The 144,179-nt window shown below is 37.0% G+C and overlaps 1 pseudogene; it reads left to right on the forward strand.

The window, feature by feature from the left end:
• The first annotated feature begins 98,926 nt into the window (after positions 1-98,926).
• On the forward strand, positions 98,927-99,039 carry LOC127215858 (uncharacterized; annotated as a pseudogene).
• Positions 99,040-144,179: the final 45,140 nt, after the last annotated feature.

Here is a 144,179-nt window from a genome sequence, read left to right on the forward strand (position 1 = left end):
GAGTATGGAGTGTTCTAGAAAGACAAATAGTCTTTCATGTGTAAACTGTGATTAGAAGGAATGTGGACACCATTGAAAGTACCAAGTCAGTGTCTGTCTAGTACATAAAGTAGGAGGAAAGTTAGCCCAGATGAATCACAGTTCAAGTTAATGGAAAGAGATGTCCACCACTGGCTTCAATTTAATGTGTTTTATGGACATGATTTTGCTGGACAGTGACTCAGAAATGCATATTTTAAAAGTGAATCTGATAGATGATTAATCGATGAGACAAGTATGGGATCTGAGAAATGAAAGGTAATCACTGAAGGGATTCAGGTAAGAGCCTGCACGAAGAGTGGATTCATTGGTTGGAGAAAAGCACACAGGAGCCACTTATTGCTAATGGCTTAAATCTAGCCCATTATTTTGTCTAGGATATGAATTTGGATTGAAAAATATTTTCAAATTTAAATTTGATATAACTAAGCATTTCAATACAAAGAAGTACGTTATGGCAAATAAGACAAACTTCACATGTCCATAATAATTTAAAAAAAATGATAGAAATGTTAGAACTATTTTTTACAAAGATAAAAAAAAATGTTTCTTGAGATTATGCTAGACTTATTTCTTAAAATTATGCACACTTTGAATAACCATAACAACCTAAATTCCTAAAGTTTTTCATTGTCTGGTTCATATTTGAAGATTTCACACAGTGTGAGAGTATATAAAAGTCATGTGAACAGTTTCAAGTAGGTACCCCTAACCCTCCCAAGGGGCAGTTCTCAAAGCTAGAGAGCTTAAAAACATGCCTTTTCTCAAGTCCAAGTCCCACAGATTTTGATAGATAGAAATATGAATGCTTGGAAAGTAAAGAATGACTAGCCCGTCAGAGTTTCTAAGGAGATGGAGAGGGCCAAGGGCTTTGATTTCTGAGGTATATACAGGCCAGGCTACTTTCTTCTCAATTGTAATTTCAATCAGCATCCCTGTAGTTATTCTCAGCAGTATACCCGAGCTCTAAGCATCCAGTTGATATGACAGCAGGAGTTACATGATTCTCAAACATCTCCCCTACTATGTAATCAACTGTTTCCTACCATTGTCCCACATCTTTGCAGTCAGCCCCAAGACTCCACTGAAATTCTCATGCCCAAATCCAAAAGCTCTCCTAATACTTTTCTTTCTTCTTCTCACACTTCATACCTTAAGTTCAAAGTCATTTGTGTTCTATTTCCTCAATATTTCTTGACTGTAGTTATGTAGCATTTCAGTTATTTATATTATTCCTATAAAACAAATCACTCCAACTTCCAGTGACAGACACTGATTTGTGTTCCCCTCTGCCACCTAGAGTAGGCACCTCAGAGTACACTTGCTTGTTCTTCATGAAGTATCAGCTACGTTTCAAATGTGAGCATAGTTCAGGTCAGTTGTGCACAATGACTTTGCTTGGGGCTTGAGTATCTCCATTATGATGACTACAAGAACTGGAAGACGACTGGATGCTGCTTTTCCTTTCTGTGTGGTTTCTACGGTAAATGGACTATTTTGTATGCAGCTTAGTGCATCAGATGGATTTCTATCACTGAGATAAAATACCTGAAAATTCAACTTATAGGAAGAAGGGCTTATTTGCTTATGTTTTGAATTCATAGTTCCTTGATCCTGTTATGTTTGCCTAGGTATTAAAATCATTTTAGTAAATGATAAGATAGATTATTGGAATCATTGTATGGCACATACTTCAGGGTAAAATAAACTTTGTCTAATAAATAACATGTAATGATTACAAAAAATATGAGGATGTGAAAATTTATAAAATAAGACTAAACTCTTTCTTGTTCTAAGAGACTGGTCAGCTACTGAAGAAGGGTATCTCTGTTTGTGAGACCAGAAGGAGTTCAAACCAGTAGTACTATAGTTTCTCTCAGTAGATTGGCAAATACCCAAAAGATAGTCACCATGTTACAATGTGACATTGAACTTTGCAACAACAGACCAGATTACAGAACTTGAAACAATGTTCTGTAGTTGCACAACCTGTAATTAACTATCAGACTTAGTTTATACAGCATGTCAAATTCACTTTGTTTTGAAAACAAAGGGACCAGACATTCTTTACATCTCTGTCTCCTCCTCACAGAATTCCTTTAGAAACATTGTCAATAGCATAGGTCAAACCGATCAATCATAATTTCCCAGCTAGAAAAATTGGAGTTGTTTTTAGTAAGAGTTCATATCAGTAAAATACATTCCTTGATTTTTTTCCACTTGTAAGTATATCCTGAATTATTGTTAGTTGGTTGGCTAGTTTTCTTTAATTAGAAAATAATAGAAATAAATCTTTGCTTTAATATTGATAAAATTCCTTATAAAATACATTAATGTGAGATAATCCTCTGTTAACCTTAATTTAAAATTTTATTAATAATGTAAGAGAATGCACAAGGATTATAAAGCCTAGGTATGTGGATCTTTTATAAAACTTAATTGAAAATAAAAGCAATGAAAAACTAGGCTCTTACAATGATACTATACAGCAAAATCCTCAGCTTCCAAAAAAGACATGAGGGAAGGTGTGTCTTCGAATGTTTTCTTTTTATACAAGTTAGCAAAGTAGACATTTAGATAATGATCATTAGAATACTATGGCATAAGTGTTGTATTTAACTTAGAAAATAATTCTAGAAGTTATAAAACATTCATTTCTTACTGAAAAAGAGATAATTATGGATGAACAAACTAGTGTTCTAAGAAGTGGTTGGTTAGGTAATTTATCATTTGGATGAATGAAATTATTATTTATTTCATTTATAGTAAAAACTGTTTGATACAAATGTTCTGATTGATGTAGAAGTCTGAAACTTTCCTTCCCTAACAAACTACAGAAGAACATCAAATCTGATGATGATAGCTCCAAATCCTGGACTTTTTATCTGCAAAAGAAGCTACAGTGTTGTGCCCTCATGAAACCTCAAGAAGAAAAGATTGGCATTTGATTACTGAGATGGCTTCAGTAACTAGTAATGGATGCTGGAAAGTATGAACTGTACTCTCATTTTGAATTCAGCTCTTCAGTTGTTGGCATTGCTTGGTGAATTTTATCAAAAACATAATTAAAATGCTCTCTTAGGAAAAAAAGTCCACTTACTGATAACTTGTGAAAATGTTGAAAATATCTATTGGCTGAGAAAGTTTGGTGGGATACATAGTATTAAAACGGTAGTAACGAGAGATATGGAGGCAATATCTACTTAAATCTCATGAATAATCATCTATGTACTAGCATATCATGGGATTAGTTACAATAGCTCAAGAGATATTTGTGTAACTTATCTATTGACAACTGAATGTGCCTTTGCGGCACTTAAATAGTGAATGAGTTGGAGCAAAGTTAAATGGACAGAGTGCTAAGTCAACTGTCAATACTGTAGCGTTTATCGCCTTGTGTGTGGCCTACCTGCTCCTCATACCAGGAGAAATATATTAAAGTAGAAAGTTAACATGAAATTTAGTCAGAGTTTCAAGGACATTTAGATCACTTGAAAGGCAAAACAAGAAATCACCATGTTTTCCTTTGATTACAGCAGGAAAGTGCATGATCAGTCATAACTAAATTGAGAAGTTTGCTTCCATTCCTGTCTCCACATGGATTTCTTTTTCTATCTGCAAGGAGTTTGATTATATAATTGCCATGAAGTCTCACAGTTAAATGTGGCAGGTTGAAATTAACATCTCTTTTCTAAAATAAGTTGTCTGAAACCGGAACCATGAAGGGGCCTCAGGGGTCCTGCTGTCCAGCGCCTCTCAAAACTCCCTCGGAAATACTCCGTCATGAGGCCTTGTCAGCCATCCACACTGGGTTCCAATGCGACATATGTCAGAATGACAGAAAAAGTAACTTTGATCATAGAATTTCATGAGAAGCCACATTTAGTAAACAGGTTTGGTCTAGGGAAATAGGGGATAATTTAAAAAGACCATGCATGTTATGAGATAGTGTTCTACAAGTAATCCAGTATGTGTTTCTTACATTAAATCTCCACCCTGTACCTTTGAGTTCATTAGCAAAAATGTATTTTGTGAACCTTTACTCCTTGCTTTTAAAAGAGTACTACCAAAGTTCTTTAAAAATAGTTACTTGCATTAGTAGATGCAGATAAGTGATTCTCTGTATGTGATGGGATCACAAAAGTAGGAATTACACATCGATCTCTCCAAATGTATTGCAAATATTGGTTTTCTTTTATTCTGTTGTTATTCTTTTTGAGGCTGAGTCTCACCTAGCTCAGGCTGGCTGAAATTTACTATATAGCTAAGGACGGACGATGTTCCACTCCGGATTTCCCTCACCCCCACCTCCCAATGAGTGAGTCTATATGCATGCTAACATGCCTGGTCTCACAACATGAACATGATTATGAAGTACTTTAAATTAAGAAACTTATAACCATGATGAACAAAATGAAATTAACACAAAAGAAAAAAAAGGGAGTAGGGAGAGAGATACCAACTCAATATTATTTTGGACTGTTCTATTAATGGGAATAAGTTTCTCATAATTTTGTGTCTGTCTCCCTGTTTCTACCTCTGTCTTGGTTTCTCTTTGGAAATTTTTTGGAGGGGGTTTTGAATAGTGGCATTCAAACAAGAAATTATCATTTTACTAGGTCAAGTGACATACTAAACAGATACACTCTAAAATACAAAGACTCATAGAAACCTCCAAATAAAATATAAATAACAGAGATGACACATTGCCTACAATCTCATACACCTTTCACAGAAGTGGTTATTCTAGTCTATAGCAAATTGCAATAAGTTTGCTTTTTTAAAAAAAAAGTCGCATAAAAGTCAATTGTCCTTAATCTAACTCAATTAAGTTCAAGCCCAATTACATTCAAGTTTTATTACTATTAAGCACAGCAATAAAGTCTGGGGAAATGCATAGAACAGCCACATGTAAATAAATACTAACCAGAAGATGTGAGGAGAAGGAAACTAGAATTCAGGTTGCCACTGAACGGTTGATGAATTTTGTTTCTTTGATTATTGGTGAATTTTGTCTCTGATAGTTTATATTGCCCACCTGTGGATACTGATATAGATGCAGGTAATGCACATAAAAATAAAGGAAACTACAGCTAGGAAGATGTCCTCCATGCTTTCCATAAGGATCTGAGTCAAAATCCTCAGCACCAATGTAAAAGCCAGCACTGAACCAGACCCTTGTATTCCCAGTGCTGGAGGAGAATGAAGGAGGCTGGTGGATTGCGAGGCTCATTGGACAGCAAGTCCAGCAAATCAATGAGCTAGCTCCCGGTTCAGTGAAAGACCTTGCCTTAAAATTAATAAGTAAGTAAGTAAATAAATAAATAAATAAATAAATAAATAAATAAAGGCAGAAAGCTGTTCTAGGTCACTTTCTGTTGCTGCGGCAAACACCGCAACCGAGATCAACTTGGTAAAGAAAAGGGTTATTTCAATTTAGAGTTTACCTTCCGTCATTGAAAGAAACCAAGGCAAGAGCTCAAGGCAGGAACCAGGAGACAAGAAGGGAAGCAAAGACCACAGAGGTGCTTGCTGCTGTGCTCAGCCTGCTTTCTTATACAAATCAGGACCACCTATCCAGGAGTGACACCCCTACAGTAGGCTGGGTCCTCCCAGTGCAACCATCAGTCGGTTCTCCCAGGAAAATCTAATGGCGGTAAATACTCAGGTGAGGCCACTTCTTCCCAGATGTGTTAACATGTGATCAAACATCGCAGTTACCCATTTCCATTTTGGCCTCCTCACATTCATGTGCACATGAAACCACACATGTTTATTCACACAACCCACTATAACAATGGGTTATAATATGTATAATTTATAATATATAAATATATTATATATAAGTATATATAAAGTGCAATCCCCCCAACACACACACACACAATCACATCATGTACTGTACACATATGAAAAGAAAGAAGAAAGGATAAAAAAGAAAGGACAGAAGGGAGGGAGGTTGAAAAAGAGAGAAAGGATGAAGAAAGGAAGGAAGGAAGGAAGGAAGGAAAGAAGGGAGGAAGGAAGGAAGGAAGCAAAGAAGAAAACCAACTCCTTTCCACTAACACTAGCTAAACAAGTAGGAAAGAAAAAAGGAGTTAGAAAATACTGGTCATGTAAGAAACATTTGAGAATCTGAGCATAAGAAGTTGATGGGAGATGTCATTCTGTATATGTTTCTCATACTGGTTAATAATAAAGCACTGTTGGCCAATAGGAAAGGAAGATAGGAGGGACTAGGAGACAAGGAGGAAATAGGAAGTAGTAAGGAGGAGTCAAGATGGAGAGTCTGGAGAAAGCAGTATGCTGCCGGCTCCCCGGTAAGAGAAGTACATAGATCAGTAGAAATGGGTTAATACTTAAGGCAGAGCTAGCCGATAAGAAACAAGTAACCGGGCCAATAGCATTGTATCAAATACAGAGTTTCTGTGTGTTATTTGGGGCTGGTGTGGCAGCATGACAAGACCAGAGGCGGCAGGTGGAAAAACCGTACTCGTTACAAGAAGTGTCACAGACATAACAGGAAACAGTGAACTTGAAGATAAATATACGGATGTTATTCAAAACAAACAGCAAAGAGAAATCAATAAGGAAAGAAACAGAAACTCAAGATCTCAGAAAACAGTAAAAGGTCCGGGAATTGCACACTATGTCTCCAGAGGGCAGAGGTATCAATAAAGCACATTTGAAAAATAAATAAATAGAAATTACTCTAATCTTCTAAAACTTTCAAAATGCCAAATCAACAGGGTTGATGAAACTCAAAAGATGTAAAAATGGAAAAAAAAAAAAAAAAGATGTTGAATTTAAATTGAAGTCTGCAGAAGCGTTCTTAGTTTTCAGTTTTCAAAGAAGAAAATCCTTGAAAGCAGGGAGGTATTTAGCGTAGGTGGCATGTGCTCCTGCAGGATTGTGGAAAGTGCTTTGTGTTCAATTTCATTTAAGCTCAATTTTTTTCCTCAATAAAAAGCTTGTACAATGTTTAGATAAACACTTCATGAAATATCTAATATATACTCTATGGAAAATTGCTTTTAAAAAATGACAAAATTCTCTGTAGTCTTAATGACTTGATAAAGAACATAAGCATCCATTCTAGCAGCACGTATTGTTTGATTAAATTCTAGCCAAACTTTTGAATCACCTCCTAAGCATGTCTGTCGATTTTCTGATAAGTTGCACCTTTACCCTAAATTCTGCTGAATCACCTCCATGGAGCCATTTGCCTCTATCTCCTCCTCTTTGATACCGGATCTGTTTCCTCATCAGTCATCACTCAAGAGTGATGCCTGTCCATCATCTCCCATCTCCCAGAATGCTGTTGACTCAGTGTAGCCACAATCTCCCCATTGTCCTTGGCAATCCGCTCTGGGCTCCCAACTTTCTTTTTGCTTATCCATGCTCGAACTGGAGTGGAGCCCACTCTAGACATGCTGTTAATCCCCATGCAGTGACTCCTATCTCCTGCGATGGTTCTTACTAAATGCCTGCTATGCTAGATTTCCATGATGCTTTCCAAGCAATGCTGTAAATTTATCATTATCAAGAGGCATTCCATTATGTGAGCAGTTAGGGATTATTTATCCACTATGAGAAAATAACTCAAGAGAATTATCAATAATCTGAGACCCTTTAAAGAAGAATATTTGTAAAATCAACTTTAACACATGTTCAAAAAGCAAGTTTAGCCATGTTTGCATGAAGGACAGAAGGACACTGTTGGATTATACCATCCCAGCTGGCACATGCCAGTAATAACACAAAATGAACAGCATTTAGTTTATGTAGAAGGCAATATGGCAATTGTCTGTAAGTTACATGGTCTGTCCTTTCTCTTTTTTTTTTTTTTTTTTTTTTCTTTTTGAGACAAGTTTCTCTGTGTAAAAAAAATCTTGATCTCCTGGCACTACTTCTATATACCAGACTGGCCTTGAACTCACAGAGATCTCTGTACCTCTGCCTCCCAAGTGGTGGGATTAAAGATATGTGTCACCACCACCGGGGCCTCTTTTTCTCTGTTTAACACATCTCCGTTGAAGTCCTGAGCCATTATTTCCACCATTTTCCTTGCCCATCCATTAGATTTCCTTAGATTTCTGGCCTCAAACTTTTCATCTGTCCTAAAAGTCAGTATAGCAATGTGCACAGAAAACATGTGGAGACCCAACATAAAATTGTCCAAACCTACAACACAGAAAATGCTCAGGTAATAAACAGCTTCCCTGAACTTGGAAGGCTTTTTTCTTCAGGGGGAAAAAAAACCACATTTACATATTCAAAGATAATATTGGTGGACAATAGGCTTGTTATAGGGTGAATTCCATGTAAGGCAAATTTGTGGTGCTGATGGCTGCAGATAAAGAGGAAGGACATTTCTCAGTGGTTGCCACTGAGTCTGCCATTAAAGGGTGAGAATAAAATTAAAATTGGTAAAGCAGAAGCTGGTACCACTTGTGACATTTTCTTCTAATGAAGATGGAAAAAGCACCTTTACTGTATTATCCATTATATTTAAGTTTCCTATCAGAGAAGATAGGATGAAGAACATAGGATGAAGAAGATAGGATGAAGGCATTTCACTGCCTTAGTTTCCACATTAATGTTATTGTTTGTTATGTAAGTTGTCAACTCTAATGCTCCTTTAGATGACTGAGATATTGAAGTTGTATAAATTATCATGTAACACTAAGAATAGTTACTGATAAAATCATTTAATCAAAACCACATTTAAATCTAAATTACCTAAATTATAAGAATAATTAAGCACACTTGAGAATGTAATCTACATTAAGCTGAAATGAAAACCCACTTCTGTGCCTATTTATGTATTTTGGGTTTCCGTTTGGAAAAAAAAATAAATTCAAACTAGTGATTTTTAATCAAGGCATAAGAGCAACTCAGTGTGTGACTATTTTTTTTGCATTGACATATTATTTAAGCCAGGAATAAAAACCAGAAAATGAAATTATTAAGTATAATAAAGTAACATGATAGAATTTAGAACCCTAGCTAGTGGGAAATGTATGAAGTCACATAATAGATGTTAGAGAAAGAAATTTGTAACCTAGATGTGCAACTGGGCAAACTCCCTGGAGGAAAGGAATGGGAAAACACATGAACCATGATTCAAAACAACACTTCTTTTATGGTTCCCAATTATTATACATACAACTTCTAAAAACCAGCTCCATGTGAGACATATGAATGGACATATTAATGTTTCATGCTCTCCAGTAGATAAAGCATCGGATAAAAAAATGAAACAACACTGGAATAACTTTACAGTTATTGGCAAGAAAAAAAAAAAAAAGAAAATACAGCCAATTGTACTTCATCTTTACAGAAGACAAATTGGAGGGGCATGAAAATCCATATCTGAACCCACTCACATCCTACGTAGAAGATGGCTCTGTCTATGCCTCATGGCAGTAAGAACCCTGAACTGGGTAGGAGATACCCAAGAGAAGTATAAAGAGATTCAGAAAGCCATCGAGCTAAGGTACATCATACATACATGTGAAAATGTTATGATGAAACCTATTAGTTTTCACAATTTCCAGGTGTTAATCAAGAAGGAAGAGACTAGCATCAAGCTACAAAACAAATGTTTCAAGTGAGAGTAAAATGTGGACACAAAATATTCAGAAAGGAATAAATGACAGGGGAGGAGATGTAGATATTCAACACAAATAGAAATGGAAGAAGTGGGATAGAAACTTCAGACCAAAGTAGACATTAAATTTTAAAACCGCATGAAATTACATCACAAATGGAAAACAAAAATCTTTCAATTTAAGGGAATAGAAAAATTACAAGCTACGTCTTGTTGAAAGAAATAAATATATAATATGAATAATAAGTCAAATTTCTGAAATAGTCATTTGAAAAACAAAAAAGAAATCAATAAAATAACAGCTTTTTGTGAGAGGATAAAATGGCCAATTCATTCATTCTAACAGCCAATTAAAATCCAACCTCATAGTTGATACAACTTAGTCTAGGTAGCTACTAAGTCAAGAAGTTGGTTCGAATCAGTTCTGGTGGCTGAAAGCTCCAAAGAAAATGGCTCTGTCAACTTGCTGGTGGCCATGTCAGCACATCGGCAAAGGAACAGAAAGGAATCAACTGAGTGCAAAATGGGAAGGACTTAGGGAAGCAGGATGGAATAGCCAAGCCTGCTGACATGACAGCCACACATTCTTAGAAACAATGGAATCCCAAGAGACCAGAGTCACCCCCTTAGAACCAGCTTCTTTTATTTATGACATTGCAGTCCCATGACCTAATTACTTCTACTCAGCCCTATCACTTCAAGTTCCAAGCATCTCCACTGTCACCATACGTGAGATATTCCATAACCATAGTGTGGCGTCTCCTGGTTAACAGTACTGATATAAGAACATATTGTAAGTGCTGGCAATAGTACCTATAGAACTTGCTTTATAGACAAGTTTTATTATTAGGTGAAGGCTGGTATGGTACTCTCTGTGGGTTCAGTCTGGCTTTGAACTCATTCTCTGTCTCTCAAGTGCTGGGATTACAGATGTGTGCTAGCATGTTCAGTCCTTGGTGACTTCTTCTTACTAAAAATTACTACATCTTCCTTATTAAAAATAAGGAGGAGAGTAGTGAGTCTAGGAAATATGAATGAAATGTTATCAGTCTGAAAAATATTATAATAACATAAAACTATGAACAACTTATGAAACAGTGAAGAATGGACACAGCAGTGATTGTCTTCCATTTGGAATAAACAACAGAAAGCCACAGAAAACCATGCTACAGAAATGAGCAGAAATTTCAAAACAGTTTCAGGGCTGGAGAAACGACTCAGCATTTGCTAATCTCACAGAGGACATAAATTATGTTTCCAGCACCCACATAAAGCAGCTCTTAACAGCCTGCAATGCCAGCCACAGGGGAGCTTATGTCTTTTTCTGGATATCTATGAACGTGTGCACACAAAGAAATATGTCACTTATTCAAAGAAACATATACACATACATATAAATAGAAATAAAAAGCTAAAATTCATGCAAACCCCAAGAAGAACCCCTCACCAAAAGAAAGAAAGAAAGGAAGGAAGGAAGGAAGAAAGAAAGAAAGAAAGAAAGAAAGAAAGAAAGAAAGAAAGAAAGAAAGAAGGAAGGAAGGAAATCCCAGTGTGGAAAAGGGAAAACAGGCACAAAGCACAAAGTCTCACCCCAAACCAAGAAACTGTTTGCATTTGATACATGCTGGAACAAGGAAAATAATTTTTCTTTAATTAAGTGACACAGGTATATCAACCATACTTCATGATGGGTCCATGCCCAGGAGTAGTTGACCAACATAAATTGGACTTTAAGTTTTTATTGTGCATTTTGGAGCATTTTGTTTTGTTTTTTAATTGAGAGAAAGAACATGAAGCTTGATGGATGGTAGAGCTCTACAGCTGCGAAGAGAAGGGAAGGGGAAAGTGATCAAAACTAAATAAAGTGTTAATAAAAACTCAATAAAATACTTATAACCCCCAAATGAGAAAACAGTTAAAAGATGAAATCAACTATTGTGATTGGCAATTAGGATTTTATCTAGCTACTGACCTATTGGAAATTATTATTTTATTACTTATTTATGACAACAAAACTTTTATTAAATTCTGAGCATTATATTTTAATTAAGAAAATAAAACTCAAGTGCAGTTGGACAAGTGTCAAAACCCTGATTAATCTGAGAACACATAAGTTAAAAATGGTTAAAATATTATTTAGGATTTTCTTCAAAAAGAAGGTTGTCATGAGATTATGGCCAAAAATTTTTTTCTGTGTACCCTAAAAGAGAAAATTGAATAAAGTTACTAAGAAACAGTATTCAAAAACAGAAAATCCTATATAAAAGTAATTGAACTGATTTGGGATAACTTTATAGATAAATGCAATCCACTTCCTGGCAACAGAAGTCTCAGGGCAAGATATCAATGAGCTATCATGAGACAAAATGAAGAAATAGGTGGCCTCATTTATTCATAAAAAATAGTTCTGGTTTACAATTATATAGCCATGTCACCACTTTCAATTATTTTTAGAATATACATGTGCACACGCATATGTGTGCTTAATAAAATTTGACCTATCAAGAAAATACAAGAAAGTATTGCAGGGAGATATCAATAAAAAGTGAGACTATTATTTATCATTAAATCCCTCCTGCCCTTGTAATTGTAAGTATACATCATGGAATTTATAAACAGATAAGATTAAAATGTTTTTGTTGTTGTTGTGGTGGTGGTATGAACACAGTAATCCAAACATTTTGATTTCAATCATTTCATGGAACACCTCATTATTTGTTTATATTTTCTATAACCTGACCCTTGAATGCAGACATGGAAAAATCTCATCCCTAAGATAACAGCGATGTGAGCACACAAGGGTTTTTAATATTTCCCAGTTTAACTCCATAAAGAGTAGATCACTTGTAGGGCAGGAGTTCATTTTCTAGGTGGTTGGGTAAGAGCCAAAAACCTTCTACCATGCAGCTAACTATGGTTTGGTATAATAACAGACATAAGAACTCTTCAGTGTGTCATAAAAAAGTGGTTGACTACAGGGTCTGCTTGATCATTCGTTTTTAAGTATCTTGAATAAAAATAATGCAAAGAAACATTTCTTGAAGGAGAAAGAAAAATCTTCAAACCTGATTTTCCTTCTGAGCCTCAACATACTAAAGATCTCCAGACTCAGGAGGAAACAGGGATGCAGCCAAGAAGGAAATGGAATTGAACACGAACTAATAATCTAAAACTTATTATTAGATTGGCTGGAATAACTCAAGTACATTGCCTTGAAAATAGTTTCAAGGCTTGACCTGGAAAGGGAAACCAACTGTTTATATGTTAGACCCTCAATCAGTCATCATTATTGTATATAACATAAACATCTTTCATGTTAAAGAATACTAGAATATAAGAAAAATATCTATATTGATTAATAATAGATATTTATATTAGAAGATCTTAGAAGACTAAAGTCCTAACTTAAGTATTGCCCCAACCAAGGTGTGTTTTAGGAGACCATTTTGTCCTACTCAGTTACAAAGGAAAGAGATTTGAAGGTGTTCTTGTCGCTGTTGAAAGGAAGGGCAAGCTACAACAACAGAGGAAAAGGTCACAAAGCACCTATAATTGGAAAGTAAAGAGCAAATTAACTAAAAGCTCCTTTAATTGATTTCTATTTAAAAACTCACTGCAGTACCCAATAATTCTCAGTCTATTTTACAAGACCTAGATGGACTCTCACAGCGATTGCAACACTGGTGTTTCAGTGCCCAGCCTGCCGTGTACTATACATTATGCTGATAAGAAATCCACTGTATGCTTCCAGAAGCCTCCATGCTTCTCCGCCTGAATGCCAGTTTTATTTCATTATTAATTACTTCTGTAATACAGCTGTGTAAATTGACAAAGTGAAGTAACCATTAGTGAAACCAGCCTTATTTATTTATCTATCTATTTATTTATTTGCAATTATGATTTTGATAGTTCAGAGATTCTTGGCAAACACTCACTGAAATACTGAACCTGAACTAAATATGAGGGTGAGAGTTACAAAGAACTGAAGAAACATGCTTTTTTTCTGAATGAGGGAATACCAGTGTGTGGTTGCTGCTTCCAAGTAGAGGGCTTCTCTAGGAAGTATGAGGCTCACGGTTCAAGTCCCCATACTGGAAAGTAAGAAGTAAACCCATGCTTTACAAAGTTTGCTTTCTTGAGTAGTTAAGTCATTCTTCTATTGAAATTTAATATTATAAGTTTTAAAGAATAAAATATAAACTCTGTGAAAGAAATGTGGCAATAAATTGTAATTGGCAGTGGTACAATTACATAGAAGTTTTTGGCATTTAGAAAGATATAGGGAATAAATACACTATTGTATAACAGAAAATTAGACACTTCCAAGTAAACATGAACTCCTACTTTATACAGCAATCATACTCTCTGTAATTTAGAGTGAAACCAGTTGTTTTTTCCTTTTTTTCTTTTATTAAATTTAAGAATTTTCAATAAAACTCATAATTTCATTTTAACACTTATTAATTAAATTTCATTAACTAAAATGAAACTTAAGCTGAGGGTCAGTTCAGTAGTAGAAATCTTACTTAGGATGCATAATGTATTGTGTTCCATGCCCAGAAGTACAAAACAATAAATAAACAAAAAAGACAAATAAAATTGTACTCCATTTGAGGTATTTTTGAGTTATGCATATGTTATAGAATGGCTAAATTGAACCAATTAGCATTATATTACCTCACATAATACTCTTTGTGATGAGACTGCTTAAAACCATGGGAGGTGGGGAAGGAGCTCTAGAGAGGAAACAAGCAGGCTACAAAGAGGAAAGTGATTAAAATATCAGTGGGGTGTGAGAGGGGGTTCTTACCTAAAGAGTGAGAAAGGAAAACAACATAGGAGTTTGGAGAAGGGGGATAAATAATACCAAATACAGTTGGAAAGGCCACAGGAAATAGTATTATTTTATGCTTCCTTAAAATTACATATATGAAGACATACCCTATACCTATATCATCTATACCTGTCTATCTATTTATCTACCTATCATCTATCTATCTATCTATCTATCTATCTACTATCTATCTAAGCCACTTGGGGGAGACAATGCTTATACTTACTATAAAACCTATAGAATATCTAAGGAAAACCCCATTTAAGGTGTGGGAGCCCTCTGTAAAAGTTGTTGTTCAGAAGAGTCCAAGAGACTCTCAAATCAACATAAGATGATTCTATTGTCCTTGATGATAAGACATTATTGCTGTAAACAACAAACACTTCAGATACAGGCCTCAGAAAAATCAAGCTAGAACAGATCTGGAAGCATCTACTTTGAGGATGAGTTCTTATAGTACCAGAAGCTGCTATGCATACTCTAATCTAGGGATGAAAATCAATCAATAGTCTTACCTACTTATAATGTCTATAAACCACAATAATGATAAGCATGGCAAGACACCCTGTGGTGGTTTCAATAAGAATGCCCCATAGGCTCAAACATTTGATTGTTCAGTCACCAGGCAGTGAAGCTATTTTTGAGAAAGATGATATGGCAACTTAGATGGGAGAAATCTCACCAGGTTCCATCCCTAGATAGAGAGGTACAGATAACCACTATGGAGGATGGGACAATTATTCTGTCATGCATGAGCCCCATGATGAGCTATCCAATCCAAGTTATCAGCTATGAACACATAGGCATATGGGTAACATGAAATGTATTCAACAATAATTTTATAGCAATAATAATTTTAAAAAATTAAGAGGCTATGGATTTGAGAAGGAGGAAGGAACTATAGGGAGAGGAGGAAGAGGGAGGTGAAACTGAGGTCTAGACACAGTACACACATATGAAATTCTGAAGATGGTAAAATCCCTGCTTACAATTTTCCAGAATATCACAGATCTTCCAAATGACTTCTCATCAAATCTGCATCAGATTATGAAGCATCTGCTTGGCGTTTTAATTTTTTGCCCAGAAACTAGTTCTAGTTTCTCTTAAAGACCCTAGCAAACAGCAATCGGTCTTCTGGTGCCAGTAATTCAACTGCTATATATCAATGTATGTAGGATCACACCAAACAGTATTTGCCTTCCTGTTCTATTTCACTTAAGAGGGTGTCCTTTAGCTTTACCCCTGTTTTCCCAAACAACCAGAGAAACTTATCTTAGGCCTTCAGTCTGAAACTGTCTGTTTGTGTTCTTAACACATGGACTTTCCAAGTAATTCCAGGGTGGTAGATTGTTTTTCTCTCTCTAGAACATTCCATTGAGTGAATAAGTGCACCCATTACTTGGTCATGTCTGTTGAAGATTTACAGACTTTTACTTTCACCGTTGATATTGCATGTGACCCCAAATGCCAAGCGAGGTAACAGAGGGACAATCTTCCTAGCTATTAATCATGTTTAAGTCCTCAGGCCCTAATATTTCTTGACTTACAACAGAAACAGGGAACTTTCACTGTCAGGACTCTCCATATATTGCTGCATGTGACTAACACAATAATGCATGTTTTAGACATAAAATTTGAGCCTGTATTATGGGTGAGGTAACCTAATGGGTGCTACTTGCTAATTTTCCTGATTTCACACAATGTGGTTTGATTTTATTGTTAAATATTGGCTATTTTGATTATATATATATATATATATATATATATATATATATATATACATACATATATATATATTCCCCTTGGCTGGTGACTATGTTTTTCTGATTCATGAGTAGGAAGTCACACTTCATTCTAGATGTAAATGTAGCTATAGAGATAGGATTCTGCTGTGAAAATTCTTTTCATAAATCTAAGGACTTTGCTTCCCAGAATAATGAAAACAGAATCAAATAACCAAAATAAACATCCTTCAGACTAGCCATAAAATGTGACTTATTTTGTCTCATTTCAAAATAAACAGAACACCAACTTACATATATCAGGAGAAAAACAGCGGCAACCACCCAAGTGTGTTTAAACTCTCGCTGCAATTAAAAGGCATGAGGGAGCCCCCTCCACCTGAGCATCTCTAAATTAGATCTGGGGCTGCAGTGAGTGTCTCCTCTGCTTAAAACACCAGCTCAGTATTTATGCATGCTCACAGCAAAGTCGGCAGGAGAATTTTAAAAACTTTAAAGTCTTAAAGTGAAAACTTCTCATTTTGTCAGACCACCACAGTAAAATGACCTGCTATCACACCAGCAGTATAAATGTTTCAGAGAAGCGCAACAAGCTACCTGACTCATAATATTCTTGACGGGTCGATTTTTTGATAAGACTACATCTGGAACAAGAGCCGTCTTTAAGCAGAGATTCCAGGTACCCTATTTGTGACTAAGAGCAAAGGCAAATGAGAAGAGGCAGAAAGGCATTATGCTGAAGCTACTGAGAAGGACAAAGTCTGGGCCTTCAAGATAAGCTTTGTTCCCTCACAGGTTTTTTTCTGTTCCCGCCATGCTGTCTGCTCCAGAACACTGGCACATAAGCTCGTGACCAGTGAACAGTTATTCGCACCATTTACCCTTCACAGCAGAGAGGAAAGGGCTGTGACCTGGAATGAGGTGAGCCAACAGACTGCCAAGACTATCAAGGACACAGCCTAAATATTCCCCATTCTTTCCTTCCTTTGCTGTTCCAAACAATTTTTGATGGAGTCACCTCTTTGCCTTTGTATATTTTTTCATAGCTTCTGTGACCTTAGAAGGATGTTTGCTTAGTCATTTGCTTACTACGAAGTATCTCACTATTAGAAATAGTATATCACAAAAGCGTTTTTAGCAAAAGTAACCTGTGAAAATCAGGTGTTTATCTTTGTCATGAAGGGAGCAGTAACTGATACATTCCCGTATCTAAATTCTATCTATAAATAAAACTTCTCAATATATACACAAAAAGAAATCGCAGAACAAACTGGAGTTCTTGCTTATCCATGTTTGATCTACCAGTATGGCAAATAACTTTAAACATTTTAGGTGTTTAGTGTCTCTAGCTGAGTATTTCCTAAATCTCAGTTTACATACTAATGTTAATGTTAAGGAGAGTCCAGAAAGTATCCTAAATTATATTCCCTCTATGGTTGGAAAATGCAACCAAATATTATGATCCGCAAATTGTCTTCTCTCTCTCTCTCTCTCTCTCTCTCTCTATATATATATATATATATATATATATATATATATATATATATCTGTCATCTCTCTCTCCCTCCCCTCTCTCTCTGTCTTTTAAAGACAAAGTCTTTTGATGTAACTCTGGATGAGCTGGAATTCATTGAATAGATAAGGCTAGCCATTAACTGACAGAGTTTCTCCTATCTCTGCCTCTCAAGGCACTTGTCACCATGCCTGGGGTTTTGATATTTAAAAAAAAATGTAAAGACATTCACACGTTCCTGGAGAATTTCTATCAGTCATTACTCATTTATCTCTTCATTATTATTAGATGTCAGTTGGTTCAGATACTGAAAATTATATTTTTCTATTTTTAATAAAAAATCAACAGCTGTGTGTTAACTAAACATTACCCAATGTTCAGCTGTTATGAGCAGTTTCCCTCTAGCCTGGTCCCAGAGCCTCATCAGTCCCAAAATAACACACAGAGACTCTATTAGTTATGAAACTGTTGGCCTTTTACTACCATTTCTTATTGGCTAGCTGTCTTAAATATTAACTCATTCCCATCCATCTAAGTGTTTCTACATGGTCTTATGTTACCAGAGAGAGAGCCCAGACCTCTTACTCCTCTTGAGTCTTACATTTCGACTCCTCTATGCTATGTCTCCCAGAATCCTCCTTGTCTCCTAGTCCCTCCCATCTTGCTTATCTATTGGCCAACATAGAACCAATTGGCTTTCCTTTTGGCCAACATGAACCAATAAGAGAAACATATATACAGAACGACATCTCCCATCACTCAGCATTCTTGTTAATTATTATGGAAAACACTAGTCTCTTACTCCAGGAGTTAAAACACTAAGAATCTGTAATTAATTAAAAATAATGTAACAGGAGTGTGGTAGTTTACCACGGAGCAAGTGCCAGGACAGGCTCCAAAGCTAAACAGAGAAACCCTGTCTGAAAAAAACAAACAATGAGAGAGAGAGAGAGAGAGAGAGAGACCCTTATAGGCTCATAATTTCTTAAAACTCCGTCCACAGTTGGTGGAACTATTTGGGAAGGGTTAGGAGGTATGACTTTATTGGAACAGATGTGTCAGTGTAGGTGGGTAGGGAGATTCAAAACCACAACACCATTTTCAGTTAGCTTTCTCTGCCTTGTTCTCATGAGATAAACTCTCACAGTTACTGCTCCAGCATCATGCCTGCCTGCCTGCCTGAGACTAAGCTCCACATGTGATGGTCATGGACTCTAACCCTCTCGAATGAGAACCACAAAATAAACTCTTTCATCTATAAGTTGCCTTGGTCATTATAATTAGCAAAGAAATTGAAAGGTAAATGAGACAGTAAGTAGAGAGAGAAAAAAAATACAAGACCTCTATAATTTGAATTTTTTTTTACCTTATTCTTAAACCAGTACTTCCAAAATGTGATGAAAGAAACAAAGCTGTGATTATATCACATCCAAAACAAAATCCATAGAAACAGCTTCATTTTCATTTTCAGGCTATTGGCAAGATGCAGCCCCAAACCACACTTGGATAAGATGCATCACAATGCCTCAGGTCCTTGTCTGATTTCATGTATCACAAAATAATTGACTTTGCAAAGCCTATGGGTATGAATTTTCATCACTGGGAAGTTATATAGAGTTTGAGGAAAGCTTCCTCTTGATAAACAGTTGTGAATTTCATCATACGTTTTAACTTAATATTACAACCATGAAAAATATAACAGTGTAAATCTAGCCTCCAAGTTCCCCTTGACCTCCAGAACCACAAACACATAACCACATGGTGAACACCTCCCACCGCTATTCCCCAGGACTCTCAGAGCCACAATGTCTAAAGTAGATCATATTATGTTTTCCTAAGATATAGTTTCCTTATTTATGCCATATTCTAGTTAGCATATGATGTTCCATGAATCAAATGGCTTACATCATAAACTTTGAAGGCACTTTGGACTTCTACTTAGTCTCATCTGATGAGACATTCTGGTCTATTATCCAGTCTCAAACAACCCTCCCTCTTTGTTTTCTGCATTCAGTGCTTCTAATCCAGGCTGCTTGATCAACAGAAACCCCTTCCGCTCTCGTTCCTTCATTTTTCCCAGTTAGTCTCCACCCAGTACTCAAACGTTTCTCCTTGTCTCCCAGAATGGACAATCTACAACGCTCTGTTTAAAACTTAGTTGTGTTTCCTTGTTTCTAGTTAAAAATGCCAAACTACACAACCGATTTTCAGATCCTGTGAATTAGAGGTTTTTGGGGTACTGTCCTTTACTGCCATTCAGAAACCACACTCCCTGTTCTAGGGACAGAACTACTTTCATTGTTTTTCTGAGCACAGTGGTTCACACAGTGTGAATGGTGACTATTTAATGACTCACGTGAGAGGATCGTTCTCAGCAATTTTAAAGTAATATAGGTAAATATCTAACTATGCAATGATATTGTGTGATGTTGTGTAGGTATACCTTGCACTGTATGTGTTTGTGCACCAACTTTTGTGTATAGAAGTTTCTTAAAAATGTTGGCTTTTTTATCGCTAGCCTATTTGGCTTCACATAAATTGGAAAAGTTGCACCACAGGAAAAGGTTTCTGAATGTTCAATGAACAAAAATAATTACTAATCAAATTCATAATGAAACTCAAATGTATCATGTGACTTCATGGTGTCCTTGGTAAAGAAGGTTATTGTCTACTTTGCCCTGAGCGTGTTGTCTTGCCATACAAAACCAGTCGACATTGTGTGAAACATCTTAGCTCAGATAATTTACTAATGTAGATTATAAATTGCGTTTGCTTTTCATTGAACATAAAAGTCCATTCCTTAATAGAAACCTAATAATGTTCTTACAGAAAGCCAATTCTTCTGATGATTTCACACTGTCATTCCTTATCATATATAAAATGCATGCTTGTTTGGGTCTTATCATACTAAAATGTTTGATTTTGAAAATTACCCTTTTGAGTTGCTGACTTGACTTTCATAAAGAATTATTAAGTGAAATTTGGTTTGGGAGTAGGGCAGAATTTTCAATATTTCTGATATTGCCTTACACATACTTCTACTATTTGTGCTATTTATACAAAACAGTGTTCCAAGGTATAAATAATTGTAAATAAAAATATCAGTTAACTCTAAAAAACTCTAAATTATGAAGCACCAATCAGCCAAGGTCTAATGTTTTATATATAAAAATAAACACACCCATCTAATTAGTGTGTAAATTTTATGTAATATTAAATAAATGGTAGAATTTTATGTATAACAAAGAATTGTTTCAAAATTATTTTAAGATTTATTAGAAGTAAATGCATGACTTGCATACCAACATTGTATATCAGGATATCCACATGGAAACTTACTACAAAAAATGGGTTATGTCTGAAAAAAGATTAATACACCATAAAGCATAATTTGCTATGTAAAAATGTGAAGCCATCTAATAAGTAACCTGTATACTTAACCATTTTGAGCCATTCATATGTATAGTATTCAGTAGGAACCTCTAACTATCAGCACTACCAAATACCTTCTTGCCACATAATACTTCTCCATAGACCTTCTATTACTAGCAAATTGGAGTTTTTTACTTGACCCCTTAAGGGTTTGAGTGTTTCTGAATTTTGTTGATGCCCCTGTAGTACAATGTGTAACTTAAGTGTTGTTTCAGACTATATTTTAATTCCTTGTTTATATTAGAAAAAGATTATACCCCTTTCATTATCTATATCATAATTATATTTTCCTTTCTTATGATACACAATTTCTAAAGACAGATTTAAATTATTTCATATTTTTCAATAAACATGAAAAAACAAAACATTTAAATTGTACTTCTCAAATTTTGAGCCTTTCTGGCGTTTATATTCTTCTTCAGAGTCACAATCTAAGAATTTAGAGGTATGTGCCCACATATGTGTTATAGTAAAAGAAAGGAGAAATATTATTAAAATGATAATGTAGTATCAAGTTATCCTTTAAGCAACAAAGACAGAAAAATTTCAATAAAAACAATGATGTTTTGATGTAATTTACTTCAAGGTGACCCTGATATTTCAGGTTACAGATTTATGGAGTTGGTATTTCTATCTTGTTCACTATACACATTTTTTTCCAGTTCTTGATTGCAAAAGCAGATGGATAATGCTGACTTTATTTTAGGTGAAATAAGACATTATGAACATAGCTCCAAAATATATTTTACTTGTTTAGAAATGTACTCTCTTGAAATGTTGCCAGAAGGCAAAATTCTTTTGCTGATCTTTCAAGCTACTTATTCTTCTAAGCATATGCAGTGATGTAAGTGTCCCTGCCAGATGTGACTAATTATCACAACAGCACTTCCTTAATCTAGAATCCGAAAATGCCTACAGCTAAACAATTCTTATGTTTGATATCCCAACCCTGATTAGCATAGGAAGTTGTTCACACAGAAAATAACAACTCTGAAAAAAAAAATGGCCTTCAAAAGCTAAGGTAGAATGTTACTAGTTACGGAAATACAACATCACAAGTTCTATGTATCTATAATTTACCACTGGTTGAAATTCAAATTGTGGCTGAGATCCAGTGATTTGAATAGCCCCGCGTTAGTCAGCGTTCTGTTACTATAACAAACATCTGAGAAAAATCAACCCTTAAAGAGGAAACGGCTTGTTATGGATCACTGTTTTGTAGGCTCCAGCCCATGGTCCTCTATAATGAGACTTCAAATCATGAATAGAATATGAGGCAGAACAAGGCAACAATATAGAAGAAAACAAGAATCCTGCTTGAAGACATGTCTCTAATGACAATGACCCAAAGACCACCACCACCACACTTTACCACCTAAAGCTTCTGCCACCTCCCAGTAACTAACCCTATGCCACTGGAGTTTGTGAGAGACATTTAAGATAAAAGCTATGGCAAGCACAAACTATGTGAGGGTGGACGTGTAATATAGGGCAATCATTTTAGAAACATTCTGGTGGTTTCTTGAATAGGTAAGTGTAAATCTGTCATATAATCCAGTGATTTCCCATACTGCTATCTACCCAAGAAAAATAAAAATGGTATTTTCAAACATAGGCTTATAGAAGATGACTTACAGCAGATAAGTTGACACACAAAATATTATGAACAATTCAAATGTTCATTAACTTATGAATACCCAAAATAATGTGGGTTATCTAATTATTAGGTATTCAATCTATTAAAGGAATAGAAAGATTAGACTATAAGAAATACCACAAAATAGACCTCAAGCTTTTGACAAAAGTACAGTACTGTATTATATACATCATTAGAATGAAATATCCAGATTACATAAAGCCACAGACACATAAAGCAGAGGGCTATTTATTTGGGCCCACCAGCAATAGATAGAAATGGCCAACAGTGGTGACAATGTCCTTTGTAAGTCATGAAAATGTTAGAAACTTGGTTTGTGGAAATGAATGTATGACTCTTTAACTCTACCATATTCTCTGAACCTACACTTCAGGTGAAGGATAATTTTAGCATATAAATTAAACTAAGGGTATGAAGATATTATTTGAAGATATTTTTGTTAGAAACATTTATTCAAATTGATTCATATTTAGTTACAACATAAACTAACTTTTTTCTGTAAAAATGAAGTAACTAATACTAACCCTAAAGGAAGAAGAAGCCAGAAGTACTAATCAACAATACTATATTGTCAGGTTAAAAAAAATACAATAAATATTTTATTTAAATATACTCTATGTCTCTTAGATTTTTGTCATCAAGGTGGTACATTCTTAGTGGGATCTGTAAGTATAGTAAGACAGGAGGAAGCCTGAGCTGGTGCATGTCAGTTCACATACTCATTGTAAGAATAAATAGCTTCAGAGCATCATCAGAACATTTAAAAATAGCAGCTGTAGAAAAATGAAACTGGTTTTCTCTCTCCAGGCTAACAAAGTTATGCATTCCTAGTATTTGATTCTTAACTATTAGAATCTATTGTAACAAATATAATGGATAAATCTACAAGAAACTACACAAGGTCTTCTAGTGCTCAGATACTACTTGCTGAAAGCCTGGGATGGTTATAAAAAGGCATGTCTCTAGTTAAGATGCATTTTCATAGAGTTTTGTTTCTGTTGAGGCAGGGTCTCTTTATGTATCCCTGGTTGCTCTTAAAGTCACAGTGACCCATGACATCTGCCTCTTGAGTGTTGAAACTTAAATGCATGCAACACCATGACTTTTACCAGAATTTTCATATCGATAAACAAATTTTATTAGTGAACTGGCTTTTGTTTGTTTGGCTTTTTTTTTATCTTATTAGCCATATCTTCACACATCCATCTACATATATACTGAAAACTGACTCTCTGGGGGCTGGAGAGATGGCTGAACAGTTAACAGTCTTTTTACTCCTACAGCGGATCTGAGTTCGGTTCCCAGCATCCACATGGTGACTGCCAACTGGCTGTAGCTCCAGTTCAGTAGGATCTAATGTCCCTGTTGCCATTCTCAGGCAACACAGAGCAGAGACAAACATGCAGAAAAACAATCCATATATACAATAATAATAATAATAAATTAATAATAATGAAATCAAAAAGTAAATCATTACGCTAGTTTTAGCGACCCCAAAAAGTATCTTCAAAGCTCGATTTCCTCCACTATGTGCTGAAAATGTGTTGGAGCAAAAATAATATGAGTGCTTCACTGGGGAGGGTCTCCTAAACGCTTCCCCCCATGCTCCCAGGCACCATCAGAAGTTACTGTTGTTGCCCATCGCAAATGGAACTCTGGGACACCATCCCCTGACTGGGCACCTTGTCTCTCCAGGAACCTGCAGGTGGCGCCAGTTGTGATTCCTTAATAACACTATGCTAGGACTCACAGTTACTTTATCTATTTGTCTCTTAATTTTTTTTAACCCCTCCTAGATCCAGCACCTCTTCCTTGCCCAACCAATTTTGTGTCATCCTTTAAAAACAATTTTTTTTTATTGGTTTTACATCCATTAAGACGAATGTGTGCTGCCCATATATTCTTGAATAGGTGGCCTTCAGCTGGAATTGTAATCAGCTTACTCTGCATTATAGCATTAAAGAAGACTAATTCTGTCTCTCCCAGAAGCTATCAGTTCACCCCTAACTTAGGGGTGAAACTTGGCACTTCTGCTTTCCACTTTGGGATTTGGTCTAAACTGACCTTGCATGGATCTTGTACACTCAGTGCAGAGACACAATAACTGTGAGTCTATAAGGGCAGCTTCTCTGCTGTGTCTAGCAGACACTATTTCCCTGAAGTCTTTCACTGCCTCTTGTTCCAACTCTTACCTTCCCATTTTCCTCAAGGAGCCTGAACCTTGGCCACAGGGCGTATAATATATATGTTCCTTTTGTAGCAGAGTATTTGATAATCTCTTATTCTTTGTGACTTGTCCAGTTGTGGGTCTGCATGTTCAACACCATTTGTTGCCAAGAAATGCTTCTTTTATGCTCGTTGAGAGATGAATTAATCTATGTGTATGTAAGGAGTAAGGTTTTTCCTGTCAGCCTGATCCCAGCGCCACGCCAGCCCCAGTTAACAGACACAGACTCTGTATTTGATATTATGCTGTTAGCCAGATACTAGTTTCTTGTTGGCTAGCTCTGTCTTAAGTATTAACCCATTTCTATTAATCTAAGTATTTCCATGTGGTCTTACCAGAGAGAGGGGCCAGCGTTCTGCTCTCTCCAGTCTCTACATGCTGACTCTCTCCTCCTTGTCTCCTAGTCCCGCCTATCTTGCTTTCCTATTGGCCAACAGTGCTTTATTCATTAACCAGTAAGAGAAACATATTTACAGAATGACATCTCCCATCACCCAGGCACCAGACCCATATCTTTCCTTGGGGATTTTTTTTCCCCTCTCCATATGTTCTGTTTCCCTCCAGAAAGTTTCCTGCTGACTTTTGCCTTTTTACTTGGTCTGGAATCAGATGAATGCTCCATAGTTGCAGCTGGATACCAGGCCATGAAAAACAAAACCATTCTAAATAGAAGTGACAGGGAAGTTTTGTTAGTAAATGGCCATTTACATTTCATTATTCCTTTAATTGTGTCAAAGAAAACACAATTTTTATACTATAAGGTTGATTGTTTTAACTGATTTTTGTGTGGAATTTATGTCCACTATGAGTTTATTTTTGTAGCTTGGTGTGATGGTTTACATGCATCTTCCCATGGGTTCCTTCATTTGAATACTTAGTCTCAGTTAGTGGTACTATCTGGGAACATTAGGAGGTAGAGCCTTGCTGGAGAAAAAGCATATCACTACAGTTGGGTTTTGAGCATCTAAAGCCTCACACCAATTTCAGATTGTTCTCTCTTTTTCTTGCTTGAGGTTGAAGATATGAGCACTTTCTTAGCTTGCTGCTCTGGCTGCCATGCCTAACACATGATGACATGATTTCTTGTCATGATGTTCGCTAATCTCTATGTAACGTAAGTCAAAATCAGCTATTTATTCCATAAATCACTTTGGTCATGAGGTTTTTATCGCAGCAATGGAAAAGTGACTGAAGACAGCTGGCAAAATAATTTCACAATATCGACAGTTCACAAGCTAGATCTGAGTATTGACATATTCTGCTTTCTATCTTAAAGATGGAAGCCTTTCGCTTTCAGGATGTAAAGATTGCACCAGCATGATGTTGCAAGTGTTTCTTTAAGGAAAGAATCTTTAAAAGGAAAACAGTTGCCATGCAAACCACAAGAATACCCCTCAGTGAAAAATCAAGTAAAAAGGAAAATTAGCATACACACAATGTTCAGTTTCATTTAAGAGCTTTTTCTGATGGAAATAAAAAGAAAAGATAGACAAACAGAAAGATGTAGCATGGTTGCCTTAGTTACGACCATTATCTCACTTGGTTACCTGTCCTGCCTGTCAGCTGCCTCTTTTAGTAATTTGAGAGCAGTGATGAGGATACAATGAAAACCAGGAGTTCATAGTATTGTGTCCTATGGGAAGTGACTTACTTTGTTTTTCTATGTCTAAGAGATCAATTCCATTAAAGACCCAGGAAACAATTGTATACTATTTTCTAACAAATTTTTAATTCAAAATCAAGTTTTCAATTTTAATTAATCACTAAAGAGCATCACTAAAGCACCTGTGTTCACAATGAACAATGCTTGTTTCTATTCTGTCATGCATTTACATAGGTTCTAAGCATAATACACACACACACACACACACACACACACACACACACACACAATGTGACATTGGTTACCATTAAAGAAACTGGTTTTGGAAACTGTATGTATTATATTTACAAACATGGGTGTCTGCACTAACTAAGGAAGTCAGTCGCCTATAATTTGAAGAAGATACTCATATAATTGGAAATGTAATATCAGAGACACTGGAGAAATATTCATATTTTCCTACATGCTTGAAATGAGAAGCGTGTCCGGATAAAAAGGAGGGGATGGTGAGAGAGTACCCAGGGACATCTTAGTTATGTTGTTTCACTGTTATGGTACCTTGTTCAACAGCTTCTACAATTGCATTAGCAGGCATCCATGTCATCCTTTAAACTGTAATCTCTTGTCCATGCTTTTTTCACAATGATGATATAAACTTTCCCTAACAAATATATATTTATATTTACTTAAAATATAACACATATTATAATGAAACTTATGCTTTATTATATACACAAGCAATTGCTATATAGTCTTTATTATTGAATGCACTATTTCATTAAAAAAAAAACTAAATAGCAGAGCTAGGTGCTACTATTAATACTCATAACATTTTAGAGTCAGAAATGCTTAGATTAAAACTTTTGAGATTTTATTTTATATACAAAGCATGCTACTTTATTAATTTAACTTTTTGTTAAAGATTATAGTTAAGGTCATTACACTTATCAATTAATCCTCTTAGCTTATCAGTTTAGCTAACTAAACTAGCTAGCAGCCACTGTCACTGACAGTTACTGGAGACTAAAAATTAAAATTTAAAGAAACTATTTGAAGTTTGTTGAAAAGGCAATATGTTCATGGTTTCTCTTTTAACTGTTTTGGTTGTTGTTGTTGTTTTCAAGACAGGCTTTCTCGGTGTAACTTTGGAACCTGTCCTGGAACTCATTCTGTAGACCAGACTGGATTTGAACTCACAGAGATCCACCTGCCTCTGCCTCCTGAGTGTTGGGATTAAAGGGTTGTACCACCACTGTCTGATTGGTTTTTCTTTTAAAAAGTAGGTATTTTCTATCTTGATTTACTTCTTGTATGGATGATGAATGGTTGTGTTGATAAATAAGCAATTCTGCTCTTTTTTAATTGTAAATGATATGATCACTTCTAATTCTGAAAGTGTTTTTTCACAACAGTGTTTATCTGACTGCCTTAATGTGATTTTAAACTTAAATCAGAAGAAATAAGTAAGGCTGTAAACTAAATACTGTTCCTCAGATCAAATTTGTGTTTGATTTACATTGTCAATTTTCCTTTAAATATTTGGTAACTATCTAGGGCTCATGAGTAATTGCCAATTTTCTTTCTTTTTTCTTTGTTTTTATTTTATATTAAATAATTATATCACATTCACTCCCCAGTCTTCCCAGATCCAACTCCTACCCTATGTCTAACCCCTAAGGGGAAAACACACACACACACACACACACACAAGTCCAATTCTAGCTTGGTGAGTGTGTACAACAGCAGAGGGAGCTCATGGTATGTTCTTTTGATTTGGGCTAGGTTCCATATTATTAATGTGACTGCCCAATGGCAGGGCCATAAAGCTAAAGGGTGTACTTTATCAAGGACATTTTCACAAGTGCATACAGGCAGGTAAGATGCATGGGCTGTGCTTTAAAGCCTTATGGCAAATGACATTTTTGAAACCTTCACAGCACATGCATTCATTGTGTGGTTTTGAATACTAAATGTGAACCTCTTTTAAGTGGTAATTCCACAGCCATGGATTTCTGTATATTCCTCAAGTCTATTTTCTGGAGTTCTGATTAGTATCCGCCTAGTATTTTCCCACAGGCACCTGAAAGACACCTGTCACCGTGTCAAAACAACCTTCCTGCTGTGTAAGCCCTCCGACCCCCAAACCATTTCTCATCTCAGTCGAGGAGATTAGCCTTGCGTTTGATTAGGGAAGACATCCTGGGGTCATCATGACTTCTCACTGTACCCTAAGTCTTAGATGTAATTGTTCAGGTCAATTTATAATTATTCCAAAACACTTCAGGATGCATTTCTCAATACCCCTGCTACAATAGCTTCAATATGCTCTATAACAATTTACTTGCTTTTAAAACATGAGTGTCAAAGGGAAAAGGTCCTCTTTAAATACCCAATGTAGCTCAAGCTCATAAGAAAAATTCTCCCATAGTGTAGACCCTAATGAACTTTGGACAGACAGACAGAAACACACACACACACACACACACACACACTCACTCACACACACACACACACACACACACACTTAGGAGACATTAGCCATGGTTATTTTATATACTGCCACACATTTTCAGTACTTTATTAGTCATTTTAATCTAGTACCCTGAGGTTTTAGCTTCAAAGCTCATCTTGATGGGAATCTCAGTTGCAAGTGTATGTGTATATGTGTCTAATATAGCATGAATTACTTTGGGCAGAGGGATGCCAAAGCTTTGTAACAACTGTCTATGGGGAAGTGCAGTCTTATTTTCTCACTTGAAAAATTTTTATTATAAAACTAATTGCTTCGCATAACCTTTCCCCCAATTTTCTTAAATAACAAAGTGAAGGTATTATGTAAAATCAGATGGATCTGAGGGTACACAGCAGTGAAACCATTGTTTCTGACTCACAGATGTCTGTTTGCTGGTGGGATGGAAAAGTCATAACTCTTAACAGTCTGAATGAATTAATGAATTATGTTGCACAAGATCAAGGAAATCTATTATCATTTTATAGACCACAATAAATGTGACCACATCTGATCAGTGCTCAAAATAACTCTTAGATCAGAGACTTTTTTACTTCTCAGCTCCCTCTCTCTGGCCATACCCTCCTCTAGCTCTCTTTCCTACATGGTTGATAAGAAAGTATTTGCTGCTGTGCCCTCCCACCCCCCTCAATGCTCAAGGTAAGCTTGAGGCCCCAACCAGTGTCAGACTCTGTGACCTCCAGCAGGTAGGCTTAGGCCAGGAGGGATGACAAAATGTGAGTATTTCTAACCCCTCTGAAATCCCGTAAGTGTAAGAAAATTTCCCTGCTGCATCAAAGCTGGGTAAGGCAATCTAGCACAGGTTAAAATAGGAATAGGGAGCCCATTCCCTGTGGTGGGATGCTTTGGTGCAGGAGAAGGGAGCTTGGTCCTGCCTCAACTTAATGTGCTAGGCTTTGTTGACTTCCCATTGGAGGCCTTACCCTTTGGGAGGAGTGGATGGAGGAGGGTGAGCTGGAGGGAGGAAGAAGGGGTAAGGTGGAGGTGGGAGGGGGAACTATGGTTGTAATGTAAAATGAATAAAAATAAATAAGTAAATAGGAAGAAGGAAGGAAGAAGGAAGCCACTTGAGCATGAAGCAGAAGGCAAGCCTTTAAGAAGTGTCCATCCATTTCTTCTATTCCCAGTCCCTGCTCTGAGTTCCTGTCTTGACTTGGAGTGATATCTTGCTCTGTCAGTGAACTTGGAGTGGTGGCCACACCCTTTGGGCATGGTTTCATCGAATGGCTGAGATTGCATCTTCTGGAGCAGGAAGATCGTGGTGGTTATTTACTCCTATCTGTGTAAGTGCTCCCCCAATAAATACCTATTTATTATTTATCTTGAGTCTGGTATAACCCTTGTCTTCACTAACTTCCCTATGTGAGGACATGGACATGTAAGACAAATAAACCCTTTACCCTCCAGCCTGCTTTCAGTCAGTGTTCATCAAAGCAAAAGAAAGGCTAGCTAGAACAGGCTGCCTCTCCTAATGAAGGTCACCTGCTGGTAATGCTGAGTCAGTGTGTGTTTACAAAGCTTCCTTTCCTTTTATTCTAACAATAACTGTCTAAAAATTAAACGAGTGAAGTCTTTTGACTGTCTTCTAATCTGAGAATGCCCTGAATAACCCAAGAAGGACATGTAAAAACAAACAAACAAACAAACAACAACAACAACAACAAAAAACCACAAAAAGAAAACCCACAGATCCTCAGACCCTTGGCAGAAAGGCAAAGAGAATATCCACTCTAGCTCTCTGGCCTTGGGCATTTATAGCCTGAAAATTGCTCGGCTATGGATAGTGATCTTACTGAGATGCGATAAACCTGCCTCTTTGGTCCAGTAAATCCTCCTTCTTTGTTTATCTGTCTACAATAAACCCACCTCCTTGTTCAGCTGTATATAATAAACAGGATAATTCTCCAGGCTGCTGGGTTTTCTCCAGTCCAGAGACCATGTTTCTGTGCCTGTGTCTGCTTTTTCTTCATCTTTTCTCTGACCACTTGGGTCTACCCCTGGAGCTGTGCTGGATCTGACATTAACCACAGTTTACAACATGCATCTTCTAGAACATACCAATCATTTTTAAACTCAAGAATCTTTAATAATCTGTTGGTTGTTTTTGGTTGTTTTGTTTTGTTTTAAGACTGGGTTTCTCTGTGCAGCCCCAAGGACTACTCACTCTGTAGACCTTGATAGCTTTGAACTCACAAAGATCCACATGCCTCTACCTCCCAGGTGCTGGGAATAAAAGCCTGTATCACCACTGCGAGGCTCCTTTGGTCTTTATTTAAAACATTTCCTGAGGTAGATGTTCATCAGCCCCTCCATGGATATATACTTGTGATGGTCTCCAGCTCTGTAGCCTCTGTGGCTGAAGCTTATGGTCCTGTTTGAAGCCTTCTTCACTAGTCTTTGTACCACCCCAGAGCAGATACCACAGAACCTTCCATCATACCTTCAAAGCCACAAATTATACAATTCCAAGGGAGTACCACACAGGAGAATGGTGATGTGGTGGATACTGCCTGCTGTGTGCAAGCCTGCATGGGAAGCCTACATCCCAAAGAAAGGTTTCTTGCTCTACTGTCATTAAAATTGTAGACAGTATACTGGTGATCTGAAACAAAGCAAATGAACCCAAATATGTACACTTTCTCCACTCCCAGGTAGAATCATAGCTTTCTTTTCCCTCTTCTCAGTTACAGAGCATCCACAACTCTGCTGGATATTCTGTAGGTTTATTGCTTTATGAAATAATTAGTGACCTAGAAGGAAAGCATATGTCAGTCGCCTCCACATTACTCCTATTGTTAACAGTGCTGGATTGTGTTTTTAAACTTGGAAAAATACTTCTCTGGTTCTCCTGCATTTCGCAGTAGCTTCCATCCTCCTTAATCTGCTCTTGATACATCTCCCACTGCCACCACTGATGATACAGACATCCTAGTCTGGCTAAGAATTTGGAGTAGAAGAATAATGTCTTTTTAGAAACTAGATGTTCATATTGTGCTTGACAGGGACATTCAGAAGTTTACTTTGTCAAAAGCAAGGTACCTTTTCAGAAAACCCATACATAACATTAAATTTAAAACAACGTAGTACAGAACTAATAAATCTTTGACAGTCTTTTTAGATATACATGAGGGATGCTTTAAATTCATTTCTGGAAGCAGAGGACAGTTAGTATGCTCAGGACACAGCTTTCAAAGGGCCAGTTGTCATTAGACCCAAGGGAACCATATAAACTGAGTCGCTCGTTCACTGATAGGGGTTAATTAGTAAAATCTGCAATGCTACTTAGTAATTTTCACATGCGTCATACAGTGCAAGTGCACACGATCCAAAGCAATTACACAGCAGTGGAAAACTGGCAAAGAAGGAAAGCACAAATTCGGTAATGCCTACCTCCTTCACCTAAAAATAACATCGTTTCGCCTCAAAACCCAGTCTCCTGGCTATTAAATTACTCTCTACCTGGAAACAAAGGATTAGGAGAGCAAAAGAACAAACAGGGCTAGGACGGTGGCTCAGTGGGTTAAGTGCTGTCTGCACAAGTCGTGTGTTGATCTCCTCATCTCTCTCACAGCAAGATGGAGAGTGCCTGGAAGCTCACAGGGCAGCTGGTCTGGTTGTGAAGCAGCAAACCATGAAAAGAACCAGTCTCAAAGTGGAACACCCTGCATAAACACACACACACACACACACACACACACACACACACACACACTGCTACATACATACACCATACAGCCTTACAGAAGAGAAAGAAAACCCCAAAGTACAATAAGAACCAGGGACTTAGGAGATGGCTTGGTAGGTACAAGTACTTGCCACCATGTCCCCTGAGCTATGTTTGACTCTTGAAACTTAGATGTTAGAATGAGAGACCCTGCACCCTCATGTTGTACTCTGACCCATTTGTATACCATTGTGTGTGAGTACCTACACCACACACACACACACACACACACACACACACACACACACACACACACTAAACAGTACTAGTGATGAAATATTATCTGCAACTACTTTTGAACTAGATGCTTCCAGGATATTTTAAATCTAGATATTGCACTATAAGAAAAAATAGAAAATGTAGACAAAGGAGATGCTAGAATTTGCTTCTGAATTGTCCTCCAAAGGCTTGAATGTGAAAGGCATGGCCGGGTCATGCAGACATGGAGAGTGGCAAGACCTTTAGAAGGTGACAAGTAGTTGAGTAAGTTAGAACATGGGAGTCTATTCTTGAAGTGACAGTGACACCAAGACCACAGTCCCTGTTACTCTCTCTTCCTCACCCCTCCTTATTTGCAAGCACCACAAGGAGTATAGGGATATCTTCACTACATGCTTCCCACGTGATTGCACTGCCACACATAGAAAGCAATAAGGCCAAGTGACCATGGAATGGTATCTGTAAACCCTGAGTCAAGATAAAGTGCCCTCACTAGAACTTGATCATCTCAGTTTGTCACAGTGACAGGATGATGGTTACCGTGGGAGGAAAGTGAAGGAGATGTCCCATCTTTTTTTCTTTTTAATCAATCAATACTCTTCAATAATTTTTACAAATTACTGTAAACGTTTTTAAAAACTTGTTTTTACAAGTCATCTCTGATTATTAGATTTCTGAACCATTATTTCTGAACCATTATTAGATGTCTGAACCATGATAAACCAAAAGGAAATGTAGCTTAGTAATTGTTCATGTTTTTATTGCATTTTTCCCTCCTTTTCCAAACACCTATTCCTGGTGAAAATATTCCCTGAGGGCGCATCATTTCAACCACAGAATCTGCATTATACTTTATGGAAAGAGATTACTTAAGGGTGTACCTTTCTAAGATGACATGTTTTCTATGAAATATGCATAAGTTTGCATACCAATTGTGTAGTCATAAATTTCAACTTGCATGGAGGCAATAAATTTAAACTAGAAGAGAATTCCATACTTTGCATGAAATTTGTAAGTTTGTAATACCTTAGATCAAGATTACAGTGTGGGTAACTCAAATTCATTTCTATTTCTATGGGAAAAGTTTGTCTTTTAATTCCACAACAGTTAGAATTTCTATTATTTGTCCTGAGTACACTTCAGTATGATTTCTTACCATTGTCATGTTAAATGCTTCATGTTTCCACTGTTTATTTACTTTCATCATTGAATCACCAGTACTCACAATTGTTTTCTTCCCCTCACTTACAATTTTTGCCTTAACTTTTTGCTTGAAACAAGCATTAGTTCTATCCAATAATGAAAATTTTAAGGAATTCCTAAAATTTCTAGCCATGATCTCAAAAGCTCTCATCTCTGAGGTGACTCACAGAGGAGATTCTTTTATTAAAAGTTCTTTTGCATTTCAATCCTGTAGGAGTGAATAATTTTTTATAAGTTCTTAGGAAGAAATAAATTTAAAATAATAAAATTAGCGTGTCTATATTATGAGTTCACTGTATGGTTTTGTGATCTCCCTTAAACTTATCTTTAATTCCAATTTATAATTGCATTAGTTAGTGTCATTTCTAGTATTAATTGTCAGATTGACACAACCTTGAGTCACCTGGGAAGAGGGTCTCAGTGAAGGACTGTCTGCATTGTGTTGACCTATGGACACGAGTGTGGTGGATTGTCTTAATTAAGTTAATTGCAGACTGGGGTTCATATAAGCCACAAAACAAATGATTTCATTTGAGGGCAAAAAATACTGAAGCAAAGATTAAATGAATATAGAATGTGAGTTGTGATGAAAGTTTGCTGGTTGGACAGGAGAGAAGAGATGATTCTCTCTCTTGGAGCAGGATCTTGTGATTTCAAAGTTATCTGAAAGTGAAGGGAAGGAATAAGTGATAGAACCACTTTTGTTCAGACTTCTGATATCACGTCTTTCTTACAGTTACAGAAAATGGGTGTCGAATTAGGATATTACAATGGGCATGACTCTATTCACCCCTATTCTCAGCCTCATTAAGCAGCAAGGAAATGCAAATCAAAACACTGCAACACAGTAACCGACATTTATTGCGATGACTGTTACTGCATAGTCCAAGTAACAAATATCTGTGAAGATGTAGTGTAAATAGTATCTCTGTACCCTATTAGTGTGAATGTAACGTTGTGAGGCTTAATTGTAATAGAGTTACATGTTCCTCAAAATACTTAAAAAATAGAGATAAAGAAAGAATCCAACACCCCTACTCTGGCTGTATATCCAAAGGAAATGAAACCACTATCCCAAAGATTTTGTTACATTCCTATCACTGTAGCATTATAAAAAAATAGTCACAATAGGGAAACAACACACATGTATTGTTAGGTATTGATAAATGAATACATAATAGGAAGAATATATATATGTGAATATTTTTCCTCTATATAAAACAAAGAAACAATGCTTATTGACACAACGTAGAAGAACATGGAAGATGCTATGTTAAGTGAAATAATCTAGACCAAAGAAACAAATGATATATCCTAGTGGGATCCAAATAATATGTGACATTTAAAAATACCAATCTAATAAAAAACAGATTAGAATGGTGGGAATTAAGGGTTAAGAGAGTTTCTGGTCAAATGATACATATATTTAACTACAAAACTAATCAATCCTAGAAAACAAATCATCAGTATTACAGTGACTATTGTTATCAACAAGACAACAGTTGTTACATTTTTTACTCAACATATATACAAAGCTATCATTGAAAGAGGTTATTTGTCTATAGTATCCACAGTGATCATCTGTTCACAGTATACATGTGTGTTAAATGGTCACTAAGTATATATAATTTTATGTAATTTTTTAGAAACATATAAATGAAATGTGAAAATATAAAAACATTCTGTCATAAGTGCACATATAATACACACACCTGGGTATGTACACACACACACACACACACACACACACACACACATACCTTTCTCAAGTCTATCTTAACAAACTTTTATCCACTCCACGTCAATTTATGAAGTATCAGGTTAAAGTATCTGCTCGTAAATACAGAATATTAGTAGGATGATGTTTAAGTAAATACCACAAACTGGGCAATCATACATTTTAGGGAAACCCTGAATATAAGAACTATAAGTTTGAAAAAAAATACAATACCTTTATCTGTGTTATTTTGCCTGTAAGTGTACATGGAGTTTGTACATTCCAGTTTGTAGGAATCAGTCTTTTTTTTTTTTTTTCTACCATGTAAGTCTAGGAACTGAACACAGGTTGTTAGCCATGTCAGTGAGCCTTCTTACCCATCTCACCAGTACTTTTTCATACTTTTTAACAAGTACATTGTCTTCTATTAGCCTAAATTTTGAAGTGGATAAACTCAGGGAGCCAGAGGCTATATATTTGGGTCACACTGACTGGGACTGGGATATTATAGAATGAATTTAATGCGCTTGTACTTTGATGTTGAGATATTCATCTAAGAGACAGTATGAAAATGTTATGAACTGTTTACTACCGTATTTGCGTAGGGGAACAGTATAAAGCTAGTTGTTTGTTAGTTACGTGGACCATTCCTGTGAAAACCAACTACTTATAAAAAGGAACCAATTCTGTTTTCAGAAGAGCTTGGCAAAGGCTCTTCTCCCGTCAGTGTGCTTCCCATTGTTTTGATCTTTATTTTTGTGTTGACCATGACCATGACAATGCTTATGACCATGTCTCATTACATACCTATGGTCAAATACATTGTTTAAGATAATTAAGTTTAAATTGATGTCCATGACCAAAGCATTGCCTCTTTAGGGTCCAGTGGCCTTACACAGACACAGAAGAGGACAGAAGGGACCACCTTTAACCATCCCTAGACCAGCCAAATATAATGCTTATCTCTTTTGGCTTTAAGAAATCAGTTTCACCATATACCACAGAGATCCATGATGATCTGGCCCTTATATCTATGTACAACAACACAGCCTTTTACTAAAGCTGATAGCAGATTTTCTAAATGAAATCCCGCACTAATGTCCTGGATGCCCATGGATGCCGGTTAGTAGAAAGAATCTGTTTAAAACAACAGGTATAGCTGTGTTAGCTGCGGTCTATCCAAGATGGCGGCGGGTACTTTTACCGCCAGAACTGAGAGCTGTGCTCACCACCTTGGTCTATGCTGCATCCAGCAGCAGCATGTTGCCGGCTTGGAGATGTGGTCACTGCCATTGCCAGCTCTCCTACACACCATTCAGTTATTAGCAGAGCTCTTTAAAAGCCTTGCAGTTTTTTGCCACTTATGCTGAATCAGGAAACCTCCCTTAAAGTAGCCACACAAATCTCTTCTTGAATCTAGCAAAACAGAGTCCAACCCAGAAAAATGCTGCTACCAAGAAGCCATGCTTTTGTCTTTTTTTTTTTTTTTTTTTTTTTTTTTTGGTTTCTAAAATCTTTTTTTAAGCTTCTGTTAAGTTTCAAATGGAAGTTCTTAATAGCCATGTTGTGGCACCATATGTTATGAGTGAGGTCCCCCCCCCACACCGCTGGTCTGGACCCACCATGGCGCCAGCACCCAATAACACACTGAGACATTGTATTTGATATAATTCTGTTGGCCAGGTACTAATTTCTTATTGGCTAGCTCTGTCTTAATTATTAACCCATTTCTATTAATCTAAGTATTTACACGTGGTCTCATCTTACCGGAGACTGGGCCCGGACCTCTGTTCTCTCCAGTCTCTACATGCTGACTCCTCCCTACTACTTCCTCTTTCCTCCTTGTCTCCTAGTCCCACCTATCTTCCTTTCCTCTTGGCCAACAAGAATCCAAGCAAAGAAATTAGAGAATGTTCTGATTTTGATCTTTTTGATGGTTTGTTTTAACTTACGCAGCCTGGGTGCCTTTAAAAATGCCTTGTGAGCCCCTTTCCATACTTCTCAAGCACAAATACTGTGAAACAAGTCGCCAAACCATGGAGCTCAGAACGGCCTAGAGAGACACTACACCTCTCAGTGGGACTTCATACATATCTATAAAGAAATAAAACTGCCATAATACTAAAAAGTGGACCAAGTCCTCATGAATGACAAATATGAAGTGATCAGAGTAATTATATGGATAATCACTAGATAATAACCAGATCAGATATGTGCAACTAGATTTCCAGACTCAGATTGCTTCACTATAGAATATTATCAGTGACTGACATATTTATCATCTTCAATAAAGTTTCATGACATAAATAATAATAATAATAATAATAATAATGGCTTGTTCTAAATGAAAATAAACTGTGACCTTAGTTTTTTATATTCCTAGGAAATCTTTGTATCATTTGTTCACTATACTCAGACTTCTCTGTAAATTACACTTTGTATTCAAAATTGATTTCAGAGGAAAATTCATATTGTAAAAATGCTTTATGTAGCTCAGTTTTGGGTGCACAATAAGGCTTTTACCATTAATTTGCTTCTGTAGTAAACCAGATATGATATGTAATAAGACATATAATATCTGACAAAATTCTTTCTACTGAGTTAAACAAAAACTTAGCTGGCAAAACAATTGAATGTCAAACTTTCTCCTTACACTCCCAATGCACTGAAGATCATGGATGCCTAGACGTTAGGTAAACTCATGAAAGTTGTTTAAGGCCATTGTATTTTTGTCATGAGAAAAATGAATATTTATATTTTCCAAAAAGTATTCTACATAGATATTTTCTCTTCCATTTGTTTTTTCACTAATTTTTCCTTTGATAGAGTAATATATACACAGAAATATTTAGTTTAAGTACACATAAGCTAAACAAAATAAGTTTTATAAATTTAGGCCTATTGTTTCTTTCATAAGAAAGAATATATAATTTTTTAAAAGACATAAATGTTGAATGGGGACACTTTTCAGAGAAGAGAACAGTGAGAAGAAAAGGGTATGGGAGAATATTTTATGGGACAGGAATATGGTCAAGCAAATTATAAACATGTATGAAATATTATAATGGGACCCATTGTTCTGCATAGCTAATAGATACTATGAATAATTAAATCTCAGAAATAGAAACACTGCACACCATTGAGGAAGAATGCTGGGGAGAAAGGTACTGGAGAGATATTGAAATGTAATGCAGGCCAACTCAGCTCTAACAGATAAGGCTGGCTTCCTAGAGAATTCATGAAATAAAAGTTTACGATGTAACGCATATTGTGGAGTCTGATTCTCAGCAGTCCTATGTCCTAGATTGTCTAAGAGAGGCCGGTCCATGTGCTTTGGGGTTCCATACGAGAAGGCAATCCTACTCTTCCTTTTAAGTCATTGATAATGACTACTATTTACCTGATTTATGAAGCTTTATGTAGATGTTCTCAGTGCTTGGGTGCTGAGGTTTGAATCTATTTGTTCCTTTCCCATAAGACAACATGAGCCTTTTTATTTGCAAATTTGCCTACAAGTCTACTCAGCTAGAACATTTTGCTAGAATTTTGCTAGCTAAATCTAAATTGATGGCAATGAACGCTCACACACAAGAAAGACTGTATGCACACTGTCACCTTTAGTAACATTTGCTTTTAAATTTTTAACAAATACCATAGCCAACTTTATGTACTCTTAGGTTGTTTGGTTTTACAAAACAGAGATATTTTAATGTCATTTCTTCTGTAACCACTATTTCTTTAGAAGCATGTCATCTTAGTTTTAGGTTGCACTGTATTTGTTATATTTGTTTAGTAACGTGTTGATTTTACTACAAAGGAAGTTGTAGATTGGGTATTCACGTGAGTTTTTTTGTTTCTTATCTGCTTTCTTTTTTTTTTTTTAACTTATCACTATATCCCCTAAAGAGTTACAGTAGACAAAACTTAACTATACACAACTGCTTTAGCCTTAGAGACGCCATTGCCTACTCCCTGATGTCCACTCTAGTCTAGAAACGCAACTCCTCCTCCTGACTCCCAGATAATCTGATGCACTGTATTGAAAATGCAAATGAAAACTATATCGGGATTTTTATCATGTTCATTATTTAATATGTTTTGAGTATGAAATTTATTTCAGGGATGTTTAAATTCATCAGTTATGTGTGATAGATGATTCAGGAATGAAACATATTTGTTATGCTAGAGCCAAACATACCATAGATATGAATGTATGTGGATTTTAATGAGGACCTAGACTTTGTACAAACCAATTAATGTGAATAACTGCAATAAAAGTCAATATATGAATATTAAACCTGAAGAATAGAAAGATGATGTAAAAGTTAATTTAAATAAATACATTCCCATGCAGAAATTATATACTTTGTCAGAATTATAGAAATGAGATTAATCTTTGCCTCAGCTATGAGCAGTTAGTTCCTAAACCTGGTAACCTTTGCTCTTCCTAGGACAATTCTAGAAAGAACTAACACATGTGAAACAGATTTGAAGTTGTTGCTTTATGTTGTTTTTATTTTTAATCACTGGAACATAATATCTATCCCACATATTTATGGCCATTGTTATGTTACTTTTGCTGAGCTAGAAAATTTTGCAAAATCTCAATGATTATAGTTGAACAAAATATAATACTAGATACTTCAATAGTTCAAAATCTGTAATTTTTCCATAAAGTCAATCCAGAATACAAATACTATTTCCTTTCAAGCAATACAGAAATTCCATAAAAATCAGAGATGAATTATACCAGTAAAAATCACCTAAAATATTTTCATATTTCTTCCATGAAAATTTCCTACAGGAAATTGTCATAGCTTGCTAGTGTCTGCCATTTTGTCCCAATGAAGTAATCTATAAAAGTTTATTTAAATTTGTGTTATTGTGATGTTATTAAAATATTCTGCACCACAATTTAAGTAGATTAAATGCTAGATGTAACTAACACATAGTAATCACTGAGTTACAAATATTCAGATAACAAAACTATATCCAAACATTCTAAACAGTAAGTACTCCATGAATGGTTCTCCACTGTTAAATTGTTTACATTAGCAAAAAAAATTTATTATATGTATATATACTACATGAAAATGTTTTATATAATTAAATGTTTGCAATAAAGTGTGAACTCTATTTGTTTCTCTCATGACTTCAAACAAATGTCAAGGTCTAAGAATATTTTCCTATCTATAAATTTAGTTTAGATTAAGTCATTTAGACACCTAACAGTTGAAAAGGAGAAGTCAGTAAAGAAGCAAAAATAAAAGGTAAACACTGAAAAGTGGGCATCTGGAAGAAGAAAAAATATTATGTTTTTATTATTAGATTCCTTTAAAAAAAATTCCAGGTTTGTGTGTTGTCTTCCCAAAGCCCACACACTCTGAGTGTTAAGAGGAGGCGCTGTTACTGCTGACTTAATAATAACAAGGGTGTAAATTTCTGTAGGTGGGAGACAACTTATTCTAAGGAGGTATTTATTTTAGTCGTAAATAATATTTATTGAATTTAGAAATTTAGGCAAAAATAAAGTTATTCACACAACAGGAAGCAGAATATGTGCATTACACAATGGCAGGTTATTCTTTTTTTTTTTTTTTTTTTTTTTTTTTCCTCATTACAAATGACTGAGATTCAAGGGCTAACCTAATTTTGCAGACTGTGAACTAATCAGCCTGTTTGCCTCTGCAGAGGACTGAACTTCAATATATCATGTGGTTATTTGCTTACCTAGTATGATTAGTTATTTCTAATACATATTTAATTTGTATACATCTTAGTAGCAATGCTCAGGAGTATTTCATTGAAAGTTTTAAGTCATCTATAATTTTATAGAGAATAATATAATTATTTGACAGAAGGCTTAGAATTACTTCTCAATACCTTTGTTTCTCTCATTTTAATTCTGTACCATTTAAGCTTCTGTGGGCTCCCATTAGCTTCTTTCTCTTAAGAAATAATCTTGTGCTCTGAAGAGAATTCTCATTGATTTCATAGCAATTGAAGAGATTTATACCAGTAGCCAGTGGCCCATTTCTGTCTGAGGGAATCTTTCAGAAGTAAAATGTTGTGTTCATGACCCCACCTGCAAGTGTATCTTTGAAATAATGATTGCCAGTGAAGAAGGAGAGGGAATACAGATCAACACTGGGGGTTGATTAGTAGGTGACTTCAAATGGAAAGGAAATTGGTTCTATAACCTGATAAATACATGGATCTTTTCTTGCTCATTCAAATCTGAACAGGAGCACATGCTACAAGGTCTATAATAAAAGTACAACATACATTAATGCAATTAATGAGGAAAATGTATTCTACAAGTAGGATTTGTTTTTCATAGTATCTCTGAGTGTTAATGGGCTTTTCTTGAAATGTGAAGGCTCGAGAGTCCTCATTTTCTTTCATTCATTCATAGCTATCTTCCTAATGTGCTATCATAATAATGTTGAATGGAGTGTACTATACATAAAGAGTATAGCTCTTTTAATTCTTACAGGTTTGGTGATTTGCATTGCTTTAGACCAAAGAGCTAAAGCACAGAGAATATGACTGACCTACTTGAGTCTCCTGGCTGGCCAGCAATGAGTCACTATCAGAAGGCAGAAAGTGGCAGCTTCATGGCTGTGTGACTAATGCTGTCACATGAGGCCCTAAACTTAAACACCTCACCCTACTCTTAGGCATGCTTCATAATGATACACACCAACTTTATTTTTATACAAAGAATTAAAAAAAAATCCGTAGATGTCATTTTGGCTCTGTCTCCACTCTGCCCATTGGCTCAAATCATAGCCTTTGGAAAGCAAACCTCAAACTTTTCAGAGTGAATATGGATAACAGACAAAGTTAAGACAATGAGAGAATAATCTTCTTTTTCCAGTACTGGAAGTTGAACCTAGGATATCATGCACGTGACGAAAATAGTCCATGAGTGAGTTATAACCACAGCCCTACCTTTAATTTTCCTTACCTTTTGTAGTATTATAAAATGAGCATTTTTTGACTCTTCAATTTGAAGTTCAAAATCATTTTTTTTACAAATAGGTTTAAAAAATAGTCAGAAATTAAGTTAGGCTATGATCCCACAAAGTGATATTTTTCATTCATCTGAAGACAACAACAAAATATTGACAGCAAAAGGTGGGCAGTAGTTTAAAGTACTTAGGCTAAGGAGTGTAAGTCAATGTGTATTTCTAGAAAGACAAAGTACATGATTGATGCAATCAGGCAGGATTATACATCCCAGGGGGTTAATAGGAAAGATATTCAACATAAGGAAGGAACGTGTGTAGGAACGACTCAGATCAGATTTGACATTGTGATTACTTTGTGTGATGGGTAAACTTGTCAGCTTGATGGGACTTAGGGCCACCAAGAAAGTGTGTATGTTGTTACTGTAAGGGACTGTTAATTATGATGGGAAAATTTCACCCTAAATGTGGATGGTACAGGGTTCTGGACGGCACGAAAGGAAAAGACCAGATGAGCACTGGCTTCCATCTCCCATTTTTTTTTTTCTTGATTATAAAGTGGAACTTGAGCAGCTGACTCATACTAGTGTTGCCCAGCATTTCTCCACCATGATAGATGGTGGCCTGGAGCTGTGAGCCCAAACGAGCTACATTACATCGCCAGGCATCTTGTCACAACAAAAAGATAAATAACAAATGCTCATCATCTTATCCTACGTAATGCAAATAAATAAAGTGGGAAAGATCATACATTTAAAGCTCTCATTAGCTAAAGAGTGTGAGTGAAGGAAACACAGGCTCACCTAGAAAATTTAACTCTCTTGGCTGTCAATCAGATGCCAAAGTGTTGAGCAGATGCAGGCACATCAATGACCTTGAATAGGATTTTGCTTCTAAGTCCGTCTGACACTGAACATGGCAAAGCAAGATTTCTTAAAATTAAACAAATGCAAGTTTTATAGCCTGTACCCAGTGACAGAAAAATAAAAACATCACAGATAGCCTGATAATTTTGGAGAAGAGGGAGCAAAGTCAGTCAAAAGCTTAACTTCTTACTTTGTAGGTTACTTTCTGCTGTGTAAGAGGCTGTAATTTATATTCTTCGCTGTAGCCTGTGCGATGGATTTTGTGTGAATTTTCATTGTATTGCTGTGACAGTTTTACTTGATGCAAGTGATTGTTAGAGTCAAAAGGACAGTTTGGGGACATGTGACAGCTACCACCTTCCAGTACCCAAAGAAACAATCTGTTTCTCTTCACCTCTCCCAGGAATATATAGAAGACCTTGACCACTCATGCTTAGAGTATCTGGCAACTACAGAGTAAGAAGGGATTAGAACTAAAATTGACAGGAGGTGATTATACCTCTTACCTTGCTTTAGGTCATTTAAATTTGTCCTATCACAGGACAATTCACCATGCTTTTGATTTCTGTTTGTAGCCAGACGCCATTGGGTTGCAAAGAAATCTTTGGATTAGGGTCTTAAAATTCAGGAAACAGTTATTAGGTACTTGTTATTAATACTTGCAATAAATCACTTATCATGTAGGTTTGCAAGAGAAAAGAAATTTAGCTTTGTGTTTTAGAATGGGGACTTGTAGTCTGGGTGGGGTATTTGCAGAATGATGGAAAGGTTATTGTCTAAGATTAGCATCTCAAGATCTTGAGAAATAGAAAACAGAATGAATCTTCTCCAAACTCAGATTCTTGTAGGATTCTTTAAGGAGCATATGTACTTCTAAGGGAGACAGCTGCTGTGTTTATTGGAAGGCCTCAATACCTTTGAAGTCCTCTGTACATTTCTGAGAAAGGAGCTTTGTGTCATACTAAGTAATTCCAATGCTAATGAAAACAATACAATTCAGTGGAATTAAACACTGAGTACAAACATGTTGGTTCTAATGGGCCTGGGATGAACACGACAGACAGACAGTGGGGTTTCAATGTCTTTCATGTGGAACGGGAAACAAGGAATATTTAACTTCTTTTTGGTCTCCTTTGGACCCATCAGGTTTGGCCATGTTTCACCTGGACGATGGTTGCTCCAGATGGATCATGAATTTCTGACTGCCCACATTTTCCTAAGATCTGTTTCTATTTTTTGACCTGGAAATCACAAACGACTCTCCACACTCTTTCTTGTCATCAAGAATTTTCTGCCACATCCCAGTATAGACAAATGTCCCTGAATAAATTATTTTAGGGCCTTGAAGTAATTTTGCTTAAGATATACATAAATTTTGGATGGAATTTTACATTGGTACATTTGGATAGTTATTTGTTAACCAGGAAGTTAAAAAAAAAAAGCATTATATAGGTTTTAAAAGTGCAATAGCATATGTAAATAAAGATCTATCTGTCTTTTACATATATCACACAGTGACACTTTTATAATAAAAATGTTTTAATTAGTTGAATATATGTTAATATACATATAATATAGAAGCATGTATGATAAATTGAGTGCTACAGATTTTAAATATGATATATAATTTTCATTATACATGACAGGTTATAATAGGCTAAGCATCAAATTATATGGCATTATTCTATTTCCAGAAACTTATGTGTGTGTACATGTGAGAGAGAAAATAGGAGAGGGTCTTAGGGTCTTTATAATTTAAGGGAATAAATATGTCACCAAATATGGAAGAATGGGTGCCATTAAAAGTAAATTTGCTCAAAGATCATTTAAATTTTGTTTAAGTAAAGTATCTATTAGAATTGTGGGTGACTTTATTGCCATTTGAAGAAAAATAAATGTAGCAAAGCTCAGGTCTTAATCATTATTACTCAGAGATGCCCTTACCTAGGAATGGTGATGTCAACAACATACTATATCTTCTGGATGACTTATCCTTTATAGAAAGGACAGACATGACCAACTCCCCACCCCGTGTGTGTGTGTGTGTGCGTGCGTCTGTGTTATAGGAAAACATATGAAAAATACTTAAATACTTACCTTTTGCTCGTAGTAGTTCTGTAGCTACAATTGTTTCTTTCCCTATGACATCATGTCTAGTTTGGGATGATTTCTCCAAATCCCAAAGTTGGGTCTACGTGAAAATGGTTCCTGCTGCTTTTCACTGGGGGATGTGAGGTTTGCTTCCTAATCTGTCAATGTTGTCATCGTCTGTCCCTGAAAATGTCACTGCCACTGCCCTGACCCAGGTACCCTTCCCATAAGTAATCACAGAGGTGATGCTTTGCTTCCTGTGTTTTCATTGCTCTGGGCTTCACATGAGGGAAGAGCACTGTTTTCTCTTTATGGTGCATTCTTGTATTATAGATACTAAAATTTAACATTTCTTCTTTCTCCTTGCTTCAAACATGAGCTCATATGAATTCATAACTGGGAAAAGCCTTTTAGCAAACAAGATAAACCCAGACAAGCCATTCCTCCCTACAGGGAAAACATGTCTGCCCAAAGTCATGACTCACGTAAATGAGATTAAAAATAAGGAAAAGAGTCAACCAATATTTATGGAAAGGGTTAGTGTCTGCCATTGCCACAAATTAACACACATTTACTGCCTTTGTCCCTTAGGGCACATTGAGATTGTTTTAAGTTATTGAAGTTTTTAAGTTATTTAAGTTATTCTCTTTATGATGAAAAGTGTGAGATGCCTATCCCTTCTATGTAACTAATTTTGGAAAAAAAACCTTAACATTTTCATGTTTCATTCTCAAAACCCTGACCCCTCCTGGAAGGTGTCACCCTCCCTGTGGAGGGGGGGGATGGGATGGGCGGGTGGTCAGGAGGCATGGGAGGGAGAAAGAGAGGGAGGGAGGGCGGGAGAGGGAACTGGGATTGATATCTAAAATAAGAAAAATAAATAAATAAAAACATAAAGAATAAATAAATAAAACTATATAGCAAGCTAAGTAAAGTGGCGTTACATTACCCACAGAGATTTACAGTAAAAGCTTCACTAGTTTCAATTCCAAACATTATTTTGATTTATAGTGTATACAATAGAATGCTAAATTCACAATGCAATAAATGAATGCAGAAGACCAAACATACAACAATATACAGGTTGAAATGAGAGCTGCTTATAAAGAGGCAAAGGATTATCTCCCATGGGCTATGAAGTTGACCTCACAATTTTATTTCTAGTAGTTACTCATACCTATTACTTCTTTTCCTACTTCTACTAATTCATTCCACACATCCTTTTCTTTCTTCATTAGGACTGTTCATAGTCTAAGTATACAAGGACACTTATGCTTGTCTTGTTCCAAAAGTACCTTTCTAGTTTCCTTCAATAGGAATATTATCTATAGAAGAAAAAAGAAATATATTCTGTAATATATACAATATATTCAAATTTACTTCAGTTTACTTTTGGCTAGTAATATCCAATAACTCAAAGTTGCATAAAACTTTGAGACTTTCCTGTCCCAGCATCTCATCTGTGAGGAGAGGCTCCCATTGCCTCCTTCTTCCTCCATTCTCGCTGGTCATTACCTTGTCTTCCTAACATATGTTTACATCCTTAGCAGACTTTACTAAACCTCTTATCCTGCTCAACTTCAACTCCCAAGTGAAGCTCATAACTATAATAGATTTCTGGTAACGACATTGATATGCCTCTTAGTCTTCGTGTTTTAATTTGTTTAACCAAGTAATTTACATATGACAATTGTGTTCTAAATTTAATTTTTCAAGTATTTGTTCAGATTTTGGGATTAATATAGAGATCATGTCCTTGGGAAAGTAAAAGAATTGATTAATATGCAGGCTTGTTAAAATTATTACTGTAGAGCACACTGTTTCTTGATACCTGTATGTGCTAAACGTTTTTGAGTCATACAAAATAGAAAATTCTACTTTCAAGGGCAGGTTCAGAGAAGAGAGACTATCTGGACATAACTTTCAAGAATGAGGGAAAATTCCTGAAACAAAGGAAAAGAAAACAAAGGCTAAACTGTGGCTAATAAAACTTACATTCTAAAAAACAGCACAGAGAAAACCACAGACCTTTGAGAGCTGTATATAGAGATAAAAATCCATCGTCACTGTGTTGATGGACAGTTTTCTCTCCAGTATGATTGACTGTCCACAGAGGGCAGGGAAGCAGGATCCTGTGTCCTTAAAAGTTCTGAAGACCTCAGTCACTACTAAAGTTTAATATAGCTCATTAACATGGAAACCCACCTGAGTCTTTTTGACACACAGCAGATGGTGATCGTGTCTCCTCCACCTCTGACCAGGTTTTGTGTTTTAGGGGTTCTTAGATATAATCTGCCAGAGTTTGACAACTGAATCTCCTCCATGCATCATTTCATTGTATTTTGGGTACCAAAACCTGTCACACTGTCAGCACTGGTGACTGAATGAGGAATTAAGATATTCCACTTCTGAATTCATGGCTGTAGGCTTGACTGTCCACCTGAGCTGTCAGCAAAATCCCAGAGATGATATGGACGTTACGACTCTGCTTCTCAAATACTACAATGCCTTTGCAAAGTTACAATAACTGCAATTAAAATATACCCATATATTAATATATGTCTTGACTAAGCTTATGCACGAATATGACTTTTACTGTCATTATTGTCATATAAATGTGATACAGTCATACACATTTTTGTTTTGGCTTATGCATTTTATTCCAAATTTCAGAAATCTATACACTAACAGCCAGAAGATCTAACTAGGTTTAAAAATAGGGTCTTTATGTAACTGAGGGAATGCCACAGCCCTAAACTCTGATATGCTTTGTCAGAGAGACTTGACTTCATGAGTCCAAAGAAGCAAGAATCCAATAACCCTGTCTCCATAGTCCCATTTTCAACATGCCAATGACTACTATTTTGTAGTATAGTTGTCAGATTAGCTGATTTTAAAACTTTAAAATATTATATAACATTTATAATATATCATAAAATTTCTTATCATTTAAAACTATCAAATATGCACTTTGAGTAGGGATAATTGGAGAGTCACAAGGGATCATTGTCCAAAAATATGAAGAGGATCTTTGACCTAACTAAGCTGAACCATTGCTTGTAGTTCACCTACCCTCCAGGCAGGTGTATTATTCAATCATATTTTAAAGAAAACTAATGCAAATCCATTCTTTTCAATACCCAGTTATTGAGTGGACTAGACAAACCAAATGCTTATCCATTCCTGTCTTTTCCTTCTGGTCTCTGGCAGCTATTTTCCCCTCCATATTCTTTAGACCCTTTTGTACTTTCCTTATTTCCTCTTCCTTTGTTTTATTATTCATTCATTTTCTCTCTTCTTTTTTCATTTTAAAATATGTGTTGCTTAACCTGAGTTATGGACGTAATTGTTACACTTTGTCCTGTTTTTGGTTTGGTTTTGTTTTTGTCAAATATTTCGTGTCGTAATGATCAAATCAGAAGGTATCATATAGCATGAATGTTAAAAAAAATTAGTTAATACTTTGCATAATGAGTAGTTGCTTTGCCTATTGGAATGTAAGTTGAATGAGAATAGAAATGTTATTTTTCTTAATGATATATTCCTTGTGATTCAAAAGTTTTTGGTAGATGGTAGAAGAATTGAGAAGACAACTTGAGCTAATGAAATGTAAATGTCCTTTTTTCATAAATAATTTTTTTCAAATTGGTTAAAGTGGTCTAAGTTTATGAATTTTATTAATCAAAATATGAATAATTTATAAACTCTTGTTCCTGGTGTGGTAGGATTATTGGTAGGGAATGAAGGAACAACAAACATCAGAGATGATAAGCCTGTATAGGATAACAAGGAAATATTTCACAGGGGAAATACATGAGTTAAATCTCGAAAGATTAGTAGAAGAGCATTGCTGGTGTGTGCTGGTTAGTTTATAACTGCTTATCACCAGCTAAAGCCACCTGAGAAGAGAGAAGTACAATTGACAAACCGCCTCCATTATGTTGGCTTTTGGGCCTGTGTGAGGCATTTTCTTGATTAGTGACTAATGTGGGAAGTCCAGCACATCAAGATCAGGTGGCTTGAGTTTTCAGAGAGTAAGGTAATCATGGCCCGAGGAGGAAGCCAGTGAACACTTCATGGTCTCTGCTTTAGTTCCTAATTCTAGGTTCCCACTTTGAATTCTTTTCCTACTTTCCTTACTGGTGTATTGCAACCTGCAAGCTACAATAACTCCTTTCAGCCCAAGTTAGTTTGGGTCTATGTTTTATAACAGCAAGAAAACAAAACTAGAACAGAGGGGTACAGAAAGAAATTCTGACAAGTAATGACAGGCTGTAGGATAAGAATTTGCTAGTATTCCAGAATTAATGAATGAGGTCTATCTGCTCCTTTCCCAGTGCATAAGAGACCTGTAGAATGTCACTCCTGTTTTATGCAGGGTGGGTGGAGTCTGGGTTGGGATCAGAGCAGTAGCATAAGTCACTGTTTATCAAGGTAGATAGAATATAACCTTGTTCTTCATGGCCAAAGAGCCAGGAGATTCTCAGGAAGAAAAGAGGCATTGAGAAGGGAACTGTTCTGCTCCAGATAGACAAAGTTTGAATTTCAACTCAATTAGAGAAAATCAGAGGTTGAGATCTCCATCCATCATTCTCTTTTCCTCTCCTCAAATAAGCAGGATCTAGAATCTAATACACAAAAGGGAAGATGGTGACAGAGAATTCCATATTACCCTAAGCGCAAGGCTTAATTTATCTTGGTTTGTGGCCAGTTTAAATATGACATGAGATTTGATGTAAGCTGGAAAAGATCAGCTTTAAAGACCATTATGTATTATGTCCACCCGAAAAAAAAGATAATTCAACCTCATTTAGATTAGGTGTATAGTTAGAATAAATTAGTGTTATAGTCAGATTTAATGCATACTTCCAACTATCTGAAATGTCTCACAACAAAACAATAACAAGCTCTAGTGGCAGGAAGGGGAATTGCAGTTGGGATTTATGTATGAGACAGGAATACATAAAGAAAATGAAAAGCAAAGCAAAGAAGAACATGACTTACTCTGAGGACAATAAATAGAGTGATTAAATGGTATTCTGGGCAGTGCTGAGAGGTATAGCAAAAGAGTGGAGTGGAGTTAGGTTTTGCACTTTATACTCAAAATGTATATTACATTTGTAGCAAAGGATCTGAAAGGTACTAAGCATGTGAGTAAAATGCTCATAGTTTAACTTTAATGTGCTGAGTGTCTGATACATTTATTATATCTTTCAACAACTGGAACCTGAAGTAAACCTTACAAAATGTATTGTGAGAGGCATATTAATGAGAAAGATTTATCACTTGTCATTCACAAGAGGGAGCATAAAGAATTAAAAACCATGTAAGACTTACCACAGCATCAAATCGACAACTGGTAAGGAGAGCAAGCAATGGGGTCAAGTTTGGTAGAAGTAGTGACTAAACTTAGGAGCAAGTAGAAGGGTATAGGCACAATGAGTGTGTGAATGTGAGTATATTGGAGCAAGGTAAGATGTTAAAGCAAGATTACTGGCTACAAATACATATTTAACCAACAGTAAGACACTCAAGCCTATTATATCAAAGCAAAACTGTAGGGCTATGCCATCCAGGTAGGTTCATGTAAATCTGTCAAGTCATTTGAAGTAGGGACTAGGACTTCTCTCCTGTCTCTAGGTTAAGGCAGTATCCCTCCATGGGGAATGTGTCCACAAAGTCATTTTGTGTACCAGGGATACATCCTGATTCCACTGTCTGAGGTCCCTTAGACTGCCCAGGCCTTCTAGCTGAGACCCATATTCAGGGGGTCTGAGTCAGTCCCATGCTGGAATCCCAGCTATCAGTCTGGGGGCCCATTAGCTCTTCCTTGTTCAGGTCTGGCTGTGTTTTCCTACAACCTGGTCTTATCCTCTCTCTTTGCATCTGGATTCTAGTTCAACTCAGTGTTTAGTTGTGGGTGTTTTCTTCTATTTCCAACAGGTACTATATGAGAGCTCCATGATGGTGGATAAGTTAGTTGTTGATCTCACTATCGAGGAAGGGCATTTATGGTAGCCTTTCCACGGTTGCTCAAATTGTTAGTTGGTGACAGTCTTGTAGGTCTCTAGACTTTCTTTAGGTTCAGTTTTCTCTTCAAACCAATAATGGCTCCTGCTTTTATGTTCTCTCTCTCTCTCTCTCTCTCTCTCTCTCTCTCTCTCTCTCTCTCTCTCTCTCTCTCTTGTCTTCTATTCCTACCCTGACTCAATCTTCCCAGTCACATGTGCTTTCCTCTCTTCCCCTTCTCTTTCTCTTATAAAAAAGCCAGAGAGCTAACCAGAGGTCCACTATTCATTTTTCTTGTGGGTTTAGATAAAATTGAGATATTTTATTCAGTTCATTTTACATTTCATCTTAACCTAATCTTTAGCTTGAGATGTGCTTTGAGTTTTTAATTGCATGTCTTGATAATAAGTAAAGTGTGTTTAGCTGAGGGAAGGCTGTTCGGTATTTCATTATAAACTTGTACTTTATTATTAAATGATAAAGGTGTTGAGTTTCTTTAAATCATTAAGCCTTCACTCATTAGCAGAATATTTAATGTTCTTAAAAGATTGTGAAGGCATTTGAACCAACCTGGTTCCCTGAGTTCAATTCTAGGCACCCACATGGTATAATGGGAGAACTGTTCCCACCAAGTTGTCTCCTGACGTCCACTCAAGCATTGTGGCATACATGCATGCAAGCACATATACATACACATACACTAAATAAAAATAGAATACTTTAAAAATTCTCTACGTTATCTGTCATACTAGTTCATATATCAAATACTACAATATCTTTGAAATTATATGAAGTATGCTTTATAGAGTACATAAATTTTTAACACAGAATTTAATTGCATAAAGTATGCAATTAAAAGTAACTATATTAGCAAGTGCTTTGTGAGAGAGTTTAATAATTCTTAACCTTTTTGAAGATAAAATGGATGTAACATTCACTATAAAGTATTATACTACTTTATTATTGTAAAGTCCATACCTACAGATATACAAATGTAGGAGAAATATTTAAGTGCAATGTGTTCCTGTTGGAAATACAGCACTAATTGGAAAGAAGCTGCTAAACTACAAGTAGAGATACAAAGAGCAGAAGAAAGTGGATGCCAGGCAATGGCAAGAAAAGATTCTTGGTTATATAGTTAATCTCTCCACAGAGAACAACTGAAGAGGAAATTTGCCTCTACTTGTGTTTTACTTAAGTGCAGAGTCACTGATTAAAGTCTGACTGTTGAATTGAAATGTAAAATAAGATCCCATGGCTCTCCTATTCCTTTCATCCTGTGCTTAACAGGCAAATAAAATTACAGAAATTTAATACTGAAAACAAGCAAACAAAAGATCACAACAGCAAACAACTAAAGGCATTTTCCTCTCACCTATAAACCTTGGTGGCACTGGGATGTAGGTATGGATGTTCACACGCAGTGCACTGGGATGGAGATACCAAGGGCAAGAGTTCAGTATTGTAGATTGTGCATCAATGCCTGCCATAGAGAAGGTGGTACCCAAAGTATTTCTCTGTGCTTTCTTTTCTTTGCATATTTATAACTTGCAAGGGGTCCTTCTGGAGTAGCAGGAAAGTCTATAGAAATTCTGCAGCCACAAGATGGGATTAACAAGTTGTCTAGAGATAGCAAATGGATAGTGAGAGGTTCTGAAATCCAGGGAGGTGACTTTTGTGAAAGAAAGAAGAAAACTGGAAACCATTTATCTTGTTACTGATTGAAAGAGTAGCCTAAAAGTGGCATAAAATGCATTTGCTATGATTTTGTTATATTGACTCTGGTTTTCCTAGAAGCCCTTCAGATAAAGAAAAAAAATTGGTTTCCTACAGTGATTTGCCTCAAATTCTGCTGTGATACAGAATTGAGTAAGATTATTGATATATAGAGATTTTCCCTGTGTTATACAATAGTTTATTATTCCAAATGAAATTGGAAATTACTTATTTTTCCAAAGTTTTCATCTCCTTGTGTCTTTCTGGTTTCTTATATATCAATATAGAATGAAATGTTCATTTTGTCTAATTCTTCAGGCTTTATTTTGATCATATTTATCACTGTCAAGCAACTTATCTGAAAACCAAGTATTAATCCATAGTGAGAACGCTAGTCTACAACACTTTTACAAATGGATAGTACATTTTTCTATATTAGCTCCATCATTTAAATGTTATGCTTTTAAAAATAACAAATTTCCTGCCTGTGGAGTTTGGGAGGATGGGATGGGAGGGTGGTCTGGGGCATGGAAGGGAGAGAGGAAGGGAGGAAGGGAGAGGGAACTGGGATCAATATGTAAAATAAGAAAAATAAATAAATAAAATAAAAAAGTAAAAATAGAAAATATCCAGTTGGTTTTATAAGATATTGTTTAGGAAACAAAATGATATTCAAAATTATAGTTGTTGATGTCACAGGTTTAGGTAATCCTGGGGTACATGCCAGATAGCTATGAATGTGAAATGACATGAGCTATGTTGCTACAGAAAACAGGACACTTCCCTGTGATTGATGAATCTGATCTAACATAATTTAAACAACAAATTAAAAGTAAGAAATGTTTTCCTATTGATGGGTTTAAAATACTAATATATTTTCTTCTTAAAATTCAAGTGACCATTTCAATAATTGATCACAGTATTGATCCATGTTTCCTAAGGTTCTCGGTTATGAAACTGATAATAGATTTTGAAAGTTCTTATAGTTCTAAACATCACAAGTACATTGTATAGAATCTAAGACCCTCAGAGTGATGATAGAGACTAGCTTTGATATGAGGCCACATTAATGTATATGTATATAATGAGGCCACATTAATGTATATAATAAAGCAAAAGGGGCCATTGATATTGTAGAAAATCACTGACATGTTCATGCTTATTTTCTTCTTTAAAACCACATTCATTTTGTTTGTAATGACAGCTTTGACTTGGAACCATCTATAAGTGTACTGTGCTTCTGGTCTGTAGTTCATTAGAGACGTTTAACACATCCTATAAGGCACCTAGCCTGAAATCTCCATTTGTTCTACTAACAAAATGACTCATTTGTTGTTTGGCTCTGAATTAGTTTATTTTGCCCTTTTGAATTATTTCTTTTATTCATATGGTAAATCACGTTGGTAAATAATGAAAAATCACTAACTCTCAGCACAGGATCATATAAATCTACATCATTAATAATAGAAAAGCCTTAATGAATTCATAAAACACTACTCCCTTGACAGGTTCTGTAACTTCCTTTATAGCACACTGAAAAATGCCCAGGCAGTATTTTTAGAAGTTTTATGGGAACATGAAAGCAGATTATAACTTCTTTTCTGAAGTTTAGGAATAACAGTTCTTAGCTTCTAAAGATGATTATGTAATATATTAGGGTAAAGAAATTAGAATAGTAGTTAGACTAATACCCTCCACACTGATCTCTAGCTACTACTTAGTTACATAAATATGTTTCCTTTCTCACTTCCCCAATTCCTCCAGCATTAATTATAAGAGATTAAGCTTAAAAAAGTTCCAGACATTGCCCTGAATTTCATCTCTGAGAACCTCTTTTTATGTTTCCCCACTGAAAGTTGAACCATTGAGTCTACGATTTTCAGAATACTAGCAAAGAGCTATAGGGACCATTTATCTGATATACAAGCCCCCCCAGAGTTATCTAAAAACATATAAATAAAAATATAAGTGCTGGAGAGGGTAGGGGTGATAGAACTTGAATGAGCAACCATGAAGACTGGGTTGTGGCTCCCAAGCACCAGTGATAAATGTTGGATGTGGTGGTTTATGTATGTGATGGAAAACTGGGAGGATCCTTGTTGGTCACCTGTCCTTGCCTGTTGATGAGCTGCAGGTTCAATAGACAGTGGTCCCATCTCAAAATATAAATAAGTAAATAAAATAAAGGAGAAAGTGATAGGAAGACACCTGATGTCAACCTCTGGCTCCCACACACACGTGCACAAACACACACACACACACACACACACACACACACACACACACCATAACATATACAAACACTTGAAAATATATACATAAGCAATTATAATTTTTGCCATATCTATATCCAGGTACCAAATCATCTATTTCTTAAAGTTGTCAAATACTCAATAATTTCTCACAAACTTCATACTATTTAAATGCTACCTTTATTGTGAATTTCACGTGTACACATAATGTATTTTGATCACATCCAAACCCATTCCCTCATCTCCAGTTCCTCCATTATCCACTCTCTCCCGTCAACTTCATATGCTCTTTTTAAAAATCCACAGAGTCCGCTTAGTGGTACCTGCATGTGCTTTCAGTATAAAATGACCTATTTGGGTTTGGGGTCCTTCTTGGGGGCCATAAGCATGAGGAAAATTGACTCTTCCTTTCCCAGTAGTCATCAATTACAAATAGTTATTCAGTTAAAGGTGGGACTTCATGAGTCCTACCCAATTCATGCTGGGACTTTTGCTGACTTGGACTTACCTGTGTACTTCTCTATTACTGTGATAAGATACCACGACCAAGGCAAGAAAGAGAGCAAAGATCTCATTTAGGGCTTACAGTTTCAAAGGGTCAGAATCAATGATCAGCATGGCTGGAGCATAGTAATAAGCAGACAGGCATGGTACTGGAGCAGTATCTGAGAACTGAGCAGCAGACCAGCAGTAGCTGAGTTCACATTTTGATCTATAATTAGGTAGCAAAATGAGAGATGCTGGAACTTGCATGAATCTTTTGTAACCTCAAAGCCTCTCCCCACTGTCACCCTTCAGTAATCCAACTCCTCCAACAAGACCACAGCTCCTAATATTTCAAAAACAGTCTCACCAATTGGGGGCAAAGTACTCAAACAAGAACCTATGGGATCTATTTTCATTCAAACTACCACATTCTGTTCCCTGGCCAGCCTAGGCTTGTAGACAAATAATAATGTAAAACTCATTGAGTCCAACTTCAAAAGTACGCATAATAGTCTTTCACAGTCTCAGTACAGTCTAGAAATTCCAAGCTCAAAATCTCTTCTGAGATTCAAGGCAATCTCTTAATTTTTACCCCTGTAAAATCAAAACTAAATTATTACTTCAGACATTCAATGGCACAAAATATACATTGCCATTATCAAAGGAAAGGGAGGAAGCTTAGTGAGGAAATACTGAACCAAAGCAAGAACAAAGCTTAAAAGTCAAACTCCATATCCATATCCAAACACCATACCTGATGTAAATTTGCTTAGATGATTCCTTCTGGCCCTGCCAACTGCCACACACTTGTGTCTTTGGGGATGATTCCATCACTGACCTGCAACTCTCCTTGGAAGATGTTTCATAACTCTGGCATCTTCAAAATCTTGGGTAATAACGTGTAAGTAATTCTTAATTTTCTTTACAATGCAAATTTTAGTGTTAGGGGTACTTGCTTAGCTTCAGTTTAATCTCAAATAATAATTATGGTGCAAAACAATTTATTACTTGGAGTTGAATAGATAATGAATACTTAGGCATAAAATTGAAAAGCTCAAACTGCCACAATGAAAATTCAATAATAAAATAATTACAATAAAGGTGAGTGTAAAAACATGAAAGGTTAGAAGATACTTTGATAAATCTTTAGAAAATACGTTTAAAACAAAACATAGACCTGCATAATGATACCAACCACCAGTTTACATGCCAATATGTTCTGGGGAAAGAACACAAAGCTCCACCTATACATAAAGAACTACAATTAATTATTGCTGATAGGAGGAAAATTAACCTTCAGGGATAAACCCCCTGATATGTTATATTGCAGTTTAATAAGGATCAGGATAAACAAATAGCCTGAACAGATGTTTATCCAGGGAGAAATAACTTACAAGAAGTAACTTACAACCTAGGCAGATTAACACCAACAGGTTCCACCAGATGCTCTCCTCTTCATGTCCTGCCAGCAAGAGGGTGTTCTGGGCTCCTCCTCAGACCTAGTTTCACAGGTCACTTCCGCTCCTGGCTCCACCCACCAATGGGCGTGATCAGTGCCACAGAAGCAAAGTGAATATCTCACTACAGTGTTATCTAATCCCACATGGTCAGCCTTAAAAACACACGCATACACATACATACACTATACATATAAGAAAACACCAAAAATATCAAACAAATAGAAGATACAGATTTTTAATCCAATGACTAAAACTCATATAATAAGAACCAGTAAGAATATTACACCTATCACATACAAAATGATAACAATTGTTTTAAATGAGAAACACAGTATTTTATAATCCATTCTAAATGGGAAATTAGAATGTATACTAGAGGGAAGATAAACAACAGGTGGGAATAGAAGGTGCATATGAATTCTTTGCAGAAAATAAACTTTAATGGAATTAGAATGTATATAATTGATTTATTGCTGTGATAAACACTTGTGAAGGTAGTGGTGGATCCATTTACTACCAATAAATGTACAAACATGTAGAGGGAATTAATTAAATAACAAATGAATAGTAGGTTTTACCGACTTGAAATATGAAATGAATGATTATGAGTAGAATGACTGTCAACATTAAGGTCACATGTTGAAAACATAAAAAAAAAAGTGACCAGATGTTTATGGTCAGTTCAAAAGGGAAGTAAAATTAATTATTCCTTTGAGGATGACAAAAATACAAATTATAGTCAGAATTTTCTTTGGGCTACCAGCACACAGATAATGATACTGAGACTTAATATTAATTATGAAAGCTCTACCTTATCTTAGGCTTGTCTCACTAGTTCTTACAACTGTCTTCTAACACATGTCTTTTACCTCTCCCCCATGCTGTGTGTCTGACATGCTCTGGGTTCCCTGGGGTTTGTAGGAAGTGAAAGAAAGTAGGAGAGGATAATTCTCCCTCCTTCCTCTGAGTTCGCCTCCCTTTGTCCTCTCTCAAGTCAAAGCCCCCATCCTGCTTGTCACTCTTCTCCTTCATAACACCTGTATCCTATGAACCATCCCTCTGGAGCACATTCCCCTTTCTTCTGTGGTCCCTTTCTACTTACCTGACTCCTGTGGTGGCTTCATGCTATATATACACAATTATTAACAGTTGTTAAATAGTGCTATAACATTTAAAGTATTTCTTTATCCATGAACTAAGGAATGGATATTTTGTTAGAATATTAAAATAATACTAAACTTCAGTGCACATATAAGTCTATATTAGATCTATGGGTGGCGGGTGTAAGAGCAATGATAATTTGAATGTAATTTGCTTCTCTGGTCTATTCTTGTTTTTCTCCTATGTGGTGAATTTCAAAAGAGGGCTTAAAATATTCAGTGAATCATGTTGAAAAATAAATGTGATGTCATCTAGGATCTGTTTTTCTACTTACAGAGCACTGGAAGATTAGACTTGGTACAATTATTAAGTCAATCATCTCCAGCATTTGAGGAATGGTAAATAAGCATGAGCTTCAATTTTTAAAGATACTTATTTCACTGTGTGTTAGTGTGGCAGGGGGAGAAAGAAGGGGGATAGAGAGAGAGAGAGAACATGTCTGAGTATGTGAGTGTATATGTGTGTGAATGTGAGTGTATGTATGAGTATGTGTGAAATGTGTGTTGTGGGATATTAGCTTAGGATATATTTCACTCATTCATGTTGTGGATACTTGTTTAATGATGCAAGGAAGTGTTCTTATATGCTGCATTTTTTTTTAGCTCTTTGAAGCTGTGTTACTTTGACAGAATAGAACACCTGATAGGTCTAATAAAGAGTTGATTGGCCAATAGCTATCTAGGCAGGAGAGAGGAGAACAAGAAAAGGAGGAGAGGAAGGCGTCAGGGCCAGCCACCCAGCCACACAATCAGCCACAGAGTAAGAATGAAAAGGGGTATATAGAATAGATAAAGGTAAAAGCCCATAGGCAAAAGATAGATGAATGATTTAAGTTAAGAAAAGCTGGCTAAGTTTTCCTGAACCAGGCAGGCAACTGTTTCAGGGTTTTTTCTCACCCAAACCCCACTTAAAATTCTTGAGAGAAAAAAAGAAAAGAAAAGGAAAGCTGGCTAGAAACAATCCAAGCTAAGGTCTGGCATTTATAAGTAAGAATAAGTCTCTGTGTATTTATTTGGTAGCTGGGAGGTGGGTGGTGAGCCACCAACGAGACAAGAAGAAGAAGAAGAAGAAGAAGAAGAAGAAGAAGAAGAAGAAGAAGAAGAAGAAGAAGAAGAAGAAGAAGAAGGTGTGTGTGTGAGAGAGAGTGTGTGAGTGTGAGTTTGTGAGTGTGTGTGTGTTTGTGTGTGCGTGAAGGTTCACTGAGGAGGTCACTGTCAAATACCTTGGAACTAGGGTTGCAGGTAGTTGTGAGCTGCCCAAATAGCCCAAATAAAACTGGGAAGGCAACTTGCCCTCTCCTAAAGAGCAGTTCATGTGTGCCCTTAACCTCTGAATTGTCTATTCAGTTCCCATATTTGGTTTAAATTCACCACCTACCCTAGGCTCTGGCTGTCATTCAGAGCTTTGAAGTAGCACATTGATATTCCTCCAGAAGCCGCAGATGATATATTCATCCAACACAAGATGCTCTGTGTACACTGAAAATCTATCGTTTGATGTAACCCATTCTGGTCAATTATGATAGCTAGATCTGAGCAACTTCTCCATCAACGCTCCAACAACTCCATCTTTTAAAGTAAAGTCAGCTCTTTACCTTAAACCTCATAAAACAGTAACTTCACACTTCTCTTCCATGGGGTCATTATTTCTCTCGCCCTTCACAGCACTGAAGAAAAGCCATGTACGCATTGGATTAAGCCTTGGCTTAAGTGAATGTGGTTTCGACTTCTATATTGAACACGACGGCTCTCCCTTATTAGCAATGAGACTTTTTGCATTTTGATCATGCATTGGTTCACTAGAACGGCCCTTCTGATTTCCTCCAAATACATTTTCTTCACATTTGCAATATGGCTGACTATTGCAGGAATCCTACCTAGCTTTGGGTTTATATCAGAGTTAGACATGCATTCTTCTTAAGCTTACTCACTCTAAAACAAAAGATGGGTAAGCCTTGTTTCTGTTTGTTTGTTTGCTTTGTTTTGTTTGGGCTAAAGTAATAATCCAAGTATTATTTTAGTATTTTTAGATATCAGTATTCCTTAGTGAGTAGAGAGACCTAAAAGGACATATGTAGAACAGTTGGTCAGAAGTAGACAACATTTAAAACAATCAACACATGTTGTTGGATGTCATATATAAATATTTTGTAGCATAGAAGCCATTGGTCATCATAAATATAATAATAGTGAAAAAATAAATAGCGAGAGAGTTTCCAAAATGTGACACAGGGACATTAAATGAGAACATTCTAGAAAAATAATATTCATGAACTGGCAAGGTTGCCATAAACCTTCAATTTGTAAAATGTATAAAATCTGAAAATTCTAATGAAGAAAATCACAGTAAAAAAAAAAGAACTGTTCCTGTACTAGACAAAGACATAATCAACACTGTAATAAATGGGCTATGTGTGTCTCTTTATTGGCACACATGGGAGGCATATTTCTGAGGGACAGACTTTTATTTAATTTGAGTATATGCAACCATACTGTACTCCAGAATGGCTTCATAATCCCATTGGGGCTCTTTCATAGATGGATCCACACATGTATTTAGCATTTTTAGGCTTTAGCTTTTCTTTTAGAGACAGGTTTGGAGCCTGTCCTGAAACTAGCACTGTAGACCAAGCTGGTCTTGAACTCACAAAGATCCACCTGGCTCTGCCTCCCAAGTATTGGGATTAAAGGTAGGAGTTGCCACTGGCCTGGCTATGTTCGAGTTTCTAGTCTGGTATGGAGAGACTCCTTCGTTCACATGCTGCCAAGAGAGCACTGGCACATTTCCCACAGTTCTAAGCACTTCATTTTATTCTTTTGTGAATATATGTTCGTATTGTTCTCCCTTTGTTCCTATTCATGAGAGCTATAAAATGTTAACAGTCTAGTTGATAGTGGTGGTGCCATCTTTAATCTCAGCTCTTTAAAGGCCGAGGCAGAAGGATCTCTATGAATTTCAGGCTGTCAGCCCGGTTTACCAACTGGTTTCAGGACAGCCAGAGCTACACAGTGAGACCCTGTCTTAAAAAAGTAAGTATGACTGACTGGAATTAATTTCCTAATGGTTGCATAGTGATGTATCAAAACTGAATAGTTTTAAACAATTAAACCTGGATCTTTCAAAGTTCTTCAATTCTTGATGCCAGAACTCTGAAGTCAAACTCTATAAAGCTACACTTCTTCTAGTGACTCTGGGGAAAATCCTTCTTTATTTTAATGGATTCTGAATTTTCTTCAGGTTTTTACTGTTCATTGGGATGAAACTGAGCCACTTTATATTCTGCCTCTATCATAATGATGTCTTTCTCCTTTTTTGTATGTGTCTTTCCTCTACTCATAGTGACGTTAGTTATTCACAAACAGAGTAGAGTATGAATTAATTTTAAATACTTCGACACATGCAGTTTCCAAATAAGATCAAATTCTGTGGGGGAGATGTGAACATGAGGAAAATAGTATTCAAACCACTATGCAAATTAAATGTCATCAAGTGATGGCTAGACCGACTGAACTTGTCATCTCTACATCTTAGACTATCCTTTACCAAGAGTAAGGAATGAACCAATGAGTTACACACATCCTGCTGTAGATAAATATAGAAACATGCTCCTTGAGATAATCAGGTCACAAAATACCACATATTACGTAGTTATTATTTGTAATACGTCTACAATCAATAAACCTCTAATAACATGACATAGACTTATGGCTGACAAGCCTCTGAGAATTGGTCCATGTCACCCATTTTTAACATTGAGGTCACAACTCTTAGAGGTCACAAACTGATGTCACCCTCTGGGGAACAAGAGTTCATTATTTTTACAGTCAAACTGTGAAAATATTGTCTTATAATTGCTGTCACTATGATAATTTTAAGTAGCTACATTTCTATAACCTAGTAATGTTTGCTATTTTTTTCTTCATAGATCAAGAAGTCACTAAATGGCTTTTTAAGATAGCTTGGAATTCCTGAAGCTGTTATTAGGCCTCACCTCTTTATGGATCAATGCTCCTATGAACCATGAACATTTGTTCTTATATCCAAAGTTGTTTTCCTTGCAGCACTATTTGTATAAACAGTTTCCCCATCTGTAGACATATGCTTACATCTTTTTAAACATAATTTGTTTTTAATTTCAATTTATGTGTATGCACATATGTGTTTGTGTAAAGATATATTGCTCATTTACAGGTTCCTGCAGAGGTCAGAAAATGGTGCGGATCTCTTGGAGCTAGTGTTACAGATATTTGTGAGCAGGCTAATGTGGGTGCTGGGAAACCCACTCGCATTCTGTGGAAGACCACATGTAAGGTTTCTATGATTTGGGTTTGGGTTTGAGTTTGGTTTTTATTATTTGCTTGTTTTTGTTTTACATTTGTTTATATATCATGTCTCTGTGGACTGTGAGTATACACTCCAGTGCCCAAGTGGAGGCTGGGGGACAACTGATAGAGACCAGTTGTCATTGAACTCATACTGAACTCATGTCAAGAGGCCTAGCAGAAAGTAACTACCTGCTGAGCTTTATCACTGCACCCATATGCCTGCAAGTTAAGTTCACAGCTGAAACCATGTCTATAATTTCCTGTATTAACTGACAGATTAGCTTAGAAGGCAAAAGATTGGGGGGTGATTAATCACCTTCATCCCCCTGTGTCAGCATTTTCATAGGAAGAGAGCAATTTTAGACATGATTTCTAAGTTAATCATATTGGGGGCGGGCAGTGCAATCAGAGACCCAATTGCAGGATCTTTCAACATCAGAAGCAAACTGTGGTATGTTTTCAACAATCTTTTTTAATTTCCCTTAGCTTTTGAAGTGGAATTTAATATTGTAGTTTATTAAAAATGCAACTAATCATAAGAGCAATCAGCCAGCTGCAAAGTGTACATGTTATTATTAGATTACAGATTTTGACTTTTTTCTTCTTTCCATGAAGTAACTCATTTTAAATATGTGACAATAAGTTTGACATCTAACAATCAAATAAAGTTGGGTCTTCATTAGAAGGGACTTGTGTGCTTTTAAAGAAAACATGATTTATTTATTTAAGTCTAAATACATTTGTAATTTCTTTATATGTGATACTATTCCATTACTTTCCACTTCTATTTTACTAAAGCTATCATTAGAACAATTAACCTTAGCCCAAATACACCATCTCCATTTACTAACTGCTTTCACTAAACAATCTAAACAATATTAATATAAATAATATAGATTCAATAATGTAATTCACTTTGTTGGTTGTTCCTATATGCTAATTAATGTGGAAAAAACATTACATACACTTTCCTTTAATTGGAACAATAATCCATTTTACAAGGTAAATATATATGGCATTAAACTGAGGATTAAAGTAGTGTAACTTTGATAGTAATTAATTAAAAGTAGACTTCTTATACAAGAATCCATAGGGTAGTTAATAATTCTGTTAGAGATCTACTAGCATGGATGTCCTAATTTCCCTGTATCAGATGAATAGGTTTGAATCTTTCCACAAAGTAAAAATTTGTTGAATAACAATAAGTATAGACATTCATATGTAAATGTACACATCTGTGTCCCAGCATGCAGATGTCAGAGGTTACTATCAGTTGTCTTCCTCAGCTGATCACAATTGTGTTCATTTTCTCAAACAAGGAGATTGAGCATGGAACCTTTGGTCTCTGCCATACTGTCAGGCCAACCATGGGATCTTGCTGTCACCAGCCTGGAATTACTTGGCAATGTTGCCATACCAACTTTTACAGACATTCTAGGATCCAAACTGAGGTCCTCATAGTTGCATAACAAGCACTTTATCCTTACTCCCACTCCCCTCCCTTCTCCCTTTGACTCTTTCAAATGTAATTCCTTCCACTAAAAAAGTAGCAATAATGCATTTTTTTTTAACATAGTTGAACAGATTCCCAGTTTCCTGAGGAAGCACCATACTGATTTCCAAAGTGGCTGTACAAGTTTGCACTCCCACCAGCAGTGGAGGAGTGTTCCCCTGTAGTGAGATGCTCACTTTGTCCACATTTGTGGCACTGACCATACCCATTGGGGATGGAGACAGGGGAGGAAGTGACCTAGGGAATTAGGTCTCAGGAGGAGCCTGGGAGCCCTCTCTTGCTGGCTGGACACGGATAGGAGAGCATCTGGTGGAACCTGCTGGTGTTCATCTGTCTATGTTGTTAGTTATTTCTCCCTGAATAAATATCTATTCGGCCTATTTGTTTATCCTGATTCACATTCTCTCCAGCATAAATTGGCATTGGTGTTTTTTATTTTAGCCATTCTGAAGGAGTAAGATGGTATCTCAGAGTTGTTTTGATTTGCATTTCCCTGGTGGCTAAGGATGTTGAACACATTCTTAAGTGTCTTTCATCCATTTTAGATTCCTCTATTGAGAATTCTCTAATTAGTTCTGTACCCCACTTTTTAAGTGGATTGTTTGGTGTTTTGGTGACTAGCTTCTTGAGTTCTTTATATATTTTAGAAATCAGCCCTCTGTCAGACATGGGTTTGGTGAGGATTTTTTTCCCATTCTGTGGGCTGCCATTTTGTCTTGGGCAATCTATGGGACCCCTGGTCAGGTAATAGCATTTATACCTCATATATGAATGGACATTGGTAGTTCCCTCCCCGTAGAGGGATAATCTCTCAGCCTAGTCACATGGGGGAAGGCCTAGACCCTATCCCAAATGAGGTGACAGATTTTGATGATCCCCCATAGAAGGCCTCACCCTTTCTATGGAGCAGAAGAGGGATGGAATGAGGGTCAGTGGGTGGGGGGCGTGGGAGGGTGAGAGGGAGAGGGAACTGGAATCGATATATAAAATGAGATTGTTTCTAATTTCAATTAAAAACATGAAATAAATAAATAATGCAATTTTTGTCCATTTTCTGTCGCGGAGTTCTCATAGGATTGTATACATGGGAACATTGAGATTCCTTAGAAGAACTAAGTATCTGGAAGTGTTATGCATTTTACCTCACTTTCCTTTGCCTATTTTGTACATTACTTCTGAAATTCTCACAGGAAAGAGTAGAGATTAGCTGCTACGCTTGCCTGGTTTTTTGTTTTTTACATTTTAAAAGAGTTTAACAAATGTTAGTCATGCTATTCAAATGGGACTAAGAAAATGATCAGAATTTGTTGAAATAATGGTAAAATAAGAACTTTTCAACAAGTTGTGCTGCTTCCAGTGACAACTTACAGGCCCTTTCTCTGTCTTACATGAGAAAAGATAAAATTCTTTGACAGGAGGGTGAGGACTGACTCGACCAAGGTCTCATTTTTCGTATAGGGAAAGGTAGTAAATGTTAATGATGCTATCGTAACAAGAAGAAAGAAGTTTCTAACTAAGTGACAATAGATCCTGAGCAGCTGAAATTAACACAGCAATATCTATAGCGTAAGTAGTTCAAAGTCTATCCACACTAAGTCTGAACAAATTAGGTTCTATGGCATAATTTCAAAACGTGGGGGTACATTTTCAGTTGACTTTAAATGAGGGATTTATTAACTTGAGCAATCATAATGAACTTTAATATTTATGAACATCTCTAAACTAAATATAAACATATGAGACAGAAAGTGAACAATTATTAGCACATTGCTTCTTCCAGTCTGTTACGTTTCCTGCACAGAACGGCAAAGAAGCTTGACACTTTTCTCAAATCAATGGGACTACCATTTCTCTCCTTGTCCATGAAAGGAAGTGTTTGCATCCCAAGTGGCTAATAACTCTGCGTGTTTGACTTTACTCTCAGAATAATTAAGAAATAGTCATCTTAATTAACTTAAACATATTTCTGAGTCCAATTAGTGTCTACCAACATTTCTAACACACTTTTTTTCATAAATGTTATCTATTTTAAGGTTTGTTAAGAAATTTCTGTGTACTGAAGAGTTCCAACCCAGCTGTAAATCTTAAGGGCCATGCTCTTTACCGGTTTAGAAAATATTTACCATGAAACCAAGGTGGTTAGAAACATTTATCAGCAACCCAAGACTTTCAAGTACTTAAGAAGCTTGAAGTCTAGAATAGGGGAGAGTAGGGGCATAGTGATGCTCTGAGAATTCCATAGAAGAAATGTGTATGTTTGCTGAAGAGGCTCTAGTAACAGTGGTCCAATAGGGCAGAACATAGAGCTATAGTACCGCGTAACTTCACGTAGATATGTTATGGGGATATATGGGATATAGTAAGTGGTCTAAAAATATTCTTCCAGATAACATGAAGTCCTTTGGATGATTTTTCACCCAGAAAAATCCAAAGTGATACTAGCTATTTTAACAAACCAACCCTACACCTACAACTAGAGTTTGTCACTAAATTTCAGTTGAATGTAAATAGTTCAAATTTATGTGAAAAGTAACTTAGCAACCAAAATTCCTCCAACCACACTGGGCCTTCCTGAAATGTCTGTGTCTACCTAAATCACAGGGATCAGAAACATTAAAACAACCAGCACACTTTCTACTAAATTATTTTGTCTAGAAATGAAATACTACTTTCAATTACATTCCAATGGTCATATGACCCTGCAGTGTTTCCAATAAAAGCTGTCTTCTATGTGAAAGTTGCTCCCTTCATAGGCAAAGTTATAAAGGGTAGGTGGGAATGGTGGAAGAATATGAACAGGGAAAAATGATTATAATCACTTATAATTATCATAATATGTAAAGGTGCCTAAAACAACATTAGCAAAAGTGATGATGAACAACAGAGACTTTTGTAAAGTGAAAATAAGAAGCAGAATTATCTGAAAGTTCTGATAAATGTAATACCAATTGTAGAAAGTAAAGCAAAAATGTACTGCACTGGACCATGATTTTGGATAGATACATACTTCAAAAATATTAAAATATGCACTATAAGTACACACAGTATGTTTCTGCAATGATTTTCTCTGAGGTAAAAGCAAAGAGGAAGAACTGTGGAAATACATAAAATAAAATGCAGCTCTACCAATAACATATTATTTCTTTTATTATAAAATACGAAGAGCCTGGAGAGATAGCTCAGAACCTGAGAGCCTGCACTGTTCTTGGAGCGGTCTGGAATTTGGTTCCTAGCACCAAAACCAGAAGGCTTACAAGAGCCAGTTCAAGGAGATTCAACAAACTGGCTTTATTGGACACCTGCACTGATGTGCAAAAATCTCCACACAAACAAACATGTATACATATTTTTTAAAATAAAACAAATCGTTAAAGAGATTAGGATAAAAATAGAACAAAAAGGCACTATTTTTTTTTTCATTTGGAATAGAGTACAAAGTTGTTTGTTGGTTGAAGTTATGGTTTCCTAAATGACAGATGGCAGAACACATGTACAATGAGCTTAGTTGTTTTATTAGAAAGGAGGGACTCAAGGCTTACATTTTAGGCAATTTTACACTAAGACTGTTGTTTTGTGAACAGTTTTTACACTATGACCTGATAGTTTATCGTACAATCTTTTGTGAACTGAAAATCTCCATGAGTTGTTGAGTGTGATTTGCAATGGAAAACAAGGGGAACAGAGTTACCAAGTTGGAATGGATAGGCTGTTGGCTTTAAAGCATTCAGAATCTCTTCCAGTCTATCCCTAGCAAATTCAGAGAGCAGAAACAACCTACATGGCTCCCAGGAAGAAACATAAGAAAACAATACAATGTTGAAGGCAACCCACAAAGTTACCAGAATCCTGCAACCTTTCTATTCTTTTTTTTAAATTTTTACATGTATTTATTTTCTTATTTACTTATGTGTGCATGCATGCCCACACATTGGAAGTGGAAGACAAATTATGAGGGCCCAAAGATGAAATTCAGGTCATCAGGCTTGGCATCAAGTGCTTTTATTGGCTGAGCCATCTTGCCATCCCTATTATCTTTCTTGATAGAGTAAATGCCAACTAATTATCCCTTCCTTCTGTTCATATTACCCAAACATGGTCCATAAAACAAGAAATTTGACTTGAGAGACTACTGATGGTTTAGAAGGTTTTTTGTTTTCTTTCTTTCTTTCTTTTCCTTAATTTTTTCCTTACCTGCTAGCCTTTACTTGCTTTTCCCTTTGTAGCTGGGGAGATCTAGTTCAGTGATGAGATGGCACATCAGTTCTGCCTCTTAAGATTAATGAAAAGAATGATGACAGAAACACGCTCATGCCATGCTCTGCTAGAAGCAGAACACATGAAGAAGATATAATACAAGCAAACATGACAAACAGGCAGAGGCCTGCTGGGCTTAAGCCTGCTTTAGCCACATCTAACACGGTCCCTCTATGGATAACTGTCTCCCACAACATGTGTAATAGGCTTGCCTCTGGATGGTCATATTCTCATCCAAGGATGAATCATTTTTATCCTTCTAATTTATATACTCAAAGTGTCCTTAAGGGAAACATAGAAAACCTAACACACACCAGGCCCAAAGTATCAGTACATTTTTAAACAAATGATGCTGCTGAAAAGATAATGAATATTGCTTCCTATGGGTTATACTGGGAATTGAGATTTGGTCAAGGGTTAGCATATAGTCAGATACTTTTCGTGATGAGCATAAGGTTGTAAGTGTCTTAGTTTGGGTTTTCATTGCTATGAAGAGACACCATGACACAGAAACTCTTACAAAGAAAAAAAAATCCATTGGGGAGGCTCGCTTACTGTTTTGGAGGTTCAGTCCACTGTCGTCATGACAGGGAGCATGGCAGCTTGCAGGCAGATGGAGCTGAGAGAGCTACATCCTGCAGGCAACAGGAAATCAACTGACTGTCTCACCGAGGGAAGCTTGAGAAAAAGACCTGAAGGCCCACAGGCACAGTGACAGACTTCCTCTAACAAAGTCACGCCTATGATACTAGTGGCCGTTTTCTTTCAAACTACCACGGTAAGTGACCATCAGAAATTAGCCGCGTTTTAATTTTCTTTCCAGTTTCTGTAATAAAATATCCTGACACAATAAACTTAAGGAAGAATCATCCCAGAGAAGTCGAGGAGCAGACAGCTGTGAATTAACTACTGCACAACTCGCTTCCTTCACTCTTACATGGTCCAGGTTCCGCTCTCTAAGGAACAGTACTACCCACAGTAAACTGATCTTCCCACATCATTAAAGTAATCAAGTTCATTCCCACAGGCCAGCCTGATCTGGACAATGGCCCCTATTGCGACTCCCTTTCCAAGTGATCTAGATGGTATGAAGAGGAAAAAAAATCATAGCTACATTCTTATGTTTATTCCCTATGAACCAGTAAGTAAGTAGTTTTGTTCGAAACTTCTTCCAAAACCTTTTCTGAATTTCCCTGCCACTGTGTCAAGGTTTTGTAGGTGTTATCTATGAGAGCTGAATGGACCAACATCAACGTTAAAGTCTAGATTAGTGATAGTGACTGAAAGAATGAATTTGGCCTGATTTCTTTTCTGTTTGCCCTGTGCCATATTATGATGCCACCAGAAGACCTTTGCTGGATTCCAGCATCATGGTTTTGGACACGCCAGCCTTTATAATCTTAAGCCAAGTTTCACATAAACTACATACTTTGTGATACTCTTTTTAGCAATGATAAGCAAACAACAAACAGATAATAAGAGCTGGACTACGACATAAATTTTCTTCTAATGTGCCTCGTGGTGCTATATGGCAAACTCAAGAGAGAAAGACCTTCCTGTCCATTCGTTTCTCCTTTATCCAAGACAGCAAGACCATTTAAAACAAAAGAATAATCAATTCGAACATTTCAGAAAGCACCCTAGAATCACCTCAATATCTTGTTATATCAGCAAAACCAGAAATGATTAATCACCATCCTTTTGGTTTTAATGTAACAGATTTCTCTACTCGGACAATACTTTTATCTTTTATTGTTATGATTATTTGTCTTACATACACAAGGATAAAATAATTAAATTAATTCTGAACTATTCAAATCTGGCATTTGAAAAATGGCTGTACTTGTGTTTCCTGCTGGTCTTAATTTACAACTAGTAACTACTGGACATGTGTATATTTTGGAGGGAATTGTTTCATATTTGTTAAGCACTTCTCTATTGGGATTTTTTCCTCATATTCATAGATAAGAACATATTGTATTTGGATTCCATTTTGCAAATATTCTCCAGCTCCTGGTTGTATTTTTCATAGTGTAATTGGTTTTTGATGAATAGAAGTTCCTACTTTTAATATTGTTAAGTTGAAAGCCTTTGTTGTTGTTGTTTTTACAGTTTTACTTAACTGGTTTAAAAAATAATCCCATGGTATGGTCTAATTATAAGATAATTCTGAACTTGCATTTTTCTTTTATATTTACACTGATTTATGCACACCTATACAACACATATTGCCATACTCAGCACGATGTGTGTGTCCACATACCAGAGTGCCAGCTTTGTTTTATATTTATAATGCCACTTCTGGAATCACTACTGGATGCTTTCCCTTTTTTTTTTTTTTTTTTTTATTCCTCTAAATGTCCGTTTTTTTAAAAATAATAAGCTCTGTCATATAATAGAATAATAAATCTTCCCACTTTGTTTTGTCTCAAAAATATCATACATATTCCTAGACTGGTATACTGCCATATGAATTTTACATTAGGATTTCAGGTTTTTGAAAATTAGCTTGTCAGGATTTTAATAAGATTATCTTACACTCGTGGGAAGGGACACAAAAATTGTATTTATAGCAGTGAGCTTTCTAGTCCACAAATGTGTCTTACCTCTTTATTCACATAATTATTTTCATCTTGATTAATTTTTCTCAGCATACATAGTAACAAGTTCCATCATGACATCATCAGGTGCCAGTGTGTGTTATAGTATGTCCCTGTCCTCCACTAATTTCCCTAACACCAGATAGTGCCTACTTCTGTCGTATATTTGAATATTATTTATTTATTTTTAAAATATTGACACCATAATATGTTTTCCAACATTTAACCATTTGTAACTCTGCTCAAGAATGTGATCAAATGAAAGTTTCTTTGCCTTGTTCTATTGTTTGAAATAAATATATAGTAGAGAATTCCTTCCTTGGTAAAACTGTGGTCACATTATCATGAGAAGACTTCTGGGATTGAAAGTTCTTTGTCAGTACTTAGAATGCTTTTGTAGATACTCCTCAATGTTCAAAGAGTGATTATCTTGGATTCATGCCTTTTTAGGAGGATGGAAAAGTAAGGAAGAAATGTTATAAATTATAATCTCCAAAGGCAAAAAAATAAAATGAAATGTATATAAGGTTTTAGGGAAATTTTTGGGATTTTAATATAATTTTAATATAATCTCTTCCTTCTACCCTCCCTCAAACTCTGCCATATGCCCCTCTTTGCTTTTTTTCAAATTCATAACACACATATATACATACATACATACATACATATATATGTCTGTGTGTGCACATATATATTCATGAAATCTTAATTATAACCTATTCATTCTGTGTAATGTTACCCGTGTATGTTTCCAGGGCATTATTCCTCCTTGTTTAAGCTCTTAAATGATAAGTGAATGTTCAATTGACAATTTATTTAGTGTTAATGGTGTGTGTTTGTGTGTGTGTGTATGTGTGTGTGTGTGTGTGTGTGTGTGTGTGTGTGTTGGAATGCAATCAACCAAAGGTGATATAGCTATTAACATCTTACAATCTCAGCTGGTTGTTATCTACAAAAGACACGGGCGAAATTGGACCTATTAATGTTCTATTTTCCATTTTCTATTAGTTTCTGGTTCATACACACACACACACACACACACACACACACACACACACACCAGGGTCGTTACCAGGAGGCATAGGCTCACAGCAAGCTCCCTGATCCTCTGGGTTTTACAATCTTTCTGCCTCCCCCCCCCTTTTCATTGTTCCTTGAGCCTTAGGTGTGGGAATTGTTTTATATATATATATCTGTAGGAACTTCTGCTGGTTTCCTAGAATGGGATCCATCTGTTGAAAAAGACGTTTTCTCCATGAGGGGTGAGAACTAGGCTTATCTGTAGCATGTAGACAGATACTCGGAAAGTACTTAGGGATTATGCTGGTTTAATAAAGTTGTGGTTGTAGGATCTCCTCCAAGATCCATGACTTCACTAGTCCTAGATAGTTTACTAGTCTTTTAGAATCAGCAATGATTTCCCTCAGGTCTAAAGACCAATTAGAAAGTTTTGGTTGTCTCCAAGCTATGCATGCGTTTCGGATCATTGTGTTGTGGTTCACAGGCATCACAGCTGGACCAGCCTGTTGGTTGCTTCCCTCCTTTGGAAACTTGCACAGTGTGGCCTGGTACCATAACAATACCAGTAACTTCCATTTCTTGTGGGAAAATGTACATTTAATTCTCAGATGTCATCTTGCTGTTCTGCCATTATACTAATGTCTTATCTATCATTTATTTAACCTATAGCTTTTAATCTATAATCCACCTGGCATCTTTTTTTCTGTAGACAGTAAGCTTTAAACATCAATATGATTTTATATATATATATATATATATATATATATATATATATATATATATATTGTTTACAAAACAACTAAACCAAAAGCATCTAGTGGAAGATTAAATCTACAGGAAAACAACTCAAATCTTCACAGTCACTAAAAAAAAAGAAATTTCTATGTTCAGTTCCACTGCAAAAGGATAAATTTTAAAAACTGTAATTCATCCAAAAAAAATCATAAAAAAACTAAAAGAACCAACATGAAATTTGGAGGGAGAATTTTTACATGAATGACTCAATCTGTTTTAAATGCAATAGAAGCTATGACTCCATAAGAGAAACATGAACTGCTCAATATAGTTAACTTATATCAACATGCAGACTTTTTAAGGGCACATATCCATGAAAATTGTAATGAAGCCCATTAGTTTGTGTGCTGCTATAATTAAAAGGATGAAAATAAAGATGCAGATGAGACTCTGTTATAAATGCCAAACTAGCAATAGCTTAGGTAATTTTCAAAACTAGGAATTTATTTTTTAATTTTCATGTTGCATAGTGTCTACAGAGGTCACATGTCACAAATTTCCCTGAATTCCTTAAACAAATTAATTCAAATTCCTAAAATGTCATCTTTCATCACTGAAATTTCAGTTATTTGTAAACAGAATTCACACACACACACACACACATACACATATCAGTTACATATAGATGTATAGATGAATAGATATTATGTTCATATTTATTCAGTAATTATATTACCATCTGTTCATAGAAAACATAAAAAAATGTTTCCCCAATAATTAGCAAAGGATATATTAATGTCATTACACTTTCATCCTCTAGGACAAAGGATAAACTATATTTGATTGTGAATAGCCTTTAATAGCTGAGCCATCTCTCCAGCACAAAGAAACTATTTATAGAAATTAGATGTAGGTGCTGTAGGGATAGTTCAGTAGTTAAGAGCACTGGCTACTGTTCCAGAGGACCTGGGTTCAATTCCCAGCTCCCACATGGCAGCTCACAACTGTCTGTAACTCCAATTCCAAGGGATCTGACACCCTCATTCAGAGATGCATGCAGGTAAAGCACCATATAAAATAAAATAAATAATAAATATTTAAAAAGAAATTAGATGCAGAACACAGTAAGATCTCTAAGTTAATGGAAGAGAATTACAAATTTCAGCATATACCATTTTAGCTTGAAATACAAAAGAAGAACTTACTGTCTGTGCCTATACATTATAGGCAAGAAGAAGAAAAGGAGGAAACTCCCTGTATGCCTGCATGCACTTGGAGGAAATACAAACTGAAAGACAGTCTACTGCAACTTCACAATATTTATAACAACTTAAAATTCATGTAACCTTTTACCCAGAACCTCCACTCTCCTTGTAACTAAGTAAAGTAACAAAATACCAAAAAAAAAAAAAAGACTTCAAGGCTGCACTGGAAATTATATATACATATATATATATATATGTATATATATATATATATATATATGAGCCACATAATCATGTTCATAAATCAGTGGAATAATATACACTGTTAAAAAACACATGGAAGGTCTGTTTAAACAGATCCTGAAAATAATGCCATCTATTTAGGGAGTAATGCTCGAAGTAGGGTGTTTTCCTTTGTAAAAACAGTATGTGTGTATGCTTGTCATGTTACTGTATCAGAGAAGAAACACATAAGAAATTTTCAACAGAAGAAGCTCTTGGGAAAGAAAACTAGGTTCAATGGGAGTTACAAAAGTTTTACTTTTGCTTCATCCTTTTTCCCATGTCTTTTGAATTTTTTATTGTATAAATAGATTGCCTTTAGGGGAAAAAAATCAAGTATACTTAAAAGCGATCAAATATGGAAAGAGCTTTCAGTGACGGGTAGGCAGCCCCAGCTGCTCAACCACGTCTGTATTTAAATGTTATCTGAAATGGGCCTCAGACGCTGAATGTCAACTGGAAATAATGTCATCTCAAGTTAATGTGTCTGACTGCCTGATAAATACCAAGACGGAGCCCCTGGAAGCATTTGTTAAAAGGAAATCATGACCAGTATGCTTAAGCAGTTTCCTGTCTCTTCAGGGAAGAAAAAAAAAAAACAGCATCCCTTCTCCCTTGCTTTAAATCAAAGCTTTTAAACCTGTAAGTGCATAAGCAAAGCAGGAAAAGGTAATTTGACAGATGTGTATTCTACATTCTGCTCCTTCCCTGCATAGCTACTGATTTACTCTCTGGCTTTAAGTTTAACTTAGTATTTGTCTCCACACATACATTTGGATATACACTCGCTATACTTGAACTACAGTGGGTGAGCAAGTGACTTTGAGATTAGCTAAAGGAAACTGTAATGACCTTGTTTCCTTGGGGACTTAAGGCTCACTGCCACTCATGTTACGGACGTTTTCACAATGACAAGTCCCTGAGTCTACCTGAACGTTTTTATTATTACTGTTAACCAGAATGCTGATGTATGATTTTTGTACTGAGCAATATAAATGATGTTCTTCCTCCTAGGGAGACAAAGGAACTTGCTGAGCGACCTCCCTCAACCCCATCCCCCACCCCCGAAAAAAGAAAGGAAGAAAACCAGTTTAAGTACTTCAATTATTCCCATCTATCCCTGTAACAGAGATAGTACTTCTACATAGAAAAATCAAGACATCTCTGATAAGGGCCCAGAATTATGACTAGCAATACCCCGTGAGAACCACCATATTTTCCGATTGTGTTGCTGATACAAAATTTTTAATGTAAATTCTCTCACCCAAAATCTCTGAAAGAATAGCATCTGCTGAATGCCTTTGTTGGCTTGGCACCCACCTACCCTCACTCAGTGAGGTTTACACCCTCTTGGCCTTGTAACTTCTCATTTCCATTCTCTTCAGCATGTCCCTCAATGGGATCTATAGGCATCAAGACTTCAAATTGACAATGGAGCTCTTACTTGCATCCTTTCAATATCTTATTTCCACCTGCTTCCAAACCCTACTGCTACGCGAGTATCCAAATGCCGTCCAGTTGCTTTCAGCCCCGGCCTGCACTTAATCTTCTCACTTAATGAAACAGATCATCAGAACACTTGCTATCCACACACTAAAAAAAGTCATTTAACAAGTGAATTAACTCTTGAAGGAAGAATAGAGTACAGCCACAGGAAGCCCACGGTGACCACTCTCTGTTATTAAAATGTTATAGGATGACAGAGGAGACTGAAAAGCAAGTTTTCTTTAGCTACATGGTGACAGCATACTTTAAAAGGATGGGCAATCCAACTGGGATGTGCGGTTACATGTTCACCTTTCAGAAGAAAACTTCAAAGGCTAGAAATTCCTTTTTTTTAACTTCTACCCACAACAAATTAACATGTCATAACTGCAATCTAATGGCAAGTTGTACCTATGTGGCATTGCATGGAAATTAGAACAAGCTCAAGATTAGACCATATAGTAGCTTCCCTAAGTTTGGTTTTCTAATATTAAAACTGAAGTGATACAGTGATATATAACCCACTGTAAGCACAGCAGATGGGTCTGTGAGCACTTGGCTGATCCAGACAACAAGCTCCTGGACTCTATATGATACAGTCGCCTGGCTAGGTAGCATTGCCAGCAGAAGGTAAGCCATCAACCAGATGGCTCCTTGACAATTCGGACCAACAAAATGAAATGGCGAGATGTAGGCTGAATTTCACCCCCCCAACCCCCAGCCATGTTTCTCAGTCATTCCGTCTCAAATAAACACACAGAAGCTTATATTAATTATAAACTGTTTGGCTGATGGCTCGGAAATTCTTATTAGCTAGTGTAGAGAGCCACGGGTGCCATTCCCAAGGATGGTGCTGGTTTCCTGTCCATAAGCCAGCAAGGCTCAGATAAGTGATCCACGTCATGGGGTGACCGTTTGACTGTTGTGGGCTGCACCTGTCAGTAACGGATACGACTCCTCTGAGCATATATAAGCAGAGCCCTTTTTCTTCCTCGGGGTCTTCCCTCAACTTGCTGTAATGAGCTGCGCAATAAACATGGCTGCAGAAGAATCCTGTTGTTGAGCGTCGTTCTTGCAGGCAAGGCAATAGCGCTCGACAAGCTAGCTCTCTCTTAATTATTAACCCATTTTTATTAATCTGTGTATCTCCAAATGGTCTTGGCTTACCAATAATGCCCAGATCTCTTGCTCCCTCAGAAGCTACATGGTGTCTCCAAGGACTCATTCTTTTGAGTTCCTCATGCCAGAACTCTCCTAGTCTGGTAGCCCTGCCTATCTTCCTGCCTGGTTACATCCTGCCTGTCCATTGGCTGAGACAGCTTTATTCATCAACCAATAAGAGAAACATATATTCATAGCGTACAGAAAGACAACCCCCATCAGCAAGGACCTCTGTGAGAAGAACCTCCACATCCTTTAGACACTGGAGGGTTGTACTGAGGAGAACCTTGTGATGATATATCAGGATAACATTTCTTCTGCCTTGTTTATCATTAGTAAATTCAGTCTTGTATTTTCTCATGGACTAAGAATGTTTTGTCTGCAACCACCGGGAAGATTTGGGTGTGGAGCATCAGGCTTTGAAAAGTGTGACGTTTCACTTGAGAATGATCTTCCTGGCAAAAGCTTAGGTAAGACACTGTGAAGCATAAATTTTCCAGGCATGCAGTTTCTGGGGCTGGTTTCCATTTATTCCCACCACATCAGTCACTAGAAAGATTCAAACCCAAGCCTAGACTAGGAATGAATGGGGAGAAAAGGATAGATACAGTCTGACAAAATAAGTTGTGTTAATGTGGTTGGATTTTACACTTTTCCTGAAACTTTTTGATATTCATTTTACCATGTTTTCAATCCTTCCTCTTAAATATTATTCCATTCCTGTAATCATAAACCTCTTCTGAGTTTGGTAGATTTTTAAGTTGACCTGAGCAGATAATATAAGAATTCAAACTTTCCACACACAAAAATTTTAAATTATTATAAAATTAAAATATAAGAGTATCTTTACCACTATGAAAAGCATGTACTTCACAGGGGGTATTTTAATTTCACGTCATTCATTTTAGTAAAGCAATGCTATCCCTGTAAGTTTCAAATGCTTACCACATTTCATCAGACTGGCCTCAAACCTACTCCAGAGCTGAGAATGTTTTAAACTCTGGACCGTCCTGACTCTACCCTAGTATTAAAGACATGGGTCATTATGCTAGTCTTAACAGAAAAATTAGATAAGAATACCTTTCAAAGAGTGTCTAGAGCTAGAGTGAACCTAAGGCTACACAGAAAACACCTACTGAGCACTGGAATGGCAAAGGTATCAAGAGGATTATGAGCAGTGAGGAAGGAGAAGGGAGTCAGAAAAGGGTGGGAAAGAGTGACAGAGATGTTGCCTGTGATCCATGTACATTACATTCATATATGGAAATGTAAGAATACCTTCCCTCTCTTCTAAATTTACAAGCTCATCTTAGCCTCAAGAAGCCTGTACCCTCCTGATCATGTCCACAGTATTGGCCTTTAAATGGAAAGAAATGAGATGATTTAAAAATTAGCTTGTGGATCACCTAAAACAACATCACTAATCTCATTTAGAGTTTCTTTTCGGAGTGTGGAGAATTGAAATGGTTAAATACCAAGTGATTACAGCAGCTGAAACTGAGTGTAGAAATGTTATAGCTAACCCTAATCCCACAGATAATCAGGACACACATTTCTGAGATGGAAGTTAGACTGTGCTTCTTTGAGAGCACAGGGATATTATGTCTTAAGCTACCAACAACACAGTAATTGAAAAGAGAGGTGCATATGCTTGTCTTGCCTACACTTGTCATTTACTGTTTAAGTCGAGAGCCCCTCAGCATCAAAGAAAGAACTCAGCTAATTTAGGAAACAAACAGCAGAGTGGTGGAGAAGTTCCTGTGTGTGTGTGTGTGTGTGTGTGTGTGTGTGTGTGTGTGTGTGTAAAAATAGCTCCTTTTGCATCAGAGTCATGAGATGCCTTAGATTTTGACAATGACATCATCCAAACCCTTAAAACAAGAACCAAAACACTCAAAGCATATATGGCAATCCCAAATACCACATCTGGTATCTTTTTTTTTTTTTTACAGGACCCAGTAATAGTATGTTTCATGAAATGTTTTTTTAAAGGTTGTATTGTCACCCTAAGCCTCTGGAAAAGAAACATATTTTGTACACATAATAAACAAATTAGGATGTATTTTTCTAACTCAAATTGTCTGTTGAATCAGACATCATGAATAATATAACTCAAAGAACTAGCCCAATCAGCATGTATTATTCAATACCTTGATTTGGAACTCTAAATAAAAAACAAGAAGTTAAAAATAAAAGTTAGTGTCTTCTTAAAACGATACAGAGCTACAATGTGCAACACGCATGTTGGAGCCCAAAGGCAGATGGGCAATCAAATCTGTTGCAAGTACTTAATCCAGTTGTATGGATGTCACTGTCATCTGCATATGTCTGACTGTGCCTTTGTCTCTATGTAGTACCCTGTACTTTTGGAATAAATTGCTCTATTTCCTGAAGCAACCATTACATAGCAAGTGATCACTCAATATATCACTGAGGCCTCAAGAAGGAATATGCATACAACTCAAAGCCATCTGCTCTCCCAAATGCTGTTTACTGAGCAAACATGGATTCATTTCATCTGTGGATGTGTATTAACTGGCCAGGTGGAGAAGGAATGTGGAACATAAAGGGTGAATCTTGTCACATACCCTTGGGTTATTCACAATGGGGTCATTGAACATAAGGCTCTTGAAGCTCCTGTATTTACTGTTTTCTCATACCAAGGTTAATAACACTGAATGCAGGTTGTGTATATGAGTGATCCCACATCTTTGTGGTACTCCAGTTAGGAAAACAATTAGTAGCCTTAGCCACAGCACTGAAGACTCTGTCCCTGTGTGAAGTAATGCAGTCTTCCTTCTTTTTCATATGTAATCTTCAAGGTGAGGAAGAGGATATTATCATGTTCATTTTTAGAGACAAGAATAAGAGAGATTAATGAGTTTGGAGATGACACAGTAAACAGCCGTGACTACAGAAAAGAGTACATTCTGAACTAAGAATCACTACACATAAAAAGTGAGCTGCAAATAGACCCAAGGCCACATGCATGTTTCCCAGTGTCTGTCACTGCATGCCTTCTGTCTCCTTATCTGAATGAGGAGAATGTAGTATGGGAAAGAAGAAGCTCTCTTCCGTATTTAAAGCTGAGAAGTTATTTGATTTTTAGTAATTATAGCTGAATACTCTGGGATTTTCTTTTCTTTTTTTATGTTGTGTGTCATAACTTGACTACAAACTTGTTTAAATGTGAAGGGCAGCTCCCAAAGACAACAGATTGGAGAGTAATAACCTAGTTCTCGATGTGTGGAATGTACTTAAAGCAAGCAAACAAGAGCCAGTGACTCAATCTAGTCAAGGAAACCCTGCCTCAGGACAGAGGTGTTCCACAGTCTGCTTGGCAGGAGTTTGACCTTCTATAGAGCTCTTTCAAACTGAGGATGTCATAATTGCACAGTCACTGTTTTCAGCTCTCCTAACTGAGTGGTAGAGAGAAAGGCTGTCCACACAGATACTTTCCTGAAAGTAGACCTCTGGAACAAAAGTCACATCTGATTCCATGTGAACTGAAACTCTCCCAAAGATCTAGGTGTTGAACTGAATTTCATGACTGATTGAAGTCAGCAACCTAAAACTTGGAAAAGGTTCAAAGTGTTCTATGTAAGGTAAAATATAAAGTAGGAAATGAGAGCCGGTGAAGGCATTAAGTAGCCAATCTGTCAATCAATGGTCTTACTATTGTTCATATAGAACAGATTAATGCACTCCAGCTCTCTTTGAAGCGAAGTCATAACCTCATGCATAGTTTTGGCCAATAAAATGTATTTTGACTTTGAAAGATAACCCTTAAAATCCACAAGTTTCATCTTCGCTTTCTCTCCCCTCCTCGATATCCCTAAGTATATAGTCAAAAGGAAACTTCAAAATAGTAGCATTCTGATCTTTGAATCTTCCCTTTCAAACAATACAGACAGAGCCTCAGGGCCTGTGACGTGAGGTGCAAACTGCTTCAGCACACCTGAGTGCCTTGATCCGAAGGTTTGTTACAGGAGCGAAAAACATCACCCTGCCTAGCATACACTTCATATACAAACATGCTTGCTTGTTCATAATTTTTAACAACGTCAAATCTTGAATGTATACAGAATAAAAATGGCATAAGTGCCAGATCCATGGGAAGCACATTCAGGACAGATGAGATCACCTGCCTTTAGAAACTGCATTAAGGGGAGTTTCCTTTAATCCAGTGAAAAATTGATCAGTTCCAGAAATCTAATTATTCCCCCTCTTATCCTCCCAGCTCCCAGCACACACACACACACACACACACACACACACACACACACACACACACAGGCACACATACACACACACACACACACACAGAGAGAAGAGAGAGAGAGAGAGAGAGAGAGAGAGAGAGAGAGAGAGAGAGAATCAGGCATTTTTTGAGGTTTGTTTGCCATTTATACACAGCAAGAGAGTATCTCAAAACATTCACCCTCCCAGAAGTAACAAAATGAGCACACCTCCACTCAGTCATCAAAAACAGTGGATAAAAATAAGACTGTGAAATATGAACTTTGTCCACCCCATTTGAATACAAAAATATGATCCATAAAGCAAGAAGAGCTCTGATTAAATGAGAGGAACTCAGGCAATCTCTGATAAGAGTCTGATGATGACTCAATAGCTAAGCTGTTTGGAACAGAGCTGGTCCCAGCAGGAGATAAGAGTGCTAGCAAAGCTTCATTAACCCAGTATTTCTGCTATTAGAATGGGTCTAAAGAAACAGCTATGATGTCATTGGGGCAGCAGCTCTGTGTAATAAAGTGAGCAGAGTCCCCATGTTCTTTCAGCAATCACCTATGGAAAGGAGAATAGTAATGTAATTACATAAACTAGCCTCTAATTTTGGAAGCTTCCTAAAACAGAGTCATCAGAGCTACCGTCTCTTCAGTGCTAATTCTTTAATAAAGACAAGAAGAGTTAAATGCATATACGATTATATAATTTCAAAATTGTTCAAATCTGAAAGATAACCTCATGGGGATAGTATGCAAGTATAACAACCAGGCTTTTGTTTTCAACAAGAATGTAATGGCCATCTTTGTTAGCTTATCCTAAACACTTACGAAGAGCAGCCACATCAGTAGTTCAGGTTCTTTCCTTTCCAGTAGTTCTCAAGCCCCAAGTGATATGGCTTGAAGCATCATTGTCTCCTCAGAGTTGCTAGAGTCTCCAATTTTAATGATGCAGCTCTTCAGCTATTGGTCTACTAGAATAAATACCCCTTACTTTAGGGTGACTGAAGAAGCACTATTAAAACCCATTGTCGGGTTTCACCATTATTTCTCCTTTGGCAGATTTAGAACAGAAATAGAAATTCTGTATTTCTAACAAGTGTTCAAATGCTGCCAACACTGACCCGGTGATCAGTCTGGGAATTGTCATACTAGAGTTTGGGATTAGAAGTTAAAAGATGTGGATATTACTTCATTTGGTCATAATAAAAGCATATGTGCTAGGACTTTGTTTTGTTTTGAGACAGAAGGACAGATTGACCTAACTCACTATGCATTTCTAATGATCTTGCCTCTACCTCCCTAAAGATGGGACTACAGGTGTCCACATCAAGCCTGGTGAATGATTTTTTTTTCTAATTCTCCAGTTATCTTCCCTAAAGCAAGGAGAATGTGATCACCATTGAAACTATATTTTTAAAAACCCTGCTACATTTCAGCTTTGAGGTAAAAATACATAGACACCTCGGATAATGTCTAACAGTGTCTAAATGAAAAGCAGGTGATGTGCTTGCCCTAACACACAGCTGGCATGTGTTAAACTGAAAAGATTTAAGGACACGAATGAAGTCTTGTTCACTGGATCACATCAGACAGCCTCTTACATGGTTGTTCTACAGAGCATCACAGAAGGATCTAGAGTAAATGCCAAGAGAGAGAATGACTCCCCAAGGCACAGTTCTTTAAGTTGGAATGTTTTAACCATTCTGGGAATGGGCTTTATAGGTCAGGACTTAATATTCCTATATTTCTTCATCTTGCTAAAATGTGAAAAAAAAAAAGGTTATAGATTCATTTTCAAATGTTCAATGTTTCCAAAGCTGGTGTTTCTAGTTTGGAAAAAAAGAAAAACATTTATTAGTGTTAGGGCAGGTCTCTACTGCCTCTTGCTTCCTAGTCATTGCAGAGACAGATGTTAAATGGGCAGCCACTATAGGCAATCCCCCCTCCTACTCTAAAAGAACAATTTGAATTTTTAAAATGACAAAAAATGGAAAAAGGCATTTTCAAAGGGGTTGATTACCTGGTAATGATTCATTTCAATGGCTGATTTTTAAAACCTGCCCATCTTATGAAGGAGTGAAAAATTAAAAAATGACATTGACAAACATAGGAGATTAAGTGAGTTACACTTTGTCTGCAGACAGTTTTAGTATACCCCACCTTTAAGGCTTCTATGCTACAAGTTTGGGATGTTGATGTCAAGGTTTGATGCTTAGTAAAGAGTGATTAGGTCATGACATCACTGACCTTGGATGGGATTAGAGTACTGCTCATGGACTTCTGTACAATTTCCTGTGAAAGTAGAGTGGTCCAGCTGCCCAAATCTCTGGCTTCCTAGACAGCTTTCCCTTGCACACATAGTCCCACTGTTATGCGTTTATCATGCTATGATATTCACACATGGACCTAACAAGGGGCAATCATACATGGACATCATGCTCTTTAATTTTCAGAAATGTATGCAAAAAGAACCCTTTTTTTCCACAAGGCATGTAGTTTGAGGAAGTGTATTCCACTAACAAAAAAACAGATGACTAAGATCACTTCCTTTGGGGGTTTGGAGTGGAACTGAAGACTAGATCTCAGGTCTCAGTGTTTTATGTAACTCAGGCTGACTTTGAACTTGTTACTTGTTATATAGCTAATGATAAGGACTTGACTCCTGATCCTCCTGCCTCTGCTTCCTATGTGCTGCGATTACAGGCACGTTCAGACTAGGACCACTTCACAATCAAGAACGAATTAAGCAGAAACAAAGAAGTATATGGGCTCCCCAGCCTTTCTGGTTGTGCATTTCAAATTCACAGAAGCCATGGAACCTGAATAAAATATATGACCTCTCTGTGAGTTTGCAAAGCAAGATCATGGCTGCTGAAGGCATTTTGACATAATGAAAGCATTTGGAGAGAGCATTCTTGTCACTATTGAAAACTAAAATTATGCACCTGGATTCCGAGCTGCAGAACTGTATTTTTTTTTTATCATTATGAAAAGCTTTTTAAGATTAAAGGAAATCATCTCCAATTTCATCTGTAAGAAGGTAGGGGGAGAAGTAGGACACAAGAAAGTGCAGCAAGTGAATAAAAATAGCAACAGTGAATAAAACCAGCAGCCAGGAGCGCGGACATATTACTTATTCATTTGACAGTCTCTGGAATCAAACAGGAATTACATGTTCTGAATACATCAAATATTAGAATTTCCCAGGGATCACAGAATCGAGAGGGAAGGCAAAAGCAATGATCATATTCCATCCAAAGATGAACTTGGGGGATTATTCTTGCTCCAATGGACATGAGTGAATTCTATTACTAACAGTCTGACCAAATTCTACTCCCTGTCAACAAGTTCTTTAATGTAAGAAACCTCATGTAATGCAGTTATCTATTCTGGTTTTAGAAATTCCATGGCACAGGCGGTGTTATCAAGGTGAGCCATGAATTTTATTGTACTTCATTTTTTTTTTGTGGGTGTGGCCCTGAGGATCAAAAGCAGGACCACGTCCACCAACCAAGCCACCTTTCACTGTTTCTGGTATGGTTTCATAGCTATCATCATTTCCTAAATATGAAAGTGGAAGTGATTAGACTAGGTGTCACAATAGATGCCACAACAAAAACCGTTAACACCTGAACCCGGAGTTCCTGCCGTAGGTGGTGAGCTGCACTGACTCCTTAAGGACACACTGCCAGGATTCTGATCATTTTTTCCCCCTCCAAGACTCCGATCATTTCTTCCCCCCGCCCCCAGGGTTTTGCCAAACTTTTATTGTAATCCCACACAAACGGACATGTGGCTGTGTACAGGTGGAGGTGATGGAACAAGCAACCTGGGGCCATGACAGCAGAGTCTAAGCAATTGATTGTAAGCACCAATTTATTAAAATGGAGGACTAACTCCATCTACCCCAGGAGGCACACACACCACTCACTGTGCCTTCTCATGAGCTTTCTTGTCATCACACAGGTACCAATCACCAGGGAGAGGGTGAGGGTATTGGTGGACCTGGATGGGTCTTACCCAACAAACCTAAGTACCGTGTAACCCATCGGTGTTTTGTTCCACCCAATGATACTCTATTAAACAAACGAAACACAGGTTGCCAATACTTAAGTGAATGATTTCAGATTTAATCCAGCCCACCCTTCCCAGAGCTCACCACATGACTATAGATCCCCTTGCTAGCCCTTCACTCATTCATTACAACTTCCAGACCTTGGGTTTGGGGGTCCACACCTGATGTGAGGAGTACCCGCAAAGCATGACAGTGCTCCTGGAACCAGAACAGGGCATAGGGCACAAAGGGTGTGATCAACAGTCGCTAGCTGGAGACATGAGGCAAAACGTGGCCCCCGAGGATCTGGATGGTCCTGTTAAAAGGACCCTTGGGGAGAGCACTATCGGCCTCTCATTCTAAACTGCTGGCGCGGGGCTCTTGGAGGAAAAAGAGACAGGAGTGCAGGCACCCCGGAGTCACAAAAGATGATTCCCTGGCCTGAGGAAGCACCGAGGCCAACTCACCTGGCTTCTCAATCCAGCGCCCCCGGAGACCCAGCTTCTTCCCGCAGCTCCACGTCTGAGTCCACTTGTCCTTCAGGGGTGATCGCGTGGGGACCACTCCATCTCATCCGGTCAGTTTTGGTGGTCACAATCTGAGAACATCGTCTGCACCTCATCCAGATCTGAGGGTGTATTAAGACACGGCATGGAGCCAGGCAGACCTTCCTCCAGTGTTTTAGCTGATGAGACACCGCTGCCTCCTAACTGGTCTAGTACATTCACTTCCTGTGGGCTCTAGTCTCTTCAGCAGAGCATGGACACTGTCAACCCGGGCTAGCAGGGCCTCCTGGGCTCTGGGGCCACAGAGATGCACTTTTCCTCCTCTCGCCTGCCTCAAGGATGATGGCAGTAGCCGCGGCGACTCAGACCCTGGGGTCAGGGGGACGGGCACCCAGGCCTGAAGTCGACTCTGATCATTTCAAAAGGCCCAATGGGAATGCCAGTGGTAGCCACAGGTTACTAAATGGAACTATTGTGTAGACCTTCCCATCAGCCCCACAACTTGTGCAAACTGCCAAGCTATGTTGGAGAGGACACGGGAAGTGAGGAATAAGCTTGAGATGGCACAGTGGTTGTGTCACACACCTGCAAGTCTCGACTGTCTTAAATCCCTTAAAACGCACACACACACACACACACACACACACACACACACACACACACCAACGACAAAACCACATAATATCCAATTCTTCCAATCTGCACAACATTGGCAACGCTCCCTGTTGAGCTCCTCCCACGTCGTCTCCAGTTCTAAAAATGAGATGTGCCTGAAGCATGGCAGCTAGAACACCTGTGACCCCTCTAGCGATGTGTTTCTGTTTGGGAGCAGACACCTGAGTCAAATTAGGTCAAGGGAATGGGTTGAAGGTATAAAAAGGATCCGAACTGAAGCCGTTTGGGATAATGGTCAAAGGAAGTTTAAGTTTCCAAGACCTCCCAGACCTCACTGGGTAACTGATATTACTGACGTCCTGGTTGGCAAGGTGAGACAAGAATGGTGTGTAAGCTGCCCCTGCACACTCCAGTAAGTCAATGAGAACAAGTTACATGTAACACAGAGAAACGTTCCTAGGGAAAGTCCCTAATCCCTGAATCCTGATTGGTGAGAAGTGTGATTGGCACAGATGTTTGTAGTTATCTGGCTTAAAAGCTCTGTAACAATCCAGCTGGGTGTTGTACTTCAGCTCCCAAGTCTGTTCTTTGCCTCAGTAGTGGCTTGATTACAATATTTTTTTCCATCTGCATTGACTTGATGTGTGAGTTGTGTTGGCTCCAAGTGAGCCCCATAACAAAGGCATACTGGAAAAATAGAGTGAACATGTTTCTTTCCACTAAGATCCCAAACTGAAAAGACAGTCCATCTTGGAAAAATTACCAGAACAAAGTTAATACAAAATATTAAGAATAAGAAAATGAGACATGCTTAAACCTTTGAACACTGGATAGTGCCATGCTTTGCTGTTTAAACCATAAGTATTGTATGTTGCATAGTAGCATACATTACTATCACTCCCAGCCAAAGTGTCTGATAGCATTATTCTTATTTATGTTCTGAGCTTAAAATGAGGATTACTATTCCTGAATAATTATGCTACCTAATGAAGGTGATATGGCTAGCCATTTGAATGAAGACTGTTCCCATAGCTTTAACAAAACGGCAGACATTTCACTGTTAAAGTCATTTAAAATTCCAAACCATAATTATCAAAATGTGTTATTATAATTTCCATTGATAAAAATAAGTGTAGATTAAATAATATATCCTAGGTCATACAGATAGTAAATAATATAGCTGGAGATAACATCTGGGATCTGGGCAGCTGGTGCTAAAATTATATAGAACATTCAAGAAGAAATAGAAGGCACCACAGTGGTATTTATCCACTCCCCAAACTATTTGTACCAAGAAGAAATATGAACTTCTTTTGAAAGGCCAATATCTTTATTTCAAAGGAGCTGTTCCTTCAACCCAGAGACTCTCAGAATTTCCCTCAGAATTTTGCATGAGGAAGAGGTTAAAAAAAAATCTTTAATATTGTAAGGTTGAATGACCATAGGAAATGCATATTGGGGTGATGCTGATAGACATCAGGAACGAGATATTTATGGTGATTGTGCTAGCAGCAAAGCACTTGACTATTTGTCAAAGAAAACTACTTAGAGTTCAGTCCAGGCCAGTCCGTTCAAGACCAAAATTTTGGCTTAGTTCAGGAAAGTGTGACTGAATCAGTAGCAATGTAACTGCCTTGGTCTCTAGATCCTTCAAGGTCTAACATTCCAGGATAACCAACTACTTAAAAACCATAGAGTTTATCTCCTAGGATTGTGGGAAGTGGCTACAAATGTGCCAGAAGGAATTCCTATCCTATCCTTCCTCTTACAAGGCTCGTCCTCTGTGTGTGGGTGGCGGAAGACTATAGATTCTTCATTACTGAGCACTAGTGGTGGGGTCTAAGTCAGCCATACCACAACACAGAGAGAAACAGAAGGATCTCACCCATCTCTCTCTCTCCCCCCACAAATCTATATAGATAACCACTGTGCAAACTCAGAAATAGACCATAAAGAAAGCATGCATCAATTTGGAGACTAGTGACATGATCACACATTGCAGTTTATAGATAGAAACCATCGCAACTGGGGATAAATGTATGTACTACTAATGAACAGATCAGCATGACCAACATTAAGCACAGTTCTTGCAGCATATATAAGTAATTATTGTACTACACCATAAACATAAGGTCCTTAACCACATATAGACTCTAGAACTTATAATGCTTCATAAGAAATGGTGTCTATTGTATATACTTAATGAAAATACATACAGCTGACATAAGGAAAATGGTGGATATGAGGTCATTGCATGACAGGAGTGTGTTCTGATGTCACCCCTATGTGACTCAGTATATACACTCTGATGACCACACAGTAACAGCTGTCGCAAGAACAGGGAAGACAGGATCCTTAATGCTATGGGTGTCAAATTATCCTCTTCATTGAGTTTTTATTTTTCTCCCCATTCAGTCTTCTCTTACCAAATTAACCTAAGAATAAAATAGAAAATGACTTAATAGGACTATAAAAATGTGGTCCAAGTGTGGCTATTGCTATTCACTACTGTGCATTCCATTGCCACCTTTATAAAAGAAAATTTATCGTAATATTTAATCACCTTTCAATATAAATGCTTCCCAGAATATCAATGAACTCATACAAGGCATTGGAGATTTTATTTAAGAAAATAAGTCTATGTCAACTGACAAAATATTTTTTTATTTTTATGCTTATGATGAATACATAGAAATAGATTGAACATTCAAGTTAATTTTCTTTTCTCAGAGATACAGAATAGTGTGAAGCTGTGACAACACCGCAGAGGGTCATGAAAGTGACCGGTGAGCAAGACCCCAAGACCATGAATGATGTACAACCAGAGGATGGGGTGGGCAAGCTGAAACCCTTAACCCTGAAGTTTGCCATGTGCCCCCATGCACAGCGCCCTCATTGGTCTAATGTCAAACTTGAGTCCATTGTGTCAGAATATATCTCTCCAAGCTCAGGGACTGGAACTCTGATTCATAATGCAACCGTGTAGGAAGGGACACCCTGAGGAGGTAATGAGATCATGAAACTTCTCTCAGAACAGTGTAACGGTTGCTGTAGAAAGAATTTTTAAACAGATCACCTGTATCTTGAGTCAGAAGGTAGTTGTTTTAGCAAATATTCTTTAACATTGTAAGAAGTACGTTTTTTTCTGCCCGCTGCCTGGTCTGTCCCGCCGCCAAGAGACTCTGTATTTGATATTATGTTGTTGACCAAGTGTTAGTTTCTTATCGGCTAGCTCTATCTTAATTATTTACCCATTTCTATGTATTTCCACGTGGTCTTACCGAGAGCGGAGGAATGACGGTTCTGTTCTCTCCGGGCTCTCCATCCTGACTCCTCCTTACTACTCCCTCTTTCCTCCTTGTCTCCTAGTCCCTCCTATCTTCCTTTCCTATTGGCCAACAGTGCGTTATTATTAATCAGTATGAGAAACATATATACATAATGGCATCTCCCATCATAACATAACTGTAATTCAAGCAGTTTGGGATTGAAAGCAACAGCCTCAAGGTTACTGGTCTCTCTCCTAATGCAGTTTGCTTTTCCTGTCTTGGTACCCTTGCGTAAATATATTCTTCGGCGTGCATTTGGAGACCATTGCAGGCAGCTGCAGGTATTCATAGTCCTTGCATCCTCAGACTTCTCGATTCTAAAACAGGTAGATGTTATACTCTCTGGAGCCTATATATTGACTGTCAACTAAAACTCCAAATTGAGCTGCCTGAACTGGCATGTCTATCTCTGAATCAAACACCATAATAGAGCAGATACTGTCCTCTAAATTAGAAGCCCACATGACCAAAACAAAGGCACATTATACTCTCAGATCTAAAATAAGGGAGAGAGGGCAAGGGGTAAAATTTTCTCCTAGAAGGAACAACTCTTCAAAACCTTCAGAATTATAAGGGTTGAGTATCTTCATTTATGTCCAACCCATAGCACATCAAAGATGAATGCAGAACAAAGATATACCCACATCCACAGGTCTCAGTGAACGTGTAACAAAGATGTGCTCATGTCCACAGGTCTCAACACTATTTGTCAGATCTATCCCAGGAAGGTTGCATGAGAGGACAGCAGGTATAGAAGAAATGATGAAATATATAATGCATAAAAAGAACTGCAAAGAAATTTTATAATTCTCTCAGGGATGTTTAAGGTAAATTAATCAGTTATCATATCATATACATATTAATATATAAATAATTAAACAAGGAAAATGAGATGATTGATGCAGCCAACGCCATTGGTAAAGCATATTAATTTTGAGTACTTCATTGTGAACAATGTTTGTAGAACGATTTCACAAAATGGTAAGGGAGACAATAAAGTGTTCACTTGAAGTAAGATGAGTGTCAAAAACTAACACATTCAGATTATTCCCAATCCCTGCTTGAGTGTTATAAGGAATTTTCACCATATAAGGAATTTCCTCAACTCGATACAGTGGTTTACAAAAGGATGTTTTCCAAAATAGTTATCATGACAGCCTGGTAATTAATGTGACTGACCATAAAGCAATTGCATCATGTTATCCTTGCATATTAGCATAAAATTGAGCCAGTATTTTAAGAAGAAATTGCAGGAGGCTAAACCAGAGCTCAGGGAAGTAACAAGGGAAGGCAGCATTGACGGGTCAGGGGAAAATGCCACTGTCTATTCTGAGTATGTTTTAGCAACTCAGGGGACATGCACAGGAAGATGTTAGAGATTCTTCATAATCACTACGATTGGTCAAAAGAATCCCTTAGGTAATATCATGCATGGCATTTATAAACAGTGATAGGTAAGAGTTTGCTATTGAAGGTGATTTTAAGAAATAGAATAGAATAATGTAGAGCATATTTTAAAATATATAACATACCATTTGGCTTCACAAAATGTGTGTGTGTGTGAGTCTGTGTGTCTGTCTGTCTGTGTGTCTGTCTGTTTGTCTCTGTGACTGTGTTTGTGAGTCTGTGTCTCTGTGTCCCCATGTCTGTGTGTGTTTCTGAGTATAATTGTGTCTGTGTATTTCTGTCTGTGTGTGTGTGTGTGTGTGTGTGTGTGTGTGTGTGTGTGGAAGGGGGTGTCTATGTTTAAAAGGATACCATCAGATTAAGGAACTATTTATTACCTTTCCTTCTCGCCATTTCCTGTGACTGACATTTGTATGTATAGTCACTGAAAAAAGCTGACATTACTGAACAGTCAGCTTAAAATTTTCAATGCACCACAGTGCAAAACATTAAAGTTAAGCTCCGTTTCCACAGCAACAACAGTTTAGCTCCCACAGCAGAGTTAGACCTTTTCTGTGGTCTTAACCTACATGTAGTCAGGAAGGCTTGCTAGTGTAGAAGGTTTGTCGGTTATATAAGTCAGTCCCCACTGTTCGTTCCCCCTTTCACTGTGAGGAGGAGCTTAGGAGTGGACACTCAGATACAAACTGGAAATAAACTGAAGTAGAATTATTTGAAACTGAGCACTCAGGTATATTTTCTATAAAATCATTGACTGATCCATTGAAAAAGATAGGAATTTGACAATGTGTCTGCGACAGCAAGAAGTCTAACTTCTGTGACTTAATATTGAAGGCCTGCCTCTTCACAGAGCCCCACACATACCCTGGAGAAGCTGGAGTGTCTTTGGAGCCATTGTTCCTGGTCTCCAATGGAAAATCCAACCTATTGCTAGAAGAGGGCTGTCTCAAATTCACTAACCCGCTTCTTTGTGTGATGATGACTGCTTGCTAATCACTCCACTTTCATAAATTTCTCAGGCTTCCTACGGACTGAATAAAGGGGACACTGTGGCATTCAAATGTCCCATTGGGCTATTTTGTCTTCTGGAGAAAAGGGGCAGAAGTTTTCCAACGAGAACAGTATTTTCCACTTCTTAGTGCTTAAGAAACGCTAACAAGTGAACTGAATCTTTAATAGAGCTTTCTCATAGGCATGAGATATTTGCAAAGGAGGTATGTCATAAATAACAGTTTGGAATTTAGCAAGAAATGAGCTTTAAAAATTAAGAGGAAGCAACATAAAGTATTCAGCAAACCATCAGATGGCTTATTCCTTGTGAGTAATGCCCAGTCTGGTCCTTTCTGATCAGATCTTAAAATCACTCAATCCCTTCTGCATGCATCACTCCTCAGCACATGCATGAATTGTGCTGTTAGCCTGGAGAACCTGCTACCTGAACCCAGAATTAAAAATTGCTGCTCAGTGATTCCTTCTTACTCCCATGATAGCGACCTGTGCTGCCATTTAGAATAGTTTTGTGTGTATGTGCTCTCAGGATATCACAGATACACAGGACACATGTACACATAGTCACATGCTATTGTGAGCCTTCTGAGTCTGCCCATGCTCAGGGTCAAGACACATGGGACAAGAGGAAGATGGACATTTCCTTTCATATTCCAAGTCCCTCTGTTCATTCCATTGATGTTTTTGTTTGATTGTTCTGTTTTGTTTTTTGAGACAGAGTTTCTCTGTATTGCTGCTCTGTAAACCAGGTTGGCCTTGAACTCACAGAGATATACCTGACTGCCTCCTGAGTGCTGGGATTAAAGATGTGCCCCACCAACAAATGCCCAGCTAGTGTTTTTTGTTTTGTTTTGTTTTGATTTTTTATTTTACATGTCGATCCCAGTTCCCTCTCCCTCCCTTCCTCCCTCTTACCCTCTCTCCCCCCTCACACTCACCCTGACCACCCCCCTCCCATCCCCTCACCCCAATTCCACATGTAGGGCAATGCCATCCAGGTGGGGTCATGAAATTATTCTGAGTTTACAACGACATGGCTTCTGTTCTTAAGACAAAGTCAAAGTGGCCCATCATTTTCTCCTCTTATTTCTCAGTTTATAATGTCTGAATTGCTACTGGGGCCTAATCATTTGACTTGATTGCATTACTTTAATCTAACAGTCACTTTCTGATTTTTAAAGAAGTGTTACATAGCATTTTTTTTATGACAGTCAAGCTATTTGTTCTAGGTTTGCTTTGTAAAAGTTTATTGGGCCGTGACTATCTTATAACATCAGGGGTTTCGTTATGATAGTTTGACATATGCATGGAATACACTTCTCATAATGTCACTTTAGCATGCCTTTTTACTTCCTCTCTCCTTTGTTCTCCTATAGCTTAGTTCTTCCTCTTTCAATTCCATGTCCTTCCTTTATCTCATAGCTTCCGAGAAAACATGCAACATTTTTACCAGTCTTCCTTGAATATGATCATCTTCAGTTCCATTTTCCTACAGATGGTGTAATTTCATCATTCCTGAGCACTAGACAAAATCCCACTAATGTGCTCATTGTGCTTTCTTTATCCATTCATCGTTCACAGGGATGCTGACCGGTTCCACACTTCCTCGATCATATTAAAGATGGAAATGCAGATTCCCTTGTAGCAAGTTATTAATTTTTCTAGATACATACCCAGAAGTACGCCTGTGTCATGCAGAAGCAACGTTTTTAGTTAATTTAGAAATATACACATAAATTTCCATATATTTGAAGTAATTTACATGGTCACCAGCAAATAATAAGCATTTCTTCTCCCTTTAGACCACCAACATGTGTTGTGATTTGTGTCCTTAGTGACAACCATTCCAAATGGAGGTTGGCACTGAAATTTCAGTTATACTAATTTGCATTTGTCTGGAGGCTAACGATGGATGTTGAACTTTTTAATGTATGTCTTGGCCATTTGTACTTCATTGGAAAAGTAAGACCTTTGATCCACTTTCAGTTGATGCTTCTGCATTAAGAAATAGTGATCTACTTTTATTATTCTATGTTTTCTCGGTGCCACTGTTACAGAGGCTCTACCACTTCCAGTGTATGTTTGTGGCACCTTCAGACAGGAATTGGGTGGCTGTGGAAATTGATTCCTTGTGGTGCAGGAAGCTGAGAAGTTTGGTAAAATCCCAGAGTGATTCATAGATGGCGTCTCTCATGCTTCCTCTCCTTCACAGGGAAGAAACAAAGACAAACAGACCCTCTCTTCAAAGGTATTCTGAGATTATTAATCGGCTGCTGAGAAAGTTGCCCTCCATGCCTCCCTAAGACCCCCACCCCTTAAATGTATCACACTGGTGGTTAAGATTCATCACAAATATTCCAATTGCAGAATGGAAATTCCCAGTTATTTAGTTTCTACTTCTGTGAGAAAGGTCATTGGTACTTTCTGACAATGATCCTACTGAATGTGTAGCTATGTTGGGGAAATTAGTAAAATCTCTTTATAATGCCCAAGGCTACAATCACTCATTCGTTCATTCATTCATGCATCTATTCACTCAGCCCTGTGTTCAGTCAAAACCTTACTCATCTGTCACAGGTAACTAGAACATGGACACAAGACTTTTTTCTTTCCAAAATAAATGTAATTTTGAAGGAAAGAGAATCAGTTACTATTTTGACCTAGCTTTAACAGTGGTTTATTTCCATGTGATTCTGGCTTTTATCTGGCCTTATTTTTTCTGTTCTCTTACAGTTCACTGATTGGGGTCAGCAAAGAAAACAGCTTTGGTTAATGTTCAAAAGGAAAACTTATTATTTTTGCAAGTTGGGAAAAGATTCTCTATGAGATGTAATTTAATGCTAGGGATGACAAAGCACTGAACAGGATAAATTTTGAGCAACACTCTGAAACTATGACAGCAGTTGTTTCTATAAACAAATTTCTAATTTATCTTGCATCTAGTTTCAGAAATAAATTTCTAATTTATCTTGCATCTAATTTCAGCATTTTTGCTGCTTATTACAAAAAAGCCAGAATGTTACTGTATAGCATATATTTCTCCCCCATTCAGAAATATAACTGCAGTTTACTGTCAGCTTATCATTTTTCTTCACTCAAAGACTCAAACCTACATTATCATTTCTACAGTGATGCTAGGCAAATTACTAAATAAACAGAATATCTGAGTACGCCACTAGTTGGATGTGCTCTCTGCTTTCTTTGATGATTTGTGGATGGTTTTCTACATGCATAAAAAAAGCAGTATTTCCCATTATAATAAAAATGTGTTTTTTTTTTCTTTCGTGCAGGGAATATCTTCTTTTGCATCAAAAGTTTATACATGAAGAGATTATATGACAATGAAGAAATGTGAATAAGTATCTCATTCACTTTTGTCAACTGTGTTTCATAATTATATTTGTTTTGTTGGTAAATAATTCTGGACAATTTGCAAAATTAAAAGCAATTTCCCATGTTTTCTTGCATGAGGAAATTTGATAAATAAAATATCTAAAAACAATAGCAGTACCCTGAACTGGTTAGCTGTATTTTAAGTACCTGTGGAAATTTTTAAAGATACGCCTAATTCTAGTATTTTTCTATGAGTAGTAATTTAATTTATGCTAATCATATTATTTTGGTTGTGAGCCTAGCCTTTAACAGCTGAGCCATCCCTCTAGCCCAACACTAATCATTTTATTAAAATAAAAATTAAAAATTAAAGCAAAAGTGTAGTTGTTGAGAGATGGCTTAGTGGTTAAGAGCACTTTCTGCTCTTGAAGAGGACCCAAGTACAGTGCCTAGCACACATGTTTAGCATCTCACAACTACCTATAACTCTATCTTCAGGGAATCTAATATCCTCTTCTGGCCTCCCAGGCACCTGCAAATGCAAACACACACACACACACACACACACACACACACACACACACACACACACACAACACACACACACACAAGGTCAAAATGAGATTAAAAATCTTTTTTTTAAAGTATAGCCAACTTTGCAGCTAATGAATGAAAACTTTGTTTGGATGGCTTGTCTATACACAGAATGAGTAATGTTTTCACCTCCCTTAATGCTTGATTGTTCAACAAACTCTTAAGTGTTGTGTACTCAAGAGATTGCATTCACCCAGCAGAGTACTTTGGGCGATATTAAAGATTACATTGTTACTATCTTTAGGAAATGTATCACCCAGTAGAAAAGCAAAAGAGTAAAATGTAACAACGAAGCCCTCACGCACTAAAGAAGAATTAGCACTGAATAAGCTCTAGCAACACAGGTGAAAAGAGATTGATACAAAACAGAATTACAAGAGCCTGCTGGAGGAACAACAGATACTATGTTAGATTTATGGCTTATAAGAGTTCAATCTGGATTAAGTACCTATATTTCTCTTATGTGTATGCCTGCCTCTTTCTATAATAATTTTCAGATTTGCTGTCCCATATTTTTAATGTGTTTCATTACACACTGTTGATAACTTCCTAGGTGGGGGGGTAGCTTTCTGGGTGTTCATATGTGTAGATTATTCTACATTTGCTCTATATCTTTGCTATTCATGAAGGTTGTGTCTATTTTCCCATCAATCATTTTCTATGCCTCCAGTATTATACATTTGTCAATTGTGAATATAAACATGGTTGATCAGTGTCAACTTTGTAGGGAAATGATATTCAACTTCTTTTACAACTAATTCACTATGAATGAGGTTAAATATTCAGGAAGTTTAATTATTAACCGCACATGTTTTTACTTTCTAAGAGGTTGTTTCATCTATATTCATACAGGTTTTCACCCAGTTATTGGGCTTGTCATCTTTATTATTGAAAGAATATCAATAAACAAGCTCTTTTCATAGTTCCTAAATGTTTTCATTTAATAATAATAATAGGTCTTAAAATTTTAGACATAGGTAAACAGTCATAAACTTCTGGTGGATTTCCTGGAGCATTAGTCTGCTGCATAGATATCTTTTATTTTTCTTTCTTTGGTAGTAGACCTCCAAAATCAGTGAGTACATACTAGGTGATAGACAAACATTTATTAAACAAACTTTGGAAATCAATAGTTCTTCTCTCTGATCACATCAGCGGCTAGTGGTCACACATAACTGAATCTTTTTGTTCCTAATATCTTGTGATTATCATGGCCTATTGTGAAAAAATTGCTTGAAATAATATTTTCTTAGTCATAACTGATGAAATACTGTGTTACTGTTTTCAAAAAAAATAGCATTATTGACCAAAGATAATAACTTCTCTGTAACAGAAGAATAAAATTAGATTTCAGTTTGTATCTGTATTATATAGCTTTTTGATTCTTTATTTCTATTTCAAGTAAGAGGCAGAATCAGTGTCCTTTCTCCTTGAATTTAGGTTCCTCTTTATAACTGCTTCAAAAAGTAGAATGTGATGACAATTACTACATGAGAGTGATATTTAGTTGTCATTAACCTTTCTTGAAAATTGCAGTCTTTATTATGAGAAATATGGCTACAAGTGTGGGCAAGGGGATAAAAAAGAGAGGAAAATAAAGAGGAGAATTCATATATGTACATTATTGCTTTAACCTTAAGACATTTGAATGGAAAAAAATCTTAATAGTGACAGGAGTTGAACCACTGTACCTTCAACTGAATATCTCCCCAAATAAAGCATGTTCTTAAATCTGTGAGGAGAGTAGGACACTTAATGTGAAGATACTCTGATGAGGTGTTCTTCTCACTAGCAATAAATAATCAGCAATGCGACAGTTTATGAGCTAAGGCTACTTAAAAGTTCCATTATTTATTCTACTAGGATGTTTGCATTTGCAGGACAGATGCTTTCTCATGAAACACTATTTTATTTGTATCAATAGTACTTCAAAATTACATTGAGAGCCATTTGTGGAGGATGGGTGACCAATTAGATCAATTTTCCATCAATCAAGCTTTAAAGAGGCTTAATGTTTATACTACACTATTGACGATGATTACAGTCTATATTTTTGTTGTATTTTAAGTATTTGGTCTCTCTCAAAAGAGTTTTCTCTTCCAGAAAATCTATCTAAACAGTCTTACTACTTCAAATTAATTTGGAAATTTATTTTACAGTCAAAAACTAAATCACATTAATTATATTGTTGCTCATCTCGGCAGCTAATATACTAAAATTGGAATGAGACAGAGAAGATTAGCATGGCCCCTGCACAAAGGATGATATTAATCATATTGGATATTTTAGGTCAACATTTACAAAACAAATAAAAAGTAAGCTGGTAGATATATAAGGTTGAAATATGAAAACCTCATTTTTTTTTCTTTCTTTCCCATAAGTGTCAAAGATGGAAATATAAAATGAACTCAGCAGAAGTATTCATATATGTTCCTTGAATATACAGGCTATGATGCAAAACAGGCAAGAATAGTCACTAAAATATAATTACCTCTTGGCTTCTCTCTGGTGTGTGAAAGCTATTCCAGGTTAGAATTTCATTTATTTTGTAGCTACTCTTTTCATAGTGTGAAGTTGCTGGCCACACAAGTCAGAGAATTTTATGAGAGTTTTGCTAATGAATGCCTCCCTTCACACCACAGTTACATTTTTGCCTGGCATGAAAACATGACCCTCAGTGCAACACTGAATGATGTATGAATGGGAACTACTCATAATTAATGGTCTTGGCTTGGCTCGTTTAATCTCAAAGTGAATCCACTGCCAGCTATAACTCATGAGAGACAGGCTGAAGAGAAAAATGCAGTTGCAAAACTCAGAAGAAAGAAAAGTAAAAAAGAGGAAAATAGATGGGAATTTATTTTTTTTCTTTCTCTTCTCCCTCCCTCACTATTAAGTTTATCTTTAATCAAGTTATCAGTAAAACCTATTTAAAGGTTGAATGAGAGCTCACAGATAAGCAAGAAAAGGAAATTTGAAATGAGATAATATTAAAAATCTAAAATGTGTTTGGTATGAGGCATTGAATGGTTCTAGATTCATTGATTAGACAAAATAAATGAAAAACCTACAGAAGGTGTTTTATATGGTAAGAGAGTGGGAGATAGATTTGATGAGGGAATCAATATTTCCTAGATTAGTTTTCTTCTTTGGTGTTCCTCTTTTTCATTCACTCAAACCCAAACCATCAAGGTCTGCATCTAAGTGAACTTCCACCCCAGACCCTGCTCTCTTACTGTTGCCTAAAATGTCTACAGCATCCATGCAGCTGAGACACCATAGAACAAAAGAAAGTGCTTCCTTCCTTAACCAAACACCGGCTCTCTTGCTCTTTGCCTGAACCTTTCTTTCATTTAAAGTTACAAACCATGCTGCCAGTCTTCCAATAAAATCTGCTGTTACGTGTATCCAAAATTCGTACTTGTTCATTTGGTGGCATTTAATTAGGTCTTTGCAAGGATAAAGTGGTGATGCATGAGAACCTCCTTCACTTTAGCTTTCACAATTCTAAAATGGAGATGAGTCAACCCAAAAAATATTACTGTGAAAACAGTTTTTGTTCAGCTGACATTTACGTATATGTGTTTGTATACATGTATGTATGTGTCTATGTATGTTAGTGTGGGTATGTATGTATGTGTATGTATGTGTGTTTATGTGTGTACATGTATGTGTGTACATGTATGTGTGTATGTGTGCATGTGTGTGTGTATAATGTGAGATTGTGTCCCAATTTTGATCTTGAATAGTCATTTCTGTCCCTGAGGACCTGTGCTCCTTTGACAAATGTAATGTAGATCACTGAATATTTGCTATTTTCCTAGCATATTTCCTATGGAATGTGTTAATGATGTAATCTTCATTTTTCACATCTGCTTGTGAGTCCCCTATTTTTGTTAGGTTCTATTTTCAGCTCTATTCTTCCTATCTCTATGAAGTGTACAAGGAAATCTTCTACAACATAACCATCAAATCTAAACATTACAGTTGCACTCCAGCACAACCAATAAAGCAATTTCCTCTTCACCTAATTTGGCCTCCCTCTTTGCAAACATATCTTAATTGTTCAGTCTTTTTACTTGTTTACTTGTCAAGTAAGCATAATATCAGACATATAACTCCACAGATCTATAGCTGCATCTCATATGTTAAGTTCATGCTATAAGAATACATTAGTTGGGCTGGAGAGATGGCTCAGCCATTAAAAGCTAGGCTCACAACCAAAAATATAAGACTACATTCCTTTTCTGTTTTAAAAGACTGGTAATCAGTGTGGGCTGGACAGTACAATACAACAGAAAAAAAAATACCTTAAATTTGGGAAACAATATGTCTATATTCTATATACCTATAGCTTTTTATTGAATCTCCGTAAATCTGTTAACAAATTATTGCAAAACATCTTTACATTTGGTCATTATTGTGAAGGTTTTTTTGAACTTACTGCTTTTAAGTAGTCTTGACACAAGTTATAGTCATTTGGGAAGAGGAAAGCTCAGCTGAAAAAAAATCCTCACCAGATTGGCCTGTGAGCAATCGCAAGCTGGTGAGACATTGTCTTAGTTGATGATTGATGTGGGAACTCCACCACTGTGAGCTATGCCCTCCCTATTCTGGTGGGCTGTGTGATATAAGAAAGGAGGCTGAAACTTTTTTTAGTTCTAGAAAGTAGTTCCTTGGTAGGGCAATAGCCGATCATGTACAAGGCCTTTGATTCAATCCTCATAATAGACTGAAGCATAATGACTAAAATATTTACAGTATTTTCTTGTGTTAAGGATACAGAAATGTCATCTGAATCCTCTGAAATTGTTTTTTCATTCCCATTTAAGTTTGTAACCTACTGTGACTAACTTTTGTGTGGCATATAGTATAAACCCAATTGCAATGTTTTCAGTAGGTGAAGAATTCATTAAGGAGTCTGTGCTGGTTTGAATGAAAATGGCTCCCACAGGCTCATAGATTTTAATACTTGGTCACTCTACTCACACATTTCTATTCAGTCCTCAAGACCTTTCTATAAAGATGCAAAGTTCGATAGACTATTTCCTTTGAGTGATGGGAGCTCTCAGAGCAGAGCTTTCCTGGATGAATTTGGAAGCCTATCCTAGGGATTCCAGAAAATCCTCTCCACAATTACCTCATATGAAATTGTAATGAGAAAAATGAAAACCTGTATCCTAGGAAACCAGCTCTTCATTGACAGATCCTAACCTGTTGTGCCTCAACTATGGATTCCCTAGCCTCTAGAACATGCTGTTTAAGCCATACTATCTACAGTGACCTACGATAGCAGGCCAAATAGTTCAAGTCACTGGCATACTAGTCTATTTCTATAGTTAAATATTGTATCTGTGTACGTACATGTCTCCTTTCTTGAACTTTCTTATCCCTAGTTTTTCACATAACATGTCAAGATGATTGATATTCTCCACCTAATCAAATAAATAACTTTAAGATCTATTTTGGGATGTTGGCTTAATGGTTGTATATATTACTCAGTGTTGTATGACAAATATTCACAATCTAATGATGCAAACATCAACATCCATTATCCCTAAGCCTTTCACAAATTTTCAATCAAGGTACTGGCGTGTGTGGTACTCATTTTAAGCTTTGGATTTCAACAAGATTTATGTACTCATGGGCCAGAAGGTGGTAGACTCACTCCCAACTTACTGAAGATAAGGAACCTTGCCATGTGGCCCTTTCTGTTTGGAGCTCAACCAAGCTTGCTTTATCAGAACATTCCAACCAGAGAGCAAGAAAGAAACTATGAGCAATGGCAAATTAACAGTCCTTTGAAAGTTCATATCATAAATGGCATTCATTTACTTTGCCACCTTCTGCTTTTTGAAAGGCAAGCCAGTGAGTCCAGCCCACGCAGTGGCCTTGTCGGGAAAGTTGAATTTCACTGAGAATCTTTTAAGAAGAAGACTGCAGCAGTGGTGTCCCATTAAGATGAATTTGAGAGATTATTTCAGTTAAACAATCATTCTGAGGTTGAACAGGCTTTGTCAGGAAGGAGGCTGGAATAAAATGATGAGGTGGGGCATCTGCTTTGAGGTGTACCTGGTTCATTTCAGAAGCCAAGAGAGCTTATTCCATTGGAGTATAAATTTTAACATGGATCAATGGTTCACAATCTTCCCAATACTACAACCCTTAAATACACTTCCTCATGTTCTGGTGACCCCAACCATAAGATAGTGCTCAATGATACATCAACACTGTAATATTGCTATTTTCATTTTGAATTATAATGTAAGTAGCTATGTTTTCCGATAGGGGTATTTGACCCCTGTGAATGGGTTGTTCAAACCCCCCCCCAGGTTGAGAATTGATAGTATAAACCATGAAAACTTGCAAAGCTTCCTGTGAGGGAAATTAAGACAGGCATTGCACACAAATGGTGAGGATAGAGGCAGAATATCAAAAAGGGTAAATTCACTGTGATTCAACATATAGTTGTCATCTCACCTCATGGCATGTCACCTTACCTGCCCATCAGTGTCCATTTAAAGACACTACAGCCTAGTACAGTCATTTTGGAATCTGTGCAAATACTCTACCTCTACAGTATATACAGAACACTGAGCAATGCTATTCCATTTAGCTCATGTGCCTTTGCTTTTTGTAAGGTCCCGTGCTCCTCATGAGGCATTCATAGTGAGAGTCTCTGCAGAACTCCTTGTTCAGAAATGACAGTATACAAAATTTAGGATCCCAGGGTAACTGACTATAATTACAAATTATCCCACACAAACATCCAAGTTTTTGTAGCTACAGAGTGTCATCAAGCCTAATTTCCCTTCTTATTCTCATAAGCAAGCGTTCAAATTAATGTAACAGAATTCTCCTATTCACACATTCCCTATGGGAATCTTTACATTCCCCTAGTTATAAAACCTGTTAATGTTTCAGGAATAGTTTTTTTTTTTTTTTAAAAAAGAAATTTGAATCGAAAATGTATAATAAACTTGTGTTGAATCCTTTGGGAAATTTTAGTTTGTTTCTTCACAGCTGAGGAAGATTTGGTATAACTACTCTCCTTCATTAAAACATAGTTTCCTTAGCTCATCTGGCACTGCTCTGCTAATTTATCCTTCATCTCTAGTTGTTTGTCTTAAATATTAAGAGCTCACAATGAAGCCAGACATTACATGTGAACATAACATCTATACATAAAACAAAATCAAATTGTGTCTGCTTGATTGTAGTGGAGAGGGGACTATTCTAATCCTTAAGCCATTAACAGATTTCCCCATGGATGTAATTTTCACTTTCTGGTGATCTAGTTGTTTTGGGAAGTTTTCATTGTTTATAATTTCTAGCTCCACCTTTTACATGGTTCTGTAATTTCATATACTCAACTATTCCCCTATCCTTGAAGGGCTGAAGCTATAGGAATCTTGAGACATAGAGAGAGCGCCAACATAAAACAGAGTGGAAAATTATGAGATTCACAGTCACAAAATTCTTAGTCACTAATGTCTGTATCTTCTTCATTTAAAGAAAGGTGAATTTTATGTGATATCATGGGGTATTATTAGGACCTTAATGTTATAAAGTAGGACACATTGGCTGAAACCCTTCACTCTATTATTTTAAAAAGAAAGGAAACTGAAGGAAGGAAGGAAAAGGGGAGGAAGGAAGAAAGGTAAGAAAATCAGGGGGAGAGGAAGCAAGACAATAAGCAATTTTTCCTGTAGTCTCTGCTTCAATTCCTGCCTCTAGGTCCTGTCTTGGCTTCCCTCTATGATGAACTATAACTGTAAGCTGAAATACGCCACCCGCCACCACGTTGCTTTCTGTCATAGTGTTTATGATATTAACCACAAGCGTAGTAGGATACCATCACAAGTATGGATATAAAAAACCTGAAGAAAACAAGTAGAATACATAATCTCATAACTATGTTCTTAGCAGTATCATTTAAATAGCTGAAAGATACAAGCAACAGAAATGAGCACAAGTTTAAATGAATGAGATCAACAAAATAAGATGCGATCATCTAAGGAGTTATTCAATCTTGAAGTGGATGTTGATATATGCTACAGCATGGATAAATGTTGAAGACATTTTGCCACCTGAAATAACTCAGACACAAAATGACATATATGTATAAAATATTACCATTTATATACAAAACCTAAACTAGTCAATTCATAGATACATAGTCACTGTTGTCAAATGGTATTGTAGACTCTTGCATTGGTGAGATTGGTGAGATTACTATTGAATGTGCGCAGTCACATTTTGGAAAAATGGGTATTTTCTAGAAATGAATGATGTTGATGGTGGTCCACCAACCTACATTTAAAGACAGTTAACATGGAAAAATGTGTGTATGTTACACTGTGCTAAGGACAACCAAGTGCTTTTTTTTCTAAAAGCAACAATAACGAACAGGCTTGAAATTAAATTGTTCTTGATTCTTTCACTTTGCCTTAGCAAAATCAGACCCACTACATGGTTCAAAAGCCATACCATTGAAATGTTCAAGTTTATTTTCTTTAAACACAATATTAATAGTGTTATACACAACAGGCATAGCTTGCAATGGGGAGAGGGGATACTGGTGACATAGACTGAGACTGCCAATTGATTGCATTATTTTGTTCAGATCACATATGCACAATAATTCCTGAGTGTCTTAAACTACAGAGTCAGGAAACCTAGTACCTCTCACACGTGCTAAGATCCATAAGCTTAGCTCACCACACATCACATGTTGAAATCATTGAAGGTAATTGAAAGTGATGGAATGGTGACTATGAAACTCTCATTCAGGATGATCATTATTTTTTTATAAACAGGTCCATCAAAAGTGTGATGACATCAAAAGCTGTAGTCCATGATAAAAGTACCCTGGCTGTAGGCTTCATTGTCTTTAGCTTACCAACCCTGGATCAGAAAGAAATACATTTGTTTGTTTGTTTGTTTGTTTGTTTGTGAGTTCATGTTACCCATCTGGTATTTTCTTAGAGAAGACTAATAGAATGTGCTAAGACAACATGGAGTGTATGTGAGTTAAAAAGGTTAATTGTTGAAAGTGAATGAAGAAATAAAACACCGGTGTGTACAGCACTATGCTTATAAATGAGGGAAAAAATGAAGTGTCTCTCTAACAGATTATGATCAGTACAGTTCATATAGTCATAGCTAAAAAATGTCTCAGCAAAAACAATTTTGATTAAGACATTAACGGTCCCTGGGGCAAAGTGATTGTGCCCTTGGCTGCAACCATTTCTTTTTTTTTTTTTTTTTTTTGTACTAGAAATTATCTGTCAGCAGTGGCAGCTAAAGTGGGCAATTATCCCTATTAATCTCCACCAATGTTTATCATTATTGTTGTGCTAAAACAGGATTGAGTTATCTGTGGGGCTGAATAGAAATACATAGGACCACCAATTTGAATACAAATGTATAGATAAGAGTACTATTTTATAGGCCCTTTCTTTCTCTTAAATGCTAATAATTTTTTTATTTAGCCCCCCCCCAATATTGTAGCAATAATAGCAACATAAATTTGCCCCTTCCCCACTAACAGCCATTGTCTGTGTCTACATTTACAATGTTGCCCTTTCCTTTGTCCTCTGCAGACTAACTTAGATGCAGTACTTCTGTCTGATGGCCCATTGCTGAGCTCCAGAGCTTTATGAAGTAGACAAAGTATCACTGTGCTTCCAGTTTGTAAATTCCAGTAAGATCGGTGGCTCTATTGCTCAACACTGTACATTACTGGGTACCAGAGCCTAGTGAATAGCAGAGGCCCAGCACCAGCTATATCTGTGGGAACCTGCTTTTCACAAAACCATTCTTCTCCTTCCATATACTTTGTGACCTCCAAACCCCATCCTATTTTGTGTTGATATATCTCGGTCTTCGAGGATAGTAATTTAAAAATGGAAAAGACAAATACATTGTGTTGAAATAAAAGCATAGAAAAGCACAACTTAAAAAACGTATTCAACCAAAAAGTTTATTTGAAAAAAATTACCTGTTTTCTTCTTTTCACTTTTGTTTTGGATCTGTCCTGTTAGAAGTACTCTTGAGAAGGAGCAAGTAAAGAAAGGGAAAATAAATAATTTACCAGACTACAGAGAAGTTGATCTTCATGGGTATGGTAAGATAACCTTAGATCTTTGTTTTTCATGTACTTTCATCTCTTTCTCATATAAGATGCTGGGGTGATGGCAATCGGGTGTTGAAAAGCAGGACTGCTTCATATGGACTGTGGTGGATGTTGCATGATTGGCATAATCTCTCAGCAGGCACAGAAAGCTCGACCCAGAAGCAAATGGGTATCACAAGTCTGTGGAGTGTGCTTTCAAAGCCATTTGTAACAAAACATTAGATGCCTGATTTCACACTTGTCTAAATATAGATTATTGATAATTTGTAATGACAGAGAAAGGTGCACCCACATTTACAAACAGAGACAAGAGATGGCAATATAGAACCCATAAAAGAGACTAATTTTAAATGGTGCATTAGAGCTATCTTTTCCAAACTAATTTCTCTGAGAGTTTGTAGGCTATTTTATGACACTTGGCATTGATTTACCCTCAGGAAAGAGATAAATTGGTTTGCCAAAAATCTGTTAGTTTTAGGTATATGGGAGATATACAAAATTAGTTAGTTAAGGAAGAGATTACATTTAAAGTATGAAAATATTACTACAATTTCCCTTTGAGACATTCAAGACAGGGAAAAGGCAAGCTGACAATGTGGTGTTAATAATACCTACACTCAAGAAAAAATTTTAATTTTCATAAAAGAAACATACATTGTTTCTTCCACTTGCTGAATAATTGTGTGATGTTATTCATACATATATTGTTTGTTTTTATTTAAACAGTTTAGAAAAAAATAATGTTAAGTGAGAAGTCAGCATGACAGCAGGGTTGGGCAGGCTGATTAGACCACAGTGGCAGAGCACACCAGGGCTGGCTGTTTGTATTCACAGGAAGCTAGGTTCTGAGTTTAGAAGTTTCAATGTTTACTTAGAGAGCTCCCATCTGATGGGAGATGTTATTCTGTAAATATCTTTCTCTTATCGGTTAATGAATAAAGCCCTGTTGGCCAATAGGAAAGTAAGATAGGTGGGATTAGGAGACAAGGAGGTTTCGGGAAGAGGGAGGAGGAGACCCTCTCTTTGGTATGGTAACGTAAGAGCATGTGGAAACACTTAGATTAATAGAAATGGGTTAATATTTAAGACAGAGCCAGCCAATAAGAAATGCTAGTAACAGGCCAACAGATTTATATCTAATACAGTATCTCTGTGTGTTATTTAGGGCTGATGCAGTTGTGGGACCAGGCCGGTGGGAAAATTGCTCCTAACAAAATAGTGTCTGCAACGTGGCTACTGAGAACTTCCACTTAAAACTTAACAAAAGCTTAAAAGGGGTTTTAGAAACAAAAGAACAGAGACAAAATGGGGCTCAAACCCATGACCCTGAGATTAAGAGTCTCATGCTCTACTGACAGAGCTATAAAAATAGTTTCTGAAGGGAGATGAAGGAACTAGCAGCCGAGAAGGGAAACCAGAAAACCAAACACTGACACGCGGATGTTAAAGAAATCTGTGTGTGCAATCCCATCTTAGTGCAAAGAGATTTCATTTTCTTCTTATTTTTGTATTGTTTAGGTTTTCAGACAGAGCTTCTCTGTGTAACAGCTTTAGCAGTCTTGGAACTCACTTTGTGGACCAGGCTGGCCTTGAACTCACAGAATCCCAACTACCTCTAGCTCCCTGGGTTAAAGGCTTACACCACAATAAAAATATATTATTTCAATAGCTGAAGAATTAAGAGTCCTTGATGCACAAACATGAGGACCAGATGTTTGAGCCCAGCATTTATGTAACAAGCCAGGCATATGGTACTGCAATACAGCTCCAACTCTAAGCAGGGTTGAGATAAGACTGTTGAGGCTTGCCACCTTCTAGCCTAACCTAGAGACTGTGAGTCCTCATTTAGGAAGACACCGTGCCTCCGCAAAAGCATCAGTGGAAAGTGATAGAGAGGGCATTTAATTCACTCTTCTACTGTATGCACACGCAGATGTATGCACCCCACACGTGTGTGTGTAAACACACACACACAAATAACATCTAAGAAAATAAAAGAATATTTGGATAAGATTATTTGGTTTGCCATATCTACAGTCACCGAAATACACTTTGTCTTTCTCATAACAGTTATGCTAACAGATGTGAGATTATATCTCATTTTAATTTATAAATTATTTGTTAAAACATTGCACATGTGTTTGTCTGTATATGGGTCTACAGGTGATCATAGAGGTATCAGACCCCCCTCTAGCCAGAGTTAAAAGTAAGCCCTCCAACACTGGTATTGTTTGGTTCGAGTTTACTTGTTGTCCCTGTGTATACTGTTTCTTTGAAAAATGTCTATTCAAGTTCCATATTCATTTGATCCCATCTTTTTGGTAGATTCTATTTTTTTCTCTTTTTAATTGTTTGAGCTCCATGTCTGTTGTTGTTGTTAATCCTTTGCGAAATGCTGGTTGGAAAACTGTCTTTTCACTACATTGAATAGTTTCCTGTCCTGTGCTGATTTTTTGTTTGGGGTATAGTGCTACTTCCCAATGTTTGCTTTTTAGTGATCATACTATTGGTGCCACACCCAAGAAGGCATTATTAAGACAGATGTGAAGTCTTCCTCTTCTACTTCATTCAAGGTGACACACAGTTCCAAGTCATTCAACCAAAGGCCTGGCCGAAGAGCATATTTGTTATGTTACATGCGGATAAGCAGCTTCCTCACAGCAGACCCATATCCTGAAAAGAACGTGCACCATACACAGTAGTAGGGTTTAATCCTGGGATAGCAACATACATCAATACGGAGTCTCAATGTTGTAGAATATCACATTACTGGAAGGAAGGAAGGATAAGAATCATACATTTCATATAGACACGGGGAAAAGGCTTTTGATGAAATTCAATACATTTTTTTATGGTTAAAATTTTCCGGTGAACTTGTGTACAGAAAGGATTTACCTTAACCTGATGCTGGGAGTTTGTGAAAGATCCACAACTGATGAGGTGTCAGCAACTAAGTGCTTCCTCACAAGTAAATAAAAATTCCCTCTTCCATCATTCCTTCTTATTTTGCTAACAAAATAATTGGGTTAGAAATGAACCAAAATTAGCACACCTCAGCAAGGAAATAGTAAGATTATCTGTGTTTGAAGATGACACAGTTTATACATAGAAAACTCTACAGGCTACACGAAAGTATTATGAAGATGAATAAACACTGCAAAACTGTGATATATGAAATTAACATTCAAAAATCAGTTGAGTCTCGATCTTGTATTGTCTGAAGAGAACGTTAAGAAGTCAGTCCCACTTAAAACATCAGAAATGAAAACTTATTGAGGAAAACACTTATTCCAGGAAGTAAAATGTGTATACCCAAGATTACAAAATACCAATGAAGCTGAATAACAGGAACATGACTAATACTGAAAGATGAAATTCATATTAATAAATGTACAATACCCCATTCAAATCTATCTATAAGATTAAGTTCAATACCTATCAAAATATGCAACATCTTTCTTACAGAAAACCCCACCCCACCAGGAAGGAAGCACAAACAATTGGGAACACAAAAAGCTTGACATCTAATGTTTGGCAGCTATTTTTTTATTCTGAGCCTGAAATCTCACACTTGGTTTCAATGGTTCTTCTTAGCATCAGTCCTGAGTGTCCTCTATGCTGCCCTGTGATGCACTGTCTGACACCACTTGGCTCATCTCCTTTCGCCTTTATAAGAATTAATTTCCATACAAATGAGACATGTGGGTGTATGTGTAAACAATGAATGTCAAAGCAAACTGATATCAAAATTAATGCAACCTGACTACACTATCCAACAACTTAGCTGGAACTTTCTGAAGTTAGGGGTACGTTAGGTGGCCAGCTCTTCTCACATCTCCCAAGCCCCTTTGCAGGTAGCCATATCTGGGTATCTCTATCTCGACTTCCCTTATAGATGCATGATGTATCTATCACAAGATGAAAATAATAAACAGAAGATGAGAGGCCTAAAAGTAGTACAGCATTGCTCTGGTAGAGCTACCCCAGTCGTCCTTGGTAACTGGAGATTACAGTTCCTTGAAACTAGAATAGAAAAAATAAATGTCACTTGTTTGAACCTATGGGAAGTATCTACATGTTCACGAAGCAAATGTTTCTAAAGAAATCCTTTGGGCATTATGAGCCTTTTGAAAAAAAATAGAAAGAAAGAAAATTGATCCAAATTCTTTTAAGTCATTCACTGCTGGGAATAGATGATCCCTACTAGCAGCTTGCTTACCTAAGAAGCAAAGAGCACTGATGTTTGCTAACAAGGCCGCTCCAACAGCAGTATTTCTCCTTTACATTCTTATGATGAGACTGTTTTTAAATGATAGAAATGGTCCAAGTGTAAACAAAGAAAAATTCAGCTGAAAACTGCCAATGCTAACTTTAGGGCTCTGCAAAAAATATCAGCTCGTCTGCAGCAGCCAGATAAGACTCTTGAGCTTGTAGAGATGATTCTCCTACAAAATTTGAAGGAAATTGTAATGATGAATCATAAGCCCTGCCATAAATAAATTATGGCTGCCAATTGCCAGATACAAAAATATTCTCATTAAAGCCCATTGTCTTTGAAGACAAAATTGCCTCATTTATTATTTCAGCAGACTCAAACCGATTTAGAACAATTAAAGCCCGCTTTATCAAACATGCTTGATATGCACTGAAAATACATTAAAAGAGAAACAGGTGCCATTTTCATCTAATAGGATCTGTCACTCTCTACTAGACGAAGCGTGCCACTTTGTCACGGAAGCAATTTGGTGTGTCTCCATCAACCAAGAACAATGTGGCATCAGCCTATGCCAACCCGTTCTTGTAATCAATTCTTCTGTATTTCTGCTATATCTACTACATGCAGTTAACAGGTCAAGCTCGGCGGGAGTCCGAAAGTTGATGAAAAAAATCATTCTCATTTAAATTCATGCATATTCTCCAAGAGATAAGAGATGGCAGAGTAAAAATTGGAGGTAGAAACTGAATGGTGCATATAGTATTTGGAACTTGAAAGTGTCCTCTGGAGGCATGGGTTCATATCCCACTTCTGACACCAGATATTGTAGTTAAATAAGGATCAGGATAAACAAATAGCCCGAACAGAAGTTTATTCAGGGAGAAATATCTTACAACCTAGACAGATGAATACCAGGTGTGATGCTCTCCTCTCTGTATTCGCCACCAAGAGAGCTTTCCACGGCTCCTCCTCAGACCTCCTTCCAAAGGTCACTTCTGCCCATGGCTCCCCCCCCAATGGGCGTGGTCAGTGCCACAGAAGGAGATAAAGTGAATATCCCACTACAGAAGAAAAAGCAAATTTTTATTGGAAAGGTCAAGGAAAATCATTGAGAAATTGGCTCTGTGGGAACTTGAAACTGAGAACTATGAATTGCCTCATGTAGCTGTTAAAAGACAGTGCACGTGGCATGGAGGGAGAGAAACAGGGCAAAGGCATTGTGGAACAGATGGAACTTTGAAGGATGCCACGCTGGAAGAGATTTAAAAACCAGAGTGACTTTAGAAGGTGAGTATCTAGACACAGTGACAGTATGTATGCAGATTATAAATGTGGCCAGGTTGGGTAGGAGGATATAAAAAAGCATATTCATGTTATGGTTACTTGAGAATCCTTTAAAAGAGTAGACATTTTGTAACTTCTAGATCAGTGTATGTAGTGGGATGTAAAACAACTGTATGCAGTCAAGCTGAAAATGTGAAGGAAATGATAGATTGTTGAAAATGAAAACAATTTTGGTGACTTAATAAAATATGTAAAATAAAATTAAAAGAGGCATTAGATACCTAAAATGTATATTAAAGGATGAAAATGAATTAACTCAGATCTCAAATCAGAATGTTGAGATACAGCTACGAAAACCTGGAAAACATTGAAGAAAAAGTTTATATTAGTTATACATGCACAATAAGAGAAGTGTTCAAAATCAGTTTTAAGAGATATTTAATGGAAGGGGAAATTCTTCCACTCATGGAAAGTGAATTGATGAACTCAGCTGTCCTTCACAGTGACTTTCTTTGAACAAGGATAGCAAAGCTCCCAATGTCTTAGGAATCAGAGGAGCTTGGATGGCATCTAAGATGTTCATGGTCAACATGGGAAAGTATTTATCAGTTTTAAGTTCTAGTGGTTATCAGCCTATGTATGGCATTAGGTATCAGTCCTATTAAGTCTGCATACTGTTACTTGTGTGCATGTCTTCAGGACTGATGATTTGGTATTGGAAAGTCTTCCCTGGAGAAGACTATCTCTCTTCCTCTTGCATTCCTTATTGTCCATATGTTCTTTGTGTAGGGTTGGAGCCCAGTGTTATTCACCCCATCCATGTTATAATGTCCACCAGTATACACATACATATACAAATATATTATACATAAAGCATTATAGGCATTTTTCCATCTGGGATTTTTTTCTTAAGTTGATACTTAAGTAGTTTGTTAATGGAGATGAATCTTTTCTATTTTATTCTAATCCTTAACCCTAACCCTAAACCCTAACCCTATCAATCTTATCTATTTCATTCCTTTTCAAAGCAGATTCTCATTCCTTTCCCCTGATTTGTATATGCTGTAACATGTATGTCATTTACATAAACACCATTAATTAGTATAAATAACTATACTCCTTACATACCATCATCTACATGACCAGGCCAGTTATATAAATATAACAAATATTTGGTGCATTCTTCATCCTGCAAGAGAGAATATGTTAAGCTCTCTTTACACACCGCTGATTATCTTCACAGTCCTGACAATATCCATGCACATTCTTGGAGAAATGTCTGGTGTTCAGATAAATTTATCTGCCATTTATCATCTTGTTGAGAAATGAACCTCAATACATCTTACTGACATCTCTGTAGTTTTCTATCAGGTTTATATCTTCTGTGTGAGAAACAAAACACTTCATGTTTTCTGGTTTTATTCCTTTCTTTTCCTGTTAATTTGTCATCAATACGTTTTTGAACATATACAAGGCAGTATATTTTGTTACAGGTGGGAACTAAATAAACTAAACAAAAGGTTTCTGCTACTAATAAGTCACAAACTTTAAAAAGTTTTTTTTATCCTATTACAAACAAATTTTTAAAACAAAACCATCTTGGAGGTTATCTAACTCCATTGATTCAATACTTCATAGAAACTTTGCAGCTCTCATTCCATCATCCACCATTCTGTAGAACACAGAGACGCTAGCTCTGACTACATTAGCTTTTTCTCTTCCTAGCCTGGGATAGTTCTAAATCCTTTATGCAAAGAGACTCTGTGCCTTTATTTGTTTGTTTGTATATTCATCAAGGGGCATGGTCTTATTCTTTAGCCCAGGCTGGCCTGGAGATCCCTATGCTTTCAACTTACCACAGTCTTTCAATTGCTAGGCATGAGCCATAACATCCAGCTCTGAAACAGTATTTTGAAAAGCACTTCATCTGTGGTAGACACTTAAATTCTATGATACCTGTTCATCCTCACCACAGACATAGACACAGAAAGGAAGAACAAGTCACACTGATCTGCACATTTTATTCAAGGTGATTCTCCCATCAGTAACTGGGTGAGCTGACAGGCTCGATGGAGAGTCCTTTATCTCTAGTTTTATTTCCTGATTCTCAGTGTGGTCTCACAATCTAAGTCAGTCCTTGGGATCCAACCACCATGGCACAGGATAGTCTCCAGTCTCTACTCAAGGGGAGCCTAGAACAATTTACTATCATTCAGAAAAATGAAATGTCTATTTTCAACATGGTATGTGAGGCTACATTCTCACTGCTTCAAGGGAAACCAATAACAATGGCTGCAGCAATAAAACAAAAACATATTGCTGGTACAAATGTGGTAAATGTCAGATTTTTTTTTCAATGAAAAAAGATAAAGCCCTCAGCCCAACAACTGCTGTATTTAAACATTAGCAGAATCCTTACTATGCAAAATTTTTTAGACTCTCCTAAAATCTTTTACCTGTGCTAATTTCTTCCCTTTGGATACGTTGCATTTGATTCTGTCATACTTAAAATAGAAATGCAATGAAAAGAAACAAACATGGTTATGGTTAATGAGCTTTGTCTTAGATATTTGAGCATAAATAGACTTCAAGACCTAAGGGATATTTAGATTGTAAGCTATTTTTTTTCTTGTGCTGCAGTGTTTTATTATTCACAAGAAGTTGTTTCAATGTCATAGTAATATTTCTTCTAGAATTAAGTCCTGTCAAATTCTCTCAGTGATATCTTATGCAGCCACTCTATACTGTTGTAAATTTATACCCTTTTACATCGGAATTGATTTCTCACAAGATAATAGTAGATAATTTGCCTGTCTAAATAAACCCCCTTAGAGGTCAGGGTTATGGCACACAAACATTCCTATCCATGTTCCCTGATTTCCAAAACTCCTGAAATGTTCCTGGATAAGTAGATTTGACAATACATTTCAGTTGAAAGTTCAGAGCTATTTTGCAGATGTGTAACATGTATCAACTGTGAAAGACATTTTCTGTGTGGTTGAACTCACACATTTCTCACTTGCACAGCTCTTTAAGAACATGCACACGTTTTCATAATGTCCAGGGTTTTCTTCTCTCTTGGATTATGTTTTCTTAGCTTCATCTGGTGGAAACTGCACTGGAACTATTTTATGAATTAGTCATTCATAAATTTATTCATGATTTGTGAATTTATTCATGCATGTTAGCATAATCTTAATAGATTTTTCAACAGTACAATTACATTGTATAATTCAACTCTCAAGTTTGACAAAGTCTTGGCATGCTCATTTCACATTTTTCTAAGAAAATTTTGTAAAAATTTGCCATAGAGGAGAATACATAAACAAGGTAAAGTAGACTTTTTCTTTTCGTTTTTAAATTCATTGTGAGTGTTGTATTTGCAGCATTTTCTTAATCCTCCTTTTCCTTCATTGAAGTCTTCCCAGGACTCTGCACACATAAACCCTCTCAAAGTTCACTGTCTTAGATATTTTTAATTACTCTGAGATATTCCCAATGTGTACCTGATACTAAGAATGTAAGATGAGACTTAGACATAAAAAGGAGTTTCAAAATATTAACTAAACTTACTTTAAAATTAAGAATTGGTATAATGTATACTCATTTTTTAGTCCTGAGAAATCTTTTTTATTTTTTTCATTCAAGAATATACCAAGTAAGAGAAATGTGTGCCTATGTAGATTAGCTTTGCTCTATATGCTCTATGAAACAGATCAGATTCTCCTCCAGAGCCATTTAAGCATGACTGACAAATAGCAAAGCGGTTTTCAATTGTCAATTGTCGAAGCTTTCTATCAGATGTTGTCTACAGTAGGGCAGCCCAGTCAGAAGCAGCAACATCGGGAAGGGACCACTGATACTCCTGATAACACAATGACTTCTGTACGCATCTATTTTCACATTATTTGTGATACAAGTGAGGATTGCTGTGAAATACATGCTTATCCACGTGCTACAGAGAAAAGAGAGACGGCGTGATGTTTTCCTTCAGACATCGGCCCATAACGATGAAGCCTGGTTGAAAACTGCACACGTGCATCAGGTCAGAATGCCAAGGGGGTGCCAGGTAGTCCAGGGATGACAGAGGATCAGTTTAGTGGGCAATGTCATGAAGGTTTCTGAGCCTGATGATGAATGGGTATGAAAGTGACAAATGGGAACGGCAGGGGCTAAGTCAGAAGAGTCTAGAGTTTAGGAGAAGAAATTGATACAAATAAAACTATGAAACAGCCATGGAGTATGTTCGAAAGAATAAGAAGCCTCCTAGAAAAGATGAAAAGTGGAGTAAGTAATAATAACATTCAAATACATATGCCTTGTATAGATCAGGATGAAAAACAAAACCCTAGATGTGGCATGTAAATACATTCACATTCTGAAACTTCAACGTGTTCATGCAGGGAAGAAAGCACAAAGCTTGACCACAAAAAACTTCAGATCGTTATGGTTTGGAATTGCATTGAGTCACAAGCTTATTTTGGAAAAAAAATTTATCATTTTCTTTTAACTAAGAGAAAAGAATAGAAGGCACAAAGAAGATAGAAAGTCTGAAAATAGCCTGGTAGTTAGCTTGGGACTAAAATGATGCAGACGTGGTACCAGGAAGATGGGTCAGTGGCTAAGGAGCAAATTGGTGCCTTAAGATGTGACAAAGGAAAGATGAGGAAAGTCTGAATGTCGAGCAATCTTATTAGTGCTACACTCATCCAAAACTGCAGAAAGACAGGGAGGACTTACTCATCCAATCAGAACCACAGAAAGACAGGGAGATTTGGAGGGCTCATCCAATCAGAACCTCAGAAAGACGGAGATTTGGAGGACTCATCCAATCAGAACTGCAGAAAGACAGGGATGTTGGGAGACTTATCCAACCTCATCCACAAATGGTAACACTGAGAGCATACCCTGTGTTCCAACTGTATAGTTTGGCAGTCTTTTAGTTTATATTTCAAATGCTATATTTTAACGTTTCACACATACATAATACCAATAATTGTAATTATTAGAGCTGGGAGATAGCTCAGTGGTTAAGAGCACTAGCCTCTCTTTCAGACTAGCTGAGTTAAATTCCCAGCATCTACGTAGTGGCTCACATTGTAACTCCTTTCCCAAGACAATTAGGACCCTCCAGCACCAGACAGGCACCTAACAACACAGACATGCGTGCAGGCCAACAGCCAGACACACAAATCATTTTTAAGAAGGAGTAATTTTCCATGACAAATGTATTCAGACATCCAGTCCCCATTTTCTTTACAATTCACCTTTAATAATTCAACCCCTTCTAGTTCTGGTTGTGTGGAGAAAAATACCAAGTCTCCAGTCACTAGTAGAACATGAATGTCCTTCACTAAATTTCTTCATTCTTTCACTTTTCACCCCTGAATATTAGCCAGGGATTACGTACCATAGGGTGTATACAGAAGACAAGATGTTCCTAATAAACAAATATTTTGACTGCTTACAGCAGAAGCAGAAGCACTTGCTTGCACAGTTCGCTGTGTTCCTCAAAGTCCCATAGATGTCACATCAGGCCCATGATAGATGCTTGTACACACAGTGGGTGAGTTATAGGATAATAACACTTATCTTTAAGTCTGATGGTCTTAAACTTGTCACAAATTAAGTGGAAAATAAAACAACCTAATTAAAGAACTAAGGGAAATGTCTTCTATCCAGAAAAAAAAAAAAAGGATGTGACACTTTTATCACATGCAGTTATATAATGCAGCTACAGGCAACAACAATGTCTGTAAGATACATAATTTCAAATGGATACAATGTCTCTGAAGCTTCTATGAGATGGAGCAGTATGTACTTTGCAGATCAGTTAAACTGCATTTCAAAACTTATAAACTACCAACTCACCATGTCTGAATCTCAGTACCCAATGTTCGTGTGTGCTGTTAGTCTGCCTAGAAGTCCCAGAGGTCCACAATGGTGACCTACACTGTCATCACTCAATATGAAAGTGTTCCTAGTTTTAATTAAGGTTAAAAACTTCTCAGAACCTCATGACTCTGAAAATACATTATATATTCAGTCACAGAATATGAAACATTTTTCATTTGTAAATATGTACCTTATTTTGTATTGGTTTGAAACTCTTTTGTACTGCAAAATATACTGAGACTCCGAAAGGGAAAAAGCTCTATGCCAGGATTTGTTAAGCTGAAGAGATATTTAATTTCCAGGGTGTGCTAACAACAGAACCTTTTTATGAAGCATGAAAACTTTTGTTAGTTAAAGTAAGCAAAGGACATGAAAAAATGCTTAAAGAATATAAATAATACTTACTGTATAATTTCAGAAGAAACAAATAACCATGCTATACTTTAAGAAGATAGTTACAACATTGTAAACTAATCGTGACATCTGATGCACATACATCCCTAAAACTTGTAATCTAATATCTATTAAGACCTGAGCATCTGTGTATTGCAGATATTATATAGAAGCACATTTTCTGAAAATTAATACTTGTAGTTGAATAGAATTAATTTCATGATTAAACATTAAAAGTTTCCAGACAATAAGTATACTTTTAATATTTTAATACTTTATGTGTCTCTTTCCTAAATAAAGTCCTTAGTGAGCAAAACTGGGGACATGCTAGTTCAAGGAGGAAGGAAGGACTCACAATGTGCTCCATTTCAACCAAGAACCTTTCCATCCCCCACGAAAAAGATATTCTAGCTACTTACTTATTAATACATGAGCACCAATGAAGTCTATGATTTCTTAACTTGATTATTAAAATACATAGGAATAAATTCTACTTTTATGAGAATGATTGTATTTATCAACAGACAGACAGGGCTTAAAATGACTACTATACCCCTTGTTTTAAATTCTAGCTACTATGATTCCTGGTTATATAACATTGGTCTCAGTAGTATGTCAAGCAACAACGGTATTTGTGAGAAAGGAAAGAAAGGCACATTTGTCTAAATAGCCTCTCCATTTTCTTTAACAATGTGAAGAAGTTAATATAATCCCATTATATATATATATATGTGTGTGTGTGTGTGTGTGTGCATAAATGTTTTTTATATGTATGAACATACTTATCACACTTACAATGTATGGACATATATGTACAATGTGATATGTTACATAATACCTGGTTAGGCACTGAAGATACGACCCAGTGGTTAAGAGTGATTACTTCTCTTTCACAGGACCCAAGTTCTATTCTTTGCCTCCAGCTCACAGCCCTGTAACTCCAGTTTCAGGGGATCTGATGCTCTTTTTCTGAGGGAATTGGCTAATGAAGCAATTCCTGACCCGAATATGGGTATCACCATCCCATAATGTGACAGCTTCTGGATGAAAAGGGAAAAATGGAAAGATTACAATGACATCTCTTTCTTCATGGGTTCCTAATAACCAGGAGGTGAGAGGCCACACTCGGCCATGCCCTCCTGCCATGATGGACTGAAATCTCTAAAAACAAATCCTTTTTTCGCTTGTTGCTGTCTGTCACTTTGTCACAATGATAGGAAGTATAACTAATAAAGGAAAACTGTTATAGAAAAAAACAAAACAGGATCTTCATGGTGACTTTGCATGATGGCGGGATTCTTGGGCATTTGGAATTGACTGGTGGCGAGAATTTGCAAATGTTTCATGATCTGAGCTACAGAAGCCCTGCAGTAATGTAAGCAGAATTTAGTGAGCTAATCTAGAGAGAACTCAGAAGCCTATTGTGATGGTTTGAAGGAAAATGGCCCCCATAGGCCCATACACAGTGGCATTTTTAGGAGGTTTGGCCTTGGTGGAGTGGGTGTGGCCTCGATAAAGGAAGTGTGTCTCTGGGGGTGGGCTTTGAAGCTTCAGAAGCTCAAGCCTGGCCCAGCGCCGTTATCCTGGTCCTGCTGCTGCCAATGCAGATGTAGAACCCTCAGCTATCTCTCTAGCACGTTCTGTGCTGAATGCTGCCCTACTTTCCACCATGACAATAACGGATTAAATCTCTGAACTATACCACAGCCTCATTTAAATGCTTTCTTTTTAATAAAAGGGACCTCCTGAAACTGAGAAGCTTCTGTAAGGCAAAGGACACAGTCAACAAGACAAAATGGCAGCCCACAGAGTGAGAAAAGATCTTCACCAGCCCCACATCTGACAGAGGGCTGATCTTCAAAATATACAAAGAACTCAAGAAACTAGTCACCAAAACAACACATAACCCTATTAAAATGTGAGGTACAGATGTGAATAGAGAACTCTCAATAGAGGAAATCAAAAATAGCTGAATGACACTTAAGAAAGTGCTCAAAATCCTTAGCCATCAGGCAAATGCAAATCAAGGCAACTCTTAGATACCATCTTACTCCTGTGAGAATGGCTAAAATTAGAAACACCAATGACCGCTTATGCTGGATAGGATGTGGAGAAAGGAGAACACTCCTCCACTGCTGGTGGGAGTGCAAACTCGTACAGCCATTTTGGAGATCAATATGGCAGTTCCTCAAGAAAATGGGAATCAGTCTACCACAGAACCCGGCAATCCCCCTCTTAGGCATATACCCAAATGATCCACATCCATGTAACAAAGACATCTGTTCAACTATGTTCATAGCAGCATTATTTGTAATAGCAAGAACCTGGATGTCCCTCAACTGAAGAATGAATAAAGAAGATGTGACACATTTACACAGTGGAATACTACTCAGTGGGGGGAAGGGAACCAATGGATAGAACTTGAAGAAACCATCCAGAGTGAGGGAACCCAGTCACAAAAAGAGGAACATGGTATGTACTCACTCATATATGGATTTTAGACCTAGAGCAAAGGATCACCAGCCTATAATTCACACCACCAGAGACACTAGGATACAAGGAGGATTCTTAGAGATTCACACAAGGTCCCTCACAGAAGGGGAAAGGAATAAGATGAGGATACTGGGAGTGGGGGGCAGTGAGTGGACAGGGAGTTAGGAGAAAGAGGAGGGGAGGAGAGGAGAACATGTGGGACCAGGAAGATTGAGTTGGGGGACGAATAGACAAGAGCAAAAAGGGAGATATCATAATAGAGGGAGCTGGGATTTATATGTAAAATAAAAAACAATAAAAATATATAAAAAAAATATATGGGTTCCAGATGGAAAAATGGACTCTGTTGAAGATCGGAATAGAAAGTGTGCATGTTATATTCTGTTAAGAGATCGTCTGTGTTCCCTCTGTGTTCTGAGCATTATTGGAAGGTTTAATTCCAATATGACAAGAAACTAATATGACAGAGGAAATTTCAAGGCAGCTCAGTATTCCAGAAAGGACATGGATTTTGCTCACTGCTTTCAGCCAGGTTCATGGGGAGAACTAGTATAAGAAAGCAAAGCAGAAAAGATTATATAAGCTTGAGGGTAAGAAATGCATGGTTTCTCTGCAGTCTCTGCAGAGACCAGGAAAGTAAAAGGTACTTGGGGAAGTACAAAGAACAACAGAGAACAGAATTACCATGTACAAACTATTAGAAAGGGGAAATGGGAAACAAGGTATTTTAATTGGGACTATGGAGGGAGATAAAAAAAAAAAAAAAAAAAAAAACAGAAGGAGGGTGATATCATCCCACAGACTGAGGGGTATATGAAATAAAAGGAGATAAAGGAGAAAGCCTTCTAAACAGGGCATTCTCTTCCTCTGCTTCCTGTATGCCATGATATGTCCTGTTCTCTGTGCCTTGCCCTCCTACTATTACAGACCATAACTAGAGCCTAAGTAATTTTTGTCTCCCTTTAATTGTTTCTATTAGGTATTTCTTGACTGATGCAAAAAGCAAATAAAACAAAATACATGATTAAATCATAGTGGGGGGGGGTAATTGCAGGCTTCTTTATGTATGTATACACTGTAGAATGATTAAATGAAGCCAGCAAACTTAATTTTGTGTTTACAACTAAAATCTGTTCACAGAAGTTTTGAATTGAGTAGTGTGTTCCTAATGATAGTAGTTACCATGCAGTAGCTCTCTTGATCCCTCTCATCCCCTTTAACTGAATTCTGAGTGTTGTCTCCACCTGCCTTGAGATACTGAGAGTTCACATTCTCACATGTATGTGGAAACATAAGGGTGGTGTTAGTTTCTGGTTTTGTTTGGTGTCGTTAAAATTTTTGTTACTTGTTGAAGATGCTATTCTTTTTCAGTGCTCTGATCTTGAGCCTTATGCCTAATAACAGTTGAGCATTTCTGCAGCCCATTGTCACACACGTTATACGACAGTGGCATAATGTTTTGATTTACTCTTCTGATTACTGCTTTGAATATGCACGATTTTTCCTGAATCCCTATTACTTTTATGATTGTGTTTTTCAACGTATGAAAGCAATACATTTTATATGAATTTCACTAATTTTTGAGATTACTTTGGGTTTAATGGATAGTTTTTATTCAGATTCAAGTATAGAGTTCAATGTCATGTCAATTAAGAAGTGATAATCCTCTTTCATTCATTCTTTCATTCTTGCTTGCTTATTTACTTGCTTGCTTATTTTTTAATTTGGTTTTTTGAGATAGGGTTTCTCTGTGTAGCTCTGGCTATCCTGGGACTTTCTCTGTAGACAAAAACAGGCTGGCCTCAAACTCAGAGATTCACCTGTGTCTGCCTCCCATGTGTTGGAATTAAAGGCATGCACTTCCTGTCTTTCTAAATATCAGTTTTGTTTTGTTTTTTAAGAAGTCATAGCAGCCTTTCCTGGAATATAAAGGAAGTTCTTCTTGCTGTTCTTTATCATACTTATTTTTATCTAACCTCAGTTGTCACTTTTAAGAAACTTGATTTGATTCCAAGTAACATCTTCGTAGTTCTCTAAATGACCTAGAAATATAGTTCAAGACAAAACATACCCCTTCTTAACTATTGTAATCACGCCTAAGAAATGTATTACCAAACCCTGGATTTTCTTCAGCAAAGCCCCTGATAATATGTTCTAGATTTTTAGTGGGGGAAGCCTGACAGAGCTAAGAAATAGCAAATGGATGGCCACCCCTTCAGAAAAGCTCCCTTGAGTAAGGGTGTGTGTGTGTGTGTGTGTGTGTGTGTGTGTGTGTGTGTGTGTTGTCAGTATTTTTAAAGGATACATTGATTCAATCATTTGGGTTATTATAATGTAGACACATGAGGGCATGTGGAAAAAAAAAAGATTATTGAGAAACTGAAAAAAAAGTGGCTTCAGCCTGGAGCATTGTGTTCCAACGATTTCTTCTTCAGTGTGAAAGCTGGCTCAGTGAAGTCAGAGCTGGGATTTGCCTCCGTGGAGAACTTAGTATGCAAGCCCACCTCACCTCCTGTGAAAAACAGGCTCGCTCCATTTCCATCCATCATAACCATGACAAGAACACTTAGCGTGTTGTCACCAAGATTACTCTTCAGCAACTCCAACATGGAAATATGTTGTTCTTAAGAATTTAGACAGAAGTAAAAATGTTATTTATTCAGGTCTCATTTATTTCCTGTACTTTGAAAATCCAGAGTAAGGCAGCTAAGTCGCCTCTTCACAAATAGCGTAAGGACATTGAAAATTTCAGTCTTGGCAGAGAGGCCCCTTCGGTAATGACACCTGAGTAAAAAGAGCAAAAATTCAGGATTTGGGAGCAGGAGAGACTTTGTACTGCCTGTCGCTGACATTCCCAGTGCATCCTGAGTATTCATATGAAGAACCCTAGGCAATTTTAAAGGAAGATGAGCTGTCATGTTCTTTCTCCACATTTCCTAGCACATAGTGCTGATTTTCGTGTTCTTTGGCTGTTCTTTCATTAATTAGTTCATTTAAATATATAAAATGTAAATGAAGACTGTGGTACTCCTAAAAGGTGAACCAACCTTGTGAATGACTGAGTAAATGAATGACCCATTGACAGAAAGAGTACAAAAAGTCTGACATATTTTCTTACTCCTGACAACCCTAGTTAATCTTCCGTGGCAATAAGACCTGCTCCGTGAGAAAGACAATTTCTCACTAGCAAAAATAGAAAAAAATAACATTGGCCTAAAATATCACTAAAACATTTTTGAACTGGGAAAAACACGCCAAGTTGAAGAAACTTATCCAGTCAAATATTTTGTTGGGAGAAATGACAGAACTAGTTGATAATAAAATATTTACATTTAAGAAAAACACAATGCATACTTGGAGCACATGAATGTACAGGAGAGACTTGAAAAATTAATGCCAATTACCTGTAAGCATTATAAAAATACCCATTTCTTTTAGAGCCAATCTGCCCAGGTAATAAAGAACGTGTGCCCTATTGATAAGGCTTAGTGGTTCTTATACATTGTAGATAATGTTGAGCTGAAGTTTGAAAACATGGGAAACATACAGAGAAAAATAATCCTGTCTGCTGAGGGATTACTTCATGAAGATGTGGAATAAATCAATGTTCTCTTTTTTCTTTTGATAGTTTAAAAACATAACTGCTGGTTTTTATTTGATAATCATATATTGGGAGTTTGATGTTAATTTTAGCATAATTGCTGTCCTCATCTGACCTATATTACAAAACTAGAGACACCCAAGTAATTGCAAGGCTACCAGATCAGTGATGTGACAGTAGATTGACCATGAGAATGTAAGAAAGTCTTTGTGGTCTAAAATAATCATAAACAAAACAAGAAGTTACTTATTACTCTGCTGAACCAATCAATGCTAATAATCTTTTAATATCAAAGTTTTTAAAATATGGTTATCATTGTATATGTGATAACTAGGGGTCCATTTATCTGACCCCACATATCCAAACTATGGTTTATAATTGAAGGATAGTCACTTCTTCAGCATCTAATCCTGTCTTCCATGTTAACATACATGTTCTTAATATAAAATACAACCTTCTCAGTCTATATAATGTTATTTGCATGCATATTTTCAAAGTTGACCATTTGGTATCTGATAATCCACATGAATTCTTAAATATGAGATAACCAGAACAATAACAGTAGATATGCTGATGTGTTCAGGGATAGCCCACCAAGGTACAACCCTATACAAAGAACTACAGGCAACTAAGGAAAGTGGACAGCGGAAGGAATAGTTTTCCTCAGGGAAGGTCATATTACATTTTTTAAATAAAATTATACTATTTAAGATGATAACATCTCCCCCAAGATCCATAGACCATCTTAACAAAAGTCCCAGTACAAGCTGAGAGAAATCTCTTTCCAATTTGTTATTCAGGGGAGTCCCAGGGACTTCCAAGACAATATAGAGTAATCCTGCTCCCCTTTGTTGCCTCACAGAAGCTGAAAATAAATCCCTATTACAGAAGATACCACTTTAAACACGGAACACAGAAGAAACTGAGCAGGAATTGACATGAAAGCTTTCTCCCTTACCACTAATTAGTCTTCGTACTACTAGAAAATGATATTCAAACTGCTAAGCAAGGAAAGCAATCAATAGTCCCACTCAGTTTTGATGCCTATGAACCATAACAATGACCAGCATATCAAAATATCCTTAAAAGTGCAGTGATGGCGTTTATGTCTTGGAGGTAACCACTAGCTGTCTAATTGGACTTAAGTGCCATTTAACAGAGAGAAATCATGCCATGTCAACCACGCATGGCTAATGCCATGCAGAGGTCATAGAGGAGAACCTACTACCACCACTTTTCTGAACCAATACAATTCCTAACTGCATCCTTATCATTACAAGTGTATGTCTCATCCTTCATCAAAGAAACTTCCTTTTTCAGAAGGAGACCTCTACAAAGAGCTACAACTAATCAGAATGCAAGAAGTAGCTGACCAAACTTGCTGGTGCCTTGTACCATTTTAAAAGGTGCTCTACCCAGAAGCTATGATCCTTTGTAAGCTAGACTACTTCCGTATGCCAACATCCCTCAAACTGCCTTAGTAAGAATATTTCACTGAGAGAAAAATAAATTTTAACTCAATAAAATTGCAGGTGAGAGGCATGCAATGTACCCTAAGTGAAACTGAATGACTATGATTTTGCTTATATGAGAAAGGGGGAAACAAATCCCTTTTTAGAATCCCATGGCACACAGTGAAATTTAAATGGGCTTAGAAAAGCCATGTGTCTATATCAGATTCCAGATTACCAATCAAAACTATACTGCATATCACTTCAGAAAATAGTTCTGTAGAGGTCTGGCTAATCGGCACAGTGTCATAGTTATCCTGGGAGAGCAAAAACACAGAGCAGATCTTTCCTCTAAGTATTTTAAAGTCTTCGCTGGGATTCTCACTTAAGTAAACAGGCAAGATAAGAGCAAAGCTTTTTGTAGAGGATCTTAGTATTGATGAAGAAGCTATTTGAGGAGACACTAGATAGTGAATCCATAATGTAAAATGATTTATGTCCAGCCATGATGACACATGTCTTTAATACCAGTATTCATGAAGCAGAAGCATGCAGGCAAATCTCTGGGAGTTCAAGTTGCAGGATGCCCAAGACTTTGTAGAGAGACCATGGCTTAAACAAACAAATAAATAAACAAACAAATAGAAATAAAGTGATTTCTGGAGTGATTTGATGGGAGATGTAAATATGTCTCTCTCATTGGTTAATGCATAAAGCCTTGTTGGCAAATATGAAAGCAAGATAGGCAGGCCTAGGAGACAAGGAGGATTCGGGGAGATATAGTAGATAGGAATTGAAATGCAGAACAGAGAAAAGAGGTCTGGACCCTTTCTTCAGTAAAATAAGACCATGTGGAAACACTTAGATTGATAGAAATTGGTTAATATTTAAGAAAGAGCTAGCTAATAAGAAACACTACCAACTGGCCAACAGTTTCATAATTTGTGCACTATCTCTGCATGTTATTTGGAGCTGATGTGGCTGTGGGACCAGGCTGGCAAAAACTTCTTGTAACAGTGATTTATTTTTATTTGTAAATTCTCATTGGAGAAGTTAATGATCAGAGTCTCATATTGACCTATCAAATTTTCATAATAGACAGTCACAGGTTTTATATTTTAAAAAATGTACGTATCTTATTTCTCAACATTCAGCCCTTTCCTCCCTTTACCTATCAAAGAAAAATAGAATAGTGTAGTCTTTATCTACTAATTTTCCAATTGTTACATGGACAATATCTGATATGTTAACTTCTCACATGGAGACATAAAATACAATAAACCATGTACTAAGTTATCCCTTAAAATTCTATGATCCAGTTAGATATTTCACTCTAACAAAATATCCACAATTCAGTGACAGAAAAGCACTCCTCTTCCATTAAACTCATGATTCTGGTGAGTGTCAATTGAGGGCAGGTACCACAGTAACTAAATGGCAGGGTACAGCCCAAACCCTTATCCCTAAAACTTTGTTTCTTTAAGCATCTACTGGGATGAGAAAATCCAAGACGGCATTGCAATTGTGGCTGCTCTCTGGCTTGTCTGCTAGAACACCTAGCTGTTAAGCAGTATTGATTTCTTTTTTTAGGCTTAACAACTGGTTGCTTTGGATTTCCCCACAACACAAGATATCAGAGTGATCAAGCTCAGGGTGATCTTTACCTTCTCCTAAAAACAGCATTTCAAAGGACAAAAAGTGAAGCTTAACAGATTCTTAAGGGCCACACCAGAATATATCAAGGTTGACCTTCTTCCCTAATATGATAGTCAAAGTAGGCAAAAAAACAAAAAAAAAACAAAAAAAACAAAACAAAAAAAAAACAACCTACTCAGAATCACAGGAGCAACACAAACCATGCTGCTCTGTGGGAGGGGTATAAAATAGGCATCCACCAGCATCTCACCATTATTTCTCTCCTGCAGCTTCCCACTCCATTCTGCATGTCTCACTATCATTGTGAGTTCCCGACCTCACTTAATCTAACAATTCATCCCAGCTCTAGCTCATTTTTACTTTCTGTACTGAATATACCTCATGGTTATATTTTGACAGTTGAATGAAATAAGACAAGAAAATTGCCTGACTCAGTACCTACGCCACAGAAGTTAGTAAATAGTAACTTTCTCTTTTCTAAGTTGGAGATAATTATAGCTAATTATTGCGTGCACTTTGTGTGTGCTTGTGTGAGAGAGTGTATGTGTTTCTGTGTGTGTTAGGGGAGGAGACAAAGGAAAAGTAAAATTCTTTCTGTCAATGCTACAAGCATAACAGAAATAGAATCTTTCATGCTCCATTTCTCAGAAGCATGGACTAGTGATGGATGGGTTTATTTTAGGACACTGTGAATGAAAAAGTTCTTAGTCATTTCATAGGGGCATGAGAGAAGCTACTTGTGAAAACTCTTGTCTTGGGTGGGTTTTCAATTGCTGTGAAGAGACACCATGACCATAGAAACTGTTGCAAAGGAAAACATTTCACTGGGGTTGGCTTATAGGTTCAGATGTTCAGTCCATTATTGTCATGGATGGTAACATGTGGTGTACAGGCAGACATGGTGCCGGAGAGGAGCTAAGAGTTCTACATCTGGATTCACAGGCAGCAGGAAGAAAGAGTCAGCCACTGGGCCTGGCTGGAGCTTCTGAAACCTCAAACCCCACCTAGTGACACTTCCTCCAAAAGGACAATGCCAGTTCAACAAGGTCACATGCCTTAATCCTTTCAAATAATGCCACCATCTATGAGCCTGTGGGGGCCATATTCATTAAAAGCACCACAACTCTCAAAGAGAAAAAAATATGATAGGCCTGGTACTCTGCTTTGCCTTATTCCTAGCTCTCATTCCTGTTATGTCAGATCTCCCTTATATTGTAGAGGTTAGACTATGGACAAGCACAAACCATCTTGTCCTGTATTATCACCAATTGAAGAACGGGGATTATTTTAAGGTTGCTTGTTTTTATTGTATAGTAATTGTCAGCACTCTGTTCACAGAGAATGGTTTATAAATTATAGCATAACGATAAAACAGCAAATAATGGCAATCACATAGTAATTCAGATATTTTGTGGTTTTAGAAATGGGAATGTTTGTTCTTTTTGATAATTGGCAGTACAGTGTAAATATTTTAACATATCTTAAATATATATATGCCTATATATACATATGATTTCATATTAAGAAAAAAGAGACAATTCTAGGTATGACTGAATAGAGGTCATTTGACAATATCTAGGGAATATTATGGGAATCCTTTCTAGTGCTGGACAAGTAACCCTGTGCTTTCAGGGAAAACAACACAATGGACTAGTCCTGGGCACTGTGTGAAACTTAAGAAGGGTCACTGCCTTACAAATATCTGAAAGAAATTATAGTTGCTTTTATTGTACTAAAATATGGTTGGATTACTCAGGGAACAAGTTGGCAAAGTAGGAAAAATTGCTAAGAGGCTTGAAATAGCTATGTTCCAATTGCAGAAATGAAATTATGGATCTAAAATACAATTATAATTCCTCAGAACCAAAGGATGCTATGGCAATGTTTTCTGTTTGAGTCCAAATGTTCAGAAACCAGGTCAACTATATCCACTAGCTTCTCCTCAGAGACCAAAGGGACCTCGTTTAGCTGAATCCGACATCATTGGTTTTTGTTCCTGAAAATCATGCTTGCCTTTAACTGTCCCTCCATTCCATTGCCCACTCTCCTTTACATAAAGTATTTAAATTCTGCCAAACAGATGGATATTCAGAGCTCTAAAGAAGAGATGTACTCCTTTGTAATACAACAAATAGAGCAAAGGAAAGGCCTCTGCAGTGTTTTCTGTTCTATGAGAATGCACATATCCTACACTTTGATTATATTTCATATTACCATCAAAGCTCCTCCCATCCCCTGGTTTAACTGGCTATCCTAAACAAATGATGCTCATTATCCTGATTTCCAGACATCAAGAAGAAAAGATCATGTGAGTCTGGAAATAATTCCTGAAAAGCATGAAAGAGACCAAGGATCTAGAAATACAAAGAAAGAAATATTAAGATTAGTTCTATAACAGAACGACTGAATTGTATTCCACTCTCTATGTGCTTGCTGGAACCATTTGAAATATTTCTTCTTAATGCTCAATCATGTCACCAGATTACTTTATCATTAGGAGACAATAATGGAATGATGTGATTAAGGTCTAAGTAAAATGCTTGTTATTTGGCCACAGAAAACTAGACCAATGCAGAAAATGCAGAATATTTACCATGAGTTCTTAATTCGTTGGTAAATCACAGGTCTCTTGAAGTTCAAGAAAGGAAAGATTCTTGTAGCATAATACAATTCTGCATGATTACAGTGGCAAAAACTCTAAGTCTTAAATAATGACAAAATTTGCAAAGGACAAGAGGTTAAATAAACATATTAAGATATTACTAACTAGTATTGAAGTTCTATATGTGAAGAACATAAAACCAAATAATTTCATTATATGTATTATATATATTTAATTGTAAACCTGATACCTAAGCCTAAAACTTAATCAAGAATACAATTGATAACAAATGCTGGCAAGGAATGGGAAACTGAAATTTTTATTGATGGGAGTTTAACCTAGTGCAGCCACACTGGAAATAATTCTAGAAATTTTTCTATCAATTATAAATAGAACTGTTATGTACATACAAAGAACTCCATATTCTACTATAAAGATAAGCCAGTGTTGCTTGAGTCACACTAAATAGGAAATAGAGTCAACCTTGTTATCCATTAATAGATTAAAGCATAAGAAAAAAATTTATATGCATAAGAACCCCATAAAAACACAAAACCAGAAACTATGCTACATAAGCAAAATACCTGTCATGATAAAGAAAACATGCCCAGATAAACCATCATGAGAAAAAAATCTTCAAAAATACCATTGAGTTAATATTGTGTTGCCTACCTACCTCTGGATATAGGCTCTGCCCTCAAGTGTGGTTTGTACACCCAATGAGACTTCATTGCAAAAACTAATCAGGTATAATCCTAGCATTGGGGGGTATTGTTTGGCAGTAAGATATATCTAGTTGTGGCTTTGTCTCCCTTCATTATTTGGTGATCGCATTTCTACTATAGTAGGTTTCCATATGACCTCTCAAATGTCCCATAGTTTTAAGTGTGTCTTCTAGTATTCTCTTCCTTACCTCCATTTGATCCTCCCATTCAAGTCCCCGTCCATCTGTCCATAGCTATCTATTCTATTATTCTATTTCACCTCCTAGAGAAACCCTCCTCGACCCTAGGCCTTTACTCTATGCCTTTTTTTTTTTTTTTTTTTTTTTTTTTTTTTTACTGTTATTCAGACTGTTGCCTGCTTCCTACAGATTTAGTATCTAGCATCCACATATACATGAATACATAGCATATTTGACTTGTTTTGGATCTGGATCCTAGCTCCATCCATTTATCTGTGGTTTTCATGATTTTATTTTTTAAACAGATAAGTAATATTTCATTGTATAAATATACCACATTTGTTTTATTCACTCGTCCATTTATGGGCATCTCAGTTGTTTCCCATTTCTATAGTGAATAGAGCAGCAACGGACAAGGTTAAGCAAGTGCCCATGTGATAGGACGTAGACTCCTTTGTGCATATGTCCTTTGTGTTTATGTGCATATGTATAGCTGAATTTTGAGGTATTTCTAACAAGAATGCATGGTCTGTCTATGAAAAGACAGGTATATAGAAAGCAAGTTTACCTGGGAATAGATAACTAACACATATTTGAATGGATGAAAGTGGAAGACAAATCTCAAGGTATAAATGAATTTATGTGTGGGATCTAATCACCTTAATCATAGTTTCAATTCAGATGTCACCTTCAGATGAAACTACCTTCTCCTCTTCCATGTGCTATGATAACCCCAAGAATACCCTGTCACAGAGGAAAGATCAAATGTAGAAGATGATAAATATGTTGGCAGGAATGGATTTTACCTGATGGGCTATGTGAATTAATGCATGAATTTAAAGCTAAGGATTTAATTTAAATATAACTGTTCACATTGATGACAGCTTGGGCATTAATGCATTACAGTAATGTATATTAACAAACTAAAATACTTGCTTATATTCATAGAATAACTAATATAAAATTTGGTTATGTTTGCATGTATAATGTCTTTATTAAGACATGGGCATCACAGTTATCCCAAGATTCTCATCCCGATGACAAAGCCATCACTCCAAATTGCCTTGCTTATTTATTAAAACAATTGAATCATCTACCTAACCCAGCTAGGTACTAGGATTTTAAGACAAATAGATATTCCCTTTTCTCATGAGGTTTATTCTCTTAAAAAGGCAAAACATATATGCTTGACTACAATTTATTACTCTTTATGAAGTTTTAATCATTCTTATTTGGTACAAGATCAAATTTCTCATTTTTACTATTTAAAGAAATTCACATGTCAATATCTGTTATGTAATAGTACAGAATTTTATGCTTATCACCAAGTGACAGAGTAGCACACAAAAATCAATAAAAGGTTATAAGCAAGGAACATTTTATAGCAGGAGTTCTTCTAAAACAAATCTTAAATATGCTTCCATCAAATGCAAGTCTTTCTACCCGTCTCTATGCCTTATACTGCCAGTGTCCTATTCTATTATTTAAGCAAGGTTTAGTTCCTTTTTAGGGCAAGCTCAGTGAGGCTGTTTGTTTAAAATGTATGCTGGACATGTCAGAAGTCATCAGGTTTTGTCATGTACTAGTTTTATGACAGATCGAGGCCACAGACCCAGAGCTTGGCAAGTACCATATAAATTATAGCTTTCCTGAAGCAGTCAGCAGTGGCACACCATGCAGGCCCACCTTCTAAACGCTTCTGCAAGAATAAAAATGATACAGTTACCTAACAAGAGGAAGAAAAAAGCCAACTCTTTGAACGAAACTACAGGCCAAGCATCTGATGAAATTCCTACATTCTTTACAATATATTTTCTTTGCTAACAAGTCTAAATGTGTCACTATTAAAAGAACAAAAAAAGTATTATGTTATGCAATGCTTTTCTTTTTACTTTTTAATGTGTGTGTGTGTGTGTGTGTGTGCACGCGCACATGTGTGTACACTCACATTTACAATAGTATGTGTAGATGTCAAGAGACAATCTGCAGCAGTAGCTTCTTTACTTTCATGCCTTCAGGTTTGGCAGAAAGTGTCTTTTCCTGCTAAACATCTTCTGCACCCTCTGATACTTTTTTTTAAGAAGCCTTTATTCTAGAGCCACAACTCAGTAGTTAACAATATCTCAAACAAAACAGACATGAACAATAATTTTGTTTGTTACTTAGTACTGAGCACTTATTTGGTAATTTCTCAATAGTAGAGGTGCATCTGTGTTGTTTATATTCCATTTTATAAGAGGGCAGGGAAAAAGCATTTGGCCAACCAATCTACTTCTATAAACTCACTAATGCATATTAACTGGTCTGTGTTAAATGTCTAGCCTAAACATGATCTCCCCACATGTTTGATTACATTGATAGCAAAGTTGTCCGCATGAATGTAATTTTAAAATTAAGAAAAAAAGTCTTTGTTGAAGTTTAGGATTCACATTAAGCAATAAGAAATACAACCTGTGCATTTGACTACAATGAGATTTTTCCCGTGAGGTCAAATTTTGCATAAACAAATACTCATATTTAAAAGTTCTTCATAATTTATTTGTGTAGACTATAAAAAAATTAAAAAGATGTAAACCCCACATGAATTTTATTAGGTCTTTTAAATATGCTTAAAATTGTCTTCACTTTGTGTAAGCATCACAGATTTGTTATATGTTTTAATTGGGTCTCTAAGCTATTTTTTCCCAAGAAACACACACAGTACATGATAACCTGCACACTACTATATGAGATGAATTTCTCGTTTCTTTTACTATCATTACAGAATTCCTTCTTCGGCAGTTAAAGATTTTGTAATAATCAAATTGCCAAAATCTTCAGCAAAAACTAATTAATTAAAGCATATATTGTTTAAATAAAATAGCCTTTAATATTTTCTTTGAATTTTGTGGTGATGGCAGAGTACACATGCATGCCACAACCTGATTAAGGCAGACATGGGACAACTTTCTGGAAGCTCTTCCCTGCCTCTGTCTTCCACTGGGTAGGTCCCAAGATCAGACTTGGGAAGCAACGATTGGCAGCAATCTCCCTTAACCACTAAGTTATTTTGATACCATCCATAAAAACCTACTCTTTGAAGTATTTCTACACAGTGTTTAATGTGGAGAAACTATAAAATAATATATATGGTTCTAATATTCCAGTATTATCCTCCATTTTTTCCCCACTCTTATTTTCAGGATAATGGTGTCCTCACAGGAAAACCTTCATCACCCAGATGACATACTTGTCAGAATAACTTCACTTTGTATAAAGTTTGCTTGTAGATAGTGAAGACATCAAATTAGAAATTCATTCCAAACAAAACATTTTATTGTAAAACAATAGCCTAGCCTGATTGTATTGTCTTCAAATGAACACAATAATCTTCTAAGGAGAAATACATTCACATAGCTTTTCCTTTCACATCAAAACGCATAAAGACAATAATATGGGAAAAATTAAAGAATGAAAACCAAGCAAGGGCCCTTTACTTCAGGCCATGATGAGAAATCTGTGTTCTTTCTAATAACAACCAGTAAACTGAACAAAATATGTAGAACCGCTCTTCAAAACTTTGATAGAAGAGGAAGGCTTGAGCTTCAGGCCTAGAGCCTAGCTCCAGGTGAGGGAGCAGTGTCAAAGGCAGGCCCCAGCCTCAGACCCAGGAGTGAGGTTTCCAGCAGTAGCTTCCAGAAACCATCAGTTCCTCTGGGAAAGCGCACCTTTGTCCCAGCCAGCATCCACTGCTATTTCTCAGTTGGAGACATCCTTTTACTACATGGACCTCTGGACCCTCAGCCCCACCTACACCTCCAAAGGGAGGAGCGTCCACTGGAGATGTAGCCCCACCTGCACCTTAAGGAGAGACCACCTGAGCCCTGGGCCCACTTCCACCAGGAAGAGCATTCACTGGAAGCTCTGCTCTGCTTGTGCATGAAGGAGCAGTCAGTTGAGCCACAGCCCCCAACTATCCCAATTGGAGAGAGAGAGAAAACCCCTCAAGCACTAGCTCCACCTATATCGGTTATAGAAAGAGATTTGTAGACAAGATAAGAAAACACTCAACAATATAAAGAACAATACTGCACCATTAGAAACTAGTGGTGCTAACTCCAGACCAACATGGATTATATAGGAAGGAATATGGAAAGAAGGAAGGATGGGGTGGAAAAAAGAAGGAAGGGAATTTTGAAACAATATTTGTTTGAGATAGGATCTTATTCTTTTGTCTAGCCTGGCCCGGAAATTTTAACCCTCTTAACTTCACTTTATGGCCACTGGGAATACAGGATTGTGTTAACACTCGACTGCAGAAACCGCAATATTATTAGCTTCTATGTAAACAGCTCTCCTCAGTCAACATGCTCTACCACTAAGCCATGTGCCCCGCCCTTCACTGGGGGATTCTGGGCAGGTGCTCTACCACTGGGCCACACCCCAGCCCCCTCACTGGGGCATTTTAAAAAGTTCTTCAACTCTGAGTTACATTCCCGTACCTCTTATGTTTTATATTGGGAGAATTGAACTTATTCTCCAGCCCAGTTTTTTGACTCTACTATCTCCTGTCTCAGCTGTATGAGTGACTACCTGTCGTAATGTACCTGGACCACTAGGACCGATTTCTAGGACTTTTTTTCCTTATTTTTTAAAAATTATACTTCTTGGCTAGGTCTTTACTCCCAGCACTAGGGAGGCAGAGGCAAGGGGATCTCTGTGAACAGGAGGCCAACCTGATCTACAGAGTGAGTTCCAGGACAGCCAAGGCTACACAGAAAATCCCCCAACCCCAGCTACTGGTTAAAGGACAGAAAATGTCCAAAAAAACCTGAGATCTGCAGGTGCATAGGGGCGGGATCAGGGGATGCTACATAAACAATCCATAAAAAGTTGGGCTCACCATGGAGCTTGTGGAGGTCATCACAATTGCTCCTTCACTGGGGTGCTGAGCCTGTTTCTGTCTGGACCCAATCTGTCTTTGTCCTGGAGTTGGAAGTTCAGGCATCCAGAGTACCCTTCACTGAGCACACGGATGGTCAACAAAACCCCAGGGATAAAATTTGTTAGCAAGAGAACCCCTAAAAGCTTCAGTTTTTCTATACTCAACAAAGGTTAAAATCATTTAAATATTCAAAAGAAAGAAAGAAAAGGACAAAATTCAGATCTGAAACCTAATACAGCATCAGTAAAGTTTTGCTAAACATGCCTGAAAGCAAGAAATTGTGAATCTTTCACAGGAGAATAATCAACCAATGCAATGAGCATTAGATGACAGGTATAATTGAATTAGCCGGACAGGACTTTTAACAGTTGTACTTACGAGTCTAAAGAAAGATATGAATGCAATGGGAAGAAAAGCAAAATGTATTTCAAAAACAAATAGAGCTTCTAGAGATGAGAAAACATAGTAACTTTTACAGATGCTAGCTCAGTAACCTGGGAATAGAAGTAGAGGGGTGGGTGTGGGATGGGAACATGAGGGACCAAGAAGACCGAGTTGGGGGAGGGACAGAAAAGGAGATCAATGAAAAATATATCTTGATAGAGGAGGGCCATTATGGAGTTAGGGAAAAACCTGGTGCTAGAGAAATTCTCAGGAATCCACACAGATGACCCCAGCCAAGATCCCTAGCAAAAGTGGAGAGGGTGTCTGAACAGGCCTTCCCCTTTAAGTAGATTGGTGACTGCCCTAGTTGTTATCATAAAACCTACATCCAATACTGATGGAAGCAGATGCAGTGACCCACAGCAAAGCACTGGAATTCAGTTGAAGAGAGGAAGGAGGGATCGTATGAAAAAGCAGGGTCAAGAGCCTGATTGGGAAAACCAGAAACAGCTGACCCAATCTAGTGGGACTCTGGACTAACACCTGGGTAACATGCATGGGATGGAGCTAGGCCCTCTGAATGTGGGTGACAGTTATGTGGCTTAATTTGTTGGAGGGGCCCTGGCAGTGGTGCAAGCCCCTCTCCCAGTTATATGAACTGGCTTTTTGGAGCCCATTCCCTATGGTATGATGCCCTGCTCTCCCATGATACAGAGGGGAGGGGCTTGGTCCAGCCTCAATTTGGCCTAAGGAAGGCCTTACCCCATCTGAGGTGTGTTTGAGGGTGGTGTGGGAAAGAGGGAGTAGGGGAGGGTGGGGAACTGGAGTTGGTATGTAAAATGAAAGATAAATTTTTAGAAAAAAAAATGCAAGAACCTGAGAATAGATAATGCAGGGACAACCAAATGCTACCATTATGCTAAAGGAATATGACAACAAAATGACTCCAAATGACATGTGGCTATACTCATAGATCAGAGCCTTGCTCGGTCACCATCAGAGACGCTTCCTCCTGCATTAATTACATGAGAACAAATACAGAGACCCACTGCCAGACAAGTGAGGAGAATAAGAGACCTTGGAACACTAGCTCCTAAATGGAATGTCTTCTCAAATTCCCTCCCTTCATGACTCAGGGAATCCTATGGAACAGGAGATGGAAAATTTCTGAGAGCCAGAAGGGATGGAGGTCACCAAGGAAACAAAGCCTAAACACTGTATACATATATAAACTCACAAAGAAGGTGGCAGCAAGTACAGGGCCTGCACAGGTCTGAGCCAGAACGGATCCCAGTACTGAGATGGGATATGAACACAGTCCGTATCCTCAACCCAGACGCTTTCTCTAGTTGATAGCTACCGGCAAATCAAAAATTAGTTTTCTGCAACAGATTCTCACTGGGTAGGCAGACCACTCTTGAGGCCAGGCCCCATGCCAAACAGTAGATCACCAACAGAAAATGAACTCAACAGTATTTTTGGAGGCTGTGTGTGTGTGTGTGTGTGTGTGTGTGTGTGTGTGTGTGTGTCCACATCTGTATATGTTTCTTGTGCTTCTTCCTTTGCTCTTTGTTTTTCTGTTCATTTCTTTTGTCCTGTTCTGGTTTGTATGTTTATATTTTATATTATTATTATTAATGTTTTCAATTGACAGAGAACAAGAAAAGATGTAAATCTGGGTAGGTAAGAATAATCTCCAAAGAGTTGGAAGGGAGCAACCATAACATATTGCATGAAAAGTCTATTTGCAATAAAAATAAAAATGTTGGATAGATTTTAAAGATTATACCCTGAAAAATAAGACATTGCTATCCAAATGCAAATATTTTCATAGAGCAATATGAACAGAAGCTCTGTGATGTACAGGCAGCTCCAGATGGCCTGAAATCCCTGTATCAAAGACAGGAAGAGAAATACTTAGAAATAATGACCAAAATGTTTACGTTTGCAGGGCAGTGTTATAGTTCTATTGACTTCAGTAACAAGGTAATCCAGTAGAAATGGCTTATTTTTTAATGCTGAGAGAAAAATCTGCCAAATTAGAATTTCCTATGTTGCAGCAATATTCATAAGAAAAGAAAGTAAAAGGAAGAAATCTTCAGAATAGCAACAGCCAAGTGAGTCAATCATGGGCTGAGGTACACTTTCAGAAATAAAAGGAAGTCTCCTAGCTGAAGCAATCCTACATACTAAGTCATATCTATGCACAGGAATTGGTGTTAAAATGGAAAACCTGTAGGTTATTTCTTAAAGACATTTCTTGTTTAAAATTTAAAGGGCAAATTTCACTATTCTCTGTGTTTGCTAAAAAGAGTTTATTTTAAACCTGGCAGTGGTGGCACACGCCTTTAATCCCAGCATTCAGGAGGCAGAGGCAGGCGGATCTCTGTAAATTCGAGGCCATCCTGGTCTACAGAGTGAGTTCCAGGACAGGCTTCAAAGCTACAAAGAGAAACGCTGTCTTGAAAGATAAAAAAACAGGTAAACAAAAAATTAATCTTAAATGGAAACTAAGGATCAATTGCTTTTCAGAATCACTAGGCTTTCGGTTTCTATAGTCTGACTTCTTGTATTCCATCAGAAATATTTTGAACAGTAAGAAATAAAAACATTGAGACATAGATTTACAAAAGTGAAAACTCATGAGTCTCCATAGTAAAAAGTCAAACTAAGTTTTAGAGATCGCTCTCTGCTAGTCCCAGTATACTACGGGGTCTTAATAGCCAGCTGTATTCCAACTGAACCTATGACAGTTTCTCAGGACTAGGCAGTCCTCACAAGGGCCACAACCCTTACTGTTTGTTTCTTTGTTCGGTTTGGTCAGCTCAAGCTGACTTGTTATGGGAAAGCTTTCTCAAAAGTGACAGCTTCTATTTTAGCTACTTTCTCATTTCAATGATAAAACACCATGACCAAAGAAATGTACTGAAGGAAGGCTCATTCGGGCCTTATGGCTCCAGAGATTTGGGCTCCAGAAACAGCAGAGAGTTCAGGTATGGAACCACACACAGGAAGCAGAGAGTGCACACTGGAAGTGGAACATGAATTTTGAAACCTAAGACCCTGCCCCCATTGACGTACTTCCTTCAGTAAGGCAGCATATCTTAAACCAATCGGGGAGCAAATATTCAGAAGTCTCAGAATACGGAAGACATCCCATGCAAACCACCACAACCACCATAGAAGCTTTTAAATTCTCTCTCCTCTCTCTCTCTCTCTCTCTCTCTCTCTCTCTCTCTCTCTCTCTCTCTCACACACACACACACACACACACACACACACACCTTCATCTCTTGCTGTGAACATTCATGACCCATTTATTATAAGAAGCCCTTAGATTTTGATGATCCCTCCTGGAAGGCCTTACTCTTCCTGTGTAGTGGTAGTGGGTGGGGAATGGGATGGGGGGGCAGTGATATGGGAGGATGGGAGGGAGAGGGAACTGGGATTGATATGCAAAATAAGAAAAAATAATGAGAGAAGCCCTCAAAGCACACGATTTCAGCTTGTGTTGCCTTACTTACTCAGCTCTACTTAGCTTAGAGTCATACAAAGATGGGGCCTTGAGTATTGCACTATCCACAGATTTTTCTCAGTGACCAGGTATCCAAGGTAAATCAGGAAACCTACAAGAATAATCCAGTATTCTATGACATTAAAGCATACATGTGCATGTACACGTGTGCATGTGTATGAGGAGACAGAGAGAGAGAGAGAGAGAGAGAGAGAGAGAGAGAGAGAGAGAGAGAGAGAGAGAGTCACTCTGTATTCCCAGCTGCCCTGAAACTCATGTCAATCATTCTATCATTAAGTACTGGGACTCTAGGCACAAGTTACCACAGCCAGGTCAAGCTGTGAGCTTGGTTCTTCAAATTTAATAGGCGGTTAATTGGCTCAAAATAATAAGTATAATTAGTATTTTGTCCTAATAAAATGCTAAGGTGTTCTTTTAAAAAAGAAAGAAAAGAGAGAGTTAGAGAAGACAGGGATAGAGTATGTAACTTGGAAGCAGAAATTATAAGTATTTTATGTTATGTCATTTAATATAGAAAATGTGCATTGTCTGCTCCCAAATAAATGAGAAATCTTTGAACAAGGAAATACAATACTTTCAAATAGACCAACTTTCTTTAACATATGTTATGCATGTATGATATTAAATTATAGGCTAGGATATAAAATTATAGGGCTACTTTTATTTATATATTGATGATTAATGAAATGTCCCAATTGTTTCCAAATGTGTTGGTGTGTGATTACTCTTGAGATGTGACAGTATTAGACAATGGCAGTGGTTTCTTAAGATAAATAAAAGCACAACTTTATTTCCATGGGCAAATATCCCTACATCTTGCAATATAACAGCATAAACATTTTGGATGCTAAACTGAGCATAAGTAATTCTGCTGAGTCTACATTGGGCTATGAGGTAACAAATATTATCCATCTCAAAGGATCATCTGGGCATGTGTTCTTGACTTCATTTCAGTTACTTCAGCTCAAAGATGTGAACATGTCTGTGTCTTGTAATTTATTGGTATTATGTGATAAGTAAAAGGTTCATGTAGCTTATAAAATACTTACATAAATGAGTGTCTGAAAAATATAAATATTCTTCCCTTCCTACAATTGTAAGATATTTGGCCGTTTTTACTAAGTGTACTTCCTAAGGCTTTCTCCTCAACATACATTCCAAAATGCCTCATAATAGCAATAATTAAAATTTAAAATAATGATGATCTTCAATAATAGGCTGCAATTATTGTGGTAATAATCTGTAGAAGATAACATCAAGCAGCTAATAGCAAATGCAAAATTATAGTGACTGAATAATGGGAGTAATCAAGTGAACTGTTTCCCTACTAAACATGCATATTTGATAGCAACCAGGTTAATTGATAATTTCAGCTACAAATCAACTTGGAAATAAAGAAAACAGATTACCTTTCAAAATGACTGAGGACACTGGGTCCAGGGATATGGTTCCAGTTGTTGAGTGTGTGCCAGACAAACCTGGGGACTGGAACTGGTACTCTCAGCATACATGTCAAAGGTTAGAAATGGCTGTACATATCTATAATGTGATTTCTGGGGATGTAGGAATAAACAGATCCTGGAAATTTGCTGCACAACCAGTTTAGTTGAATTAGTGAGCTTCTAGCTCTGTGTCTCCAAAAATAAGGTGGAAAACAATTGAGGAAGACATCCAACATCAATATTTTGCCTACACACACACACACACACACACACACACACACACACACACAATCAAGCACACATATGTATGTATATAAACCAACATGAACACATACACATGTATCCATACTTGAAAAGACTACTCATACCCACCATGGAACTGGTATTTGTTATGGGAAAATGCAGGTTAATAGTTACAAAATTCAATGCTCTACTATTAGCAATGGTGCTAGCTGTTATAAATGGAAGCTTTAACAAATATTCATAATGTGTTGATGCATGATCTCCCTGACTTCAACTTGTCTACCTCTGTATACACAGACATAGTGTTGGGCACAATTACAGTTGTTAAATGTTTGCTCAAGAAGTGACTTACTCGTTGAAATATTTCAGGAATATCTTTTGCAGTGGAAAGATCTGTATGTGCTCTTTTAATACAAGGGTATCTTGTAGGGTAAAAGGACACAAAGATAGCAAATTGTTAACAAGATGCCCAGTGTATTGTTGTTCTTTGGCTTCATTTGCACTGAACACATCCCCTAAGGGAGCTGGAAAGCTTAACACAGGTTACTGTGTCCTTTTGCTATTTCACTGTGGCAAAGCACAGTTACATTTTACAAGCTCCAGAAAAAAAAAAAAAAACAAATTAAACAGTAATTCAGACTCTAGTCTGAATAGCTCAATAATGTCTGTGTTTTATTCTCTGTTGTTACATAGCCAGGGGAGTACTCACATCCCAAAATTAAAATCCCACAATCAACAGAGCAATTCAAACAGCAAAGACCTTCAGCCCATTACAGAGGTGTGCAATGCACTCTTAGCCTTAGGACTCAGCCACTTTGATGTCCCTCACACTACTTGAACTCACTGGGACTCTGATGACTTTGACATTAATTAAGATTGATCCTATCAGGCCCTAGCTTTAGCTCTCCTACTCTCAAGAGTTTATAAGAAAGTCATCACTTTTGGGTATTGGCATAGCCTTGGATGTAGTTCATGTGTAGGTACACACTGTTGATGCTACAGATTTAAAGACAGCATCAACATGTTTAAAAAAAAAAAAACATTTGATGATGGTAGCTGATGGAAACAGAAACAAATACCCACAACTAAACACTGAGCAGAACTGAAATTCAGATGCAGAGAGGGAGGATAAGACCAGGCTTCAGAAACACATAGAGACAGCTGACCTCAACAAGGAGGACTGATAGTTGGGAATCCAGCATGGGATCGACTCAGACTCCCTGAACATGGGTCTTAGCTAGAAGGCCTGAGAAGTCTAAGGAACCTCAAACAGTGGAACCAGGATGTATTCCTGGTGCACAAAAGGACTTTTGTGGAGGGATACTCCCTTAACCTAGAGCAGGAGAGAAGGCCTAGTCCTACTCCAAATAACTTGACAGATTTAGATGACCCCTCCTGGAGGGCATCATCCTACAAGTGGAATGGGGGGGATGGGAAGGGAGTGTGGTCGGGGGGCATCAGAGGGTGGGAGAGAGGGAAAGAGGGAGGGAGGAAGAGGGAACTAGGATCAATATGTAAAATAAAAATAAAAATAAAATAAAAACATTTGATCCTATGCCAAAAGGAAATAGACTCAAATGAGTGTGAGTAAAAAGGGTCATTCTATTAGTCAGAAAACAATAGGTGAGTTAAGAGGCATTTACAGGGAGAATGAGCTGTTATAAAGGGCTAACCGGGAATAATGGGAAGAGAGGTGTCAAACTGGAATGGAGGAGCAGAAAGTAGTGTAGTTTTTCTTTTGCTTGCTCTGATAAATCCCAGAAAAATCACCTGAAATATCATTGAAAGTTAAAAAACAAACAACAACCACACACACACACACACACACACACACACACACACACACACACACACATGTGCAGGAGGAAACTGTCCTATACCAGAGCAGCAATGCCCCTACTGAACAGCAGAGGCTACCTCACAAAAAAAAAAAAAAAAAAAAAAAAAACGGTACCAGGAATAGGTAACTTATTTTAGAGATGTTGGCAATTGCATTTCTATACATGGCCCCTGCGTTACAAAGTATTGCCATTGCTGTCGGTTAGCCTCCAGAACTTGATGGTGAGATCATTTTGCTGCATAACCTATATTCTTTAGTCAAAAAAAAATGGTAGGCTCAAGCTGGTATGGATCTGGAAGCTTCATCCATACTGGCTCTATTTCATAATGCTGAAATATTCTATGAAAGCTACCACAAGCGGGGAAATGAGTCCTCTATTAACTTCATCCATGAACCCTACTAGCTAAAATATGACTGGCATGTTGAGAATTGACCATTGG

Source organism: Phodopus roborovskii, unplaced genomic scaffold, assembly GCF_943737965.1.
Source record: "Phodopus roborovskii unplaced genomic scaffold, PHOROB, whole genome shotgun sequence".
NCBI lineage: Eukaryota > Metazoa > Chordata > Mammalia > Rodentia > Cricetidae > Phodopus > Phodopus roborovskii.